We start from the raw sequence: 124,235 nt of genomic DNA on the forward strand, positions 1-124,235 counted from the left end.
ACTGCAACTTTTTTTTAACAAAAAGACCACCTTTGCTTTCATCCTTCAGAATATATAACTTGCCAATCCTAGCAGTTGCAGATAAGCCAGGAATATATGTTCCATCTGGCATTTAATCTTTTACATTCTTGACTTGAGAAGTTTGGATCTGAAGGCTGATATTAATTTCAACCAGGGTTGTTGTTGTTTATGTTGTTGTTGGGTTTTTTGTTTTTTGTTTTTGTTTTTTTACTGCTCTTTCATAAGACTCCAAACTGACATCTGGTGAGCAAATCTGGTGAGCAAATGTTTTTTTGTTGTGGGGCAACTTTTAGCCATGTTGGGAGTGTAGTAGGGAGGGAGAATCTAAATCCCTCCGGAATCAATCTTCGCAGAACAAATCTCTTTCAGAGGCAGAGGGACTCTGGCCTTCCATGTACTGTTGAACCACAACTCCCATCACCCCTTAATGGTGGCAACGCTTGATGGGTCTGATGATGTCAGGAGTATGGGCAGGAGTCAGGCTCTGGGGCCTGTAGTGCTTTGCAGGACTGGGGCCTGCCTGGAGAAGCAAGGAGTGGCCACTCAGGTGAGGCCACTTGATACCTCACTGCACCTGGTGGCAGGAGCTGGGAGGGATAAAAGCTCAGCGTTTCCCTTCAGCTCTTTGCCACAGCAACGCTATCCCTGTCTGGTTGCCTCTGGCCTCTTACTCCTTGGACCCTTGCCTTGCCAACGCCTTGATCCTCGACCCTTGGACCTTTGCCTTGCCGACGCCTTGCTCCTTGACTCCCAGACCTTCGCCTCTGCCTTGCTCCTTGACCCTGCGACTGCCTGCTGCTGGACCCTCAGCCCTGCACCTGTTCCTGCTGCTACACCACCATCTTGCCTCTGGTCCTGACGTCCTCAGCCTGGGCTTCAACTGCCCGCCAACCGGACCGTGACAGATGAGAGATGGAGCCCAATTACTTCTAGAAGGCCACAGCTTCTCCCACACCTGATGTAAAGTGGCTGTCTTGCTCAATGTGCAGAAAGAAGTAGGCTGAACCAGCAAGACTTTTCTCCATTGGCACAGAATGCTGGGTTTTTAACACTCAGGGCTCATTCAGACTTCCTTTTGCGCCATGGTTTCCAGGCACAGGTCCACACTTAAAGTCCTATGTCCAAATGGTGTTTTTTCCCCCTCTGCTGAATCAGAGCAAACAGCTAACCATAGAGCTTTAAAACCTAGACCTGTGCTTAGAAACATGGTGCAAAAGGAATCCTCATTCTCCTAGCAGGGTTCCCTTCTGTCCCTCCCTAGTGAGCTGACTGGATCAGCAGACGGGAGGTCTCAGAGCATCTAGGTCTGTTCAGAGACCTAGGAATAATAGCTGATGATCCACCCTTGCTTAATAAAACCAGTTGTGAACTCAAAGGGCACAAAAGAGAGAGAGGATCACTGAGCATATAATGGCTGCCATGTTCGTCTGCAGAATCTCTGCACTGTGGGGTCTTTTCTCAGTGCTGCATGAAGGACTTTGGGCTCCCTGGGGTACAGGAATACCCAGCCCTCTCCTGCTCTTCTTCCACTTCCCAAAATAAATTCTGCTGCAGCAAAGCAGCTTCTAATGTTCTGGTGGGGAAAGGTACCATGTTTTGCAAACATGCCCAATGGGGTGGTGTTTGTTTGAGACTGTACACAATACCATTTACTCTGGCTCTGGCACATTCTCACTACTCCATGACCACACGATGTTACCCAGGACCCAGAGCTATCCTGTGGTTTCTGGGGAAACGCTGTCTTTTGATGCAGTTCCTTCGAGTCAGATTCAGTCCAACTTGAGCACGGTTTCCTTATTCAAGTTGCACTGAATCCCAAGTGTGTGCTTTTGCAAAATAGACACTTCCACCCAGATCTCTGGGGATGGAGAGGGTGGGGGGGACCACCCAGGCAATTCCCTCAGGCTGTCATGAGTCCCACGGATGGAATGGTCCAATCCTGGGGAAGAACCTGGGACTCCATGCATCTGGCTGTGCCACTGCCCACCCCTCTCTTCAAAAGGGAGGTGCAGGATGTGTGTCACTGGTTGGATCAACACCTTAGCCAGTAATTAGCCATGCAACTACACCTTTCTTGCATCCGCCAAACCTTCCCACCAGTGCCTTGCCTATATACTCCTCTGATTTGTGCATTAAGGCACAAGCTGAACTGGGAGTTTAAGTTCTTCACCTGGCAGCAAGGGCCCAAGACATCACCACACAGTCTCTACCCACTGGCATGGGCTTACGGTGGGTGACTTCAGTACACAAAGCAATCGACTTGAAATGCAGCAAGGGGGGAAAAAACCTTGCTGCCGTAGGCACCAACTCCTAGGGGCCGAGGGGTCTTCGTCCCCACAAAAAAAATTGACCCCCCCCCAATGTTGATGAGCATTGCCATTCAAAAGGTGTGCATGCACCACATCATGTGATTATGTGGGGTGGGGTGGGGCTTACTTGCTTCCCCCCCTTATTTTATTCAAATTGGCACCCCTGCTTGCTGCATTTTAGGCTTGTATTGTGTACACCGCCTCTTTTGAAGCGGGCTTCAGAGGCATTGTTTCGCAAGGTATACACAGTTGTTTCTTCTGCCCCACTGTCATTGCCAGTAAAGCAGGCATTGAAAGCTTTTGAATGACTGCAAAACCCTGTGAAACTGATGGCAGGGGGATGTGTGGGCAATAGTGCCTACATGCCACCTTCAAACCCTCTGGGGAGGAAACCCTATTGTCTGCCTCCTATTGCTGTTCTCTCTAACACCACCTGGAAAATATTAATAGACATCAAATTGTTCTTCTCTTTGGCTCAGTAGCGAAGTGGAAAGAAACCATTATCTGCTGCGGGGAGGATCTTATTGTCCAAGCCTGGGAAATCCTGCAGCTCTGCACTGGCAACAGCATTTGTAGAATTGACAGCAGCTGTGTTTCACAATTGTTGTTAAGGGGTTGTTCTTCTCCCCCAAAGACGTCCAGCAGAAGCCAGCCAGTAACTGCAGAAGGTCAGGCAATTGGACCTGGCAGGCATCAGAAATTGGGAATGTTTCCTTAGGGCCTCCTGGTGTATAATTGCTCAGTTCTCCTCATTGTCTCCATCCAGCCTTCAGTTAAGACAGCAATAATTCACATTAAGATTTTAAAACAAAACATTGAAATTAAAAGTAAACAATATAAAACAAAACACCCCATAATAGTTCTTTAAATGCCTGGAGAAATTAAAAGGTCTTTACCTGGTCACACACACACACACACACACACACACACAGGCACCAAGCAAGCTTCACTGGGAAAGGAGATTATAAATATGAGGTGCCACCACCAAAAACAGCCGTGTGTTGGATTACAACCCCATTTCACAAGGGAGCCAAAGGAGGGCCTCTGGTTACTGAAGAAGAGCTAAGCGCCAGGGCCACTTTCACATGTGGTAGCTGGTCCTGATCCCTTATCCATAATATAAACACATTTATTCCTGTAGTATAGCTTAGATCAGGCATAGGCAACCTTGGCTCTCCAGATGTTTTGGAACTACAACTCCCATGATCCCTGACCACTGGCCCTGTTAGCTAGGGATTATGGGAGTTGTAGTTCCAAAACATCTGGCGAGCCAAGGTTGCCTATGCCTGGCTTAGATGCATAGTTTGATGCTCATGCTCACACGATCTGGAACGATTCGTACAGACCTCACAGGACAGTGAGCATTTGTGTGCATGAGAAGGGGGTGGGTAACACTTGTCAATGCAAAGGCCACATCATACCTTCCAACATTTTCGTCCCCAAAATCAGGATGTCAGGAGGGGCACGCCTTCCAGTCTGGCACTCTGGCACACGTCAGCAGGGTTGTGCCAGAGCTGGTGCAACCCTGCTTATGATCACCAGAGTGAGCATCTTTTGGTCCAGCACTCACTTGAGGGGTATGCCACATTCTTTTCTGGGGTGCATGCCCGTGGTGGGTGGGACCAGAGACAAAACTGGGCAGAGGAATGAATGCAAAATTTACTTTTCTACAGTAGGCTAGTTTCTACACGCAGCCTTCTCTGTTCTCCATTAAAGCATGCAAGAAACATGATCAGAGCTCAAGGACACATTCCAGCCAGGCAAAAACACTCAAAGAGGGTGTAAAGAAGGCTGTGTGGCCCAGGGAGAGGTGGTTTGACTGGGGAGAGGGTGTGGGAAGAGTTCTGTGGGCCAAATAGAGAGGCTTGGAGGGGTAAGGTGAAAGATGTAACAAAGGAATTCTCTCTCTCTCTCTCTCTCTCTCGTTTTAAATACATTTCCATGCAACTTGCAGCTTTGAAAAGCACCGGAGTTTCAGAGCGCACATCCTGAGACCCTCAGACACCAGTGACTGCAATCATGTTCTCCAAACAACTGTGTAATTATGGGATGGGTAGAGGGAGGAATGGAACCAGTCACTAAGCATAGGGGGAGCTAGATTGAAATATGTCTATATAATTGGCTTGCTACATTCTCTGGATTATTTCCCAAGAGCCCTGGGGTATATTTTATTATTAATAATAACTTTTTATATAGCTCTTCCTATCCTGAAGGACCCCAGAGCACTCCACATACTTTATAAACTAATTAGGCAGATTCTGTCACACTTACAGTGGAGATTCAAAAATATTAATAATAATCAACCTCAGGAGGTAAGCAAATTACTCCAGAAGTACACCCATTTAACAGAGACAGAATCTACTCAGGGCAGATGCAGACAACTGCCCGCCACAGGCGTTAAGACTAACATCCTTTGCAACTGAGAATCCAGCTTGTGACATGCACAGTCACCAACTCTGTTCAAATCAAGTTTGCATTGTTTTACAATTCAAAAAATAATCATTTGACTGAAGACAACAATAAGGCAAAGGAAATGTGCGATCATGTATCTCTCAAATCACTTCCAGATTCGTTGGAAACTGGGGTGCCTCCAGGGATACCTGAGAGTATGCAGATGCAGGTGGAATAAATAGTGTTACAGCGACTGATCAAGCTTTTGCAAGAGTGATTGCTTGCCAATGGCTCTGAATGACCAGTACAACAGGGGTCAAGGGACCTATGGCCCGTCGGACATTCTTGGGCTCCAGCTCCCATCAGCCCCCAACCAGAATGGCCAATCGTCAGGGATGATAGGAGGCTGCAGTTCAACAGTATCTGAAGGGCCACAGCTTCCCCTGCTGGTAGAGGTTTCCTGAATGAAAGCTAATGCTTGGGAGATACCCAGTGATGGATGGCGCCCATTGGAATGGGCAAGGTGGAAGACCAACAGTAGGTGAAACCAGAACCAGCGACAGGCAGTAGTTCTACTTTTGCCCCCATCCACTGCTCTTCTATGTTCTACAAGGCAACATGGAGACTAAGGAGACAGCTGACAAGTAGTGCTACCCTTGGACTAGTTGTATGTAAAAATACAGATGGGGGGGATAGGGCTACAGGAAGGCTGAGGCTGGTGGGGCAGTGCCCCATTCACCCTAATGAACCAGTCTCCATTGCCCCTGCCATCACATCCCCAACCCCTCCTGCCTTTCATGCACAGGGAACTGAAATACCAGTAGGGATCCTGGGCTTCCAGTTCTAATGGAGGTATTGGGGACCTCAGTCTTGGGACTATTGCAATGATCTCCTGCCACTTTCCCCCACTGCTGCCCCCTGCCCTGCTTTTTTTAATCTTTCTTGAAAACTTTGCTTACAGGACGGCTCAGTGCACTGCACAGTGTAGTTCTGGTGAGTCTCCAGCCACTTGCCACCTTAATTTGCCCGGATGTACATATACAATTCTGTTGTGGGCCAGTGCCTCTAGACAAGGGTTTTCCAAACTTGGGTCTCCAGCTGTTGTTGGACTACAACTCCCATGGTCCCTAGCTAGCAGGACCAGTGGTCAGGGATGATGGGAATTATAGTCCAAAAGCTGCTGGACACCCAAGTTTGGGAACCCAGCCTAGACCTTTAAATGCCTCTTAATACTAAAACACTGCAATGTAGAACATCTCCCCTGCTTCAGACCTTCAGCCCCAATGGATGGGCTTTCAGGGAATGTGGGGACGGAGCCAGAAAGTCTGATCCTGAACACTCTCATGGGGTTGGGAGAGAGCAACTGAAAGGAGCTATATAGATATCACCTAGTGTGGGCATCGTTAGGGCTTGAGGAAGGTGGCATCTCTCCCTATGAAGGGAAGAAGGCTAAGGGAAAAGAACAGGAAGACTAAGTTGGAGGAAAATTCAAAGAATTAGCAAAAAAGAGTGTCTAAGTATCAAGGGGAAGAAATGGAGGCAGTGAGAGATTTTACTTTCTTGGGTTCCATGCAGATGGTGACAGCAGTCATGAAATTAAAGGACACCTGCTTCTTGGGAGAAAAGCAATGACAAACCTAGACAGCATCTTAAAAAGCAGAGACATCACCTTGCTGACAAAGGTCCGTATAGTTAAAGCTATGGTTTTCCCAGTAGTGATGTATGGAAGTGAGAGCTGGACCATAAAGAAGGCTGATCGCCGAAGAATTGATGATTTTGAATTATGGTGCTGGAGGAGACTCTTGAGAATCCCATAGACTGCAAAAAGATCAAACCTATCCATTCTGAAGGAAATCAGCCCTGAGTGCTCACTGGAAGGACAGATCCTGAAGCTGAGGCTCCAATACTTTGGCCACCTCATGAGAAGAGAAGACTCCCTGGAAAAGACCCTGATGTTGGGAAAGATGGAGGGCACAAGGAGAAGGGGACGACAGAGGACGAGATGGTTGGACAGTGTTATTGAAGCCACCAACATGAGTATGACCAAACTGCGGGAGGCAGTGGAAGACAGGAATGCCTGGCATGCTCTGGTCCATGGGGTCACGAAGAGTTGGACACGACTAAACGACTAAACGACTAAACGACTAAACAACAACAAAGTATCAAGGTGCTTTTTTCTCTGGGGATCTGATTTGGAGTGGCAGATTTGCTGTGCGATAGAAGGACTTGTGCTGCTTCCTTCTACCTGTGCTTGGCTTGTTTAGTGTAAGGATGGGAACACAGGGATATAAGCATGCGGAACATCCTAGGTTCAGTCTTCAGCTAGAGAGCTGCTGCTGCTGCCAGTCAGTACGCTCAGCTAGATAGTTTTGGAATAAGGCAGCTTCTTACGTACATTTGTAAAGAAACCAGGTGCTGGGGGGGGGGAGAACTGCATAAGGCTCCAGTCCTCACCCTTCAAAGGAAATCAAACCTGAGTGGTGCTATCCATGGAACTTCTCATTATTCAGGAAGTGAGAAGCATGTCACACTGCATGCCCAAGAAAATACCTCCTGGTTTCACCTGTTTTTCCCCCTCCCCATTAACAACATTGTCACTCTCCCTGTATTGTTAGTGTGTGTACTTTGCGCTTTGACAGCTTGGCACATTTTGATGGAGTCTTTGTCCAAGGCTGCCACAAACCACCCCTGCACTTGTCTGTCTCCTCTGCCTGGTGGTGGAGAGCTGGCATACAAGTGGTGCTGGAAGAACAATACTCTTCTCTCTCTGGAGTTCTGTATCTGCCCACGGCCACTTAGTTGAAATGTGTCACAATTATAGGCTTGTGCTGAATAAGCAGCAGGAAGTCTCTTCCTTCAACAGCTAGCTACTCTCTCCATCTTTCTGGTTACCTTTTGTGTGTGTGTGTTTCCAGCTTGTCTATTGCAGATGTATGAGGAATGTAAAATCATGAATGGGTTTGTTTTTCGAGTGGGGAGGGAGCGTGGAATGAACTTGGAGCAGCTGTTGAGCCATGGCATGTCTTACAAAACTAGCAGGCCCTGGATGAAATTAGTGCATAAAACACAAACCAAATGAGATATTTGATCATGTAGGGCATAAAACTGGCTGCCATGCAACAGGGTGGTAATGGCTAATATTATACCTGAGATCAAAATATATACTAGGCAGTTTCACAGAGGGTAATAACACTAGGGCTGCAGTTCTGCTTGCCAAGGGTCCCAGGTTCAATCCTCGCCATCTCCTGGTAGGGCTGGGAAACACCACTGCCTGAAACCACGAAGAACCATTGCCAATCAGTGTAGATAATACTGGACAATATCTACCAATAGTTAGGGCTCATCCATACTTTCACTTGCCCTCCCCCTTTCCACTGGAGAAGACCGAACCTTCTCCAGGTTGATGTTTGCTCCAATTTAGCACTAAAGAGCAAGTTTTCTGGGGGAGAGTGGTGGAGCAAAGGCAAAACTATTCAGACTCATAACTACCCTGTTTCTCATATTTTAAGACATACGCATAAAATAAGCCATAGCAGGATTTTTAAGCATTCAAGGAATATAAGCCATACCCCGAAAATAAGACATAGTGATAGGTGCAGCAGCAATGCCGGCCGCAGCAGGAGAAGGAAGAAAAAAATAAGACATCCCTTGAAAATAAGCCATAGTGTGTTTTTTTGAGGAAAAAATAAATATAAGACATGTCTTATAATATGAGAAACACGGTAGGAAGCACAGGACAAGCATAAACCCACTCAGACCTGTGCTCAGTACAAGGCAGCTTCCAGTATTCCTCTGTTTAGTTAATCAGCTTGGTCAAGGCATAAAGGGTGGCAGCAGTGGTGTAACATGGGGGGGGAGGAAGTGCACAGGTGCAGAATTGTTGCTGGGCTCCATTGAAAACGGCTTCTCCATGCGAACCAGGAAGTGACCTCTCCAGAAAACAGAATTACTCTTATTTTCTAATCTCTGTGGCTACAATCTCCTGTGTGGTGCAGATGCCATTAGGCAGTTGAATGCACATGCTTACTCTGTCCACTTCCCTCTCACCCACCCTTCCATGCAGCCCCGGGCACTGGCAACGCATGCTACACCCCTGGGCCTAGCAGTCAACTAAGGGCTTATCCACACTTATCTTTTACCCTGCTGTTTCCAGACACAGGCCCGTACTTTAAAGCTCCATGTCTGAGTACCCTCCTTTTTTCACTCCAGAGCTTTCCCCATGAAAACCTTCTCTTTAATGCTGGATCGGAGCAAACAGCAATTTGGGTTTTCCGAGGATTGCCATTTGCTCCAATTCCGCTTTAAAGAGCAGGTTTTCACAGGGAAAGCCCCGGAGCAAAAAGAGGGTGTGCTTGGACATGGAGCTTTAAAGCATGGACTGGCTTGGAAAGGGCAGTTTGGGAAATTTAAAATGGTAGCTCATAGCCAGGGCTGGTGCTTTCATTAGGTCAACTAGGCAGCTACCTAGGGTGCAGCACTGATTTTTGAGGGGCACAGTTTAATAAATATCTCTCTCTCTCTAAATATATATATATATACACACACACACACACACACACACACACATGCATACATAAAAAGTGAAAGTGCACTTAATTTTAAATCTTACAGTCACATCTTAATCTTATTTAGAAAATGTATTCATTTTTCTAGTGAGCTATGGCTGATTAAAAAATGGCCATCTGGAGCTCAGTACCACAAGCAAAAGGCAGAAAACTAAGGAGCAAAGTAAGAAGGGTTCTTCTAGGTTTGTAGAATATCTAGCCCTTTTTTTTATCCCATCATGAACGAACATTTGCACAGAGTAAAGCTCAAGAAACAATGGTTGACTATCAAGGAAAATATATCCAAAACGAGCTTAAACAGCTTCTAGCAGATGCCACAATGCAGAAAAATTTAGCGCAAGCAGATACTACTCAATTATTCTGGACTGCACACCTGATGTTAGTCATATTGAACAAATAACAATGATTGTATGTTATGTTATATTGATGTAATCAAACCATGAGATATTGAGACGTCTGAGCCTGAGGTTATCATAAGAGGACAATTTGTGGGATTTGTTCCACTAAAGGAGACTACAGGTACCTTTATGATAAAAAACTTTATTTGGACAGCTTGAGCAAATGGGATTACCAATTAAGAATCTGAGGTTATGACAATGGGAGTAATGTGAAAAGCAAAGAAAATGGCATACAAAAGAGGCTCCTGGACTAAACTCATGTGCCTTTTTTGTGCGCTGCAATGCATTAAGCACTCTTTAAACTTGGTAGTCAATGGTGCTGCTAAGTGTTGTCTGGAAGCAACTAGTTTCTTCAATTAGGTTCAATAACTCTATAATTATTTTTCTGAACTGGCTTAGTATTGGCAAGTTCTAACTAGCCATGTATCAGACTTAGGCATAACTGTTAAACCATTGAGCAAAACAAGATGGGATAGCCGAATCAATGCTTTGAAATCGCCGAGGTATCATTTGGTAGTATATACAATGCTTTCATAGTAATCTTTGATGGCACAAGCCTAAAAGGTTTATCTGGAAATACTTTCCAAATCGAAGCTCAGGCCCTTGCTGATGCAATTTGTAAGTTCAAGTTTGTGGTATCCCTTCTTATATGGTACAACCATCTTAAAAACAAGGTACTGCAAAAGAAGGAAACATTTAAGTTCAGCTACATGTCATTTGCAAGTTACCAAGATTTACTTTGTGGGCTGCAGATATGATGAGGGTTTTCAACAAGTTTTGATAGATACTACCGAGTTTGCAAAGGAGCTAGAACAGGCATCCCCAAACTTTGGCCCTCCAGATGTTTTGGACTACAATTCCCATCTTCTCTGACCACTGGTCCTGTTAGCTAGAGATCATGGGAGTTGTAGGCCAAAACATCTGGAGGGCCGCAGTTTGGGGATGCCTGAGCTAGAACTATACTTCATACTACAACAAGAACTAGTGAGTAATGTGTCCAATGTTCCTGTTGCTTTAAGGATCCTTCTCACACTTCCAGTTTCAGTGGTGAGTGGTGAACAGTTTCTCAAAGGAAAAACTTACATACACTCAACAAGGTTGGCTTGGCAAGTATATCAACCAAACATGCCCAAGCATCAGCACTTGACCTGAAGAAACTGGTGACAAAATTTCCAAAGAAGGCACGCAAAGTGAGGTTTAGATGTGCCTGAAACTGAACTTTTTAAGAGGCCTGCATTTTAGCGTCACCATTCGCATGATTTTTCAAAATGATTTGTGTGCTAAAATATATTCTTTTGTACCTGAGAAAGATAATCAAAGAGTGTTGTGTTACTTATCCTTGCAATTTAAAATAAATGTAGCAGTTTTACATTTTCTGCTTTTCATTTTTCCTACAAGACACTTGTTTTTGGAATTTGAAGTTAGCCAGTTTTGGAGCAGGAGGTGCAAGTAGTTAGCCTTGCCTAGGGCGCCAAATAGCACACCTTGTGCCTACAACCCACTGACATCAGAGGGCAGTTCGTCAAAGGCCTCCTCAAACCTCATACGCCAGTCCTGCAATAAATCAACAATAACTGTCAAATGGCAGTCATTGAAATATTAATAAGCAGCAGTAGAAAACTAAAAACTCATTAAAAATTGAAAGCAGCAGATCATACAGTAAAAGCTGACTAGATTTTTTTAATGCTAGCCTGCTAACGACAAGCAGGGAGCCCACTGGACGTGCTACTGCGATACTTCACAGAACGGGGGGGGGGGCACACATTTTAAATTTACTTAGGGCAGCAAAAACTCTTGCTGTGACACAGGCCCCATCTGCACTACACATTTAAAGCAGTATCACGCCACATTAATCAGCCATGGCGTCCCCCAAAGAATATTGGGAGCTGTAGTTTGTTACAGGTGCTGCGAGTTGTTAGGAGACCCAGACTCCCCTCGCAAAAGTAGAGTTCTCAGAGTGGTTTAACAATCAATCCCTCTTCTCTGGGAACTCTGGAAGTTGTAGTTCTGTGAGTGGAATAAGCTTCTCCTAATGATTTGATAGGGACGCAGGTGGCGCTGTGGGTTAAACCGCAGAGCCTAGGGCTTGCTGATCAGAAGGTCGGCGGTTTGAATCCCTGCGACGGGGTGAGCTCCCGTTGCTCGGTCCCAGCTCCTGCCAACCTAGCAGTTTGAAAGCATGTCAAAGTGCAAGTAGATAAATAGGGACCATTACAGCGGGAAGGTAAACGGCGTTTCCGTGTGCTGCTCTGGTTCGCCAGAAGTGGCTTTGTCATGCTGGCCACATGACCTGGAAGCTGTACGCCGGCTCCCTTGGCCAATAATACGAGATGAGCGTGCAACCCCAGAGTCGGTCACTTTACCTTTAGCTTTAATGATTTGATAATAATAATTTTAATATTTATACGCCACCCATGTGGCTGGGCCGCCCCAGCCACTCTCCATCACCCTTAACAAACCGCACCTCCCGGGATTCTTTTGGGGAAGCCATGACTGTTCAGAGTGGCATGATACTGCTTGAATTCTATATTGCGGATGGGACCCAAGATTGGGAAAAAGGAGAAACTGACAGAAAGTGAAATTGACAGATGTGCCCGTCCCTATCTGTGATCTTGCCATCGCAACACAACAAATGTCGTAGGCCGGTTTCAAATGGGTTCGACCAGTGGCAGAGCATATGCCCGCACTGCTCAGGGCAGGCACGCTCTCGAGGGGGGACGTGGTGTGGAGGGTGCCCTCTCAGGCGCGGGATAGCCGCTCGGGTGCCCAGAGAGGTGTGCGCGCCCTGCAGCTGGGGGCAGAGCAAGCCAACCATGGGGGCAGAGTGAGCCAACCATGGCATACATTCGGCACGCTGCCCGCCCGTGACTCCCAAGCCTCCCCCAAGCTGTCAAAATGAAGGGGGAGGGGGGATGCCGCCAGCAAAGCAGCACAGCTCCCCCCCTTACCCCAATGGCTCAGGGTAGGCTTGGGAGTCACAGGCGGGCGGCATGCCAAATGTCACCCCCCCCAGTGAGGGCACCCAGGGCGATCCGCCCCCACCTTCCTACACCCCTGGGTTTGACTAACCAACAAACTTTGGGAATTGTAGGTCTGCACAAAATCCAGGTGTCTCTAACATAGAATTCTCAGCACTTCCATAAAATTATAGTTTCCAGATTCTTCTGTGAGAAACAATGACAGTAAAATAAATCAGTTGTAAACCTGTTTGAATCTGTGTGCTCTTAGAACCACTTCACTTGTAGTGTAGCCAGGTCCAGCCTCAGGGTGGGTAAACTGTGCTGAGCTGAACATTTTGTCTGCAGTGAGCTTTGGTGGCAAAAAGCAAATTTCTACAATCTTTTTTTCAAGGTTCTATAGGTTTTTCCCCCCCAGTACTATCTGCAAACAAAAACAAAAACCAACTTCCCTCAGTTAGCTTTAAAGTATGTTTCTTTTTCGATTTCCACTTTGATGTCATTTGTGCTAGGTAAAAACCAGTGGAGCACAGCTTTACTCTGAGGCTACATTACCAAGTACTTAGCACTTCAAATACTGTAAAAACTATAAGCACTATATAAATGATAAAAAAGTAAAGCTGTAAGCGGTCAGCTGGAGATCTGGTTTTTTTTATTTGTAACTTTTCTGACTATTAAAACATGGGTATTAAAAAAAAGAAAAGAATCCTTGCCAAAAGACAGAAACTGCTGCAAAAAGAAATCAAAAGTAAAACAAGACAGTTGCTAGGCTTGGTCACGTGGTTACTGCAGATCTATATTTTGGGGCAATGGTAATCTTCAAAGGGGTTTTGGCTTTTTTAAAGCAGTGAGGAAAGGAGCTACAGCCTGGGAGAATGTATCATAGTCATACCTCGGTTTAAATACGCCTCGGTTTGAGAATTTTCAGTTTAAGTGCTCCGTGGACCTGTCTGGAACGGATTAATCCATTTTCCATTACTTTCAATGGGAAAGTTCACTTCAGGTTAAGTATGCTTCAGGTTAAGTACTCCACGGACCGTCTGGAACGGATTAATCCACTTTCCCTTACTTTCAATGGGAAAGCTCACTTCAGGTTAAGTACGCTTCAGGTTAAGTACAGACTTCCAGAACCAATTGTGTTTGTAAACCGAGGTACCACTGTACTGCATATGGTGATAAAAGGTAAAGGGGACCCCTGACCGTTAAGCAGGGCCAGCTCTAAGGGAAGGCTGGGTGGCGCAGGGCGCCAGGGGGCGTCGCGTGCTGGAGCCGCGCTGCGCCTACTCAGCAGCCATGGCAAGAAACGGGGCGAGGGGTGCCGGAGCGATCTCCGCACCATGGCGCCAGGGCACCCGACATGCTTAAGACGGCCCTGCCGTTAAGTCCAGTCACGGATGACTCTGGGGTTGCAGTGCTCATCTCACTTTACTGGCCAAGGGAGCCAGCATTTGTCCGCAGGCAGCTTCTGGGTCATGTGGCCAGCATGACTTAGCCGCTTCTGGTGAACCAGAGCAGCACATGGAAATGCCATTTACCTTCCCTCCAGAGTGGTACCTATTTATCTACTTGCACTTTGATGTGCTTTTGAACTGCTAGGTTGGCAGGAGCTGGGACAGACAATGGGAGCTCTCCCCGTCATGGGGATTCAAACCGCCGACCTTCTGATTTTGCAAGCCCTAGGCTCTGTGGTTTAGACCACAGTGCCACCCGCATATGGTGATAGCAACCCTTTAAGACTAGTGATACCACTCCAACAGAGGGCTTGCTCTTTGTAGCTGAGGAGGGAGTGCCTGGAACTCAGAGAGGAAACCTCACGACAGAAGCTAGGTTGTGTTTGTGGTGAACATAATGAAGAACTTACTCCACAATTCCATGGAAGTCATCTTTTGAGAGCCACCCACCCCACATGGTGTTGTCTTTATTGGGCTCATACAACTAGTGCGGGAATGTGCCGAAAGCAGAGGAGCAAATAAGAAAGAGCCCAGTCCCTTTTTGTGGACATTGCTGCACTAGCTTGATGAATACATTGTGTGATTCTTTTTCTCTTTCGTAGTGTGCATGCAACCCCTATTTTGTGTGGAGGTTGCGTCTCAAGTCATTGTGCACAACTGAGGAGCATGCATAAGCCAAGCTCTGCCCCATTCTGCCCCCTCTTCTGGCCACTTCTGGGTTGCCACAACGTGCACACGTGGCCGTGCGCATATCAGAGGCATGCAAATTGGTCGTTGCCTGTACATTCAGTGTACAAGTATTTTAAAATGATCATGGAGCTGCTTCAAATCTTAATATTTTCATAAACACATGAGGTGGGTTTGAAACTTAAAGGTTTCCAGACTCAAAAGAGAGCAGGGCAATTAAAGGCACAGAAGTCCTGTCCACCCTACTTGGTGAGCTGCCTCTTAGAAGTGAAAAGGACCCAGTGAGTCACCTTGTTCAACCCTGTGTCTTAGGACACGACACCCAATACCTAACATACCTCTGAAATATGTCTGTCAACCCTGTTCTGGAAAATTGCCAAGGAACAAGATGCTATAACTGTTTTTCCATTGCTCAAAGAGAAATCTACCATCCACTATAAAGCACAGGAGGCTGCCTTACACTGAGTCAGACCATTGGTACATCTAGATCAAGTCTGTACTGTACTGACTGGCAGCAGCTCTTCAGGCAGGGGTCTTTCCCAGTCCTGCTTGGATTGAACCTGGGACCTTCTGTATGCAAACTGGATACTGTACCCTGAGCTTCTTTCCAAGCAAGGACTTGTATCCAAGCAATTGTGTATAAAATTAGGCTGCAGCTGCCTGCTTTGCACATTAGGGTGATGACTTTTTCTCAAAAATTATTTCCTGTAGCACAGATGGATGAACTTTTGCCTATTAATGACTAAAATGAGGTATATTCCATTGAAATACTTTAAAAGGTTACGCACAAACCGTTATTAAAAAAATTTGTATGCCGTTTTACCATTTCATAAAATTGTATTAACAATTCTATATATATTTCGTATCAAATTTGGACACAACACCACATTCCACAATGGGGAGTGTTCTTAGCAAGATAGGGTATACAGATGTCACACCTGCACAAGGTAAAAGCCCCTTTTGGGGACCTCAAAACTCAGCCAGAAGACCCTGCTTGGCATGCTGGGAAAAGAACCTACAGGAGAGGTAGCAAAACATCGTCCTCTAGCAGCGTCTATACTGTTACTGCAGCTAAAAAAGGCTTCCTTGTGTGTTTGATGACCCTATATAATGTTGTATATATGTGACTCTAAAGCTTGGGTTCAATTTTATATCTGCTTACAGTGACTTCAAAAATGGTCAAAAAACTGATAAATAAATTTTTTTAAATCATTTTGTGTGTGAAGTTTTTTTATCAAATCTCTTTGAACATTAGATTTTATCTAATCTTTAAGGAAAGCTCAGCAAATTATGATACAGGGAAATGAGGTTATAAAAAAGTCATCACCCTATTGCACATCTATCTGGAAGCAAGCTGCACTAAACTTATTGGAACTTCTTTTTGAAGAAACTTCTGAAGGATTGGGCTGTGAAAGTCTTACAAAGGGCTTTTTTTCAAAGCACCCAAGCAAGCAAACATTGGTTAATTTATTTCAGCTGTCTATGATGCACCATGTGGGCAGCAAAGGCTGTTAAATAATGAAATATGTCATGTAATCTTAACAATAGCTTTTACAGCTACCTTGAACACATTTACAGTGGCTGCCTTTGAGGAAGAATACTTCCTTTATTTGTCAGCCTGCAGCAACATCACCCAATAACGTACCAGGTTAGAGTATCATAGAAAATGGAAAATACTGCCAGAGTTTCTAAGGAATAGGATAACAGCTCTACCCTTGGGAAAAGTAGAACTTAATAACTAACTTGTCAAGGCCTTCCTTATGATTTACTCAAGGGAGCAAATGAGATGCAGTTCAAGTTCTACAACCACCGCGAGCTAGGACTGAGATTTTGAAGACTGCTTGAAAGAACTCCAGAGGAGATAGATGAAAGATGATAGATAGATACCATAGATAGATAGATGATAGATAGATAGATAGATAGATAGATAGATAGATAGATAGATAGATAGATAGGTAGGTAGGTAGGTAGGATAGATAAGATAGATGACAGACAGATAGATAGATGATAGATAGATAGATAGATAGATAGATAGATAGATAGATAGATAGATAGATAGAGATAGATAGATAGATTAGATAGATAGATAGATGATAGATAGATAGATAGATAGATAGACAGATAAAGATAGATGAGAGAGAGACAGAGAGAGAGAGAGAGAGAACCTGGTTACACACTGAATTTGTCTTCCTTGTTTTTATTCGTTCATTCATTCATTTTCTAACATTTATATCCTGCTTTTCTTCCATCGTGGAACCCAAGGTGGTACATGTGTTGTTCCCAGGTGGTTCCCATCAAGAACTGCTTAGCTGATGGACTTGTGTGCCTTCAAACCCATCCCTTGGGGTCTACTTAATTCCTGTACACTTTCTTCCAACAGTCTTAAGAATCTCAACACTTGCCTTTTGTGGTTGTAGAATTTGAACTGTATCTGACCTCCTACTGTTTCTTGACTTGTTTGAATTCAAATGAAGTTGGCATAAAGACTCCTGGCTTCTCTGGGTGCGACAGCCCAGAATCCCGGGGTTTGGACATGCTCAGCTCTCCTCTCCTGATTTGAATTACCTGTTTGGGCAAAGGGAGGAACAGAGCCAAAAAAAAATGATGTCTTATCGACTATTTTTGTTTTCCGTTTGTGATATAATCAAGCTCGAGTTTGTCATTACTAACGTCTTATCCACAGTACTTAACTCCTTGGTTCTATTTGGATCTATCTATCTATCTATATTAGTTCTGTTTGGATCACCTCCTTCACATCTGTATTCCTTAAATCACTTCAAGTGATGATATGTTTCAAATAAAAGCAGTTCAGCTGCAGATCATCAAATGCTGAGTAATCAAACAATGGATATGTATTTATGGCTCTGTCCGTGGTGTTCTGGCATTGCTGCTATATCATCACACAACTTGTGGTGAAGCAAAGCTAGTGGCAGCAATAACCAGAACCAAGGAAAACTAAAACCTAGGTCTTGAAGAGTTAGGGACAGAGGAAACCGCCATGTACAAAGTTAGACCATTGATCCATCTAGCTCAGTATTGTTTACACTGATTGGCAGTACCTTTCCAGGGTTTCAGGAGGAGTTTTCACCTGGCACTACCTGCAGATGTTGGAGATGCTACAAAATAGTTGCAAAAGACAAAAGCCCCGGTTTTTTGTTATTCATCTTTTCCTTTGCTCTTCCAAAGTTCTATTTAATAACTGGGAGATAACTTTCTCAAGGCATCGTGCCTTCCACATCCTTATATGACATGTGACTGTTCCTAAAGTGTTATTTTCAATATACCATAATCATAATTGAAGCCTTCCTATTTGACCCCATGACTAGGGGGGGGGGGGTTGTAGAGAAATTTGATTTAAAGGCAAACCTACCTAATTTGTACTTTCCAGAACAACATGAGAACCAAAACGCCGCCATCCTTTGAACTTTGCACTTCTCTGAATTTTGCAAAGCAGTTCTCGAGCCACATAATGTGTGCACAAATCCATATACTGAGGCAAAGTGTACATTAAAAGGCATGTATTCATGAAAACAACACTAAAATACGTGTTATATTGGGGGAAATTGCTTTGCAAAATTGCGCAGAAGATAAATTTGCATACAGAAGTGTATATTAGGAAAAATCATATAGCAATGCTGATGAAGAGTGACGGTTTAGATAATTCACATGCTGATGTGGAAATGTACCGTATTTACTTGAGTTAATTTTCAGAACCTTGAAACAAAACAAAACAAGGATTTGCTGGTGAATGTAAATGTGCCATCGAATCTAATGCACACCTTAATTTTTGCAATGTAATTTGGCCAAAAAAGGTGAGCATTAGATTCAGGTAAATAGGGAATTTTAATGCAGATTTTAATGCAGATTTACCAAAGCACATCTCTTCTCTGAAATTTGCATTTCTCCAAATTTGTCAGTGCAGTCCTCTAAACCAAGAATGTGAATACAGTGGTACCTCAGTTTACAAACACAATTGGTTCTGGAAGTCTGTACTTAACATGAAGCGTACTTAACCTGAAGCGAACTTTCCCATTAAAAGTAATGGAAAGTGGATTAATCCGTTCCAGACAGGTCCGCGGAGTACTTAAACTGAAAATACTCAAACCGAGGCGTACTTAAACCGAGGTATGACTGTACATATATCAGTGACCATTGTGAACAAAAAAAATGTGTTCTATCAGGGGTGAATTGCTTTTAAAAAATGCAAATACCATGCAAAATTGCATACAGAAATGTGAAAATTAGGAGAAATGCACTGCCTGCAGGTTTCCTACAAGCATCTGGTCGGCCACTGTTGGAACAAAATGCTTGTCTAGATGGGCCATTGGCCTGATCCAGCAGGTTTTTCTTATATTCCGGTTGGTGTGTTGGTGCAATATTTGGAAAGTTTGAATTCAGTTCCTAACTATGCTGCAAAAAAAATTCTGTACGACCTTCAATGACCTCTATAGGTCACTGCACCAGCAAAGAAGGAGCCAGGTGAGACGTAATGATGGCTCCACCAATACATGTTCAAAATGTGTGGTGTTACATGGGAAACACAACTTGGCCCTAGACAAACAGTTCAGAATTCTGGATATATAGTTAATGCAGGGGGGAAACAGAAGACCAAGTAGAGATGGTACAAAATAATTGGGGAAGGAAAATCTATGTGTGGCTCACCAATGATGAATGCTGAGTCAGGATAGAGGGAAGTTAGCTAGGTTTCAGTAACCATGATTCAGTGTTGGTGTCACATACCATTTAAAAACTCATTTATTGTTTGGCCAGCGGAGCATAAGCTGAACACTTCAGTCACAGCTGTTCTCAACTGTCAATCCTACAAAATGGCCACCAGCCTCCTCAGAGCACTTGAGGATGGGTTGGTGCATATAAAACACCTGCCACCTGGAGGCCACTTTAAATTGCTACACCAGGCAAGCCATTCATTTTGCTGCAGCCCATCACTCAGCTCAGGTGATTTCCTTTGCACCAACGCAACCCTTTTTGTTCTTTCCTTTCCTCTTTTTTTAACATTTGCGGAAGCACAAAATAAGGTCGACTATACCCATGTTCTGCTTGAATAGCATGTGAAATAAAACTGAACCAAGTTAAGTACAGTAGTACCTCGGTTTATGAACACAATTGGTTCCGGAAGTCTGTTCATAAACTGAAGCGTTCATAAACTGAAGTGAACTTTCCCATTGAAAGTAATGGAAAGTGAATTAATCCGTTCCAGACGGGTCCGCGGAGTACTTAAACTGAAGCGTTCATAAACTGAAGCATGGGTGTAATTGGTTCCGGAAGTCTGTTCATAAACTGAAGCGTTCATAAACTGAAGCAAACTTTCCCATTGAAAGTAATGGAAAATGAATTAATCCGTTCCAGATGGGTCCGTGGCGTTCATAAACCAAAAATTCATAAACCGAGGTGTTCATAAACCGAGGTTCCACTGTAAAAGCTATCTTCATTTTTATTATTCCTTTTTTGTGTGTGGTTTGTTAGTTGATTCCCCACCCCCACCCCCATAAGGATTATATCCCGTAGTTGAGTGAACCAGGCTTCCATCAAATTGTGTTTAACAATCTCCAAAAGAAATTTTCTAGGGTGAATCTTGCAGCTGTCATGAGATGAGTGATAAGATCTTTCTGAATGAGATCCTGTGCTTCTGGTTCATACATAGAGATAACAGGATGGTTTTGGGGGGGGGGTCCAAAGCAGTGGTTTGATTTATGTTTTGTTCTGTTTCACGAAATATTTTAGTCCAGAAAAAGTGTGGGTGCGTGGGCAAGTCCACCACAGATGGGTCAATTTATCTAGCTGCTGCATTTGCCATGTTCATGGGGGGGGGGAATCTATATACAATAGTACAAGAACAGTGTGTAATAAAAAGTATAATAGCACTACAACATGACATTTTAAAAATTAACAAACAGTTCACTTAATATATATCAACATAATGTGAGCATAAAGTTCACTTATGCATAAAGTAAAAATATCCAATAAGTTCACATCCAAAAGTAGCCCCAAAGCTGATGGCGGTGTAGTGGTTAGAATGTCAGCCTAGGACCTGGGAAACCAGGGTTCATATCCCCACTTGGGTGATCTTGGGCCAGTCAATGCCTCTCATCCTAACCTACCTCACAAGGGATTGTTGTTGGGATTAAAGGAGGAGAGGGAGAACCATATACACCACTTTTATCCCCCTGGAGAAAAAGGTAAGCTGTTAAACAAACAAACAAACAAACAAACAAATACTTAGCAACACCACTCTATGCCCATCATTTATGCCTCAACCAAAAAAGGCCAGAAAGCTCCCTCCCAAGTTTTTTTCTAGAAGTTGCTCTCTGAGCTAAAAGGGCAAGTAGGCAGAAACAATGGTAGCCACAGAGCACCCCCTCACCATAATACAGTTACAATTAATATCAGTGGACAATAATTAAAAGGCATGGGTAAACAAAAAGTCTTGAGTGTAAATCAGAAAAGAGGATACTGTTAGAGCATCTTAAGACACAGATGAATTCTACATCAAAGCAGCTGCAACACTGAAATCCATGCTACTGGTGGACAGAGGGAAATAGCTAGAACATTGTTTGCACAGATTGTGCATGGCAGTGGCAGAAGCGGTAGATGTTGGCATCGTTCATCAGAGATTTGGGCATGGTGAGTGTCTACCTCACTGGACAGCCCTAATGCCAAACCCTGGAATATCTGCATCAACTATGGGATTGTACATTTGGAGACACATTTATGGGGAGGTTCCTCTTTGTGCGCATAATGTGCTCTCTCAATAATAGCTGGCATGTTCAGAAAACAGTGTTGTTGTTTACAATGAAAGCCTGCAGTCCATTACAGAACATTTCGAAAAGAGCTCCTTTTCCGGTTGCTAGAAAAGTAGGCCATATATTTCACTGCTCTGCATATGAATATATAGAACGTGCATATCTGTGCAAAAGAATGTTTGTATTGTACCAGCAAGTATGCTTAAGCAGGTGTGGGTGGAAGCATATTGCTCTCAGTTTGTGTAAATGTGATACGTATGTGGGTGTTTGGGTAGATATAGATGACGGCACACATCATCTAAAGCATTATTATTATTATTATTATTATTATTATTATTAGCTTTTAAACCTTCAGTGAAGATGTGTGCCCTGGTACTAGAGGCAAGGTCCAAGGCCTTAAAGATTTAAAAATGAAAAACAATGGAACAAAAGAAAAGTGGAACAAATGTTTTTAAACTGTTATACAATTCTGCAGGAAATTGTATTTGTGGTTTTGTTTGCTAGTTTTAAAATGGGTGACTGACTGAGCGACACATGAATACAACAGTGGGGAGCACTCAGCCTTTAATTTACTAACAAAAGACAGAATGTTAATTTAATGTTCACAAAATGGCACAGGCTCGGGAGAGTGATGTCATGGGCATTATCCAGTAGGTGACCATGGCACTTGTATAATCTCCCTCCACACTATTAATCATTGCAATGCAAACACTTATATAGAGGGGCAGGAGAGGAGAACCACATTTTCTCAACCACAGAGCATTGCAGTTTGAATTGCTGCAGAAATGTACCAAGAGGGCTAAAAGTGTCTGGATTCACTGCAACAAATGAATCGTTATTCATTTGTTGCAGTGAATCTTTATTTGCACACCATCTTCGGGAAAGGCCTTTGGAAAGAAAACAGAACGGACAGAAAAGGAGCTGTTGCCTGGGTTCCTGATGTTCTCATTTGTTGTTTCCTCTCTTGTATTGTAGGGAATTTTAAAGGTCTGTGTAAGCAAATCGATCACTTCCTCGAGGACACAGAGTATGAAGCCGACACAGCAGAATATTTCCTCCGTAAGTCTGCAGCTTACTTTTTCCTTTGAGCTGATGATCATGTGTGCCTGGCGCTGCGTGCCCTTCATTCTCTGCTGATGACATTTATGCAAAGCTCATTCCCTTGAGGACGGACACGCTGGGTGAGGCAAACTGTGGAAACCAGAGCATTGCACCTCTCAGACTGTCTGTGTGTCTGCCTTGAAAAGCTCAGCCAAAGATTCCATCTCATGCTTCTCCCAGTTCTCTTGCACACACTGTCCTTGTTTTGTTTTGTTTTGACTAAATAGTAAAATAGATGCAAAATGTTGCCGTGCTTTGCATATAGCGCTATCAAAAAAAACATACTTTACCCATGTGGAAAGAAAGCACTTTTCGCTGCTGATACCTTCCAGCTGCATGCAGCATAAGTCAGCGTCATTAAGCTACTTTGTGTGGTGGCCTGGGATGGGGCTGGTTGGGCAGAAAGTAGGCAGACCAGCAGCAGGTGCAGCCAGAGCCAATGAAAGGGAGAGCTAACTGCATAATTTTAGTTTTGTCCCCAACCTCCTCCCTGTTAAGTTTTACAAAGCAACGCTGAGACTGAGGAGGAGGAAACAGAGAGCCAGTATGGGATGCGTGTAAGAAGGTAGGCAGGCAGGGGGTGTTTGAAAGCAGACTGAAGCTGATAGGGCAGTGCCCCATTTGCCCTAATGGACCAACTAGTCTTTTCCCTTTGGGAGTTTCACGTGTCCTGTGCATCCTCCGCTTATGGGGACTGCCAGTATCCCAAACGGGGAACATGCATTAAGATTGAGACACCAGCAGTCTTGGAAATCAACAAAGAAAGGTGCAGGGACATCAGGCAAGGGAAACTGGAGGGGAATAAGCTCAAAGACTATGCATACACTACTTTTTTAATTTGGGTTCAAAAAAGAACCAGAATTTAAATTGCAAAATGTATGCTTAATGCTTACCATTGTGAATGGCACACATAGAATTGTAGAGATAAAATGGACTCTGGTGTATATTATTAGATTAGATTAGATTAGATTGTTGTTGTTGTTGTTTAGTCGTTTAGTCGTGTCCGACTCTTCGTGACCCCATGGACCATAGCACGCCATGCACTCCTGTCTTGCACTGCCTCCCGCAGTTTGGTCAAACTGATTAGATTTAGATTAGATTAGATTGATTATTATAATAACCAGGTTTCCCTGCAGTGAACATGTGGGGGAATATTCTTTCCTAATCACTCCCTTTGTCTTTAATTCAGGGATGCCCTTTGGAACGGATGGTACCACATTGGTAGTTTTGCCATTTAAATATGGTTTTAAACTATGTGCCCACATTGAGAAAGTCACATGGGAATTGGCTTTAAAGACAATATTTGTAGTCCTTGGGTTGCCGTCTGTGAAACAGGAAACCATCTGAACATAAAACACAGGAAGCTGCCTTACACTAAGCCAGACCATTTGCCCATCTAACACAGTATTGTCTACACTGACTGTCAGCAGCAATCCAGGGTTTCAGACAGGGGGTATTTCCAACCCTTTGTCAGAGATGTCAGAGATAGGCCTAGGAAGGTGTACCAACTACTAGGTCACTGTTGATGTTGCAGATGTTTGAGATTTTCAATGCTTGTATTTTCTCCTGGCTATATACTGATGGGGTCTAGACAGACAGTAGCCACCAAGGAAAGAGATATTAGGAGCATAGTAGATAGATCATTGATGGCAACAACACAGGGCCACACTAGATGTTACGAGACATATGAAGCTGCATTTCTTTCTCTCTTTATTTTCTCCTTCTTGTGATGAAAAGATCTGCTTTTATCCACTTCTTGCACACCTAGCAAATGTGCCAGCAAAGGTCACTTCTAGACTGTTGCACCAATCTCTCACCCATTCACGTTGATGTCAAGATATTATTATTAATCATTATTATATTTATTTCCCACCCATCATGAGAAAGTCCCAATGGTGTATTACAGCAATATAAAATTCAAAATTCGAAAAGTTTAAAACAAATTATAATCATGACATATGAGAGAGAGAGAGAGAGAGAGAGAGAGAGAGAGAGAGAGAGAGAGAGAGAGAACAGCCAGAAAAGAGGTGTCTTAATGCCTTCAAATTGCATATGTCCATGCAATTAAACACACCTTCATAACACACCACAAATAATTTGGGTACAGTGCTATGAACAGCAATGACACTACCCTGCTCTTGTTCAATAAATCAACTTCCTTTTTCTTAAATGATCTTTTTGCAATGAGAAAAATGCAATGAGAAAACTATAGTACAATGTGCAAAGTAACAGCCACCTGACAGCAACATCATATAACCGCCACACAAATTCTGTGAAAGCAGATCAGGATATACTGAATATATACTTCATATGCAAGCAGCCCAAGAGCACATGACTGCCATAAGGATGCATCCCATCCCAAGATGTGCTGATTCTAAAGCTATTGGCACAGCAAAATGTAAACATATTTTAAAATCATTCTTAAGGTGGCTATCTGGGGAAAGGAGGTAAAAGCACAGTCCATCACTTATCTGAGTAAGGGCAGAACATGACTAATTATTATTATTATTTATTTATTTATTTATTTATTTATACCCTGCACATCTGGCTGGGTTTCCCCAGCCACTCTGGGTGGCTCCCAACAGAATTAAAAGCACAATAAAACATCCAACAATAAAAAACCTCCCTAGACAGGGCTGCCTTCAGATGTCTTCTAAGTCAGATAAGTTGTTTATTTCCTTGACATCTGATGGGAGGGTGTTCCACAGGGTGGGTGCCACTACCGAGAAGGCCCTAATGAAGCCAATATGGGCTACCGAAGTCATCTAGAACTCCTGTATGTCACCACTTACAGGCCAAACTACTCGTTACACTTCAGCCTCATATAATGGCCATGAATGTGCATCACACCAAGCAAAACCATAGCTTAGCGCAAACTTCCTGGCTTCCAAGGAGGAGATAGTAGCTTTGGTCATTTTAGATTTGTGGCAGCTGAGCTAGGATTTAGCTTAGCATGTTGTCCAAACGCAAAATTAAGGTTAAGGTTTCTCATCCTTAACTATAATCTGTAGCCAAGGTTTAATCTATAGTTACAGGTCATGGTTAATGAGGAGATACCTTAACCATGATACTGGGCTTGGACAATACACAAACCCAAGCCTTGACTTGCTATCCCACCCTATCCCAAAAGCCCATGGAGGAGCAAAATGGCTGCCACTCACTGAAAGTCAATACACTCATATAGTCAGGGGAGCTTGGCTTACTGTAGCATTTGAACCAAGCCAATGTTAACCTGACTGTCCCTGCAAAACACTTTGGGAAGGTTCAGAGCTCTTGAGAATGAGAGCAACTGGAGGGAATTTCAGAGGGAGTTTTCCCTGCTGCTTCTCTCCTTCCTGAGCCCGCTTTGCAATGGAGAAGGGGCCACTGAGCTAACATTATATGTGGCTGTGGTGTAATGTGTAGCTTGGCCCTCAATCAAATCACAAGCACTAACAACAAGCTCTTAACTAAATAGAACACGAGTGTTTAGAGGCAGTGTATCTCTGGATGCCAAAGGTTGGAGAGAAGCAAAAGTGGAAGGCTGTCACCTTCATATTCTCTGTATGAACTTCCCCAAGACCTGGCTGCTGTTGCTAACAGAATTATGGACTAGATGAGTTTGTGGTCTGATTGAGCAAGGCAGTTAGCAAGCATGGCTTCTGTCTATGGGGTCCACCTTGTTCTTTGTTTTGAATAATTGGCAAGGCTGGTGTTAGGGAGTTAGCATCCTCAGGTACCGTCTACATTCCAGCAGGGGATCTACAATGGTCCCCCAGAGCAACCTGGGCTTGCTGTCACTGCCTATTCTACCTGCCCTATCCAGGCAAGTGAGTAGCATCAGGAACTATAAGAAAGAGGAGCTTTCTCCCTCTCACCAGTGATGTGGCTTAGACTCACACGGATAAGGCAAGTGAATGGATGGTAGTGATCGCAGGAAGAATAACATCTTGACCAAGAGCTCCTCCAAACCTGGAGATGGCAGTGGTATGGGCAAATTAGCCTGAGTCAGTCCTATTTCACTGGGACTCAAGCAGAGGTCCATTCTGTCCCATTTTGTGTAGTTTTTTAAAAAAAATACATGAAAGGTTCACATTAAAATTGTATGTGTTATTATATGCATTACTGTGTGCATTTTTGTATGCATTTCCCCCAAATACACATTTTCCCATTCTTTTCAAAGCACTCTTTAACCATAAAATGCATATTTTGTGCATAATTTTTGAGCATTGCAAAATATAGAGAAGTGCATGACCCATTCAGGAGTTGTGTTCTGATTCAGTGCTGTCAATATTCCTCCTCCATTCCTAGTGTTGACTGACTCTACCACATGCTAATTAGCTGACAAGAAGCTGAGCTGCACTGGAAAGTGCAAAGCTTCACATCTGAACTGTAGTAAGTGTTATAGCACAGTATCTGAGCTGCGCTGAGGGACAGCTCAAATCAACAGTCTTGCAAGCCGACTTTCCTACCTCAAAACTTACAGAATGGAATAGTAAAGGCTAAAATCTCCTTATGAGTCTCAAGGCATGGCCATGTGAAGTATCTTACTATCTCTACTTTAAGAATATGTTTAATAATACAATTAAATAAATGCAAGAATAAGTGCAAGCCCTTGTCTTTGGGGCTTTACTTCCATCATGGATTAAGTAACAGGGGCAGAGGTTATAGACTTCACAGTTAACACAAGGAGTCTAAATAGCCTTCATATGGATTTTCAAAATTGTGCAAGTAGGTATTCTGGGGTCATTTGTTATAGGTGAGGTCTCAGGTAATTACCTTGGTTAGTTACTAAGGTGCTGGGGTATTCAAATGTATTCATTTCAGGATACAGTGCAACTAAGAGTAATCTTATTCCATCTATATTATTATCAACATGCTGCTTTTCAGGCCCTGCAGATGGTGTCAAAGCCATATACAAGATAAAAAAACAGTCTTGACTCGGAGAATCTTCTCACTGGTGGCAAAGACTGAAGTTGGGGGGGGGGAATGCATGAGATGAGACAGCTGTAGTGGATAGAGTGATGGATTTGGACCAGAAAGATTTGGTTAATCCCCACTCAGCTAGGAAGCTTTGGGGTGGCTTCAGAAAATTCTTATTTCTAACCTGTGAAGATAAAATGGAAGAAATGATAGCCGGAGCAGCTTGGAGAAACTGCAGGATCCAGAAGTGATAAATTTAGGCATGCATTGTGTTGTCTGCGCATGACAAGTACAAGATGCACTTTCAAAGCAGTGTGCTTATGGTGATCCCTGGGGTAACTTGTTGCTCCTCTTGAGTGCTGTGTTACCAGAAAGCACCTTGCTAGAAGCATGCACTTTGAGTGTAGTTCTCCATATGTGTCACCAAGCAGATGTTCTGCAGAAAACCATAGAAAGCACTTGTGTTATCTGCTCCATCTTGGGGCCTTGCTTGCCTACCTGCTTAGTGATCTGGTCTCTGCCTCTCAGTGTCCTGTGCCCCCAACCACAGCTATAAGAAGTTGACCCCAGACCCAATGGCAAAGCTGCCAAGAGGAGAACTATTTGCCCTATACTGGGCCAAACGAAAAGGGATGAGGCCCAGGGTAAGGAACCTAGAACCCTTCAGATGATGCTGGACTACAGTTCCCATCATCCTAGACCATTGGCCGTTCTGGCTGAGGCTGGTGGGAGTTGGAGCCCCACAACATCTGAATGGCCACAAGTCCCAAATCTCTGTGTTAGTCAAATCAGTGGTGTAGGGATGAGGGTGTGGTCCGCCCCGGGTGTCATCACTGAGGGGGTGACCGCGGGGCCTGGCCTGCAGTGCGCCCAAGCCATACATCTCTCCTGTGGAGTGACGCAGTGGCTCGGGCACCTGCAGGCTCCACGCTGCCCGAAACGGCAACGTGGGGCTTGCAGACTCTACAGAGGTCCCACACAGCGTGCTCTGCCCTGGCTTGCCCCGCCCCCGCCCTGGGCACCCGAGCAACTAGATACGCCGCTGAGTCAAATCACTGGGCACTGTCTCTTGAGAAATTTTCGCAAGCTGTGTGCATAGGTAAAGAAGATTTGGGGGAAATTACTGGGGGAAAGTTTGCGTCTTTAACAGGACAGGCAGGAAAACTGATCAAGGGCTGCAGTGATGAGAAAAGCGGCACGGCTTGCATTTATTTATTTATTACCCTTACATCCCCACTTTCCTACAAGGTGCTCAAGGCATTGTGCGTAATCCGCCGCTGCCCATTTTTTGCCTCACAACAACTCTGTAAGGTAGGCTATGCTGAGAAGTAGTGACAACCTACATGCTTCAAAGCTGAGTTGAGATTTGCATCCCAGTCTTAGATCTGATACTCCAACCACAACTCCACCTTGGCTTTGGGGGGCAGCCTGGATTCAAGTTGCACACAGAATTAGAATGAGGGTGCCGGGTCCTTTTTGAGACCGTTTATCTGCAAAGCTAGAAGAACAGGCTGTCTTGGCTCCACCTTCACCCCTATTAGAGCTGTGGCTGCACCTTCTCAGATCTGCTTTCCAACAGCAGGGCTCATGCTCGTGCCTTGTCATTTTATAGCCGGAAGCCTAGCTAGTTGTATTGCCAGGGCCCCCGTCATAGATTTGGGGTCAGCGTTGGAGCATTAGTGCTGAGCAAGACTGTCAACCTATACAATATTTTATAGTGGTTACATCTTTAAATTGCCATCAGTCAAGCAAGCTTGTCATCTTTACGCACAGAGTTGCTAAAAAGTAGTTATATACCTCCAAAGACATTTATTCACAGTCCACTTCATACAATGGACATGTCTGATTACGTAGTTTTGGTTTCCAGTTTTTAATCTTTTTGAATGGGGGAAGATCATGTGCCTGTGGAATAGCAACAGCAATGGTTCATTCGTAAGGTTGGCAACTAGGCAAAAATGTTTTCTTTTTAAAAAAACCACTCACAACAACAGCATCAACAACAACAAATGCAATCTAGTCTGCTCCTGTGCTTTGAACAGAGATGTGACATGCAGAACTCAACAGCTGTATGTTTATGTGACAAGGAGCTAAACGTTGCCATCTGCTCATTGTGCCACATCAAAATTGCTGTTGAAGAGAAAAGTTCAAAAGCTGGAAACCCTACTGGAATATCCTTCCATCCACTCCACCCCTTCATGCTAGAACAGAGGAAACCCAGATAGGAGAACAAGGCATGGAAAACTTTCCCTATAAATGTTAGAAATTAAAGACCTGCTGATAGGATGGCCAGGTGAAAAAGAGGCCAAGGCTTTTGCACCCTTGGTTGCAGCTGTATGTAACCTAAGGGTGGGGACAGGTGAAAAGCATAGCTGCCAAGTTATCCCTTATTTTAAGGGATTTTCCCTTATGCTGAATAGGCTTCCTCGCGAGAAAAGGGAAAACTTGGCAGCTATGGTGAAAAGGGGGGGTGGAGCTCCTGCATCTTTAATAGTTGTGTAGAATAGGAAATTTCAGCAGGTGTAGCTTGCAGAAGTAGGGTTCTTTTTTTTCATCTGGCCACCCTATGTAATGCCTATAATTTTTGAACCTTCATCAGAGAATGCCTACATATTTCTATGGAACTATGCAATCAATGAACACAGTCCCCCTTGCTTCGGAGATCAGTTTCACACATTCATACACATTGCAGGAAGTAAGCTCACAATACAAACTACCTAGGACAAAGAGTTTAATTTTCTCTATCCTTCTAGTGAAAGAAAAGCTTATATAGGGTGGGTGGGCACAAATATTCAGGGCTGCATGACTGAACGTAATTGCAGTGCATCATGCAAATTGAGTATAGTTTGCAATCATTAGGCTTGCTTCTGCATAATATATTCTGAACGGTGGTCCTTTCCCAGACAGTCAAATAAAACTGGTCCAGAAGAGGCTTTGTGCTGCTGCCACAATTCTCTGTTGTTGCTTTTGTGCTGGACTAATTAGCAATGTATGGGGGGCAGCGGGAGAAGGAAAATAGTGGCACACACCTATGGTATTCTTAAAAGGTCCCTCCGTATGTAGGGCATCCTCTGATGGCAAGCATCTCCTGGCATTTGCTGTCATTCCCCACCATTAAATCTCATTAGTGTTTTCCTGAAGTCATTAGTATAGCATACCACCATCTCTGAAACATAGCCAGGAAACTGGGAAAGGCGAGAGATGTTTCTCTAGCCCATCTAATACAGGTTTAAGATCTTTTGGATCTGGACAGGATTACTGCCATGTTTTCCACAGCAACTAGCAATGTGTTGGCACTAAAATGCATGTATTGTTGCAGTGGTAGTGGTAGTAAAATGTAACCTGTAGGGAATGTATAAAAGCTGATCCAAGATTTGAGTACCTGTCCTTTATAAATGAAGTGTTTACTTTCCTCCTGCTGCCTTGTGTTTGATTTGTGTTTGGGGCATTTACACAACATTCATATATTCTTAAGCAAAACAGCCAAACAGCTGATGAATCAGGTGGAAAAAAGAATTGCCTGGCAAAGCAAGGGAAAGGGACCAAATGAAAGGCAAGAGAGGGCACAAATTCCAAAGCTCCCCTGATACAAAGCAGGCCCAAAGACTCACATATGGGGATAACCCAGGGTGTTTGTCTATTTCATGCTTTTTTCAGTATAATATTCAGAGTGGTACAACTTGATTCAAGTGTACAAGTAATGCTTTTATTGCAAAACTGTCTAAAAGCCAGCAACTGGTATTCAGAGACTTACTTCCTCCCACAATGGAGGCAGATCATAACCATCATGGCTAATAGCAGGTCATTGACAGCATTATCTTCCATGAATTTGTCCAATCCTCTTTTAAAGCCATCCAGGTTGGTTACCATCACTACACCTTATAGGAATGAATTCCATACTTCAGGTATGCTCAGGGCGAAGAAGTATTTTCTCACGTCTGCCCCGAATCTTCTAACATTCAACTTCATTGAGTAGCCATGAGTTCGTCTTTGTAAACAAAAAAGTCCCAAATGTGAGATAACCTATCCTTAAGTCAGAGTGACCAAACATGACAATTTGCCTTACAATCACAGTATTCCTCCCAAGAAACAAAGCTACTTGCTTCTAACAGTTTGCTTTTTCGAAAATGTATCCTGTGAGCTTCTTTACCTCCTTGTATCACAGCACATGTCACAGTATTGCATCATGGGATATGTTTCTGTAAATTAGTAGTACTAAACGGGGAGCGAGAACCTGGGAAGATTATAGGAGGGCTTGGATCAGGCATCATAGCTGCCAAGTTTTCCCTTTTCTCACGAGGAAGCCTATTCAGCATAAGGGAAAATCCCTTTAAAAAAGGGATAACTTGGCAGCTATGTCAGGCATCCCCAAACTTCGGCCCTCCAGATGTTTTGGACTACAACTCCCATCTTCCCTGACCACTGGTCCTGTTAGCTAGGGACCATGGAAGTTGTAGGCCAAAACATCTGGAGGGCCGCAGTTTGGGGGTGCCTGGCTTGGATGGACCCTAATATAAAATTCTGAAAAGGAGTCAGAAGTAAACTAAACTCTGTGGTTAAGATGATGGTGAATAAATGGATCCCTCCCACCCCTTGTTTTCAATTCACACTTATTTGTGGTCTGGCCATTCTAATCTGCATTGTGCTTTTGAGGACTGAACATCTCAGGTTGTTTATTATCCATGCATTTAAACACACACACACACACACATTGGAAACTGTAGTTTGTTAAAAGGAGTTGTAGCTCTGTGAGGAGTAAACTACAGTTCCCAGGATTCAGAGTGTGCTTTAAGTGTATGGTGTGTGTACAGCCTTACATGCTGCCACAGACATTACATTTTAAGTAGGAAATGTTAGCCCCCGTGTTTTCCATTGCAAGCATGTGAAGTGTGGACATGTGCATGTTCATCTTTAAACGCCCATGTGCACACATTGTGGATACATGACCCATTCAGGCTTTTCTCACACATGTACATGCATGAACATATGTCACTTCCACACTTTACATTTTGCCGAAGCTCTGTGTTTCCTAGCCCAGTTGCAATGTATAGAGCCACCCATACTCCACTATTCTTAACCTTAAATATATCTGTACTGTATGTGTGTCACTTATATATATCTGCATGCTACTGCCATCTGCTGGGTGGGATGTGTGAGGATGGGAGTGAATGAGAGAGAGGGTTAATAGGACTGCCTTCGTTTGTGAGCAATTCATATGTGCCTTTTCTAAGTGTGTGTGTGTGTGCATGCACACGCGTGTCAGCAGGGATTTATCTTTTGGCTCTCTTAGGAGACACCTCTGCACCCACTCCTGCAAAATATCTGTGTTTATTTTTGTGGCGCCTCTCTGCTGATTGCAGTTGCCACCTATATGCTCCAGTACTGCACTGCGTTGGTGGTGGCTTTCTGGCCTGCAGATTTCACTTTCTGTTTGGTGAGAGGGACATGCCTTTGGGCTTTCTGGGTGCACGCAGGAGCCAGGAGACCGTCTGCTATCAGATGCCATTTGACTGGTCCCTGGCCCTAAGTTCACTGCTCGTTTCTAATATCCAAGATGTTGACAGTTCATTTGTAACAGCTCTCTTCTTCTGTTGACACTCTGTTTCTCTCTCCTCCTTCTGTCTCCTTATTCCTCCCCTATCACTGGCCTTTCCGATTCCTGTGTTTCTTTGCTACGTCTTTTTTGTTCATCCTGGTACAATCCTCTTTCCCCGCCTCCCCTCAATCTCTTCACTTTGCTCCTGTTTGCCTTCCTTCTCCTTCCCCCCACCCTTCTCCATGTTTCTTGCATGCACGCTGTTCTGTTTCTCCCCTTCCTCTCCCCACCACCCACCCCAAACCCCTTTCTCTGCTTACAGGGGCTGTAAGGGCCTCTAGTATTTTCCCGATCCTGAGTGTGATTCTGCTTTTCATGGGTGGACTCTGCATTGCAGCCAGCGAGTTCTACAAAACCCGACATAACATCATCCTTAGTGCCGGTATCTTCTTCGTGTCTGCAGGTAAAGGAGGGCTGAGGGTTGACCAGCGGGCAGGCTGCCCGTCCTCGGGAATCAAAGGACAAAAATTGCAAGCGAGGGAGGGGCTCAAGGTGCTGGGAGGCCGAGAGAGCAGCCACTGGGCAATGGAAGTGCATGGGGGGGTGGGGGGAGCGGAGAAAGCAAGGAGAAAGGACATGCAAATGTTTGCACAGCTACAGTGACAGAGAATTAACTAGTGAAATCATTTACTTTAGATGAAAGAAGAAGTCAGAGAGAGTGGAGAGAGAGAGAGAAGATGCACAACTACATACTCCAGAAATTTCAACATTTTGGGGTTATCGCCTGTTTTAGGCCAGCACCAACGTAGACATGATGATGGGTTGTATCCATGCTACTCCTACCCAGAGTAGACCTGTTGACATTAATGGACATGGCTAGCTTAGGTTTGTCCATTTCAATGGGTGTCCTCTGAGCTGAATTTAATTGGGTACAGCCCCAGGTGTTTAAGGTCATGTCTGCTCCAAGCGCATACTTTTCTCCCAGCCAACTTCACTTCCAGAACTAGATAAAAGTTCCAAGGGGGCAGGAGAGAGACTGCAGAGGGTTATACTGTACGATTGCCCCCAAGCACAATGTGATGAAGGGTCGAATGGAAAGGGTGGAATGGATGAACAAGCAAGCTACAAGCAGGGTTGGGGGAGTGCTCTTAAAATCAGATGCCTCTGCCCTCATTACCTATGTGATTAGAGCATAAAGGTAAAGGTAAAGGGGCCCCTGACCATCAGGTCCAGTCGTGTCCGACTCTGGGGTTGCGGCGCTCATCTCGCTCTATAGGCCAAGGGAGCCGGCGTTTGTCCGCAGACAGCTTCCGGGTCATGTGGCCAGCATGACAAAGCTGCTTCTGGCGAACCAGAGCAGTGCACGGAAACGCCGTTTACCTTCCCGCCGGAGCGGTCCCTATTTATCTACTTGCACTTTGATGTGCTTTTGAACTGCTAGGTGGGCAGGAGCTGGGACCAAGCAACGGGAGCTCACCCCGTTGCAGGGATTCGAACCGCCGACCTTCTGATCAGCAAGCCCTAGACTCTGTGATTTAACCCACAGCGCCACCTGGGTCCCTTTAGAGCATACCCAGGCTTGAATAGATAGGTCTTCTACTATCTCACCTAGTGTGGCCCTGAGGTTGCAAAACCTCTCAAGTCCAAAGAGGATTTTGCTGTCTTGCAAAATTTGCATTCAAAGGTGAAACTAAGTTTGCCTCAAGTAAGTCAACTGCCAGCTGAGGATTACATTTCACACATGTGATGAAGAGGGTGCTAATCTAAAAAAAGCATATGCCATAACAAATTTGTTGGTCTTTAAGATGCCACAGGACTCTCTGCTGGTTTTACTTATAATAGGGCTTCACACGTGCTGAAAGTGATATATAAGATCATGGATTTGACTACAAGGCTTATTCTTCACTGTCCATTTGTTTGGCAGAGAAGAAGAGCCAAGACTTATCCTTCACTGCTCAGTTGTTCAGCAGAGAAGAACAGTGCATATATCTTCTGTTGCTGCATAGAAGGATAGGAAAGAGCCCCTCTCCAGACTTCCTCTTTGGCAGCCTCTTAGTAGGGAGGATGTGGGGCAGTATAGGCAAGAACAAAATATAATGGTGCTTCTTCATCTTAAATACATTGGATAAACCAGGCTGTTCCAACGTATTATGGGAAACTTTCATTTCAGCCACAGATTTGCTAAAGACAAGGGTTATCTATCACCAACAGAAAATAAAGAGGACGCAAATAAAAAACCCCAACATATTTTTATTATTTTATGCATTATCCACAAGGCTGAGGAATAAAGAGTAGCTCAGGAAAGTGAAGAAGTTTTGTTTGGCATCTCATGCCTGATTGTGTCACTGAAGTGGTCTGGGCTATACCATTTCAGCTTCCAGGTGGGGCCTCACATGATCGAATTTACCTCCATACAAAAGGAAGTCCCGCCACATGGAATATTAGAGATCAGAGAGTTCTAGTCTAAACCTCTACATGCCATGCTAGTTTTCTAAGTACAATTTCCCACCTCAGTGAGAACGAGGCCACAGAAGAGACAGGACCTTGAATTTCACCTTATGTGTATGTGAAAGTCATATGGAAAGCTAAACCCAGCTTTGCAACCTTTTGAGAAATGATAACTGCATCTGAAAACATTGCTGTGTGTAGGCTTTTCGTTAGCAGCCTGTCCCACTGTTTTGTGGCTTTTACCTTTTGCTTCCAAGTACTGCATTTGTATGTCGTCCCTAATGGCGCCAAAGCTGTTTACAAAGGAAGTCAAACACAATCAAATACAGTATATAAGAGAGCTAAAGTAATGGATGCAGTATACAAAACATCAGAATCCATAAAATAAGATTCCGCTTGCTCAGTATTTCTGTTCCCTGAATATCCACACACCCATATATCCATTAAACTATACCTGGTTCCCTGAATAGCCACACACTCATATATTCATTAAACTATACCTGCACACATTCACCCATAATCAAGCAAGAACACATGCTCCCTCTAAACAGTTATTGAACTCTAAACAGTTATTGAACTCAACAGTCACCTAGTTACCTACAAAAGTCTGCACAACACTGGCAGATTAACACTATGAGGCTAAAACCAAATATAATCTAGAACTCTACCATCCCAAATGAAAACCTCACATTGTTCACCCAAACACTCATTCCCATTCCCTCCAGATGTTTCAGGCTGCAATTCCTATCAGCCCCAGCAATCAGGGAGGATAGGAATTGTAGTGCAACCACACCTCAAGGTCACTAGGCTACTCTTGCCATGGGTTTATTGTTTGTGGCTAAGAAGGCAAGCTGTCCCTGAGTCCTCAGCCACCAGTTCCTAGCTCCCACATGAGAAGCAGTCAAACTCCAACCCCTAACTGCCAGCAGCCCCACACTGTCACCCTGGACAGCACCACACATCCCTACATTCAACCAAAGCACAATCATAAGGAGCAGAGTTGGGCTCCTCACCTTCATAGAACCTCAAAACCATGACAGCTCTTTTCAGCTTTCTGGGCAGAACTGGAAAGTCCATTTGCCCTCTCCATTGGTTCTTGCTGACCAGTGATGCTGATATTTGGACCCATGCTTTATACAGCAGGGGGCAGGAGCTTGTGGACTGCTTGCGAGCTTCCTGAAGGGTCTGCCTGGCCAGTGTTAGAAACAGGGTGCTGGACCAGGTGGACCTCTGGTCCAAACCAGCAAAGGTCTTATATTACAAGGTCAGTTATTAATATTGTATGTGACTATTTTGGTGGTGCTCCATAGCTGTCCATTCCTCTCTATTTTCACTCTTGGCTGTTTCCTATATTAGCATGGGAGTTTTCTTTGGAAACTGGGGTGTGCTGCTTCAGTGCATCTGTTCCCTGCAAAACACAGGGTTTTGGGGTGATTGCTCACAGGGTCAAATGAGTGTCATGAATCAGGTGAGGGCCGTGGCTTTATCTAGACCTGAACTAAATGCTTCTTTGCAGTGCAGCATGCTGAAAACAGTGCTCTGTTAGGTAGGACACCAAGCTTGGAAAATCCAGAAGTCTTATCCTGCCTGCCAGTCACAAGAGACAAACTTACACACGTCTTGAAGATGCTCTGAGGCTTGAACATACCTCAGGAGTAGCCAACGTGGTACCCTCCAGAAGTTGTTGGACTACAACTCCCATTATCCCTAAACACTGATGGGAGGTGTAATCCAAAACACCTGGAGGGCACCAGATTGGCTACCCCTGGCACACATCGCCTGAGTCACTCACTAGGCTAGGTCATTAGACATTGTGGATCAGTTACTACCACATTAGTGGAGTGCTGACTTTCCTAGAGCAAAACCCAGAGAGCGTCCTCAGCAGAGACACAATCTAGCATAAAGGAAAGACCAAACCAGCTCTCAGAATAATAATGTTGGAAAGGATCTCAAACACCCAACCAGCTGCTGGTGCAGGAAACGTACTGCTACGTCCCTGGTGTTCTTGGATGTATCTTGGAGAAAATGCCTGATGAAGCACACCTTAACATTTAGAGTTAGGTGCATATTGAATCAGCCGCCTGGACAGATGTGGAACGGCATTGTTGTTCACCTCATGTATTCTGCTATATCTTCTCAGAAATATGACTACAAAAAGTATATCATTTTGGAATGGCAGAGTTTTTAGCATGTGGCTGTCAGTGAGGCGCTCAGATCAATAACAATGCTCATAATGCTCGTTGTTACTGGAGCTACAGACTCACAACTTATGTGCATTTAAATTGTGTGCATTCAGCTTTATCTGCTTGGCCCAAAAAAATTTTTTAAAAAGGGGGCAGGCATGCAGGAAAAAAGACTTTGGCAATCCCACTCGCCATTGCACCCAATGCATTTTGACTATACACAATAGTGGCTTTATGTGTTATCCCAGGAATGCAACTTCCACGTAAGTTAAGAGTCACCTGTACTGTCTGCACCTCCATAAAAAAGCTTAATTTGCAAATAGGTTGTTGAGGTATCACAAACAAGTTGTTGGCAACAAGGTTGAGCCCTTTTATCAGATTTTCCCTGTAAGGGTAAGAGGGGTTATGTATACTGCCCTGAATTCCTTGGAAGACGTGTGTGATAAAAGCCTGAAAGAAGGGAATGGAATTATTAGAATAAAACAACAACAACAACAACAACAACAACAACAACAACAACAACAGAACAGTGTCCTTAAGGAGGCATCCTATCCCTACCTTTATGCTGGCTGGAAGACCCTGGGAAACAGTGGAGGTGCTACCTCTCTATGAGCAGAATAACTTATAAACAACCAGAAGTCCCCCGAAAGCACCACCACTGTGACCCTTAAGAATGTGGGTGTGGCTCTCTTCTCATCCCCAGAATGCACAAAACTTGCCTTTCTGTGTGTGTTTTTTTACATGGAAACAGAGTATCATATTGGTTTGGCAGTACTGTAGTGTAAATACAGCTCTGAAAGAAAATAAAACCAGGGTTGTTGTTTTTCCTATTTTCCTAAAAAGTTTGCAAAATCTCCACTGGGGTTCAGCACACAATTAGGGACAAATCACTGGGTCATTTTTTAAATAGGGAAGCCCACCCAAATCTGAGAGTGTAGCAGCCGTCACACAGAGTGAAAAGATTTGTTAACAGGAAGCGGGGCAATCCCCTGGCATCACACGAGGGGCTGACCCTCGAGCATGGATGTCTCTTAGGGGGGTCATTAAAAGCCCACATCTGCAAAGGGCACCCTGATTGTGCAGAGTCTGCCTATACATGTCTGTATATTCATGTTTAGGCATGTGCCCCACTACAGGTGCTTAACACGGAGGGCCCAATGATATGCACAGTATCGGGACAAGGGTCAAAAGTGTGGCCCCTGCTTCCACTTAATTTTAGGCTCACCACACTCTAAAAAGCAATCCAAAAGAAGATTGAGCCAGGAAGTGGCATCATGACCTTGATGTGTTCGGGAGCATTCTAAATATCAGATAAATGCCCCCCACCAACCCCTATACTGTGGAGGCTGCACTTCTGCACAATTGCCATTCTTTTTTTAAAAAAAAAGGTCACATGAATTGGCCTTGGGTTGGGGTACAGATTTTATATGTTGTTGTTGTTATTTATTATTATTGCATTTTTATACCAACTTTATTTCAAGGCACAAAAGTGGGCATATGTGATTGTCCCCCTTCCCATCGCAACTGCTCTGTGAGCTGAGAGACAAGGAGTGGCCCATCGTCACCCAATAATAATAATAATAATAATAATAATAATAATAATAATTTATCATTTATACCCCGCCCATCTGGCCGGGTTCCCCCAGCCACTCTGGGCGGCCCCCAACAAAATATTAAAATACAGAAATCCATCAAACATTAAAAGCTTCCCTAAACAGGGCTGCCTTAAGATGCCTTCTAAAGGTCTGGTAATTGTTATTCTCTTTGACCTCTGGTGGGAGGGCATTCCACAGGGTGGGCGCCACTACCGAGAAGGCCCTCTGCCTGGTTCCCTGTAACTTGGCTTCTCATAGCGAGGGAACCGCCAGAAGGCCCTCGGCGCTGGATCTCAGTGTCCGAGCAGAACGATGGGGGAGGAGACGCTCCTTCAGGTATACTGGACCGAGGCCGTTTAGGGCTTTAAAGGTCAGCACCAACACTTTGAATTGTGCTCGGAAACGTACTGGGAGCCAATGTAGGTCTTTCAGGACCGGTGTTATGTGGTCTCGGCGGCCGCTCCCAATCACCAGTCTAGCTGCCGCATTCTGGATTAATTGCAGTTTCCGGGTCACCTTCAAAGGTAGCCCCACGTAGAGCGCATTGCAGTAGTCCAAGCGGTCCAAGCAGTAAGCTTCATGGCTGAGTGGAGATCTGAACTCTGGTCTCCCAAGTCCATATCTACCAGGGCTCTTCAGTTCTACCCTTGACGTACCTAGAAGGCATGCTAATGGTTTCTTCTCTCTTGCCCTTTGTCCACAGGTCTAAGTAATATAATTGGCATCATTGTGTACATATCAGCCAATGCTGGAGACCCCTCGAAAAGCGACTCAAAGAAGAATAGTTACTCTTATGGTTGGTCCTTCTACTTTGGGGCCCTGTCATTCATTATAGCCGAGATGGTAGGAGTGCTGGCCGTACACATGTTTATTGACCGGCACAAACAGCTGCGTGCCAGTGCTCATGCCACAGACTACCTCCAGTCCTCTGCCATCACCCGCATACCCAGTTACCGCTACCGCTATCAGAGACGCAGTCGCTCCAGTTCCCGTTCCACCGAGCCTTCACACTCCAGGGATGCCTCTCCCGTCGGGATCAAAGGGTTCAACACCCTGCCATCAACGGAGATCTCGATGTATACCCTGACCAGGGACCCCCTGAAGGCTGCCACGACCCCCACCGCCACCTACAATTCAGACAGGGATAACAGCTTCCTCCAGGTTCACAATTGTATCCAGAAAGAAAACAAGGACTCTATCCACACTAACACAGCCAACCGCCGGACCACCCCCGTATGAAGCCGTCGAGAGGGGCTGAAACATGGGGGGGGCAGTGAAGGTGGGAGTGGGACTTGGGTTCAGGATGGGAGGGAGCAGTAGGGGTGGGCAGCAGGGGGAGAGGAGAAAGCAACCAGTGGGGAAACCTTCCAAAAGCAAAAAAAAAAAAAAACAGAAAAAAACCAGAAAAAACCAGAAAACAAACTTAAGTGAAACACCTGAAAAGAAATGGCAAAACGTCTAAAAAAAGGGAAAAAAGAAAAAAAACTTTTAAAAAAATCAAGAGAAAGAAATTTAAAATTATAAAAAATAGAAAATAAATTTAAAAGAAAATGCATGATTTCCCATGTACCATTATTTTAACATTTAATAAAAACAGATTTAAAAAAAGGAACCGAGAAATAACAACAAAAAAAATTAATTAAAAAACCAAGTGGGAAGAGGAGGCAGCTCTTTGGATTTCTGGGGGGTTTTTACTCTTTACTTTTTCAGTTTGTTTTCTTTTCACTTTTAACCCACTGTGGACTTGCAGGTTCCTAAGGATCTCCAGGGACAGGTGGTAACAAAACGCAGTGCTTTTGGTGTCCTTGTGGATGCCTTTGTTGCACATGCACTGGAGCCTGCCTAAGCTTACCAAACCCCCTGGAGTGACGAGTGATTCGACATGTTCCTGTGGGTCCACAGGGCTTAACAGTGACCTTCCTGTCCTTGGGGATTTGAGGGTTTAATGCTGATTCACTGATCTCCAGGTCTCAGGAAGCTAAGGCTGATCAGTTCAGCCTCATCAACCTGTGACTATCCTGGGGGTTAACAGTGACATTGCAAAAAAAAAAAAGCTTCATAAAAAAGTGGCAATTTTTTAATAAAACAGAACCAACTATAAATAAATGTAAATATAATAAGTGGATTTACTTGCAAGAAAGCCAGATAGTATTTTTCTTTTCGTTTTTTTTTCCAGCTTGAAAACTGTGAAAACTAAAATCTTAGGGGTTGAGAGGCTTCTAAAGAGAAATGGAAACTGAATCCATTTGAAAACAACAAAAACTATTTAAAAGACACCCAGAACTTGGCCACTTGGTTGGTGCGGGTCATATTCCCTCACAGGCCATGAGAATGTTGGGCCAGGAAAAAGTGGGGGGGGGACATCTCTCCCCACAGAGAAAAGGCTGCTGCTATTGCTGGGGCTGCAATCTCGAACACAGAACAAGGACTAGACGTTAGCATGGAGACTTCTGCTCATGTTCCCTAACAGGCAGGCAAAACATGCTATCCCCTGAACTCACTCCCAGGCTTAAAAAGAAGTTGACAGGCAAAATGGCTGCTACTTGTCTCCTGTTGTCGGTTTCGTTTACACTGCTAGCTTTCCTGGTGCGTGGATAGCTCTCGCCGGATTCATTCAATGCCCCTCTCATGAACACCTGACACACCGAATCAAGACACAGTCCCCATGCCAAGTACATAACTGCGGAAAAGTTATTCCATGACTTCATTCTGTTGTCAGTGCCAGCTGGCTGTAGGGCTTAGTCAGTCAAAAGCTGTAGCCTTAGCCTGCCTTACACAGAGACACCTGCCTGTAGGGTTGCCGTATTCAAATATGGGACAGCTTGGCCTCCGAACCTTTTAAGAGAAGGTGCTGTTTTCCCCACCCGCCATCGTAGCAGCAGTGATGGGAGAGAAAACGGCAACTGCTCAGATTCTGCTGCGCCATGTTACATAAAGTCAAACGGGCCAAGTTGTCCCATGTGGGAGCTGGCAGCTTTGCAAGTCTCAATTGAAAGAGAGAGAGGCAGGATCCCTGAGGCTCAGCCTCTTTTGGGGGACCCATTTCACCCTCTTTCTCCCCAGTCTAACCCCTTCCTCTCACCAAAGATGCCCATGGCAGCGAGAAAAGGTCGTATTGACATCTCTGCCACAGGAAGTCTGCCAGAAGGATTTAGGGGTGGGAGTTTGGGGGAAGCAACTATACAGAAGACCAAGGGGGTTGCATAAAAGGTTGGGGGGGGGCGGCCATGAGTCTTGTCTTTGTGGGCCCAGCATTTCCCTCAAAGGTCTATTGGTCTCCCCCTCCACCTGCTGTCGGTTATGGCCATAAAGAGTCACTGCAAAACTCTACCACAGACCCACAGCTAGGCCTCACTAGACCCTTACCTGGAAGGGGCTCCTGTGCCTTTAACAGCCAAGTCATAAGGAGGCGGTTGGCATGTCCTGTTTCCCCCCCAACACTGTGGCACTTCTTATATGTCTCTCTTGTATATGCTTCTTAGCACACGTCAGAGGAAGGGACATATTTTAGAGTTCCAGAGATGAGCCTCCCATCTTGACTTTGCTGACAGGCCTAGACTACCCACAATCCATCTCCCCCCCTTGCGTACCCCAGTAGTTCCCTTCCACATTCATTCTGGAGCGAAGGCATAAATCCTGTAAGGCAGTTGGGTCTTCCTGGTGACATGCCCAATTCTACTTCCTTGCTGCTTGGCCACTTAAGGCTTACATTCTTGATTTCACTGCATTTGCCCTTAGTTTATATCTGTGACTAGCAAGCTTACACATAGCACACTCCCTTCCTAACCTACACCATCACAGCCATCCAAATCAACATTGTGTACATGAGGGCCATTCATTTTTCCGCTGAAGGGGAAACGGTGTGCTACCACTTTTAGTTCAGTTCCCTTTTTAACACTGTTAATGGGAGATGGGGAGAGCAGGATCCCAACAAAGGTAGCAAGGCAGACGGTGCTTACAGCTATGCCAGCTGTTAAAAAGAGATGGAGGGAACTCTCCATGGTCCTACTACGAGGCCAGAGCCCTTTGCATTACCCTGGAGGAGCAGGGTTTGGGGCTAAGGGTTTTGCTGAGTGGGGTCCAGTCATTCCTCTTGGCACCTTTAGGCTCTCGCCTGGCTCTTCCTGTTCAAACAAGTGCTGCTCCAATTCAGAGAGTCTTCACTCCCCCCGCTGCTGAGCTCCTTCTGGAACTGAAACGGGGTCCGAAAAAGCAGCCTGCACTACCCACCCAAGTAGTGCTGTCTTCTCCTACTTTTCTTCTCTTAGAGAGGAGAGTTGAGTCCTTTTCCAGGACAGGGTTGCGTAGCGAAGAAGCAGGTGGGAAACTGAGCCAGTGGCAGAATGCATTCTCCCCAAGCCTCAGCAGAACAGTCCCTCATGGCTGAAGGGCCTAGGTACAGCTTGACCAACATTATTTATCCGTATGGAACACCCCATTTTATAGTGAATGTCTAGAACTCCTGCTAAATCCCAAGCCTCAGCCTGCAAACCTGTAACAATGAAAAGGGCAGAAGGGGGTAAAATGAGCCAATATCCAAAGCCCTGGGAAATGTGTGTGTTTTTAAAAACTGGTTTTGTGTTCTCCAGCATATGCAGAGGTGGTCTTTTGGTTGAAATCCCAAAGCTGCTTTCGAGAACTTGATTCCTGTAGAGTTCTCTAGCATTTCTGATTGAATAAAAGATGAATGAGAAATTGTGTGTGTGTGAATGGGTGTGCGAGTGTGAGTGAGTGAGTGTGTGTGAGTGAGTGAGAGAGAAACAAGTAAGAAAGAGGAAGGAAAGGAGAGGGAGGACTAGGACTGGTGAGGATTTTTTTCCCAAGGATACTGCTTATGTTCAGCTCAAACCAGTTCAAGAAACAAACCTCCATTTTCTTTATTTTGTGTTTTTTTTTCAGACTGTTAAACAGAAAAATTTTAAAAAGAAGAAAATTACAAAAAAAAAACCTGGTACATGAAATAAAGATTTTTATATATATATCACTTGGTCCTTGTTTATGTGGGTATGTTTGGTGGATTGGAGCAATGGATTTTCTTTTTTCTTCATGGAGAAATCCCTGAGGAAAGACATTGCAAATGGAAGTGAATGGAAGCCATTTTGTCTTGGCTGAAGACCTGAACATCAGGAGTCCAGTTTTGCTCTTAATCTAAGGAACCGAGGATGGAAGATGTGGAAGCAAGAAAAATGAAGAGTGTAGGCAGAATGGGGCATTACTGTTTTCTGTCTGAAGTAAACGTAATTCATTGGACTTCCTTGGTCTTCTCTGGCAGACAGGAGTATTCTGGATATTTTTAGATTTCCACAAAAATATTCAATTTTCACAATATAGTGTTTGCTTGTTTAGAGGGATATTGTTGTTAAAGCATCTGTTCTGCATGGGCCCTGAACCTGAGGTGGTCAGTATTGCACCTTTATGTCCCTGTTCCATTAATGCCTCAGGAAAATTTCTACTGTTATTATATATAATTATTTTATAACCTTTTTCTTCTGCTTGCCCGTACAAGAACTGTAGTTTACTGAGGCTGAGAAAGAAGTTGAGAAGAGCCCACAAAATGAACCAAGCCTCCCAAATTTAAAATGGAATTGCTTCTGTTATATAACAGCTTCTATCCCACCTTATTTACAAAAGTTTCAAGATAGCTCAGGTTAAGAGGACATAAAAATTCACCTCAATACTAATATTTTTAATAATGATGATGATAAAAGCAATAGTAGCACACAACATAAAATCAATAATCAAAACACAGAGCCAGTTAAAAACAACTCACAGACCAGAGGAGCAAATATATGTACAATGTTCAACTCAGATGCCGTTCAAACTCTGAAAGAACATATTGTAGTACCAGGCACAAATGCTTAGAGATGTTATTCCATAATTGAGGTGCCACCATTGAGAATGCCCTCTGTCCAGAAGCCACCCACGTAACCTAAGAAAGATGGGGGCCCTGGAGCAAGGTCTCTAATGGAGAGTTTAATTCTAATTAGATGCATGTGGAGAGAGGCAATCCTTCAGATATCCCATTTGACTAGATCACACTGACAGAGGTACTGTATACCCGAAAGAGATGCTCCTCAGATTCTTTGTCAAGATCTCAGGGATCTAAGCTTTTATACCGATATGCCATAATGTAGCATATGTTGGTAAAGTATACTACATTGTGGCATATATTGAGTTTATTTATTTATTTCCAGCAGGGCAAATTGGGACCCCTGCCAGACCAAATTTGGCCTTGCAGACCCGAATTTTGTGCCCCTGCTTTACAAAATGCATCAACAAGACGTTTGACAGTTTGCTTGCTTGCGGTCTTCATTAGGAAATCTAGCTACAGTTTTTCAGCAGAAGACCTTCAATATCATCCCCCAGAGACTGAAGGAGGTAAGTGTGAAGTATGGAAGGATTGGACTTGGAATAAGGAGGCTTGGAGTCAACGTGTGACTCAGGGCTAGACGAAACACGAGGGGAGTTCACCGTATCTTTAAATAGGTTTGCTCCCATTGTGCAAAGGGGAGGTTGTGGTTTCAATTTCAAGGGGGTTGCTGAATCTTTCCCCTGACTTCTGACTTCTATTTCATCTGGAGTTTGTTCTACAAAGTCATTCCCCTACCCCCAAGCTGGGCATTGATCATAGGATGTGAGCCTGAGTGGGAGAAAAGCAGGAGGAAAAATGGTGGGTGCTCCTTTTGCACTTTAAATAGCAGCCCTCAGGTATACACTACATGTGTTGTTGGAGCAGACACATTTAAAGGCAAGAATATGCTGCTATCGTGTAGTTTGACTCAAGGACAGCTCCATGTTTGAGAGGGCTTTTTGTGGAATACCCTCTGGAGACATTCCTCCTATTTCAGGGCTTATTTGGCAGTGGTGGTGGGCTGGTGAGCCGGTGCAACAGCACTATGAACAGTGCCAGGCAGCTGAGTCTGCGCAGCCATTGAAATTTCCCACAATGCCTCTGAGCAACACACCATTGGGTGGCATTGTGGGAAACTGAAATGGCAGGTGATGCCCAGCTACCTGGTGCAAAGGGGGAAAGGAGATTTCAGTGGGTTGTCCTGGAGCACTAGGGGCCCAACAACTGCCCAAGGGTGCCATGAACTGACACCAGGCCTGGTTTGGCCAGTCGGCTTCTCTCAGCCTAATCTACCTCAGAGTGTTGTGGGCATAAAAAGCCAGAAAACACAGAAAGTAACACCGCGGAGCTCCTTGGATGATGAGTGGGATACAAATGTGACCAATAAAGCCATTGTGCATTTGTGTTTACTTCTTAAAATCTCATTATTTAAATTGTAACTGATTTTAATCTTTTTACCAAGATGAAGCTAGATTAGATTTACTCCACCTTCAGTTTTTCATCTGATCTCTTATTTGAGGAGATGGATCTTTTAATATCACAAACAGTATTAAACTTGGAAATAATTACCAGTGCCTGGTGGCTGGAATCAGGACAAAAGCAATGGTGAATGTAAATTTCCTAATGTGGTTTCTTGGATAGACTACAAATACGTTATTTAGCTAAAGTATTCTACACTGAAGAAATATAAAGGGCTTCCTAGCTGGGGATGGCATTAATCAGACATTCTCATTAAATTCAGTGGCAGTAATGCTCAGGTAAGTATACAGCATGAATATGTTCTTACAGAAACATTTAATTGATCAATTGAACCAATCTATTAAAAAACATAAAAACTACAAAAGACTCCTGTTTGATCAGGCACCATTCCATCCATCCATGCATTTATTCAGATAGAAATATGAATATGCTGCTTTTTGTCAATGAGCTCAAGGACTGTGGCCCAATGGCAGAATACACACTCTCCCCTGCCATATCCTGGTAGAACAGGAAAAGACTCCTGTCCATAGCTGCCAAGTATCCCGTATCCGCTGGGAAAACCCCTTTTTTCTTACTGTTTCCCGGCGGTATCCCGTTTGGCGATAAATCCCGGCATTCTCCCTTAAATTCGCTTCTTCCCAGCGGCCATTTTTCTGGTGCCGCTTTGCCCTTCTATGGGCACCAGAAAATGGCGACGCCGGCGCCGGAAGTCGCTTCCGCGCATGACCGGAAGTTGCGTGACGCGACTTCCGGTGGCGCTTCGCCCTTCTATGGGCATCAGAAAATGGCGGCGCCGGCACCGGAAGTCGATTTTACGTGTTTCCGGTCATGCACGGAAGCGACTTCCGGCGCCGGCGCCGCCTTTTTCTGATGCCCATAGAAGGGCGAAGCGCCACCGGAAGTTGCGTCACGCAACTTCCGGTCATGCGCGCGCTGCCGATCCCGGATCTTTACGACCCAGACTTGGCAGCTATGCTCCTGTCTGAAATTTTGGAGAGCTGTTGCCTGTCAGTGTAGAAGACAATACAGCGCTAGTTGAATTGATGGTCTCACTCAGTATAAAATAGCATCCTGTGTTTACAATGGAAAACAATGACATATAAATCTAATTTGCAAGCTATGAAAGAGATGGAGAGAGACTAGGAAAATGTGAAAATTCCAGGTGCAATTTCTAAACAGTTTTAGAAGCGGCCTCTCTGCTCAACACTCAGTCCAGGGCCCCATTCATAAGAATGAGCAGAAGGGCTCATCGAATGTGGCAGCGCTGTTTTATGCATGACAGCTTCTAAAAAGAAATGAAATGCCATTCCATACATCTTGGGGTCAGCAGCAAATGCCAGGGATAGGGCGCCTAGATCCCTCCAGCTGTTACTGGAATAACAACTAAAAAAAAATTCTGGGATACAGAGGCATATTCTCATTACAGATGATCCAGGTGATCATGTATAAGTACCCTAAGAACTAGCAGTAGAGATCCAGTGGCTAGAGTGGTTTATTGGAGAATATATTATTTACTATCTGTTTTGCTTTTAGCTCAGCACACATTTTGTGGTCCAAGCTATTCTGGTATCACATGCTACTCAAATGACCATTTTGGTTGGATGTATTATTTCCACCCACTTCTCTGTCTGTGGCATAGCTGCCAAGTTTTCCCTTTTCTTGCGAGGAAGCCAATTTAGCATAAAGGAATTTCCCTTTAAAAAAGGGAGAACTTGGCAGCTATGGTCTGTGGACACACAAAAGGAGCTTGCACAATTAAGAACAATAAGACATCAAAACAGAAATAGCAAACAATCATCATAAACTGATCTGTAGAAAATGTAACTTGAAAAAAGAGACATTGCACATACTGTACTTTTGTAAACCAATAAATCTTTAATAAAATATATATTTTAAAATAAAAAATCATAAAACTTTTCATGGAGGCTAATCAAACAAAAACCCTCATCAGGTTATTAAAATGGTAACGCTTGCTTGAAACAATAATAGGGAGAAGTGAAACGACCAATGAATATCAGAGAACTGGGAAGATAAAGCACTTCAGACAGAGATGGGGAACCTGTGGCCAACCAGATGTTGTTGAACTACAACTCCCTTCCTCCTTGGACCCTGGCCATTAGCCATGCTGGCTGGGGCTGACGGCAGCTGGAGTGCAACATCTGGAGGCTCATGGGCTTCCCACACTTTCCAGAGAGAAAGGAGAAAACATGATTAGTATTTTGTTGTTGTTGTTTAGTCGTTTAGTCGTGTCCGACTCTTCGTGACCCCATGGACCATAGCACGCCAGGCACTCCTGTCTTCCACTGCCTCCCGTAGTTTGGTCAAACTCATGTTCGTAGCTTCGAGAACACTGTCCAACCATCTTGTCCTCTGTCGTCCCCTTCTCCTAGTGCCCTCAATCTTTCCCAACATCAGGGTCTTTTCCAAGGATTCTTCTCTTCTCATGAGGTGGCCAAAGTATTGGAGCCTCAGCTTCACGATCTGTCCTTCCAGGGAGCACTCAGGGCTGATTTCCTTAAGAATGGATAGGTTTGATCTTCTAGCAGTCCATGGGACTCTCAAGAGTCTCCTCCAGCACCATAATTCAAAAGCATCAATTCTTCGGCGATCAGCCTTCTTTATGGTCCAGCTCTCACTTCCATACATCACTACTGGGAAAACCATAGCTTTAACTATACGGACCTTTGTCGGCAAGGTGATGTCTCTGCTTTTTAAGATGCTGTCTAGGTTTGTCATTGCTTTTCTCCCAAGAAGCAGGCGTCTTTTAATTTCGTGACTGCTGTCACCATCTGCAGTGATCAAGGAGCCCAAGAAGTATTATTGATTAGTATTATTTAATAATAAATAAATGAAGGTGTGTGTGTTCTTGTTTGTGTGTGTGCGCGCGCATGCACACATACATTTCCCATTAGCACTATATTTGTGCTCTCTGCCTTTCAATTCGGAAAGCATACTATCTTGTATCCATATAAATGAAGGCAAGAAAGCACCTTGCTTGCAGGGAAAATTGCTACACTCCAGATGTTTGCCACTTTTTTAAAAAAAATAGGGAGACTTTGGCAGTGGAGTGCAGGAGAGCATCACCCTCTTGAAACTAGATTTTCATGACAGGCAAAACGTTTGGATGGGTTCACCACTTCCTTTAGAACAGGGATCCCCAAACTTGGCCCTCCATATTTTTGGGACTACAATTCCCATCATCCCTGATCACTGGTCCTGTTAACTAGGGATGATGGGAGTTGTAGTCCCAAAACATCTGGAGGGCCGAGTTTGGGGATGCCTGCTTTAGAAGGCTATATGACCACATCTGCACTTGACAAGTGCAGCAGACATGTGCTTAGTATGTGAATAATAATAATAATAATAATAATAATAATAATAATAAATACTTTACTAAATGAAAAATAGTCAAAGAGGTTACCATAGCAAGAGCTGAAATTGTTAAACAATCCCCCTTTCTTCAGAATGGCACAAGATTTGGAATTAATGTTAACATGTTCTTTACTACTACAACTTCTCTTAATGTTCATAAAACAACTAAAAGGCAAACATCTCTTTATTTTCAGCAGGTGATGACTATTATAATATAATATAGAATTTCTGTCCACAGGTGGGATCCAATTTGTGTCCTGGTGCTCATAGAAAGACTTTTGATTCTGCCAACAGCTGTGCTATCAAAAGAGGAGGGGAGGTTAGCAGAACTGTATTTAAAAAGAAGAAAAGAAAACCTCAAGAACCCAAAATAGCCCAGTGAGGTATCGCCATGGAATATAGAGTGACAGCTGGAAAAGTAAAATGTGGGGAAGGGAATGCAAGGCCTCCTTGGAGAGGGTGGCTTGTGAGAATCCTCCTTGTCAGAGGATATGGCAACTCTGTTGCAGACCCCACTCATCACGGATATAATTCCAAACCAAGATTGCTCTAACCGGTACTACTACTAATAATATTCAATGTCTCCTTAGTGGGATCTCTACCAATAGGTGCATAATTGGCCATACCCCTCTGCAGCACACAAAGCTTTGAAGAACCTTTACGTAAATGCCTCTGGCCTGAATCCCAATGGTATCCTCTCTGATCCACAGGTTCAAGGATGAAAGAAGTGTTGGGACTCCCAGAGATAGAGAGGGTTAAAGCAGCAGGTTGGCTCCCTGGTCTGACACTGATAGATTACAGTATGTCCTCTGTATTAATAGCACTGCAGTTCTCTTCTCCCATCTCTTGCTCTCTCCTGCTGCATCGTCCACAGATCAATACTGGGGCCTCAGATTAAAATTCCACGACTAACTCACTTAGTCACTTATAAACACCATCTCTGCCCCCTGTCTCCCATCTCCTGCCTCGCCATCACTCACCCGTCTTTCATTTTCTTTCCTCACCTTTCTCTGTTCTCCTTACTCTCGAGTCTCAGTTCCAAATGCATGCATTCCCAATGTACCCTCTCTGAGCAGCTTCTGAATAGCTCCCATTCACTGCTGGAATCAGGGCTATGGGGAACCTAGGCTGCCCTATGGTGGGAGGCCCCTTACCTCTCTCGCTCTTAAGCCACATACTCCATTGTCTCAGATACATTTTTTCCAGTCTCCTCAATTCAAGGCTGTGGATCTGACAGGCTTATATGCAGCTCAGAGACACAGCATTCGATATTGGGGTGCAGAATTCACTATCCTGGGAATTCCAGCATTCACTTTATGATCATTAAAAAATATACAGGCAAAGGTCCGAGTCCAGCAACCTTGCCCACATTGCCAGGTTGCGACTATCATTCAGAATCAGTCCTGCAAGGCCAAGCACAAGCAACTGCCAGAATGGTGGCTCTGTGGTTAAACCACTCAGCCTAGGGCTAGCTGATCAGAAGGTCGGCGGTTCGAATCCCTGTGACGGGGTGAGCTCCCGTTGCTTGGTCCCTCCTCCTGCCAACCTAGCAGTTCAAAAGTACGTCAAAATGCAAGTAGATAAATAGGAACCGCTACAGCAGGAAGGTAAATGGCGTTTCCATGTGCTGCTCTGGTTCGCCAGAAGTGGCTTTGTCATGCTGGCCACATGACCTGGAAGCTATACGCCGGCTCCCTTGGCCAATAATGCGAGATGAGCGCGCAACCCCAGAGTCGGTCATGACTGGAGCTAATGGTCAGGGGTCCCTTTACCTTTACCTCATCATATAGGAAATCCTGGAGCAGTATGAATCAAGCAAAGAGAGGTCTAGGAATCTGCAAAAGCAAATCCCCCGGCATGCTTTGAGAAGTCTCTAGGTGTGCAACATTTTCCAAACCAATGATGGAAGCACACTGGATGCAGGGTAAATAGGAGTGTGTGCTTAGCCATAGTCTAACCATGGCATAAGCATTGTGCAAGCGATTCAGATGGAAAGCTCAATACACAGGCCTCTATAAATTTACAAGCAATCTGCAAAGTCACTGAATGGAAGCTTCAAGGCTGTACACCTTGAAGATCTGAAGAGCCAGATAAGCAATACTGGCGAGGAGTTTGGCCTATTCCAAGATACTTTGCCTCCCGGTAGCTAGCTCTTTTCTGTTTTCTTCTTGCTGATTTGGTGCATAGCAAGCCCTCTCCAATCCTGCAAGCTGGTATCAAAGCACTAACAAGCCCCCCACTGTCCCTTTGATCTGCACATTGGTGAGCTGCCACAGGAAGCCAGTGGGAAGCCTTATCACAGAGCTAATTATAAGTATTCTTCAAGCAGGCTCCATTCTAGGACCACCAGGGATTTCTGTTCCAGATCCAAAGATTCGAATCAGCACAAGCACCCACTACATTACTGTATTGAAAAATACATGTTGCACTTTTAGTTTAAATGGTGAATGAACATTCATAGCAACAGCTTCTGTAAGGTAGGTTAGGCTAGGGGAGACTGTCCCAAAATTACCCAGCAAGATTCATGCCTGAGAACACCATATTCATGGCCAGTCCTAGTTTACACTCTATCCACTATATCAGGAGTAAGTAAAAGGTAGATTGGGATCTACTGATCTACTCTGGATGCTTGAGAAAGATTTCTGCCCCCAAAATCTGCTGGAACCGTATAACAAATATTTCAGGCCCCAAATGTGTCGGAACCATATAACACCGATCCTAAAGGATCTACACTGGCTTCTAGTATTCATAGTGTTGGTGTTGACCTTTAAAGCCCTAAATGGCCCTGGCCCAGTATTCCTGAAGGAGTCTCTCCACCCACATTGTTCAGCCTGGAAACTGAGTTCCACCTCTGAAGGTTCTTCAGACAGTTAGTTCTCTCACTGCGACAAGTGAAGTTACAGGGAACCAGGCAGAGGGCCTTCTCGGTAGTGGCACCTACCCTGTGGAACTCCCTCCCATCAGATGTCAAGGAGATAAAGAACTGCTGTACCCAACTTTTAGAAGACATCTGAAAGCAGCCCAATTTAGGGAGGTTTTTAATGTTTGATGTATGTCTTGCTGTGTTTTTATATTTTGTTGGAAGCTGCCCAGAGTGGCTGGGGCAACCCAGTCAAATGGGTGAGGTACAAATAATAGTAGTAGTAAAGGTAAAGGTAAAGGGACCCCTGACCGTTAGGTCCAGTCGCAGATGACTCTGGGGTTGCGGCGCTCATCTCGCTTTAGTGGCCGAGGGAGCCGGCGTACAGGTTCCGGGTCATGTGGCCAGCATGACAAAGCCACTTCTGGCGAACCAGAGCAGCGCATGGAAACACCGTTTACCTTCCCGCCAGAGCAGTACCTATTTATCTACTTGCACTTTGATGTGTTTTCGAACTGCTAAGTTGGCAAGAGCTAGAACCGAGCAACGGGAGCTCACCCCGTCGCGGGGATTCGAACCGCCGACCTTCTGATTGGCAAGCCCTAGGCTCTGTGGTTTAACCTACAGCACCACCCACGTCCCATACAAAAGTAGTAGTAGTAGTATTAAACATGATAGTGAGCAAAGCATTGCTATTTCCCAAGTAACTTAACAGAGCATTTCAATTGAAGCCCTCCCAGCTATAAATAGATGGCTTGCCTCTGAAACAGGGTATCCACAGAGGGACTATACACAAATCTGCCAGCAGGAAGGCTCCCGGCCTGGGCTGGATGGATCAGCACTTCCCTTCTCCCGCAAAGAGAAACAGCTTGATCTCTGTGCCAGGTGCCTGCTTTGTGCACTAACCCCAGAAGGATTCTTGTTAAGGGGTGGGGTAATGGAAATGGAGAGACAAGGAAGTGAGAGTGCCTCAGGGCCAAAAGCTGTGCAGCACAGGTCTCCAGGGTCTCATTCCTCCCAATAGGCTGGGGCAGGTTCCTGTGTAACAGCAATTATTAACGATGCTCCGCATTTATAGAGCACTTTTCATGTTCAAAGCCCTTTACAAACATTAACTAATTAATCTGTCATATTAAATGCTGCCTTTAGAGGGCTGTTGAGCAAAGCAATGTCTCCTGGGTGGGCTGCTGAGCTCAAGCTCAAAGGTACAGGGAGATGTTCATGAGAGTGGTCTCTCGCAATTCTTCCTGGATCTTCAGTAGGGATGGAAGGCTCTCTCACCGACGCTCAGTTTCTCATTTCCCCCATCTTGGATTCAGTTCTCTACATTTTGCAGCAATTTTTGGGAAGGGGGGTGTAAATCCTCATGAAAAACCATAAGCATTGAAGTGCGATTTTCCCCTAATAAACAAATTTCATATGCAGTTTTTACTAATTTACACAATATTTGCAAGTAATTCCCCCTAATATAATGCATTTTTTGGATGTTGCTTTCTCTAATACCTTCACTCCTATGCACACTATCTCTGAATATGTGCATTTTTTGAAACATAGGTAGGCTGGACAACTGCATTGCAAAATTTGGGTAAGTGTGAATTTCAAGATAGCTGTGGTTTGCTTCACATTTTGTTTCAGAAAGTGCACCATGTGTGCATATATGACACACAGGGCCAGATTTAGATGAAATCCACTTGTGAGGCCCCTCCACATCCCCCACCCATTTCCAGAAAATGGAAGAGTATTTTAAACAAAATTGAGTGACGCCAAGGATGATGATGGGTGTTTAAAATTCTACAATTCACAATTTCTCCTCTAAAGGACATAAAATATTATTGTTAAATACCATGGTGATTTTAAAAAATGCATAAAATTAACACTGAAAAACTTTTGCAATAACTAAACTAATTCCCATGTCTTGTTCCTCTCTAAGGAATCAAGTTCAGCCTTCATGGCATTTAACCATGGCTCAGCATCCTCTGAGGTTAAACTTTGGACCTCTTAGAAGCTTGAAGGTTCCCAAACCTTCTCTGAGTTACTAACAACAGCTGCATCTGCTATGACTGTTTAGCAAACTCTTCAGCATACCTTTTGGGTGGTTGTTGTTGCTGCTGCTGCTGCTGCTGCATTTAAATCCCACCTTTCCTCCGAGCTCAAAATGGCATGTGTGGTTCTCCCCCTCCCCAATATATCCTTGCAACAACCCTGCGAGGTAGGTCAAGCTGTGTCACAGTGGCTGGACCAGTGAGCTTCATGAGTGGGTGTCGAGTGGGGATTTGAACCCTGGTCCCAGCCCAGCATTCCAACCACTACACCACACTGACTCACCAAATGTATTGCAGGCTGCTGTGTTTATGAAGATTAGCCCATGTGCCCATTCAAACCAGGTGGATGGTGCTTGATTGGTTGGGAGAGAAGGGAGAGTAAAGGGAGGCTGTGATCCAAAAGTATCAGGCCACTGTTGTCCTGATGCAGGAGTTAAAAGGGTCAAGAAAATGGAGTCACCTCTCTAGACAGGTCATTAGTTACATTAGTGAAGAGCTGGCAAAGGCAAGCTATAAATAAAATATAGGAGAGGACTCTCCAGGGGCCTGTCAATCACAACAACTTGCGTCCTATTAATTATATCAAGATGCTGATATTCACCTCCACCAGCATCACCTTCCATTTAGAAGGAAGCAGCGCTCTCTGGTGGGAGTAGCTCACCACTGCAATTTAAGCCTGTCCAGTTCACAACCTCCATACTGAGAGAAACAGAGGATATTAGAGGACAATCTTTGATCTTCAAACTCTCCACTGCAGTCAGCCTCCTTTATTTCAAAGAGGCTGGTGCCAGCGTAGTGCAGTTGAGGCTCATGCTGATAATTTATTATCTGTGCTCTGGCAACATCACGGCACAGGTTGTTCCAGTCACACATCCGTGACATCCTTTCAATAAAAGCTCAATAAATGAGAGGTTTTTAAAGGACTGCTTCTGGGCATTAGCATCACAGTGACACACCAGAAGCCCAGAGACCAAAGGTTTTCCCAGAGTGGGGTACCCAACCCTCTAGGGAAGCTGAGGATAGCAGCACAAGGAGAGGGAAGAATCCACAGCTATTGAGTCGTTCTGCAGAAACAGAAAACTTGCAGCAGCAACAAAAATCTATACAGTGGCAAGGCAGAGGTGGAAGGCGATGGGGGGGGGGAATCCCATGCTTGTGTGAGCAGAGAACATAACAGAGGCTGCAATCTTTTGCACAGGCTAATCAAAGCAGCTTTCAGAATAGAATTAGGCGGTGACAATCATATAATCATAAAATGCAGCCAGTTTATCGAAATTAAAACACAAGCTCTCAGCATTTTAAACAGAGTAAAACATATTTATAACGAAAATGCAGAATTAAAGGGTTTCACGAGCTTGACATCAGGTTACACTGCTGCAAAGACAAGCTGATAGCAACACTTCAGAGGTCTCTCTCAGTTTTAACTGGAGATGTCAGAAATTGAACCTGGGACCTTCTGGTGTGCTCATACATTGCAAAGCATAGATGTGGGCAAAAATGAATACCTAAAGCAGTTACATAATCATAGGGTATTTCAGCACTAATCCTGTTTAGCTGCTCAGAGTCCATCCAGCTAGGCCCACCTCCCCAGATGCCAAAACACACACCAGCCACACACACCAGTTGATGTGTGATCAATGTCAGTCTGGCAGCTGATGCCAGTGAGGAGAAGGGGAGCCCTTTACTGTTCAAGCAGTATATATGCCCAAAGAATCAGGATAGGAATAAATGAAAATACTCAAATATTGTGTTGCTTGGGGCAAAGGAGAAGTTGAAGCCCATTCCATTCAACAAACATGTCAGAGATGGCTGCGGCTACTCTTGAGTAAAAGACGCTCCGCTCCGTCTTGTCTTTCAGAGTTTTATTGTGCATACTATTTACAGTGGAAGAACATCAGCAAAAATGACTGCTCAGTCCGTGTCAGAACCCCGCAATGGCTTATTGCGGGTTTTCTCCCAGCATAAAAGCCTGGGCACCCCAAAGCGCCGCCCCCTAGCGCTACGGGTGGGCACATGCCTCAATTCGGGCGTCGGAGGGAAGGGCCGCCTTCCTGGCTGCCTTGCGTCTGAAAGCCCTCCGTGCTCCTCTTCCCCCTACCCCTCTCTCAGAGAGGTGGCCTGCCTTTGCTGGTGTCATCAAAACACAACAACATCTAGTGCTTGAGGCAGCCACTCCACTTTGCCTAATGACAAGGCCAGCACTGGGGATGTCAAATTGTCCTTCACCAGAGGTAACAAAATGTCTCAGACCAGCCCTGGTCCCACTGGTTTTTCCTTATTGCAGGGGTCACCTTCTTTCTTAGGTCCAGAGGCACATTTGTATTTTTCAGCAAGTGCTGTGCACACTACTCCTTCTAGTATCCTCTCCCCACTTGCCTGGATCAGTCCCCCTAACACAAACACACACACAAAGTCATGGTCGTAGCCAGGATTTTTGTTATGGGGGGCAGGACTTTTGTTAGGGGGGACAGAACCAACGTGATTGGTCAGTTAGTTTAGTATTCCTATTGTTTAACTTGATTGGGGGGCAGGTGCCCCTTTCTGCCCCCCTGGCTACGCCCATGCACAAAGTATACACACACACTTCGTATCTGGGTAAAAGAATTAATCAGAGCCTGGGAAAAGCACATCAAGGATCTTCAGACACAGCCATCTTCTGCAAGAGGCCCTGATCAGCTCCTACAATTAGAAAAGACAATGCTAAGTAACATGGGCTTAGTGATGAAGCAACTTCATGATGCAGAAATTGATTACAAGTTCTTTGTTCATTTATACGAAAGTTCAAAACAGAGCTCAGTCAGTGACTAAGATTGCAATCCTAACCCACTACATTCAGTCAGATTTACTCCTGAACAAGGTTAGAATCACACGGTTAATCTTCTTAACCTGCTGGTGGCTACCAACATGGATGGCAAAAGATTAGTCAAATTCATGGAGAAGGCTAGCAATGGCTACTAGCCACGATAGCTATGCTCTCTACCTGTACTGGAGGCAGTATGCCTTGGAATACCAGTTGCTGTGAAGCACAAGTGGGCAGTTGCTGTTGCACTTGGCTCCTGCTTTTAGGCTTCCCATTGAGACATCTGGATAGCCACAGGATGCTGGACTAGATCAGGCTTTGGGCTGATCCCTCAGGTTCTTCTCCTGCAACCTTTGTAATAAGCTTTGGACTACCCCAGCAGCATTCTCTGGAGGTATAATTGATTGAGGGAGCCAGTGACAATGATGGGCAGAGCCAGAGAGGGAAGTAGCCTATACTATTTTTTTAATAAAAATATATATATACATGTATATATCACCCAAAATATGACCAGAATAAGAGCAGGAATCCTTCTCTTTGCTCCCACAACATAATCAGTTATATTCAAATCTGAGAATTCTCCAATGACTTCTGTGAGCAGTTCCCACTTCTAATTTGGGGATGAAAAATTAAGAAGAAATCCAAACCAGTCCAAACCAGAAATCTGTGCTAAAATGGTAAGCGTTAGCACCCATTTTCACTGTTGTAAATATAGTCACTTACAGCACAATTCCAGGTGTGTCTACTTGCCTTGGAGCCGATCTTTATAAACTACAGTACTAAAATTACAAAGTGCTGTGACGATGAACAATAAAAATAAAAATGCAGCAAATTAAAGACCCACCGAACTCAATACTTCTGAGTAGGGATGCACAGTATTGCACTGCCCGATTGGATTGTCTCAAAACAATTCATTTATTTAGCGCTGCACTGACATCCGACCTTATTATTTGATTTCTCCCTCTCTTTGTGCAAATATGAACCAGACAACTGAGGACACCACTTCGCGTATCTAAGGAAGTGAGCTCTATAGACCACGACAGCTTGTGCCACATCAGAACCATAGCTGCCAAGTTTTCCCTTTTCTCGCGAGGAAGCCTATTCAGCATAAGGGAAAATCCCTTAAAAAAGGGATAACTTGGCAGCTATGATCAGAACATCCGCTTAGCCTACTACGGGGAAACAGAGCGCTCGGCTCCCCTGCCGGCCGCAAGGCAGACGAATCCTCTCTCCACTTTTACGGCGTTTCTGGCGTCGCGGCGTGATGACGCCACAGCAGTGCGGCCGGACCGGAAGTGGGAGCCTGCTGCAAAACTGCTGTGCTCCTGAGGGCCGCGTTTCGTAGTTTTGGACGCCCCACCGGGGCCGAATCCGTCGCCATCGGGTCCTTCCTTGGGCCGTACAGGTGAGAGGTGAGCCTGGAGCTGGTCTGGGAGCCTCGCCGACGAAGGATGCCGGCATCTTTCTCTCCCCCGCCCCGGCCTTCAAGCACGTTTCGTTGGTCTGCGCCGTGTCCGGATGCAGGGCGGGCCTGAAAGGGCCCTTCCGCCTCCCTTGGGCCCTCGGAACAGGCCCCTTCGAGCAGATGCTGGGTTCATTGTCTGGGCTGTCGCCTCTTTCGTGCACCGCCTGCCTTCATTCATCATACCTAGAGAACGCTTTGCCCCGTTGAAGGGCTCGGGCCTAGTTTCTGGCTACCATCTCTGCTGCTGACATCTCTTTGGTGGGGAAGAAAAAAAGCCTGCGGGCGGAAGGGTGGGTTGCCCCACTTGGTTCACCCCACGAGGAGCCCTGCAAGCAAGACACTTTGTTCAGGGCTGATCTCCCTCCCCTTATCTATTCTCTCCATCTCTCTCTCACACACACTCTTTCTAAAGGGTTGAATACTTCATGAAGCTCTCAGTCTAGAAGTGGGGGAAGCAGAATGACATGCGTTTCTACCGGTAGTACTGTACAGGTATCTAGAAACTAGGCTCTTTATCATAACTGAAATGGCTTAAAAGACGTTTTTATTTTCGAAATAGCAAGGTTTTTTTATTATAATTCACTTGCTGCCTGTGTGTAGAGAGCACAGATAGTACAGGTCTGTTTTAGAATAGCTGGTGCGACTTAGGACAGCCATACTGGCTGAGCTTGGTGGGAGTTGTACACCAAAACATTTGGAGGGCACCAGGTTGGCAAAGGCTGGGCTAGATGTCACCTAGCTGGCTGAAAGCTCATACCAATAACAAACTTAGTTGGTCTCTAAGGTGCTACTGGGCGGATTTTTTTTTTTAATTTCGTTTCGACTACAGCAGACCAACACGGCTACCTACCTGTATCTTTTGAGACAGCCAGTCTGCAACCAGTTTTTCATCTTTGGCTGTAGAAAGAGAGCATGGGTATAATTATATATAAATACAGCTAAAAATCATTTGCTAATAAGGCACAACTATGATGAAAACCATTCAGTCAGCACTTCATGAATTTTATTTATTAAATTTTTATACCGCCCTTCATCCGTAGATTTCAGGGCGGTTCACAACATAAAAATATGGAACATAAAAATACAAGAAAAAAACACAAAATGAAAAGACAAACCAATAAACCCCCTCCCCCACTCCCTATATAGGCATATGAATATGTTGAGAACAGTTTTGTTATTTAAGCAGTAGCCTGGCAGCAATAAACTACAGGACTTCCATAGAAGTGTGTATATGTCAGTCAGTAATTTTAAGGATGTGACGGGAAGGCCTGGCCTTTTTTTTAAAAAAAAACTGTGTGTGTCTCTTGCTTCCTTAAAAACAAGTACAGTCAAACCTCGAACGGCTCCATTTTTGAACATTTCAACTCCCGAACACCGAAAACCCGGAAGTAGGTGCTCTGGTTTTCAAACAAGCTTCCACTTGAGTGCAAGAAGCTCTTGCAACCAATCAGAATCCGTGCCTTGGTTGTCGAACATTTTTGGAAGTCGAATGGTTTTCCGGAACGGATTACGTTCGACAACCGAGGTTTGACTGTATTAGCTGATCCTACTATTAGAATAAGCACTATTGTTTTATAGTTACTTGATCCCCTTATTCTCTTCCCCCTCCTTTCTCACTAGAAGTATAGAAGATGGCAAAGTTCCAGGCTCCCGTTATCCAAGATAATCCCTCAGGATGGGGTCCATGTGCTGTTCCAGAGCAGTTCAAAGATATGCCTTATCAACCTTTCAGCAAAGGAGATCGGCTGGGAAAGGTACTTCTTCACACACCATTGCACAGAAATTTCTATTAACTGCTTTTCTGCATTGTTTATGCTGTTGTTTTCCATTAAGGGCTAGATTTTGAAAGGCACTCTTACCATGTGCTTCAGGAGCCCAGTTCCTACACTACTACCTACAGGGCAAAAAGACCATGAGTGAAATTGTCCTAAGTCTTTTAGGGAGTGAATTTTTGGAACATCATTTTGGTCCCTATTGGGCTTCACAGAATTTATAGCTGAGGTGTACAGTTCATCTCAGTGCTGGATTGTGTTGGCTTACATTACATTGCCTGGTTAAAAAGGGCATCTGAATCATGAATCATTGGCAAGATCTGACCTAATGTATTTCATGACATAGGATGGTGTTAAGGCATACAGGTCTGGACCTGGGGGGAAATTTGGCTAATAATTGTCTTAAGACAATTCCAGTTTCCTAGCCCTTTAGAACATTATAGCAGTGTAATGGGTGGTTCAGGTGTTGTTTACCATAGTACATTCCCTGTAAGGATGGGTAGCTGCCATCATATAGAGAATGTCTGCTTCCATTGGCTACCAATCCCCACAACTGTTTAGCAAGAGCATTAGACACTTTCCAGTGGGATTCCAGCAGATTGCAAAATAAGCAATTCTGCATGTTACAGCTAAGTTGTGGACAGAACACACACACACACCGGCCAGGGTCATGTGTACATCAGCTCATTATCTCTCCCCAAGTAAAGATCCTGATGTCTTAATATTTTGAGTACACTCAGAAACTTAGCTGGCTGGAGAAATAATTTTTGAGATTCTGTTGAAAATCCTTTGAAATGAGTTTGTGGCATGCTTGAAAGCAGCCTTATATCCTCATTGTTTTTATTTTTACCAGGTTGCAGACTGGACAGGAGCTACTTACCAGGATAAGCGATATACGAGTAAGTATGATGGTGATTGCTCTTGTTTGATATATTTCATATGGAAGATCAGGTCATAATAAGGTGCCAGTGAGCACGGTATATGAAGTTGGCATTATGTCTCTGTTGGCTGAAGAGGCCTTGTTATTTGCTTAGGGCAAATGATGATGATGATGATGATGATTTATTTATTTATACCCCGCCCATCTGGCTGGGTTTCCCCAGCCACTCTGAGTGGCTTCCATCAGAATATTAAAATACAGTGATTCATCAAATATTAAAAGCTTCCCTAAACAGGGCTGCCTTCCGGTGTCTTCTAAAAGTCACATAGTTGTTTATTTCCTTGACATCTGACGGGAGGGCGTTCCACAGGGCAGGCGCCATTACCGAGAAAGCCCTCTGCCTGGTTCCCTGTAACTTCGCTTCTCGCAGTGAGGGAACTGCAAGAAGGCCCTCAGTGTCTGGCTAGAACAGGGGGGATGGAAACACTCCTTCAGGATTGTTGTCTTTTGACCACTATACAATAAGAATACTAAAGCTGAACTTCCAGGAGAGGTGCTTTATAGTTTCTCCTGCATTTCATTACAAGACAGAATTGCATTGAACGTAAGCTTTTCTGCATTCCTCTGTTTCCTTCACTGCTTATAGGGGTTGACAACTTTTTTGGGCTGGTGGGCACATTTGGAATTTTGAGAGAGTGCAGTTGGCACCAGTCACAAAGTGGCTGCTGTTGGGGTGTGGCATAACACGAAATGGCTGCTACATCTGAAAGGGCAGGAAAAGAGGCAAGTTCACAAAATCCACTATGAATTTTTAAAGGGATATTCATTGATTCGTCCATGGGTGCCATAAGAGATACTTGACATGTATACTGTACACTGTGTAACCTCTGGCTTGCAACATTAAGACCTACTCTCCCTAAACAGATTTCTACTGCCTGTATCAAATACAGTGGTACCTCGGTTTATGAACACAATTGGTTCCGGAAGTCTGTTCATAAACTGAAGCGTTCATAAACTGAAGCGAACTTTCCCATTGAAAGTAATGGAAAGTGGATTAATCCGTTCCAGACGGTCCGCGGAGTAACCGTTCATAAACTGAAGCGAACTTTTCCATTGAAAGTAATGGAAAGTGGATTAATCCGTTCCAGACGGGTCCGTGAAGTACTTAAACTGAAGCGTTCATAAACTGAAACATGGGTGTAATTGGTTGCGGAAGTCTGTTCATAAAGTGAAGCGTTCATAAACTGAAGCGAACTTTCCCATTAAAAGTAATGGAAAGTGAATTAATCCGTTCCAGATGGGTCCGCGGTGTTCATAAACCGAAAATTCATAAACCGAGGTGTTCATAAACCGAGGTTCCACTGTAGTAAGTTTTGGAATTTGGTAATGCAATCACAGGTGCAGTTGCAAATCAACGTTACAGATAAGCAGAACACTAGGGCACATCGTGTTTCTGCACTGATTACAGCAGTAGTGGAGGAAATCTCCATCTGGTTTTGAGATCAGCCATGGTATTTACCATTGGGCAAAGGAACATGATTGTATCACATCTGTTGTTCTTAGCAGTTACACTAATATAATTCTCCTTCAGTTCCTATTTGAAAGGAGGACGGTTCTAGTCCTTGGTCTTCTAGGAAATCCCAGTCTTGCACTCAAGGTGACTGAGACAATTGTCTTCCCAGATAAATATTCATCCCAGTTTGGTGGAGGAAGCCAGTATGCTTATTTCCATGAGGAAGATGAAACCAGTTTCCAACTGGTGGACACGGCACGGACACAAAAGACAGCTTACCAGAGGAATCGCATGAGGTTTGCACAGGTATGGTGTGGCTTGATTGAAGAGATTAGACTTGAGCCATATAGCTAGTCTGTCCCAGTTGATACTCTTTGAGGGGAGAGAGACAGATAGAGGAGGGAACAGACAACCTTCCCCTTAATCTGGTATGGGGAACCTGCGGTCCTGTTCTTGTTGCACTATAACTCTAGTAGCTGGAACAACTCCTATCAGCCCCAGCTGATATGCCCAATAGTCAGGTATGATAGGAGTTATAGTCTAGTAATATCTAGAGGGCCAAAGATTAGTTACCCGTGGACTACTGCTCCCATCATCACTAACCATGCTGGCCGAGAGCTGGAATCAATACAAGATTGGAAAAGGGGAGCACAGGTTCCCCATCCCTGTCATTAATGGACAGTCTCATGGGATTTTGAAGATGTATCCCCTCCCATTACCCAGTCATTGAGAACTATCTTTTTCAAACAAGCTGTTGCAAGTTTGAGACTCCTTGTGGTTTTTCATTTTTGTTGTTCTTGGGCTGGAATGTGTATGGCTATCAAGTAGTGATTCCCCCTTTTCAGGTTTTGGTGACACACTAGCTTATTATGCCTCCCAGGAACACTTAGTGGTGCTTTTCACAGCATATCCCAGGAATGGGAATGGTTATCAAGATGTTGTTGAACTACAACTCCCCTCACCATTGGCCATACTGGCTGGGGTTGATGGGAGTTGGAGTCCAGCAACATAAGGAAGGGCCACAGGTTCCTCACACCTAGTGTAACTCATGCAATACAGTGAATACTGGGCAGGAATCCTTTGGAGGATTGCTTGCTAGGTAGGCCCTTTGATTCCATGCTGTCTCGCTTACATTAGTGCTTCCTTTCAGAGGAACCTCCGGAGAGATAAGGACCGCCGGAACATCCTTCAGTTTAACATGCAGACACTCCCTAAAAGTGCCAAGCAGAAGGAGAGGTAAGCTTGCTGTGTTTGTGGGAGAACATGCAGTTTAGCAATAGTCCAGCAGAGCTTGTTTCATCAAACTGATTGAATCTCCTGAAAAAGCAAATTGCTTACCAAATTTCCCAGACTCTGCTGTCACATATTTTAAATTTTTATTACTGTTGCATGGATTGTGGAATGACATTATCTTATTGGTTGTTCAGCAACTCTGACCCAAGAGATCAGAAAACCCTTTTGTAGTTAGCCATTCATGTTCCAGTTTCTCTACTCTGGAGAAAGGGTTTGGGATCAGCAGGCTCCTTTGCCTTGATGGGACTATCAGTTTTCTGTCATTTCAGAGATAGACTGCGTCTCCAAAAGAAGTTTCAGAAGCAGTTTGGAGTGAGACAAAAATGGGACCAAAAATCTCAGGTAAACCTCTTTGTCTTTGGCTGCCTGTCTTGCAACTGACTTTCCCCTCACCCTTTCACCTTTTGTTCTCATTTTACACACTGATGTGTTGTCTCTTCTATTTATTCTATCTGCATGGCAGAAACCCCGTGACTCCTCTGTTGAAGTTCGCAGTGATTGGGAGGTGAAGGAGGAAATGGATTTCCCTAGGTTGATGAAGATGCGATATTTGGAAGTGTCAGACCCTCAGGACATGTAAGTCTTTTGAGACAGCTGAAGGTTTGGGGCCAACAGTTTGTATCTTTTTTTAGAAGAACTCCAAGTAGTTTAACTAATACAGTATGCTTATCTCTTGATCCAAGACACAAACTGTGATTAGACGTCAGGACAGCCTTAACCAGAATTTTTGCCTTGCTGGGCATTATATAACTTTTTGTATGCTTTCTGAGTGCTGACAACTGGACATAAAATGGCTTTTGGTTAACAAGGCCTGAATTATCCCTGACCTTTGATATGAACAGGAATATATGACTGGTTGTTAGGATCTGGAGCTTGTCAATGAATCTGGTTCAGAGCTCCCTTATCTGACTGGGTTGCCCCTGCCACTCTGAGCGGCTTCCCTAACCTAGTGCCATCTACTGTGTTAGACTCCAGATCCTACTAGCTAGCACAGAGAGTGGTCAGGGGTGATCAGAGTTGTCCTCCAAAATATCTGGAGGGCATCATTTAGGGAAGGATGATTTAAAATGTGGCATTGCTGCTTATAGAGGTTGACGGGTCAGAGGAGAGGCATAGAACCTTAAAGGTGCCGTGGGATCTTAATGATCCTTGGGTTTCTTTTTCATGAGTATTTCTGAACCCATTAGTCCACTTTTTATTATCCTTTGTTCTTGAGAGAACAAATCATGATCATCCTTTCTTTGTACTGTACCTGCAGAGAGTGCTGTGGGGCCCTGGAATACTATGACAAAGCCTTTGACCGCATCACCACAAGAAATGAAAAGACCCTTCGTAGCATCAAGCGCATCTTCCATACCGTAACTACTACTGATGATCCAGTCATTCGCAAGGTATAATATGCCTCTGTAGTTTGTCCTATACGTACATGGCTGTTACTTCAGTTTAAAAGGGGAGTGCTCGCTTGCTTGTAACTTCAGATACCTTTCTTACGAAGTCCTTAAAAATGGTACTGCACTGGGCAAGGCAGGCTAATCTAATAAAATATTGCTTAGTAAGACTGAGACTAGAAATTGCAGCCAGGCATACTGGACTAGAAAAGAGTGTGTCCAGTTGACTGTGCAAAGAGCAGGGGGAAGGAAGGAGATCTTCATAGCTTTGACACACAGTGGAATTCCCTTTTCTGGAGACTCCTTAAAGCCCAAGTCAGAACATCTTCCAAAAGTGTTGCAGGACATTTCTCTTTGAGCTAGTTCTTAGTATTGAGGAGTTTCCTATTTATTGTACTTGGGATGGTGGAGAGAATGGGTCGGATGTGAGAGTTTTCAGAGAGGCTTTATATGTTTTGCAATTTGCTGTGAAGCTTGGAGATATGCTAGGACAAAACCCAGCTAATAAATGAGGCAAGTAGAAGTGTTTATTTCTTATGTTTCTGCCCAGCTCATCTATCAAAGTTCTTAACTTTGAGGGGAGTAAGTTTTTGGCTTAACGATGGAATTGACGTGCAGGAGAGCAGATCTAATCCTTGCATTCATTGGGACTCCTCTGTCTGCCTTTCCTTGGATTTTAATTGCTAGAGAATGGGATGCAAATGCCACTGGTAATCTAGGAGAGCAGGGTTTTGACAACATCTTCTACAGCAGGGATGGGGAACCTGTGGCCCTCCAGATTCTGTTGGGGTACATTTCCTATCAAACTTGGCAATTGGCCATGCTGGATGGAGTTAATGAGAATTGGAATCACAGGTTCCCTACCCCTGTGCCCCAGAGAGCAGATAATGCTACAGATACAACTTTGGAGAGTGGTACAGCCTATATTAGTTTGCTTGTGCAGCGATTCTTGCTCTCATCCATGTGACTTTTCTTTATGCACAGTTGGCCAAGACTCAGGGGAATGTATTTGCTACAGATGCCATCCTAGCTACCCTCATGGCTTGCACTCGTTCTGTATATTCCTGGGACATCATTGTCCAAAGAGTTGGATCCAAACTCTTCTTTGATAAGAGGGACAATTCTGATTTTGGTGAGTGTTTTTGTATATACAGAACAAAACTGAAGGGGGACAGGTGGTGGCTGGGAATGGAGTGCTTGGGGAAGTGAAGCTGTTGGGGTTATCTCTTGGGGCAACCCTCTGAACTTCCATATATGTTTGGCTATATCCTCAGACCTCCTGACCGTGAGTGAGACTGCTAATGAACCACCACAGGATGAGGGCAACTCCTTCAATTCACCCCGTAACCTTGCTATGGAAGCCACCTACATCAACCACAACTTCTCCCAGCAGTGTCTGAGAATGGTAAGATTGAAAGTGGTAATGGATTTGCAGAGAATTTCGGAAAGAAATTGGCTATGCTCACTTAGAACTTCCTGCTGATGAGGGAGTGATCTGTCTCAGCAAGCAGAAAGAAGATAACATCCATCTACTTTCTGTTTTATAGGGCCTCCAGATAGAGTTGTATGGCTATTAGGAAGTTCCACAGAATACTCCTGTTGGGGGAAGTGTCTTGCTAGTAAACAGGATACCACAGCAAAGCCATGTTTTTGAAAAATTCGAGGAAGGGCTTGGTACCAAGACAGTGGCTAATGTTTCTCAAACCAGAGCACTGGAAGCTTGCCATGACTCTCCTGACAGTGTAATCTGATGTCATTGATAAAAGTTTTTGCATGTGTGTGTCTTCACAGGGGAAAGAAAAATACAAATTTCCCAATCCAAACCCATTTGTGGAAGATGATATGGATAAGAATGAGGTGGCTTCCGTTGCATACCGGTAAGTTGTTGCTTCTGACACATGAATAGACCTTGGGAGTTCACAGTACCTCAAGGTGTGGTTTGCAGACTTTTTGCAGCTTCCATGAAAATTCCCATTGCTGCCACCTGTATATACTGTGCTTATGTGAATCTTTTGTTATAAGGTTGCTGACAAACATTTTTGGTTGTAGGTACCGGAGGTGGAAGCTGGGAGACGACATAGATCTGATTGTACGCTGTGAACACGATGGAGTGATGACTGGAGCCAATGGAGAAGTATCTTTCATCAACACAAAAACACTGAATGAATGGGATTCAAGGGTAAGGAAAAACAGATATGTAGGTTCTTCTGTGTGGACATCATTTGTTTCCGCTGGCCTGTCTCTAACAGTGGCATAGTTTACTCTGATTACCTGTAATAGCCTTGGAATTCCCTCTCCCTCATCCCATCCAATTCAAGGGAGTCACTGACTTCTTGAATCTTTGGTCAATGCTGGAAAAAGATCTGTAGGTCCTCACTAATTGAATTTCTGCCACATTAGGTAGGAGTGGGTTCCTCCTTTCCAGCATCACAAATAATTTTGGAATCAGTTGCATGAAATCTTCATCTTCGTAGCCAGATCCTGACTTGGCACAGTGTGCCATAATTGATGCTGTGTACAACCCTAACCCTTTCTTAATTTTTCTAGCATTGTAATGGAGTGGACTGGCGTCAGAAACTGGACTCCCAGAGAGGAGCTGTGATTGCCACTGAGCTGAAAAACAACAGCTACAAACTTGCTCGCTGGACATGTTGTGCGCTGCTGGCTGGATCAGAGTATCTTAAACTGGGGTGAGACAAAATAGTGTGGATAGTTTTTGGTTTGTTTGGGGGGGGGGTTACTACAATAGGGAAATAAGTTTTGGGGGAGAAGCTTGCTCTTCAAGGTTAAATTTTAATACATTGTGACATTTTACAGATATGTTTACGTTGTTCACCTCTTTGAAAGGTGGCCTATAATAAATATTTTAAGTATTTATTCTAAGCTCTAAATATTCTCAGCTCTAAAACTTGGCCAGCACCTCTTCATATGCAGAATTCTCTGCTAATAGCTTGGGATATAGCTGGCCCTTGTCCAGACTCAGCTATACAGCTGCAAATAAAATGTTTTAAGTGCAATATACAATGTGACACTAGATGGCGATGGTGAGCCGTATGGAAAATTCAATGTATTTTTTAAAAAGCATTTTCAGAATGGTTTCTATATGTGTGGAGATTCAATCTCTGTCTTAACTCCTGGGCTAAGTGAGTCTTTTACCTCTTGGAAGGGGCTAGCACATAGGTTCTTTGTCTGGATTAAAAATTACTGAGATGGGTCTTTAACACGTTAATAATATTCAACATTTGTCAAGGGCATGCGTGCATTTTCTAGTCACAATCCTTATAACAACCCGGTAAAGGACCCCAGGACGGTTAAGTCCAGTCAAAGGCGACAATGGGGTTGTGGCGCTCATCTGGCTTTTAGGCCGAGGGAGACGGCGTTTGTCCACAGACAGCTTTCCAGGTCATGTGGCCAGCAGGACTAAACTGCTGTAAAGCAAGTCAGGCAGGAAGACCGAGAGCAACTTTCCTAAGGGGAGGTCACCTAGTGAGTTCAGAGGCAAGATTCAAACCCTGATTTGTAGCTCAGTCTCTTTAACCACCGCACCACACCAGTCCGTTGTTTAGCCTGCTATTCTTTTGTAGTCCTACTGCAGCTGCTGGGCTGGACTACAGCATTGCACTTTCTAAGTCTTCTTTCTCCCTTTTTGTCAGGTATGTTTCCCGGTACCATGTGAAAGACTCTGCACGCCATGTGATCCTAGGCACCCAGCAGTTCAAACCTAATGAATTTGCCAGCCAAATTAATCTAAGCATGGAAAATGCCTGGGGCATCCTGCGCTGTGTCATTGACATCTGCATGAAACTGGATGAGGGCAAGTACCTCATCTTGAAAGACCCCAACAAGCAAGTCATCCGTATCTACAGCCTGCCAGATGGCACTTTCAGCTCTGATGAAGATGATGATGACGACGATGAAGAGGAAGAAGAGGAAGGTAATAAGAGTTTCACATTTCTTCTAGCTAAGCTTAGGCCTGAAACTTGCAACTGCTTGTGTGCTGGGAGGATAGCTTTCATTCTTCTGCAATCTGTGATCGTTTCGTCCAGATATAGCCACAGGAGAGTGCAGTGCAGCTTTCCCCCAACTTTGTGCCCTTCAGACACATTGGACAACAGCTCCCATCCACTCCATCCAGCACAGCTCTGCTGATTGAAGCCAATAGGGGATGTAGTCCAAAACATCAGGGGAGGCACCAGGTTGGGAAGGGCTGCTGTGATGTGTAAGAGAGTCAAGCCCGTAAGTCAGGTGTATATGGGGCTATTAACTCATAGGAAAGACCAGTCAGAGCCAACGGTGAGTAGAACCAAAATGGGCAGAATTTGTATGCAGTGTTGCAGGATTCTGTAGCATGGTGTCTATGCACCAGCCTATTTCTCTCTGTGTCACGTTGCTAGTTGCCATCTGGTTTGCATCATAACTACAGATAAGATGGTGACCAAGTAGTACATGCCATAGGAGTGATATAATTTGGATCTGAGCAGAATTTAAGTATGGCATATAGTTAACATTGGTAAAGTGTTGACATGATTATGTTGGGGAGACCAATACCAGTTTATGGATTTTGTATATTCCTTAGGATTCAGCTTTCTGTTTTACTTTCAAACTGTGTCTGTACACAAGGCTACATTACAGATGGTCAGTTTCTTATTCTTGCTTACAAACCACAGGTTTTCTTTACAAAGGCACAGGTATCTGATTGGTCACTGTGATCCAGCAAGCTCTTACGTTATTAACATTGCTTGGAGTTCAATACTTGTGTTGTCTCTAAAGTTTAGATCAACTAAGGATTGGCTGCATCCTTCTTAATAAGGCTTTCTGTTATGCAGAAAGTCTATCTTCTGACTGTACATGAACCAGCATTTGGTATTATGTGTGGAAAGGAGAGCAGATGTTGTGACCATGCTTATTTGTTCCATGGTGTTTGCTTTTGCTTGGGATGGCAGCAAATGTTCCATTGAAACTTCTGTTTGTTTTTCAGAGGAAGAGAGCTGAACATAGCAGCCAGCCAGCAGCAGCAGCAATCGCAGCTTGAAGGCACAGCCAACATCTTTGTTCTTGGCAGATGGATCAAAATTGAATCTCATATACTTAGAACCTAAGGAATAAAAAATAATAATATTAAAGCATTGTCCCTTTTGTATAATTAATATGTGTAGTGAGATTGCCCCTAAACAAATTTGGAAAAGAAAATATTTTATGATCAGCCCTGCCCACCTTAAAGTGTGTATAGCTGATGTGTAGCAGAATCATCTGATCCAGTGTCCCCTGGACTGAACAGCTTCAATCTGCAAGTGTGGAAATAAATGTTTCAATAGTCGCTTATTAAAACAGCAGCATTGCATAGAAAGCAGCCCCATGCAGAGTCGCCCATGTAGTTCGGTATTGTATATATTGACTGGCAGTGGCTCTCCAGGGTTTCTGGCAGGAGACATTCCCAGCCCCTAAAGAGGCTGGGGATTGGAACCTGGGACCCTTTTCATACAAAACATGTTTTTCCGTTGAGCTACAAATCTTCCCTGACTATAACTCTCTCTCTCTCTCTCTCTCTCTCCCCATTAAGAGTCATTTAGAACAGGTAGATTTTCAAAGCCCTTTTAAATGCAGCAACTATTAAAAGTTATAACCATTATTAATTTAATTGATACCATTTATAATCTTCCATAGCCTAAAGTGTGACTTGAATTGAAGCCATGTGCAAGAACCAGCTCTGTCAAATGAATGTTTGTGCTGCAGTGGCCAAAGGGGGTGATTGCTTGAACTTCTGTATGATGCTCATTAATGGCCTTGGCAAACAGACCTGGCTAGATGAGGGTACTGCAGGGTTTTCTCTAATATTCCAACAGCTCCCACGTGGACTTAAATCTCTTTCAAGCTGCTGCAGAGAGCTGAACGTGTAGAGACCAAGGTTTCCTTGAAAGAACTGGGTGTTCTTTTATTGTCAAGAGGTTAGCTACCTGACCTGCTGCAGCAGATCCTAGCTGATTAGCAGCATGGATCCCCAAAACGCTTCCCAAGTAATAAACAGCCAGTCATTTCACCTGCCAATCAAATTTAATTACTCTGCCTCAGCACTGCCTTTTTAGCAATTCACAGCGCTGAAGCAATGCACCACTGGTGGGTGCAGCATTTGCTGCAAGGGAAGTTTTTTGTTTATTGCCTAGTGACCCAAAGACTGCAACGGTGTGCATGCTTGCTTTGTAGTAAGCCACGCTAAACATGCACAAAATTGCACTCTGAGCAACAACTCACAACAGAATGGCCTGAACTTCCTACTTTGGAAAGTAGGAATGAAAATGGCAGCAGCCAGTTGCTCAGGTTTCAGGGGTTTAATTGTATCCTTGGGCTTTCACATTGATGTTTTTATCTCCGTATTAGAGATACACGGTATTACTAAATACAGATTGGGTGCTTGAATGGGATTTCCGACACTGAATTGCGCTCTCTCAGCTCTGAGGTTGGGGAATGGGCTCATAAGAGTTGGTATGGTGAAGAAGTTGGGACATGAAAACAATGGCAATGCCATAGCGAGGCTATGGGGATGGAAAGAAGCAGCATAGGATTTTATTGCCAGAGAGGGAGAAGCTGTGGATCAGAGTCGGCTGTATCGGATGAATGACATGAAATGGAGTTTTGCATAGAAGAAACAGCCACAAACAGGCTTTCTGCATCTGGACCTATTTTAATTTACGTATGGCTTTTTGGCCCCATGGTTTACATTGTTTTCTTTTTTCCTAAATCCATGATTTGGCAATACAATTTTGAGGTCAATTCTGACCGCTATCCTCACATACTGGGAGAGATGATAGATGTAAAATCTAAAGCACCAAAACCCTAGAAACAAGTCAGTTCTAGATTCTAAAAGGAACTAAATTGTATAGTATGTGAATGACCAAATACCAAAGGCTGGAATCCTAGACACACACCTGGAAGAAAGGCCCCTACTTAAAGTAGGAGGTGTATAGCACTCCAAAGGAGATGATGTACCGTATTAAGTCTCTGGCAGCAGAATACATGTGTCAATCTTTAAGGGTGCCACGACAGCACCGTGAGCTTAATATAAAGGCTAAAGGGAACATATGTTAGTATCTTGGGTACCACGGGCCTCTTTCGTCGTTTTGGTTTTACTTTGTGGCTGGAGGGGACCGCATTTGATATTTCGGCGTCTGCCCCTTTAAAAGCGACGCCATTCGGCTTCGCCCTCGCAGCACGTGACCCGGAAATGGCTGTAGCGGCGCCTCAATGAAGGCGGCGCGGAAAGCTTCGTCGCGCGCTTCGAGAGGCACCTGAGTCACGTGGCACATCTGCCCGGACTGGGTCCCACGAGCGAGCGGGTTCGACTGGGTAAAGAGGAGCAGAGAACGAGGAGGGTCGCCGCTCTGGCATAGCATCTCGCTGCGATCTTTTAAGGCCCGGCCCTTACTTGGAGGACTAGAGCAGCACGCACTCTTATGACGAGCTCCGCCGCGCGCCGCTGCGGGGCAGCCGCACGAGACTGAGACCTACCTGATCGCCTCCACCCTTCGGCCAGACGCTCCAGGTACGTCAGCACGTCACGCACCTGACACGCCGCCAAGCCTCGCCCCGCATCCCATTGGGCGGAGGGAAATGGTCCCTGGGTGCTGTTTCCTATGGAGTCCTCTAGGAGGGGCGCCAGGTTACTGGGGGAGGAAAAGCTTCAGCCCCATTTCCATGAGGTTGGTTCATGTCGATAAGTTCCAGCAGGTTTAGGTCTGGTGCCCTCCAGAGATGCTTAGCTTCAGCTCACATTACCCCTGACCATGGACTGTGCTGACTAGGGCTGATGGGAGCAGGAACCCAGTAACATGTGCAGGTCCCTTAACCATTGGCCTAGCATTTAGGCTTATAGCCAATCCTCCTTGGCTAGCACGCTTCTCTTCTTCACAAGCAGGATAAGGGTTGTTCCTGTTTCCCAGGGATAACATGTTCGCTTCTTCAGCAGAGAGATTATGTTGTTGCCTTCCTTCTTCCTTCATAGCTGTTCCAGGGTGTTGCATGAACATTCCTGCATCTGCAACGTGAATGCAAAAGCTGAACGTAAGTTCCGTTGAAAATTGCTCTTTTTTTGCTTTCCATTCATGCACTGCCATTCGTACGTACTCACGCTTCTTAAAAAATAGCCTCCGAGACTCAGAATGGTATTTATATGAAAATACAGATTTACCAAGCACTCAGGGGTAGAATGGAAGATCTCCGGTTCAATGCCATCCAGCAGTTACTGCTGCTCAGAGTAGATGGAATTGAGCCAGTATGGAATCAGGATGAGTTCTCTTGTCTGATACATAAAGCAAGTTTTTGTGTCCATATGAACAATTTCATAAGCTGAAATTTCAACATCTACGTCGGGGTGGGGGAACCTTTGGCCCACCAGATGTTGCTGAACTGCAACTCCCATCAGCCTCCGCAAACATGGCCAATGATTTTGGGAGTTGTAGTTCAGCAACATCTGGAGGGAAAACAGTTCCCCATGTTTGGACCACACAACTCATTAAAGTAGCAGGAGCGCTGTCATCATTTTCATCTGGCCACTCTGTGTATCATCCTGCTGAAAATTATTCCCACAGATAATTGGTTGACCAACCATATAGTGCAATAACTTAGTAAATGGTCATTTTATCCAGGGTCACGTGTGACATTATCCCAAAACAAGTGAATTTATGGGCTTGTAAAATACACATGGTGACAAGAGAACATACCATTCTATCTCTACACTTGGCAGTACCGAAAGAAGAGGAAGAAAGGAAGGAAAAGGAAGGAAGGAAGGAAGGAAGGAAGGAAGGAAGGAAAAGGAAGGAAGGAAGGAAGGAAGGAAGGAAGGAAGGAAGGAAGGAAGGAAGGAAGGAAGGAAGGAAGGAAGAAAGAAAGAAAGAAAGAAAGAAAGAAAGAAAGAAAGAAAGAAAGAAAGAAAGAAAGAAAGAAAGAAAGAAAGAAAGAAAGAAAGAAAGAAAGAAAGAAAGAAAGAAAGAACTCCTTGTCATGGGAACTAGGGAAATGGTGGCAAAGGGCAGCACTTTAAAAGAGGAATGCACTCACTGATTTTGTAGTGAACAGCAGAAATGGAAAAATGTGGAGAGGAGCAAAAAACTGCTTGTCTTTCAGCCTAGTCCAGGGAGAGGCCCTGCGGTCCCATCTCTCTCCCTCTCTGGCAGCCTGATGGAATGGTTGCTGTACATGACAGTGGTTGCAGATAGGGAATAAAGCTGATTGATATGGTAACAACATATTCCATAGGGGCCCAGATAGCAGGCCTCTATAGGCCATATGTGTAGCATTCATGTGTCACAAAAGATACCATATGTGAGGTGTATCAGAGTATGCAAGCTCATTTTGTAACACGCATAGTGGCCTTTTGTGGGTGGTTCTCAGGCTTTGTCACCATCCCCTCCTGTCTACATCCCTATAGAAGAGGGGTGGGAAACCTGTGCCCCTCTAGATGTTGCCACAGTTACAACTCCCATCATCCCTGAGCATTGGTCATATAAGATGGAGCTAATGGGGGTTGGTGTCAAACAATAGCATATCTAACACACACTCAGTCACTCAAAGCACAAAACTATTTGGTGAGCAAAGACCTGACAAAACAGGTCTAGAAGGGTGACACTTTGCTTTGAATGTGTGAGTTTTCAGGGCAGTATGCTTTGCAATGGCGTGGAGCAGAAATGATTTTGAAATAGGACACTTGCCTATCTTCTCACTCTTGTAGCTCCTGTCTGTGGCTGGAATATGGTTCCTCAGCAGAAGATAGTGATGTGGCTGCTGCTTGCATATCCCACTTTGTGGTCTGGACTGCAGCATCTTGGAGAGGAGACAAGACACAAAGCTGAGCCTATCAAGTATATCATCCTAGTTCCAAATAATTAAGCACCCTTAGCAGTTCTCATTGAACTTATTTTAACTTGAGTCTTTTCAGCTCTTATATTTGCCTTGAACAGATTTCACTTCACTCTGTTGTCCACAAGTATAATGCCATCTCCTTCGAAGTGTGTGCAAGAACTTCTGTTAATCTTTGCCTTCGGTTTGGCCTCCTGCAGGGCTACTGGTGCCCTGTACCATGACTACTGTGTCATTGGGGCTGGCCCCGCGGGCTTGCAGATGGCATATTTCCTCCAGCATGCAGGCCGAGACTATGTGGTCTTTGAACGCAGCTGTGCGCCCGGGGGCTTTTTTGCCCTGTATCCACGCCACCGAAAGCTTATAAGTGTCAACAAGCGTTACACTGGCAAATCCAACAGTGAGTTCAACCTTCGCCATGACTGGAACTCGCTACTCAGCCACGACCGCCGGCTGCTCTTTCGACACTACTCCAAGGACTTTTTCCCAGACGCTGATGCCATGGTGCGTTACCTGGGGGACTTTGCTTCCATGCTAGACCTCCAGGTGCGTTACAACACATCCATCACCCGTGTGATGCTGGAAAAAGACATTAAGGCATGGAATGGCCATTTCTTCATCCTTACTGACCAGAATGCTCAGTTCTATAAATGCAGGTGAGTCATGAAGAAAACCTACTTAGAGGAGGGAAATGTTCACATGGCACAGCTCCGATTGGACCTGATTGTGAAAGTGTAATTTCCTACAGAACTATTGGCCCTCCAGATCTTGTTGGACTCCAACTCCCATCAGCCCCAGATGACATGGCCAGTGTCAGCAATGATGGGAACTGGAGTCCAATGACATACGGAGAGCTACAGCTTCCCCAGTCCTGCTGTCTAGCCTGCAATAGCTTTCGAAATTGGAACAGAACTTCTGGCTATGCCTTCAGCAAGCCTGATCAAAATCCTTACTATATGTTTCAGTGTCCTATTGGTGGCTACGGGAACGTGGGTTCCTAACAAAGTGAACTTCCCTGGTTCAGAATACGTCGAGGGCTATGAGTCTGTGTCCATCAATCCAGAAGACTTCATTGGCCAATCTGTACTGATCTTGGGCCGAGGAAACTCTGCCTTTGAGACAGCGGAGAACATTTTGGGCGTCACCAATTTCGTGCACATGGTGGGCCGCTCTCGTGTTCGCCTTTCCTGGGCCACGCACTATGTTGGAGATTTGAGGTAAGAACCTTTTATCAATGAGAAGTGACTACTAAACATTCAGGGGTGCCATAAAGGCTGTGGGGAAAGCATTATTTAACATCATTTAAGAAAGGCATGGGCAATGCCCAGCATGCTAGGCCCCTTAATGCTGGCTCCCGGGACTCTCCCAAAGCCAGCCAGCCTTTCCTAACCTGGTGCTCTCCAGCTGTTCTGGACTACAGTTCCCTTCAGCCCTACTCAGCACAGTGCTGGCTAAGGCTGATGGGAGTTGTAGTCCAGAACAGATGGGCTTTCTGAAATGTGAACTAAAATTGACTAACACCCCCCCACACACACACACACAAAAGGTTAAAAACAAGAGTAAGAGTAATTATGCGTTTTCCTCACTGTTTATCCTCGGTCTTTTACAAGTCACTGTTCTCTTGCATTTCTTAACTGCCTTTCCATTGTGTTCTCAAAAGAGCACACAATAAATGCTGTCAAACAAATTTTGGACTTCCTCCTCCCCAGCATTATTAAAACCAATAAAGAACATGACTACAGAGAAGGAGTGCCTTATACCAGGTTCTCTACGCCGGCTGGCAATGATATTTCCACAGTTGACATGCAGAGCACTAAATCCCATCTGTCTTGTGACCCTACAACTCTTGGGACTCCCAGTTCCCATTATCTGTACTCCACTTGGAAATTCTCTGGACGTGGAGCCATTTTTAAATATATGTAACCAATAAATGCTCCCTTCCTTAGAGCCGTTAACAACGGCCTCCTGGACACATATCAGCTGAAGTCCCTGGATGGGCTTCTGGAAGGTGACTTGGAAGACTTGGTTCTCGTCAAGGATAAGAAAGGAAAGCTGCACATCACCCTCCGCTTCTACCTGGAGAACAGCAACAGCAGCGAAGCAGATTCCATCCTCCTCCCTCAGGACGAGCTGGACAACTTTGCCACTCGAGCACCTTACGACCGCGCCATTGGCTGCCTCGGCTGGAAATTCGACTTCTCCATATTCAACAAGTGAGATAGGCCTGGGCCCAAAGTGACAAGGAAGATGCATGAGACCAGGGGGCATGGGGGCTGGGCAGGGGACATAGCTGGAAAGTTCTGGTTTGGATTTTGGCTGAGATCCTTTCAGACACACACCCATAACCTTACTCTATTTCAGCCTCAACTGTCTCCATTTGCCCTTTCCCCACCCCACACAGGTCTGTGGGGCTGATGCAAGGCAAAGGCAGTAAGAAGAAGTATCCTCTCATCAAGCCCAGTTACGAAGCCAAAGCCACTCGGGGCCTTTTTGTTCTGGGCACCGCAAGCCACTCAGTTGACTTCAGGAAATCTGCTGGGGGCTTCATTCACGGGTTCCGATACACAGGTGAGCTTGGAGACATGATGAGTGGGTTGTAGAGAAAGCCAACGTCAGCCAGCCAGCTGAAGCTGCTCTGGTATGGTGTGTTTCTCTTCTTTTTTATTATTATTACTTTGATTGAACAATGCAACACTTGTTATTGCCTTTATTATTAAAATTAATAATTCCACCCTTTCTCCCAAAGGAGGCCAGGTCAGCAATAAAAGAATGAAAATGCCTTAAAAACAATCCCAGTACAGATGCAGACTGTCGTTGTTTCCAAAGTGTACTAACAACAGAAATGCTACTATAAATAAAGGGAAATAACATAGGAGAGCTGGAAAATTTTATTATGTCTTGGAACCGTATGTGGAGTCTGTGGAGATAGATATATATCATTTTATAGTTGGAAGGGACCTTAGAAGTCCTTCAATTCAACCCCCTGCACAGTGCAATAATCTTATAACTGCAGCCTCCCTGAGAAGTGGCCTCTGCTTACAGACCTCCAGCATAGGAGAGCCCACCACCTACTAAGGCAGCCCGCGTTCCACTGTTAACAGTTCTCACCTACCAGGACATTGCATGAAGATCATTACAAGAGGAGAGGCCTTTACCTCTTTATATTGGGGTTGAAGAACTTGTGGCCCTCCAGATGTTGGCCTATGGTCAGTGAGGATGGGAGTTGTAGTCCAACATCATCAGGGGGGGCAGACTCCCTACCCCTGGTTCCAGTTAAAATTATGTGAATGAAGAGTAACCAGCATTTTATGTCCTCCTTCCTCCTTAGCTTGTAAGTACTGTACATTTTAATTTAAAGTAATCTCTCTCTCTCTCTCTCTCTCTCCCTACCCACCTCTCGCAGCTCGCGTAGTTCATCGCTTATTAGAAGTCCGTCACCACGGAGTCCCCTGGCCATCCTCCCTCTACCCCATTATGCAGCTAACGAATGCCATTGTCAAGCGAGTGAATGAGGCGTCTGGGCTCTATCAGATGTTCACTGTGCTAGCGGATGTCATTCTGCTAAAAGAGTGAGTGAGTAATGCTCCCTTCGTTTCCTTCCTTTGAAGACTGTGGCCCCTAGAAATATATCCTAGCAGCGCCATTCAATTTCCTCTTCCATTCCTTGCTTTGCAGCCTCAAGACATTCCAGGAATCCAGGAGGGAGGGAGCCAAACACACATCCCATGAAATAGTGTTCTGAAGCTCTGGCATAGCAGTCAAGAAGGCCCATCCTTCTTGTGGGGGGCCAGTCTGACCTCTGGGTGTGATGGATGGGACCTGAAGCAAGGCTGCCTTGGCTGTTGTTAACCCAGAAGCAGCCAATTTGATGCCTTCCAGAGGTTCTTCAACTCTAGCTCTCATCAAGCCCAGCCAGCAAAGTCAGTGGTAGATGGGAGCTGTGATCCAGCAACATCTGGAGAACCAGGGGTTTCCTACCCCTGCATTTCAGGGTAGTTCATTTGGAATAGGCAGGTCCTTGCAGTACCAGGGACCCAGACAGCATAGGACTAAGCCAGCACCTGGAATTGGACCCAGCAGGTGTTTCAGAGCAGGTGTAATATGACTGTGCCAACTCCTACCCAACACGAATAGGATGGTAGCAGCTGCAGTTTTTCAAGCAATCTTACACTGTGGCCTTGAGTCAGACTGTCTTGTCTATTCAGTAGTGCCTGCCCTGACTGGCAGTGGCTCGCCATGGTTTCAGGCAGGACTCCTTGCCAGCCTTACCTTGAGATTTCATGTGCTCTGCCACTGGGCTACAACCTCACATGGTCACTAAGGCATGAATGAAATTATTCAGATCTCTCTTCCAGCAGAGGGCACAGTGTACCAGCCTTCCAGACAATCCTAGAAGAAGAACAGAAGAATAATGTCCTGGATCAGACCAGTGGTCGATCTGGACCAGCATCCTATTCCCCTAGTGGGAAAACCATAAGCAGGATTCGAGCACAAGAGCACTCTCCCCTCCTGTGGTTTCCAGCAACCGGGATCCAGAAGCCTTACAGCCTTTGGCCATGGAGGCGGAGCATAGTAGCCATTGGCTAGTAGCCATTGCTAAGAGTAAAGCGAAGTCTAGGACCACTAGCAAGCTGTGAAGCCCATATTCCTGGGTGGGAGAGTGCAGTCTTATCTAGTCCTCTGAGTCCACCAGCACCTGCATATTTTGCTAAGTGAGCCCAAGACTATTTGTTCTGGTTGTGCCTAGGAATGCCACAGAATTTGAGTACCTGGAGGAGTATCCGGTTGGGGTCCTGCAAGACCTGGAATGGCGCACAGGGAAAAAAGTTCAGAATGGGCTTTTTGTCATTGTGATGGAGTATGGGAAGAATTTTTCTGGGCCTGACAAGGACGTCTTCTATTACAACCGCGCTGTGGGTGAAGCACGCCATGCTTGGCAGTCCAATTTCCTGCATCCTGTCATTTATTACTACAAACGCCTCCCTACCGGTAAGCAAAGTGGGTTTTCAGTTCTTCCTGCTGCAAGCATTCCTGCTTTTCATTGTTGTGCCTCTATAGCCATTTTTTGGGGGGGAGGGATGTTAGAAACCTTGAGTCAGGCTTGGGAAACATCTGGCCCACCATGTCCGCCCCACCCTCGATTCTTTATCCTGAATGTACTTTTATGTTTGGCGCTCCCAACGACTCTCCCAACAGAGCGTGAGATGAGGCTCTGCCCACCAGACTGGCCCTTGCCCCGCCCAGACGCCATCCATCACATTGTGGAGGACTTTCTGACAGACTGGACTGCTCCAAATGCCCACATCCTCCCGCTGAGACGGTTCTTGGAGAATTGCTTGGAAACTGACCTGCGCAGATTCTATGCAGGTAACCTGTGGACTGGTTGGCTGGAAACCACTGTGTAGTGGGCCGAGGCAAAAAAAAACATAGAAGGAGGTGGAGGGGAACTAGTTAACAATTGAGGAAATATCAGGGTTTGAATCTGGCGTCTTCTCTTGCCACTGAGCTACAGCTCCTTCCCCTAAGCCATTTAGCCTCTAGTGTTTTCTGCTTAGGAAGTGAGTTACATACAAGTAACCACCAAACTCCCCCTGCACCAACTTGTAAGCTAAATAGAGAAATTTAATCAATGTTGATGGAAAATATTCATATTACCAATCTCTTTGATTTGTAGGTTCAGGCTGGAATTTTTTAATTTAAAAGTTCCTAAGGATGGTAACACTCATAAGGATGGTAACGTGGAACATTTTCCCCCTTTTGTTTAGAGTCCTGCTTCCTGTTCGCCCTCACGCGTCAGAAATTGCCTCCCTTCTGCCAGCAGGGATACATGAGAATGCAAGGGCTCATGGGTAATGAGAGGCTTAGTCGTCATGGAGTAGAAGCAGGACTGCTTGAAGACTACACTGCTGTGGACTCCCCAGATGAGCGGGAAACTGGCAGTACACAGTCACATGACCCGCTGTTGGAAGATCACATGATACCAAACCACCAGCTGCAGCATCTCATAAGCACCAAGGATGAACTTTAGCCTTCCTTAGACTGCATCGGAAACCACAATGATTGTGGTCACGGTACCCTGACATAGACCTCTCCTGGGGCACAGCTTCCACTGCGTATACTTGACTTGGATTCCTGCCCATTCCTTTATGGGGGACCATGACTTGCCAAAGACTTGTGTTGATCTGGTGTTATTTATGAAGAGCAGAGTCTTTTACAGGATAAGTGAGGGCTGAAACTGGGTAATGTGAGGCATCCTGTCACTCCTGTTCACTGTTGTAGCCTGCTGGTGGTGTTGCGTTTCTGCTGTAGGGGCCAGTCTCTAGCTTGTCGCAGGGGAGAAAAAGGGATTGCACAGATGACTTGCCACGGAATATTACTCCTGACTGCATGTTTTGTGGTGATCCACAGCAAAAGTCGTTGGTTATGGATGCTATGTGTTATTTTGTCCTTGCATAACCTTGCAGATTTCGTATGTGCATGACTTTACAATCAGTTCGGTAGTATTGGCTAAAGGAATGCTGCTAATGTCCAATGCAGGGAAATAATATTGTATACAGGAGAGAAGGGGGATCCCTTTGTTCCACGTTTGACAAAATGCACTGCTGCCACATTCATCAACTTGTTCTGCATCCCTGGCATTCTTGTGTGCCAGCTTGCCCTTGAAAGGAAGGAGAATTCCTGCACTCTTAACAAAATATCTCTCCTGTTTGCACTACACCTAGTTAGAAAGCTTCATTAATTAAGTTCAGTTGTGATTAATTTTTATTTTCTATTGTGATGATTGTATTTATAATATCCTATTTTTTTAAAAAAAAAATGTAAGAGTAGGTAGGAAAACTATCTGCACTTTATTGCACCCCTACACACTTCCAAGAGACCAAGCCAGAAAGAGTCTTGTCTTTTATCTATATTCCCTTGCTCTTTAGCAGATGGACAGAATAGCCTTCTACCTGCCACAAACACAGCACTTGTGCTTCCGGGGGGGGGGGGGACACCTTTCCAGCAACTGATTCTTTGGGAGAGATACACTTTAGCCCTCTTGCTTTATCTATAAATACTTAAACCTCATTTCTCGCCTACCATTTGGTCTGGAGAATTGAAATGAAAAGGGGTCCAATGCCTAACCAAAACCCTGCTGCAAATTTAGAACTTGGCAGGATGAACTTACAGGGTTAGGGCACATGGAAGGGAATGACCCGTGGCACAGTGGCTGCACATGTTTTGCATGCAGACAATCTCTGGGCCCAAAGGCATCACTTTTTTTAATTCTGTCTCTTCAGTTACTTTAAAACCACAGATCCTGGTTTAAAACAAACTCTGGATAAAGAAGCTGGCTTCTTGGCTTGTGGTTTGAAGTTGGCTTGTTTTGAAACTGACAATAAATCGTTCTAAACTAGGATATCTAGTTCATTCGTAACAAGCCAGGATTCTGCAAAACTGAAAGTAAACACTGGCAAAATGTTTCATCAGGCTGCATTAGTGGAGAAGGGGAACAAGCTCCCATTGGCACATGTTGTGCTAAAAACTATGTCTAATACTTTTCTAGGTCTTTTGCAGCTGGGGCCTCTGGCTAAGTTGGTGTATGTGATGATCATACAAATCTGTCATACTGGGAGATTTGAATTCCTTATCTAAAAGATAGTGCAGACTCAGTATATACAGCCTTATTCTCTCCCTCTCCTCTTATTCCTGTAATTACTCAAAAAAACCTATTGACAGTGTATGTGTTACCTTTAACTGGTGGTTTTCTTTTTAAAAAAATGCTTTAGAAAGGGGTCGTTTTTTCTGTCACCCTTTTCTCTGTGTGTCTTGGGGTGAAAACAGATGCAGTATCAAGAGAAGGGATCGCCTTTGTTCAGTTCAACCTGAGGCCACACCGGAAACCTGCAGAACTTTCTCGCTTGAGAATGTGCCACTATCAAGCTACCTCCATTCCTCTCAGAGTTTCATTCATCATCCTTAACAATGTGCTCAGATTGGTAGTCAACTAAGCTTGACTCAGAGTAGACTCATTGAAATTGATTGACTTTAAATCATTGTAGAGCTGGAAGGGGTCCCCAAAGTCATCTAGTCCAACCCACTGCAGTGCAGGAATCACAGCTGAAGAATCCCTGGCAGATGGCCATCCAACCTCTCTTTCAAAACGCCCAATGGATGAGTCAATCGCCTTCCAAGGTAGTCTGTCCCACTGTCATGTTTATTCATTTCAGTGGGTCTATTGTAATGGGTCTAAGGCTTAGTTGAATGCCGCCCTCAATCTTTTTCTTCTTCCAGGTTTTGCTGCTGTTTCCTAAGTGTAATCGGTACAGCTGTCTCAACCCAGAACCCAGTGTCAGCATGGCCAACCAGGGGTTAGGGCTGGAGATTGCAAAAGTATTGCTTCATCATCCAAAGCCAGAGTTTACCAGAATCAGTGATTTTGCAAGACATACTTCAGAGAGGGTGGGCTTTGCTACTGCTCCACAGAGACTATGCCCCTGCTGTTTGACAGGCTAGAATATACTGTACTTGAGTAGCTCAGCACCCCATGGCTCTGCTGTCAGTGCCTAGGTCACATTCAGATTATTTGCACAGAACTTAGTGGTCCTGTGGCAGGCTGGGAAAGTTGCAGTTTCGTTTTTATATGTTCATTTTTTTCAGAACAGTATTTTTATTAACTTATTTTAAGATGTATGTCATGATCAAATGGATCAGCTGTTGTAATGGTGTAGTATATTGCATATAAGTTTTGTACGGTTGTATTATTGTAATGAACTTTAAAAGAAAAAAAAAGTGTTTTCCAAGCCCACCAGCAGAAGTAGTGTCTGCCTTTGCTCAGCTATGGAATGGGAAGGGTGATTCATAAAGTTTAATCTAGGCTTGCCGTACGTCAGAACACATCCTGACATGTCCTGTTTTTTGGGGTATAAAAATGGCATCGGGGGGCAAAATGTCAGGGGAAAACCAAAAAAGCCCAACAATTTCAATGGTTTCCTTTTTAAAAAAGCTCAGGAATTTTAAAAATATTGCAATCAGTGGGAGCCTTTCCATTTATTTTGCTAGCCCCTTTTGTGAGTATAAAGCAGTATGGCCAATGGTCAGTTGTAGCCCAGCAATACCTGCAAGGCCGCAGGTTCCCCACCAGTACAGAAGGAACTGCATGGGCAATCTTTGCAATGATACAAAAAGGGGTAAGTGCAGTAATCACTCTAGAACACAATTCACTGTGTTTTTTTGAATGCAGTTTTGAAGTTTTTGCTTGTTTGATGCATTGTTTATTTGCAGGTGTGGGGTGCGTTACTTCAGGACTTCCCCTTGCTCCGTGACAAGTTCCCCAGGTTTATAATTTATTATTTATACCCCGCCTATACCCTGCCTTTGGGCAGCTCCCAACAGAATATTAAAAACATGATAAAACATTCCTTCCAGCAGCACCTTAAAGACCATCTACCAGTAAGTTTTTTATTTTGGTATGAGCATACTTCTCATACCAAAATAAAAAACTTACTGGTAGATGGTCTTTAAGGTGCTGCTGGAAGGAATTTTTTTATTTTGTTTCGACTACGTCAGACCAACACGGCTACCTACCTGTAATGATAAAACATCAAACATTTAAAAACTTCCCTAAACAGGGCTGCCTTCGGGTGTCTTCTAAATGTCAGGTAGTTGTTTATTTCCTTGACATCTGATGGGAGAGCGTTCCACAGGGCGGGCGCCACAACCAAGAAGGCCCTCTGCCTGGTTCCTTGTAGTGGTTCTGCAGTGACAGAACCACCAGAAGGCCCTCGGCACTGGACCTCAGTGTCCGGGCAGGACAATGGGGGTGGAGACGCCGAGGCCGTTTAGGGCTTTAAAGGTCAACACCAACACTTTGAATTGTGCTTGGAAACGTACTGGGAGCCAATGTAGGTCTTTCAGGACCGGTGTTATATTGTCTCGGCGGCCGCCCCCGGTCACCAGTCTAGCTGCCACATTCTGGATTAGTTGTAGTTTCCAGGTCACCTTCAAAGGTAGCCCTGTGTAGAGTGCATTGCAGTAGTCCAAGCAGGAGATAACCAGAGCATGCACCAATCTGGCGAGACAGTCCGCAGACAGGTAGAGTCTCAGCCTGCATACCAGATGGAGCTGGTAGACAGCTGCCCTGGACACAGAACTGACCTGCACCTCCATGGGAAGCTGTGAGTCCAAAATGACTCCCAAGCTGTGCACCTGGCCATTCAGGGGCACAATTACCCCATTCAGGACCAGCGAGTCATCCACACCTGCCCACCCACTGTCCCCCATATAACTTGTTTTGAACCTTCTTCACACCTTCAAATAAATAAGGAAACAAGCAAAGACTTCACCATGTTTTTTAATGCAGTTTTGAATTGTTTTCTATGGGCAAACTTTGTGTAGCAAAAATGGCCACACAGTGAAACACGAGTGTAGGGGGCGCGGCATAGGTGTCACTACGTAGTTTTCACAAACTATCGACCTAAAACTTTGAACTTCATGGGCAACTCTTTTATCTGAAAAAGCCCTGAAAATCCATTTGCCAATCTACTGCAAATCACTCCCAAGATCTACAAATAGATTCCTTCTGCCATCCCTGCTTTATTCTATTCTGCCAATCCGAGCGATCCTCGGATGAAGGGCGGTATAGTAAGTAAGCAAATAAGTAAGCAAATAAATAAGATAGATTAATTTGCAGCTTAACTGATTTAAGCGAATATAACGTTGCGCTGTTAGGAGAGCCGCCGAATGGGCGGGGTGTAAATAATAATAATAATAAATTTTATTTATATTATTTATTATTTACATTATTATTTTATTTTTATTATTATTAACCCCGAAATGAACAAGTTAGGAACCAGCCTTTCGTACCACCTTCCTGGGCACATCCTGTCCTGTGTACTCTGACCTCGGTTCCCCGATGCGAGGAGCGAGGCCACATCGCGGACGCAGATTCGTGCTTTCGACCGGCGCTTTTTAGCCAATCAAACCCGAGGCTGCGTGAAAATTCCGACTCCGCAGCGTTCGGAGCGGCTGCGTTTTAACCAATAAGCGCGCGGAGGACGCGACGCACTCCTCTGCGGGCCGAACGCGCCCTCCTTAGCCCAACCACGTCCCAGGTTTCTCAATAGCTTCCCTTTCGCCAGCCAATCATCCAACTAGAATGCATACATTCCTCCCACGGCCGCTCCAATCGGCTGGCAGAAGAGTCCGGCCCGTCTGATTCCACAGTGTGGCGGCCGCGAGACACTCTAAAGTGGGGCTGAAAGGTGAGAAGGTGGAAGCGAGAAGGTCGCGCGCGGTGGGGGAGGGGAGGAGGTCGCTGACCCGCCTGCACAGCAGGTTGGGGGGGGGCGCCTGTGTCTGTTTACTCACGAGTAACACTTTCTCCGCTGTATCGGAGTGGAGAGGCGCTAGTAGAGGAAATGGAGGAGGTCGAGTGAAACGTGCATTACTTATGATGGTTATCATTATTACGTTACTTCAACTTATATTATTATCCCGCCTCCGCCAAAGAGCCCAGGATGGCAATTAGTTAAGCGGCACTAATAAGCTGGGCTTCATTTCAACCAGTTTGTAGATCAGACGCGATTGCCTCTGAACATGTGCAGAGTGCGCTTTTCTCACCCTTCCGTAACCGTCCACAGCCTCTGGTTGAGGACGGCGGAGGAGGTTTCCCAGATCGCGAGTCTGGAGGCCATGGGTTAGATTCCGAGCTTCAGTTCATCCTGTTCTAGAAATTAAAATAATAAGAGCTGTGGAATGGAAGCAGCCTTGCCAGCTCAGTTTCAGAAAAACGCCCGTCTCCTTCCCAATTACCAAATGCACAGGAATGTAACGGATGGAACTTTTCTCATCACTTGCCTGCCCTGTCAGGAAAATTGTTCTTTTTTTTCTTCTTTTCTTTGGCATATAGGTGCCAAAGTTAAAGGTGGGGGGAACCTGGCAAACTTGGCTAGGAATTAAGCTGACTGGAGGGTAACCAGGGTAGGACAGAAGGTTAGAAATATATATCCTTCTGTTATATTTCAATGCATTTAGAGTAGTTAAATATCAACTGCGTTTCAATAATGAGTTTGACCAAACTGCGGGAGGCAACGGAAGACAGGAGTGCCTGGCGTGCTCTGGTCCATAGGGTCATGAAGAGTCGGGACACGACTAAACAACTAAACAACAACAAATGTTTACCTAATACTGGGTTTTAATATTGTATTTGAATAATGCAACATTGCCTGCCTTTACTTAAGAAAATGTCTTTTTAATCACCCTCACTAAATTTTGCAAACTTTAGTGTTTTGAAAGTTAAATTGTTTTATAAAAGGGTGGTTTGTTACAGAAAACATCCTTTCTTGCATGTAAATGTGTTTTAGGAAAACACATTTTGAAGCAGATGTTTGTATTCTGCTTATATTTTGAGGCAGTAAATAAAATAACAAATTTCCCATAGCAACCTTATGATTATTTTGGGAGGGACCTCATATGTCACTTAGTCCAGCCTGTTGATGCAAGAAATTTGGTAGCTTAGTGCTGAGATTGGTGAAAATGCCCTCCTTCTCTTCTGCATGCTACTAGCCCCTATGGAAGTGTCTTGCTGTTGTGGGGATAATAATCTTACAGGACTGTTGTGAAGCTTGCTGAGGTAATGAATAATAGAATTATAGAGTTGGGAGGGACCGTGAGGGCCATCCAGGCCCCTGGTATGTAGGAATCTTTTCCCCAATGTGGGGCTCAAACCCACAACCCTGAAATTAAGAGTCTTATGCTCTACTGACTGAGCTATCCCAGAATACATGTCAAGTGTTTTGAACATTCAGAAGAGCTAACTGTGACTAGCTCTACTACAGTACCGTAGTTTGTACCACAGTTGGTGCATATAAGTGTTAGTAGAGCAGCTGGATTGTGGTTCTATCTATCACACAATCGGTTGTGCCTCGCAGGTTGTTAGGATCAGAATGGTAAAGCATTTTGCCACACTGAGAAACCCAGCCAAAGTCACATTGGTAATACTGTAGTGTGCTGCAGAAAGGAAGATGTTGATGTTCCAATAGGATAATTGGGCCCACCATGGCCACCAGAGGACATTGTTTGCATATAAGAACTGTTCAGTAAAAAGACTGGTATCCACCAGCTTAGGCTAGGCTAGAATTATAGGACTGGCGAAGCCAGGAGCAACCAAAAAGGAAGGTTTAAAAGTGTTGATTTGACTGAGGAGCTTCAATGATGGTTGGTACACACTGGGACTGGTAGAATGGAAGGAAGGGAGCCCAGAGCCAATGACAGGCAGAGCCAACTCCTTTTTAGCCCACTCCTCCTACCTGCTGCATTCTACAAGGACCGAGACCAAGGAGGAGGAAGGTCTCTGGACTGGTTGTAAGCAGGAAGAAAGTTGGCTGAGGGCATACTGAGATTTGCCCTAATGGACCAGCCTCCACTGGGAGGAGCTGCCCAAACACCCTCTGGTTTGAAAGACTGCGTATTTGTCCAGGGAGTTAAAGGGCGACCTTTTCTTTCATTCACCATAATTCCAGTATGCCCTTCATGCTGACATGTGATCTGACAGTGCTTAAGTGAGACTGAGCTGAAGGGTAAAGATAGTAGATAAGATTGTAACCCAAAAGGTAGTTTAGGTTAAATGGTGAGCCTGCAGGTAGGGCCTGCCCTTATGACTCTTCATTAGCCCGACACTTTGATGTGTGTGCTGTATGTGCAGTAAATATGATTGGTGTAACTGAAATTCTGGAGGGCATGGATAAGGTGAAAGCTTGGGAACCTAGGAGGCGGGAGTATGGGCAAGAGTGGAGACTAGATAGGGGCATGAATGGGGATCCTTGGAATTGACTGGAAAGGGAAGGAAGCAGTGAAATAACAGCTAGGTCTGTGGGGTCTTGGTGGTGGGAATACACCAGCAGAGTTCAGGAAGCTGATGATTCCCCCCCCCAACTGTGTTGCTTTTGTTTTTCATTTTGCAGATGGCCCAAAAGCTCCTCCTCAGGCCATTCCTCTCCATCCCTGCCAAGCAGCTCTCTGCTCCGCTCCGTTCACAGCCACCTTTGCTTCTCTGTCGGGTTTCGGCTGCGCCCTGCAATCTCACCTGGCGCCTGCCCGTCCCCTTCACCGCTGTACCTGCAACTACTAGGACATTTTCCACTACTTTGGTCTTCAGGCACACCTTTAACATCCAGGATGGGGATGACTTCCAGGACAGAGTTCTGAAGAGTGAGAAGCCAGTGGTGATTGATTTTCACGCCCAGTGAGTGCCGGGGGGGGGGCGTGTTTCTTCTTGGCTTAAAGGTGCCGGCATCAGTTCCTGCCTGATCACTAGTTCATGTGTGTATTAGACCACAGTGTGGACAAATGCACACCTTGGGTAAATGGTGTGGATGGTCCAGTCCTCTGAGTCCCCTTCTAGCTATGAAGTGATAGTGATAGTGACATGCAAAATGTCCACTAATAGTAATTTGGCATCTTCCCTGTTCTGTTACATGAATTATGTTAATTACACGAACCAAAATAAGCAGCTGCTGGGTTACATCTCCCTGTTTGTTTGTTACAAGTGAATGGCAAAAGCTGGAAAGTTTTTATTTTTTATGCATTTCATGTGTAGGTGGTGGCTGTTTGCAATATAGTTAGAGCTATTCCCTAGCAATAAAGAGAGACTGCAAACATCTATGACCTTTCGGATCAAAACAGTCTTAAAAATTAACTTGGTTGAACTGTGTCAAGAGTCTGCCTGCAGCTCTCATGCTATTGGAGTTTGTGTTTTGCTAGACACTTTCCATGTCAGATCTGGGGAGAGAGGAAGGAGACGAGAACCATTGTGGGGGTGGCTGCTTAGCGACCACGGAAGCAGTGGGAGCTAGCTGACTTTCTCAGTCCTTTCATTCCAAATATGCCAGCACAAAAGCAAAATAAAAAAATCCTTCCAGTAGCACCTTAGAGACCAACTAAGCTTGTTATTGGTATGAGCTTTCGTGTGCATGCACACTTCTTCAGATACACTTCAGATACACTATCGTACTTCTGATTCAATACAAAATTTGCCCACGGTATGTTTTGCAAGGGACCTTGATACATGAAGTCTCTTCGGCTCAGGTGCAAAACTGGTGTAGGAAAAAACTGGCATCTGTGAAAACTGTCCTGTATGGTGATAACTCAAAGGTCTATTATGCCAAAGGTACAGTGCTTGAGAACTAGCTGTGGGATCCTAAATGAGTGTAGTCTGGGCCAAACAGACCTCTGTGTGAGTGCCTGGGTTCAGTTTCGGTGATGTGCTATAATTTTTCTCTTTGGAGTTCTGCTCCCGTTCTTAGGAAACAGCCTAGTGATAAACACAATCTTCCCTGAGCATGTGATCGGCTATAGGTTGACACATTACAGCAGCCTCCCCCAACCTGGTGACCTCCAAATATTACTGGACTATGGCTCCCATCATCCACAACCAGCGCAGCCAAGGTCAGGGCTGATGGGGCTTGTAGTTCAAAACATCTGGAGGGCACCAGGTTGCAGAAAGCTGCATTGTGGTGCTCATGCCTTAATCAGAATGATCACACGGCAACTTCAGTGTGCAAACTCACTCTTGTTTAACCGTTAGGGCTCTCTCTGGTGGATGTTAGACCACTTTGTAAAGGGAATATAAGACCACCTGTGTTGGCTAGAATGTATACAGTGGTACCTCTGGTTACGAACTTAATTCGTTCCGGAGGTCCGTTCTTAACCAGAAACTGTTCTTAACCTGAGGTACCACTTTAGCTAATGGGGCCGCCTACCATAGCTGCCAAGTCTCCCGTATTCCCCGGGAAACCTCCATTTTTCCAGCTGTCCCCAGCCGGAAAAATGGATTTTTTTGTTTTTTCCCGGTTTATTCTGGTGCGGAGGCCATTTTGGAACTGGGCGGAGCATGCTCAGAAGCGACTTTTGATGCTGCTCTGCCCAGTTCCAAAATGGCTGCAGCGCGACTTCTGGTGCGGTGGCCATTTTGGAACTGTGCACAGCAGCATCAAAAGTCACTTCTGAGCATGCTCCACCCAGTTCCAAAATGGCGGCAGCACTACTTCCAGTCTGCTACTTCCGGTCCGGTCCCTTATTTCTCAGGCACAAACTTGGCAGGTATGCCGCCCCTACTGCCGCTGCACCGCTGGCATGCAATTTCTGTTCTCATCCTGAGGTAAAGTTCTTAACCTGAAGTACTAGTTCCGGGTTAGGGGAGTCTGTAACCCGAGGTACCACTGTAAGGGGTTTTTTAAGGGCTCTTGGTGAAAATGGGGTTCTCCTGCGTTCTGTCCCACATTCACCCTATGGCACAAACAGCATGAAAGTGGCTGAAACGTACCTTTGAGTGTCCCTTGCAGGAAAACACCCCCCAAGCTGTCTGTAAAGTCCTAATTGTAGCTCTTGGTGCTTGAATTGTTAAAGCTGCTGTAAACCTGCCCAGCACATGCATGCTGTTCTTTAATTTAGCAAGACAGGCATCAATATCAGGCTTGATATTTAAAGTTAGGAGGGTTTCCCCTGCAGCTATTAAAGGCAAGCTCACCCCAGAAAATAGGGGAGGAGTTCAGAGTGTTTTGAAAAGCTTCGCCTTTCTCCTGCTGCCTTTGCTTTTCCCTCACTGAACCCTTAATTCCTTTTCTCTCCTTGGAGGTGGTGCGGTCCCTGCAAGATCTTGGGGCCCAGGCTAGAAAAGATAGTGGCCAAACAGAAGGGGAAGGTCTTGATGGCAAAAGTAGACATCGACGACCACACAGACTTAGCCATTGAATACGAGGTAAGTGCTCATAAACCCCCTAAGAAATAGACAGAATATGAGTTGCGTAGAACAACTTGGTTTGCTCTTCATTTGTTCTGATTAGGAACCTAGGAAGAGCTGCCTTTTCCAACCTGGGTCCCTCTAGATGTTTTGGACTACAACTCCCATCAGCCCCAGGCAGCGCAGTTGTTCAAAACAACTGGAGGGCTCCAGGCTGGGAAAGGCTGCTCAACGGGACTCATGGTCTTGACTGAGATAAACCAGAGTGTGGTGACAGAAGATGCATTAATTCAATAAATCAGTGTTTCCCAACCTTGGGTCTCCAGTTGTTTTTGGACTACAATTCCCATCATCCCTGACCGCTGGTCTTGCTAGCTAGGGATGATGGGAGTTGTAGTCTAAAAACAGCTGGAGCCCCAAGGTTGGGAAACACTGCAATAAATTAATAGCAGAGCTGTGGCAGAAGAGAGATGAAGGTCTGGTGGGGCAAGAAGGCTTTGCTTGTGGGGAGAGAATCCCTGGGTGATGATAGAAGAGACACTGGAGCAGGCAACTCATGTCTTGATGGTCACTGTGTGGGAAGAGCCGTTGCATTATGGAGGGTACCAAGAGGCAGGCAGGCATCAGGTGGCTTAGAATCAGGTTAGCCCCCTGGACCTTGGACTCCAACTCCCAACAGCCCCAGGAAGCATGGCCAGTGATTGGGATGGTGGGAGTTGGAGTCTTAATAACATCTGGAAGGCAGCACATCAGCTACCGCTGGCTTTAGAAGGTGGCAGGACTGCAGAGAGTCAAGAATAGCATTTGTAATCATAAGCAGAGATGTTCTTTCCCTGGAAAAGAAATCCATGTTTCCAAGACCCATTTCCAGATAACAGTAAGCCTAGAATTTATTTCTTCATACAAGCTGGGATAGCTCAGTTCATAGAGCATGAGACTCTTAATCTCAAGGTTGTGGGTTTGCTTGTTGAGCGAAAGATTTCTTCATTGAAGGGGGTTGGACCATTGTGGAGGGTAGATGACCCTTGTGGTCTCTTCCAACTCTACAATTCTGTTATTCTTAACACCCCCCTCTCTCTTTTTTTAGTTGGTTTTTTCTTTTCTTTTGGGGAGAATCCTTTCTGTATCAGCTACCAGATTCAATATGCAGAGCTTTACAGAAGGCTGGTCCTTTCCTCTGACGCTTAGGACATAAGAAGAGTTTTGTCTGATACTTAAATTTAGAAGGGTAGAAAGGCAGTGGAAATTGGTGGTGGAAACTTTAAAAACAAGAAGAGCTATGCTTGGCCGTCCCTCTGCATCAGGCATCCCCAAACTTCGGCCCTCCAGATGTTTTGGACTACAATTCCCATCTTCCCCGACCACTGGTCCTGTTAGCTAGGGATCATGGGAGTTGTAGGCCAAAACATCTGGAGGGCCGCAGTTTGGGGATGCCTGCTGTACATTCTCACTTAAGGGCAAGCCCATAGCTTAGTGAAAGAGTGTACACTTTTCAGGAATAAAGCCCCATATTGTATCTCTGATTAAAAGGGCTCCAGGTAATAGGGGACGAGGCACTTAAGATCCTTGAAAGCTACTACTAGCTGAAGTAAGCAATGCTGGGCTAGAAGTCTAGCGACCTGGTGCTTCATGTGGCAAAATGATTTTTGCTTCTTCTTTTTAGTTTGTGGCTTTGAGATCCTAAACAATTTTCTACTCTGCTGGGGTTTTTGAGTCCTGCAGATTCCATGCAAATAGGCAGTAAATCTCCCACTCCTATCAGTCTTCCCTCCCTCCCTCCCTCCCTCCCTCGCTCTTGTTTACAAGACAGCGGCCCACCATCTCAGCCTGAAAATTTCACAACAACTTTTCTGCTGCGGCAGATTCTTTGGAAGGGAGAGGGAGGGAGGGACCCCCTCTGTGAGCCTTGGAATGCCTGTGCATTCCTTTGTGCAGGCCCTGACCTGCCCTGGGCTCCGGAGCCGTCCCAATGGAGCATCCATCCATGAAGTATTTTCCTGCTGCGAAAAAAATTCATAGGGATTCTTCCCAGAATGGATTCAGCTCTGGCCAGAGCTTCCTTCTCCTGATTCCCAAATAGGGGAGGCATTTGGACACCCTGTGCCGAAGTCCTGGTGGTACTGCTGCTGCTGTTGCTTCTTCTTCTTCATCTCCTGCTGGTGAAATGGCTAAGCATCTCCTGCTGACCTAGTTTATTGCCTGGGAGAAATTCCTCATTTGTTAAACGGATGGGCCGGCCCTGCCCATGTCTCTTCCTCTTGCTTAGTTGGTCCTTTCTCCCTCTTCCAGGCCGGGGGCCCCTCCTTGCTATGCAACTTCTCCCAGAGAGGCAGGAAGAGGGGCCTGTCTCAGCCTGCCACCACCTTGCCTTGAACTCTTCCAGTTTCCCCACCGCCTCTCAACTTTGGCTTGCTGCCACCATCCCTTGTTATGTTCCAGTTGAGTCAATAGTGTTCCAGTGGTGACCCTTCTCTTCGCACAGCCGCTGGGTGATTTACAGATGGGGCTGTGAGTGGAATGAACAAAGAGAACTTCTGGTCTCCTTTGCCCAGAGTCCTGATGTCCCACCTCAGCAACGTGACCTGTAACCAATCATTATTTTATATGCTGCCTTTCAGGTGGACCCAACAAAAGCAGTTTGAATAAACCTATTACGGCGAGAAGCGCCGGTTATAAAATTAAAACCTAAAAGGCAGCTATTTGGCACAAAGAAGCTATTTCTGTTTCTTCTCCCCTTCCCTCGAGGAAATGTGCTCTTTCAGAAGCCCCTCTGGCGGCATTTGGGGAAAGAAGTAGAACAAACCCACCCCTCGTGGGGTATGGGGTGAGCTGGAAAGTGGGCCGGCTGCTGCTCATTTAAAGACATTGTCTAAAATTCTTAAAATAGCAAACAGTGATGAGACATGATGCAAAAAGATAGGAAGCTGCCTTATATCAAGTTAGACTTTTGTGAAAATTGTCTACTAAACTGGCTGGCAGTAACTCACTAGGATTTCAGGCAGAGGACATTCCCAGCCCTTGAAATCTGGGCATCGAACTTTTGGCGTATATTTTTCACATGTCAGGAATTAAATTCAGATTTTGAGTCTGCCTTGGTATGGATAGGGGAACGATTAAATGTTCCACACCCTATTGATTTATGCCTAGCATAGAAAAAGCCCTTGTAGTGTTAAACTGTGGACGGGAAGAGTGACTCAGCAGTTAACATTCTTTGCATTCTACCCAGGAGACCTTGCTCTGCCCCAGGCTTCCTGTGTAACGTAGGGCAAGCCATTTTTATATACAGCTTGCTCCCCGATTTGTGGCTGCAGGTTGGGCATGGGGAGAATAGGGTACTGGATCCTCACTCTATAAAGTGCTTTTATTGCTTATTTGCATCCCACATGTCCCCACAAGTAAAGCATCTGGCTCTTTCTAAAAATGAAGAAAAGAGGAGCTTTCTGGGAGTGTTTTGAGGGCACAGGAATTTTTATAGTTGTCCCCTAGAGGGCACTAAAGAACATCAATTAACCATAATCTATAATCTGTTGCATGTTGAGCCTTCACACACACACACACACACACACACACACACACACACACACCCTGAACTAACCATAGGATGTGGCACTCTTAAGGAGCTGCACTGCATTGGCCAGCAGAGGGGAAAGGGTGGGGCCCAGCTGAAACAGGCCTTTTGAGTCCAGAGCCTTGGTGGAAAAGAGAAGCCAGATCTCCCAGGGCTTTCCATTGGGGAGGGTTTGCGTGTGGCAAATTGCTGATGGCTGCAAGACACAGCGCAGCTGGGAGCGTGTTTGATGAGAAAGCACATTCCAGGGATGGACAGCAGGCAAGATAAGGATAGGACACGACCCAGTGGCTGAGCTGTCTGCAGATAAGGGCGCCAGAGGGGAGCTGTGGAATGTGTCAGCCCCTTCTGAAATATTTACACATTCCTCTCTTGTCAGTCTCTGGACTCCTTTAATGGGCTTGCTCACATGTGGGGAGGCCCCATAGCCTGTGGTTTTAAAGCACTGGGCCCTGCAGAACTCAGCTAGCAGGCCCCTGCCGATCCTCTTCCTGTTGCTGCCTGATCCCAGGCTGTCCTCTCAATTGTTAGTCAAAATTGGGCAGTAAGAAGCTAATAGATCAATAAGCCAACTTGCGGGAGGGGGAGGGGTGTAGCATGACTCCAGAAATTCACACCATACATTTAGAGCAGGCATAGGCAAGCTCGGCCCTCTGGATGTTTTGGGACTACAATTCCCATCATCCCTGACCACTGGTCCTGTTAGCTAGGAATCATGGGAGTTGTAGTCCCAAAACATCTAGAGGGCCGAGTTGGCCTATGCCTGATTTAGAGAGCTACAATGCCACTTTAAACAGTCCCTGCTTCCCCCATAGAATTCTGGGAGTTGTAGTTTGCTAAGGGTTCTGAGAGTTGTTAAGAGACCCAAACACTTACAGAGCTACAATTCCTAGAGTGGATTAACAGCCAAGCCCTCTTCCCAGGGAACTCTGGGAGAAGAATATCACCTCCCAGCACCTTTAACAAACAGCAGGTCCCATAATTATTTGCAGGGAAGCCATGACTGTTTAAAGTAGTATCATGGTGCTTTAAATATATGGTACAAATGTGGCCTATTGGCATTCTGCCTCATCACTCTTAGAATAAATATACTGGTGGCTGGGCTATGTGTATTCAGTAGTTGTGCTCTATCCTTTAAGAAATTTGAAGGCCTCAGACTGTGTTTAAAGCAGAGTTTGGATTTCCCCCCAACAGATGTTGAACTGCAGCTCCCATCATCATCTCTGGCCATTGACCATGCTGCCTGGGACTGATGGAGAGTCCCACAACATCTGGAGGGCTATGGGTTCCCCCATCCCTGATATAAAGCATTTTGTTAGTTACTTTGGATGCAAATACAGGTTTGAAACCACATAGCGAATCTCTGGCCAACCCTTTGAAGGCAGAGGGGTGGGGTTCCAGAGGACAGAGCTTCAGTGCCCTCCTTGTGACAGGCAGAAATGACTGTACAAAATAAGCAAATGTAGACCCTCTTCTATCTAATACACACACACAAACCCTGGATGTTGTAAGTCTATCATATTCACTCTTCAACAACTTTGACACCGCAAAGAGGGACACACCCATTTTTCTCTCCACTTCTGTTTGGGCACAGTTAAAGCCACATTTAGGGATAAGAAGTCAGGCAATGACATCTGCAGAACTGGAGTATTGCTGTATTGACAACTTGATGTCAGTTGTGGGCTAGAAATAGATGATCAGGAGCCAAGGAGGAGCTGCTTAAAAGCTTCCTGTCTGGTAAGCTATAACCATAAATCAGGCATCCCCAAACTTCAGCCCTCCAGATGTTTTGGACTACAATTCCCATCATCCCTGATCACTGGTCCTGTTAGCTAGGGATCATGGGAGTTGTAGGCCAAAACATCTGGAGGACCACAGTTTGGGGATGCCTGCCATAAACCCTCCAGCAGTACTATAAGTTCTGTGTAGCTATAAACCTGTGCAACTGGGCAGGGAGTGGGGAGAAGTACGTAACACTTACCACATGGTCAGAAGTGACAGTCAGGTGTCATGCTTCTGCCACAGCTACACAAACTGCATGGTGAGCTTTTAAGCAGCCGCAGAGTGCATCCTGGTCAGCTCTTCCTCTACCAGAGAGCCTGCTTTTCAGAAAGTTGGCAGTGCAGCTTCACACTGGGGCAGTCTCCTCCTTCCCTCTAAGTCCAGGAATGGGGAAAACTGTGGCCCTCCAGATGTTGTTGGACTACAACTCCCATCTTCCCCTGACCTTTGCCTCAGACCATGCTTGCTGGGCCTGATGGGAGCTGTAGTCCAGTCATATCTGGAAGGCTATAGGTTAACCATCCCTGTCTTACTCTGTTTTCAAGCAGGAAAGTGCATTTGTTAACATGCAGAATACCAGCAGAAACTTCATGCTGGAGCTGTACTCCTTTGACAGTCATCTTTCTAAAACTAAAATAACCCCCACCCTAAAATCCAAGTGATCCTGTTCAATTTCTTAGGAGCTCTCCAATATGAGGAAAGATTAATCATTCACCTTTTTTTTACAGCGTGCTATCTTTGTTTTAATGTTTGCTTTGACTTCTGAAATGATGTTCACAGGTCAGTGGAGCACAGCTCTTATTCTGCTTGCCTCTTTCTTTCCTTCTTTGTACCTAGGTTTCAGCAGTGCCCACAGTCCTGGCTATGAAGAACGGCGATGTGGTGGATAAGTTTGTAGGGATAAAAGATGAGGATCAGCTGGAAGCCTTCCTCATGAAACTCATGGGACCTTGAGCAACCAAGCGTGTGAATATGCCCCAGGACTCTTTCCCCTTTTTGTTTTTAAGCCTAGTTCCTTGGGAGGAGATGAGGGACAGTGGAAATGCCTTGGAGCAGTTGGGCTAGTGTCCGGTTTTGGAAGGAAATGGGCTGCACCGTTCTAGCTCGGCCTTCTCCTTGGGAGGTGGCGACAAACAGCCATGGTTCTGAGCTTGATGGGAAGGCTGGTTACTCCATGGGAGAAGATGAAAGAGCCTGCTGCCTGCCAGCAAATAACCCGTGGCAAGAAATGGAAGACTCCCAACAGAGACAGGGGAAAAGCTTCCCTCATCCTGCTCCAGTCCAGATCCTGTACAATTAACAGCTGCTGCCCATGAGAGATGTTGGCAGACTTCCTTAAAAAAAACCAGTTCCCCTGCTACATCTCTCCAGTCTGCGTCCTTTCCCACCCTTTCTGTCCAGGGGTACTTTTAAATCACGCGGCTCTCTTTGGCCACTGCTGCAACACACACCCCTCCCTGTGCGCTGCTGCTTATAAACCAAATGAAGAGCAACATTGTTTGGAATCTTCTCTTCCCCCCCTTTTTTTTGGGTAGATCTGTAATAAAGACAGCTTTAGTAATTGCTCCGTTCCCTTTTTTTGTAGATAATTCTTCATGAGCTGAGAGAGAAGGTTCTTCCCTTCTGCAGGAAAGCTGAAGCCCTTCCACTTGGCTTGGGCGGTTGTGGGTTTGAGCAGGGGAGTGTTGGCAAGGAGGGTCTTGGGTTCACCCGTCCTTCACCAAACTAGAAGATGCTTAGGCAGCCTGTTGCAGTGACGCCAGTCTTCATGGCAAAAGTAGCGCAGGGATGGGGGGTCTGCGTCGTTGGCCTCCACTTCTGATCAGCCTGAACCAGCTTGGCCAGGAATCAGTAATGATGGGAGTTAGTTTTCCAGCAAGCTTGTTTCCCCCTGCTCCAGAGGGCCTACTTGAACCAATGGTTTCAAGTTACAAGAAAAGAGATTCCGACTAAACATCGGGAAGAACTTTCTGACAGTAAGAGCTGTTCAACTGTGGAACAAACTCCCTCAGGAGGTGGTGGGCTCCTTTCTTGGAGATTTTTAAGCAGAGGTTGGGTGGCCATCTGTCACGGATGCTTTAGTTGAGATTCCTGTATTGCAGGGGTTGGCCTGTTTGACCCTTGGGATCCCTTCCAGCTCTACGATTCTATGAACATCTGGAGATCCATATGTTCCCCACCAGTGCTTTAATGGCATTCAGGGCCGTCTTAAGCATATCTAGTGCCGTGGTGCGAAGATCCCTCCGCCGGCGCCCCCCCGCCCCGTCTCCCAGCACGGCTGTCTGGTGGGCGCAGCAGCACGGTGCCCCACTGGCGGCCCGACGCATTGCACCACCCAGCCTTGCCTTAGGGCCGGCCCTGATGGCATTTTCCCATCTGTTTCCTTAGATGGCCCATTTCACCATCATTAACAGAGGCCAGCCCTGAAGTTTTTCAGTGACGAACATGAAATGCTTTCTTTGCAGATCATCTCTGAAATCTTCTGGAAGGGGGTGGTGCATTGGCAAACAACATAACGACAGCTGGGAACATGGATGCCAAATTCATAGAAAATAAAAACACTGGTGACTATTTTCTAAGGTCCAAGCAGTCTCTGTTTCTGTTGAGTATGGCCTTAGAGGTTAAACAGTCAAAATGTGGGAGCTGGCAGAAGTTGGGAGTTCTCAGCGCCTTGGGCTGCTACATACTTCCTGTTAAACAGGGATGCTAATCCTTGCCAGAGGCAGAGAGCATAATGGATAGGAATACTTCTTCCTTAAAACATGCAAATGGCTGATATGGAAGAGATAGGAAGCTACTTGTCAATATGTCCCAAAGAAAGCTATTAAATTTCTTTTTGCAGCGTAGCAAAAATTCTTTTGTCCACTGGTGGACCACTGCACCAGTTGGGCCTCCAATACATGATTTATAGAATGCCAAACCTGTGTTGAAAACACCTGCAAGGGCTGAGCTTTTAGATCTAGCTGCCCATTGCTATTAGGGCTTCTTGGAACTCAATTTGACGTAGCAGCCTACTGCTGAGCAAAGGTTTCGAAAGAAGCACAGCTAAAAGAAGCCAGAGTCTGGTTTTCCTTTTTGCCTTATGTTTCTACCCTCAGCTATTTGAAAAGGAATCATATTTCAAGCCATAATCTTATTGGGGGAAATGTTACACAGCAGAGTGAATAATTCATACCTTTAGGCTGGAACTACTCTAACCTTTTAGATCATAGTGGCTGTTTTCACCCGTGATTTAATGTAATGTAGATCCTCCCAGCTTCTCCCCTTCTGCTCTTCCCTTGTAAGTGTCTTGTTTTCAACCACATGGGGGGCTGCCTGCTTCCTTCATGTGGCCAGCCTCTTCACCTGCCACACTTTCTCTTTGGATTAGGAAGTAGCTTTGACCCTGAAAAACCAAATATGAAAGGCTCGTTACCACTCACTGCTATCTTCATAGACGCTTCTGCTGCAGACACATGTAGATTTTTTTATGAAGCGAACATTTTTTGTCCTTGGTTTTTGCACATAACCTTTATTGGCTCTTAGCATGCTCCTCTATGTACAGAGTCAAGATCTGAGGGGTTTGTTGGAGAGGGGGGGGAGTTTTGCCTACTTCCTTACAGCACAAGGCAATCAGAAAGAGTTTAAAGGAGTTCTCTTTCTTTGAGACAGCCCTAAATGCCCAGGCAGCAATGTTCCTACCAGAGTCCTCAAGGAGGCTGCCCAGCCAGCTTCAGGAAATGGTGCCAGGTGCCAGACTCTTCATTTTGTCCTTGACTGTTGCTACAGAGGTTTTGCTACGGGGATCAAATTTTGTAGGTGAAACTTTAAACAAAATGTTAGGTATTTGTTATTAAGGATTCTTTGGAACAGTTTGAAAGGGCATGGTAAAACAGTGCTAAATAACTGTCCTGTCAACATGAGGATTTACACTTGTGCAAATCAGCTCCCCCCCCCTCCTTCCGTCTGCATGCCTCGTAATCTGTTCTGGAAGATCGCCCAACCCTGTGGAGCAGATTTGTGGAGGGGGCTAGACAGATATCTAAAGGGCTGTCACATGGAATATGGAGGAAGCTTGTTTCCCCCTGCTCTGGAGGGGTAGGACTTGAACCAATGGAATCAAATTACAAGAAAGAAGATTCCGACTAAACGTCAAGAGGAACTTTCTGACAGCAAGAGCTGTTTGACAGTGGAAGGAACTCCCACACTAGGTGGTGGACTCTCCTTCCTTGGAGATTTCTAAGCAGAGGTTGGATGGCCATCTGTCATGGATTTTTTTAGTTGAGATTCCTGCATTGCAGGGGTTTGGACTAGATGACCCTTGGCGTCCCTTCCAACTCTACAATTCAATGAGTCTATGTGCAGGGGGAGGAGGAAAGTCCCATTGCACAAGTGTAAATCCTTGTGCAGATGGGACAATTACTTACTGCTGCATGGAATGCAAGCCATCGCGTCTTGCCTCCATAGAGTTTTCCCTCCAATGTCCACCTAACTACAATGCTCTCCCTTGTTGCAAAACATTGGAAGCCAAAGTAGGGTCTTGTCTCATTTCTGATTAAGGGTTGTCGATCGGTAACCCGGAGGTGATATCTGGAGAAAGTGAGCAGTCGTTCTTCTTCCTCTCATAGCGCTCTGACCAAGGGGCGTCCAGTGATACTGCCTGGTAGGATAAGATCAAAGAGTACTTTGTCAACACAGGGCATAGTTAAATGATGGAACTTTCTACCCAGTGGAGGCTGGTCCTTTTGAGCACTGGCCCAGCAGCCTCTGTCTGCCCTCACCTCCATCTGCCAGTCCAGACTGCAACCTTACTGTCAGCTTCCTCCTCTTTAGTCTCAGTATTGCCTCCTGCAGAACTGTGTAGGGAGGAGGATGGGGACAAAAGCAGAATTAGTTCTCTTTGGTTCTGCCCACCTCTGACCTCCCTGCTATCTGCTACACCAGTCTCAAGGGACACTTGCCGCTACTGTTGTTGCCATAAGCCAGTGATGGTGAACCTATGACACACGTGTCAGATGTGACACGCAGAGCCCTCACTGCTGTCCCCCCCCTTTGTTCTCCCGCTCCTCCTACAGCTTGTCTCCTGCTTGTCTCCGCTGTTGCTGGTAGCCAGAGATTGGTTTTTTAAACCTTTCTGTGCTGTTTTTTCTGGTGCTTTGGCAGATGATGATTGGGCGTGACAGCATTCGTTTTTTAACCTGTTCTGTGCTGGGGGGTTTTGGCGCTTTGGCAGACTGCATGTTAGTTCCAGACTGCAGTACTGCGTGTTAGTTCCAGCGAAGGTATTATTCGTCATTTATTTCTGTTCTCTTTCCGCCCAAAAAAGCGCAGCAGCTTTGGGGTGGGTGCACTGTGACAGGTATAGGGCTCTATTGAGCGATTTATGACTCAATTAGGAGCCACTTATGTCGCCCGGCACACTCTCGCTGCGTTTTCTGCTCCGTGGACCCGGGCTTGGTAGTTAGAATGCAGAGCTCATTCTCCTCCTTTCACGCACAGCGGTTGCCTGTATAGCCTTCGGATAAAAAGCCTTTCCTACGCTTCCTACGTTCTGTAGCACTCCTGCTAATGTGAATGCGGGATTGATCCCCTTCTGCCGGCACAAACCTCCAAGCCTTTGAGTTTGGTTCGTAACCACAGAAGATCATTTTCTTGGATCTTGGTCCCCCCCTTTCTGCGCTTCTGCTTTGGAATTAGAACCCACGCCTCACACCCAAAAGCCAAAAGCCACGCCTCACACCCAAAAGCCATACAACATGCACCCCCCCCCAAAAAGCTAAGCAACTTTTACACCCCCCAAAAAACCTCCAAAACTTTGGTCAGCAGCTCCCCCCGAAAAGCTCAACAACTCAGGGCACTTTGTGGTAAATAAGGGGTTTTTTGTTTGGTTTGGTTAAATAATTAGTTTTTGGTTTATTAAATAAATACAGTTATATATTACAATTATACATTTTTGTTATTTAAACTATAAATATCGCAAAATTATAGTTTTTTTTCTCAAAGTGACACACCACCCGAGTTATGCTCGGTTTTTGGGCGAATTTTGACACACCAAGTTCAAAAGGTTGCCCATCACTGCCATAAGCTGTGATGCTGGCTTTTGAAGGGCAGGTAAAGTATGCTGGCTACCAACTTAAAGCAAAGGGGAATAGGCAAATTCATGGAGCATAAAGGTTACTAGTCTTAACTATATAGTACTTCCAGGATCAGAGACATCGTGCTTCTGAATACCAGGTGTTGGTGAACATGAACAGGAAATCTGCTGCACTCACATCCCGCTTGTAGGATTCCCAAAGGCATCCATTTGGCCACTTCTGGAAGCAGGCTATCGGAACAGATTGGCTGTTGGTTTGATCTAGCAGGGCTTGTGTTCCTTCGATGGATCTAAATAAGGCTGCTTCCATAATTCATGGGACCTGATGCTCTTCCATGTCTGAGATCTGAAGAGTTTTCATCACAGCTTGAAACTGTTCTCTGCAACAATGAGGGATAGAAGCTTAGCTTCTCGAGACTTTTGATTCCGGCCCTGGGTGCCAAATTCCATGCTTGCACTATGCATAGTTGGAGCAGGGCACATTTCCTGCCTGTAGCAAAGGGAGGCATTGTCAGCGGCGAGCAGGAAATGTCTGCGAGGGGGAGCAGGCCTGGTATGTTTTCTACAGTGGTTAACTTCAGTGCCCTGCCATAAACACAGAACAGGAAAAAACAGCTGCAGGCACTGTGACTTTGCATTGTGTATTTAAGAGCCTGCATAAATTGGGCTGTTTTATCGCTTCCTTCCAAGGCTCTGGGGCCTGGGTGGTATCGAGTACAACAAGCTGGAGATTTACTGGCAACCCCTAATATGTGCATCAGTTTGTGACAGTCACAATTGCTGATTCTTTCTAATACAAAGTGGGGGGGGCGCCGGTGAGTATTTCAGCGAAGAAAGAGAGGGGCATGCATCTCCTCCTTCTCCAAATCACTAGCAGCTTTTAAAATGGCCTAAAAATCTCCTGAGGCTTTGGGTGCTTTTTGAGTTATGAATTGAAAATGTCAGAGAAGCAGAAGGGCAAAGATGCTACTGTTATGCAGCCAGCCCTGACTTAATTGCCTCTCTCTTTTTGCCTCTGCAGAAGGGAATTGCTGTGGGCCCTAGCTGATCACTGCAAGCAAGAGAAGGCCGCTCGCCTGCTCTTTGGCCTTCACATGTGCCACCCTTTTGTCAAATTCAGTTTTTTTTCAGAGCTTGGAAACAATTGACAACACACACACACAAATGCCCAGGTGTTGAAGAATGTCTAGACCTGGCTGGTACTTAAAAACTTGTAAAATTGTTGCCAGGTGCAGTCTCTTGGGGAAGAAAACTCAGAGGGGCCACCACTGAAAAGGCCTTTGTAGTCATGCTGCACTGCTAGGAAGGAAGGCACTTAAAGCAGCATCTCGACAGAAGTTCTCATGACACGCCATGCATCTAAAGCACATGGCTCCCCCACAAAGAATCATGGAAACTGCCGTTCGTTAAGGGTGCCGAGAATTACAGCTTTGTGAGAGGATGGGACTGTGTGCAACCCTGCAATGGACCTCTGGCTTCCATGGCACAGGGAGGGTGGGCGACCCGTGGGGCTGGATGCGCACGGATAAACAAATACCTGTATGCATACCTAAGCCCTCAGGTTTCTGGAAACCAGGGGGGTGGGGAAGTCTTAAATGAGAGGCAGGGACAGCAACACACTGCGCAAATACATCCCGGGAAACTGCCTGCTGCTTTGGATAGAAAACACAGGGGTAAGGCTGTTTCTCGAGATGTCCTGTTCTCCCTCCACCCCCTTTTAGTTGCATTGCTGCTTCTCTGTCCAGCTTAGCTTAAGACACGTCATCACCCACTTCTAATAGCCATCTCAGGTGACCAGTGCAGAAAGGCCTGGAGCCAAAGAGGTCCTCTGAGAAAGAAGTGTTGGCAGGTTTGGGGGAACCCTGAGGTTTGCAGAAGTGCTAAAAATATTTAGGGGGAAGGGAATCGTAAGTGCGGGGCGGGGAGAGAGAGACTTAAAAACAGCCCCATGGGGACAGTATTCTCAGTGAGCCCAGAATGCAAGCATACCGTTGGGAATGGGATTGAAAATGAGCAAGGAGGAAAGACAGGGTGGAGTGCCCCGGAAAGGGGCGTGGCTGGCTGGCAGCCACACTGCAACACTTTGTTACAGATCCCACTTGGATACCTATAAAATACTCAGGTTTGAAGTAGCTAGCAACCCTTTAGCACTCTCTTGGTTTGGGGGGCTGTGGGGCGGGATGTGTGAGAAAGGCATTCTTTATGCCTTCCTCACTCCTGTAACTTTTCTCTCCCCTCCTCAAAGTCTACAGAAGTACTCCTTTTCCAGGTTGTCTGGAACAGGAACGCGCTCTCCTCTTAGGCACTGGGGATGCACCGCAACATTTAGTTGCAGGTCCCGCTTGCATTGTTCCCGTCTTGTCTTACTAAAAAGGGCAGTGTGCCTCTTTTGCAGAAAACGCTTTGCTCTGCTTCAGTGATCGCAATTTATGTACCACGGCACTACTGACTTCGAAACCTGTTCCTAAAATAGCTGACGGAAGAATGTTCCTGTCTCGCTTATTTTTATATACACATATTTTTTACCTTGACTGCCAGCCGTGGTGTTTTAACAGGTCACACGCCTACCTGACTATGCCTGAGATTGTACAGCCCAGTGGTTAGAGCAGCAGGCTGTGAAATCACATAAAAGCAAGCTGCAACAAGATGTTGCGGAGTGGATTGTTCCCATTGGGGGTTCCAGATACCCAGCCCTGCCTTCCCCCAGGATGTGTAATTCCATCCCCTCACCCCAAACAATGAGTTGGCATTCTGTGGTCACCCCCCCCCAAAAAAAACTTAGTTTGTATTTCTGCAAATCTTGAGGTTCCTTCAAACCTGCCGATCCATCCCTTTGTTTGTGTTAATGGTATTATTTTGGCTATGTAAGGATCTGCACCCAAGAGAAGTGGGTTTGCTCTTAGAAGGATGTTTTGGAGACCTTGGGGTTTAAAATCTGAAGCTGAGCTAGCTGATGGTACTTTTGATTTTTCTTCCTTTATATTTTTGATGTTTGTTATTGCTATGTTTGCATTTAGGAACTTTATAATGTACCTGTCATGGCCTCTGGCTAGCACAATGATCTTATTAGTAGGATGTCCAGCCCTGATTGTCCTTGGCTGGTGGTTAGTCTCTTTACAAGACTACTTCGAATCATAGAATTGTATAATTTGAAGGGACCTCCAGGGTCATCTAGTCCAACCCCCTACAATGCAAGTATCTTTGCCCAGCGTGGGGCTCAAGCCCATGACCCTGAGTCTCATGCTCTACCATCTGAGCTATCTCTCTTCTAGCTCTCCTCCACCTTGTCCAAGTTTTGAGTAGTTATTGCCTAGGTGCAAGTTGCCCCTATAAGCTGGACATTACACAGTATTTATACACTAGAAGCTTGCTATCTAAGGGTTTATCCACACTTACCTTTCCTCTGCTCTTTCCAGGCACAGTCCACAATTTAAAGCTCTGTGTCTGAGCTCCCTTTCTTTATGCTCCAGAGCTTTCCCTGTGAAAATCCACTCTTTAAAGCTCAGTTGGAGCAAACAACAATCTCTGGAAAAACCAAAATGACATTTGCTCTGATTCAGCTTTAAAGAGCAGCTTTTTGCAGGGAGAGCTCTGTGCAAAAAAAAAACCTCCTCTGCTCAGACACGGAGCATTAAAGCCCTGACCTCTGCCTGGAAACGGCAAGGCAAAAGGTAAGTGTGGAAAAGCCCTGGGTGTTATGGGCAGGATCTCACTGTTCATAGCAATTTAACCTAGGATTAGTAACTTCTTTAGGGTAGTGAAGGTTCATATAACACCTAAGTAGTCATATAGTCTTGCTTTTGGGGGCGGGGGCAGGGGAAAACCTACCAAAAACAAATGCAGCATTTTTGGTTCTTTCCATTGGCCTTGTTCACAGCCATCAGTATGTGTATACTGTATATAGAATCCAAAATGAGTTGCTTTATTAAGTTTTACTGTACCTATGGAAACTTAACAGACTGGTTTTCTCTTATGATGGCAGTCCTTCAGAACCAATGAATCCCCAAAGGACCAGAAGAGGATACGTTTTGCCAGTAATCTTTGCTTGGTGGACTAGCACATCCAAAATATTTTGAGAGAGGTATTCAGTTTAAATATGCATTATTAACTGCAGCACAGTACAACACCTTCATCAGCCTGGCGCCCTCTATATGTTTTGGACTACAATTCCCATCAGCTGCAGCCACCATGACCATGCTAGGAGTTGTAGCCAAACTCATCTGGAAAGCACCTGGTTAATTGGGGTTGCAATATGATCACGGACCTGCAGCTACTGAAGGCAGCGCCTCTCATTCGTAGGATGCTCCTAAGTGCTTGCCTGGATTTGTTTTGCCAAATGATTGGGCATAGGCCATGTATTACATTTGCATATGGTGAAATGGGTTTACGAGAAGTTCCTGCAACACCCCAGTGCTTAGGCTTGGCACGTAATGAAATCCCTGTCCAGGAGCTACTTCTGCATGGGAAATAAAGGCTTGACCCACATACAGGTTTCTGTAGCGCTGGTTACGTATGCCCACTTGTGTCTAGACACAAGCCAAGATTGCACATTCCCAATATAGGTATTGGTATACATGATGCAAAATATGTGTGTTGCGTAAATGGCATAGGCACATCTTATTCCAATTAACATTAGCGTTAAGAGTCTGAGAATGGCTGGCTTTTGTCTTTCCAAAGGGTGGTCCTCTTTTTCAGAGGTGGGGAACCTGCCGTCCTCTAGTTGTTTTTGGACTCCAAAGCCCATCAGTCACAACCTGAATGGCCAATGGGCAGGAATTATGGGAGTTGCAGTCCAGCAGAATCTGGAGGGCCCCAGGTTCTTCATGCCTGCTCTGTTCCATTCTCATTTGCAGCACACATCTGTGCCATCCTTCGCCTGCAAATCTTTTAAAATCCTGTTCTTCACCCCAACCCCTCGTCTATAAACATCTTATATGTGTGTTTTTTTAAAAAAAAAAATCTAAACAAAACCATATTTAGTCTGAAGAAACGTTTCATGTAAGAAAAGCTCACACCCAGGAAACTGATTTGTAAAAACGTTACGAGAGACATTGCATACATTTTTGTAAATCAAGAAAATCTTTAATAAAAAAGAAAGAAAAAAGAAAAGCTCACACCCCTCACCAGGGGTTTGATGATAAGGAAAGCTCTGGTAAATAGACCTTCTGTGTGAAACAATACCCTCAGACACAGAGGTATCAAATACAGTGGTACCTCTGGTTGCGTCCGCTTCAGGTTGCGTCTTTTCAAGTTAAGAACGCGGCAAGTGTTTACTTCCGTGTTTTGCCACATGCGCAGAAGCGTTCTGCGCGATTTGCGCATGCGCAGACTTTTCGGGGTGCGAACGGCACTCCGGAACGGATCGTGTCCGCAACCAGAGGTATCGGAAACATCGTGGCATTTGGGGATGGGAGTAGACAACAAATGATTTTGCAAGCTTAACTGTTGTAATGGCCGGTGCCAACTGGCAGATGTTTGCGAAACACTTTGAACTGGGAGGGAGGGTGCTGTAGAAATTAATTGCACCTTAAATAGTTGGCTACTAAATCTTTCCTGCAGCAGTCTTATGAAGTACTTTTTCAGCCTCATGGGAGGATCTCAACATCTCCCCCTAAGGCAGTGACTAACGCTGGATAAACTATGCTCTGCAGGAGGCTAAGAGCTCACTCAGGGTTAATGCAGAAAATCACCCCCCTGGCTGCTTAGAGAAACATGTCTGAAAGATGAGAATACATCTCCAAAGAGGCAGGGCAGAGTAACCACATCCTCCTCTCTGAGGCTGAAATATTCCGCTTCACTGTTAACTCAGCAGGGAACAAAGAAGATTAACCAGAATGTAAACTGCTGGGTGTTTTTTTTTTCTTTTCTTCCAAAAGTCAGACACACATGCAGGAAAGTCCTTGTCGTCCTTCAAGCCCTGCAGGTGTCTGGTTTAGTAGCTCCAGAAACAAGAAGAGCTATTGTTCAGTGTTTATAATTAAACAGCTTTTTGGCAATGGACAGGAAGCCTCCCCCCACCCCACCCCCACCCCGCATCCACAACACGCTCTATAGCTCTCCACATTTTCCTTCTTTCCCTGGGGATATTAATCCCTAATCACAAGTCTTAGAGTGACATACAGTACTTTAACTTGTTTCGAGCTTTGGTAGTGTAGATGCGAGCTTTGCTTCTTTCAAGTAGAGTAGATGCTTGTGAGCGAGAGACATGGGAGGAAGGCAATGCTAGCAGGAAGAGGCTGCTTAGAAGCCTAGGCAGAACCAAAAGAGTTGGGAGGCATGGCTTACAGCTGGGGTCACCAACATGGCATCTGTGGACACCACAATACCCTCAGACACCATCCTTGCAAGTCTGCCCTGTGCCCTGCTCCTTCCAGTTTTACTTTTAATGTTTGTTGTCGTTGTTTGGGTTACCCAATTTTCTTTTTTGGGGGGGTGGTCTGGCTTCATTTGTCTGGCTTTCATTGGTTTTGCCTAGTTTCCTATTGGGACAGAAGGAGGTTTTGAGCATTGGCAGTTTTCCTTCTGTAAAAGGCATATTTTTGTGGTGCCCGTAGCAATTTATTAGACTTCCCTTGATTCCTGTGTTGTAGGGGGCTGGATTAGATAACTCTCGCAATCCCTTCCAGCTCTACCATTCTAAAAAGGACTGGGGGTGGCTGGGGCTCTGGAAACATTAGGCCTGGAAGCGCCAACACATTTTTGGTGCAGGGGAGAAGGGGTTCTGTTTTAAATATCACAAGGAGCTAGGCCCAGCCCTGCCATTGGGCACCATGTGCCAACTGCCTTAGGGAGCAGATACTGTTGAGCAGGAAGCAGTATTGAAGGGTAGGAGGCCAGAGCTGTGTGCTACACATTATTATTATTATTATTATTATTATTATTATTATTATTAGTTATTTCTACCTCGCCCATCTGGCTGGGTTTCCCCAGCCACTCTGGGCAGCTTTCAACAGAACATTAAAAACAGAATAAAACTTCAAACATTAAAAACTTCCCTAAACAGGGGTGCCCTCAGATGTCTTCTAAAAGTCAGGTAGTTTATTTCCTTGACATCTGGTGGGAGGGCGTTCCACAGGGCAGGTGCCACTACCAAGAAGGCCCTCTGCCTGGTTCTCTGTAACCACTTCTCGCAGCGAGGGAAGTGCCAGAAGGACCTCTGCACTGGACCTCATTGTCCAGGCTGAACAATGGGGGTGGAGATGCTCCTTCAGGTATGCTGGGCCAAGGCCTGCAGCCCCTGAGCTATTTACCACCAGCACTGACTCACTTGTGGTTCTTCATGCATGGAGGGACCAAGAGTAGGGCGCTTGCTGTGGGGGGTCATGTCAGGGGGAGGCCTTATTACATTCATATCCCAACTTTCCTCCAAGGAACTCAAGGTGCTGACCATGGTTCTCCACCTCTTTTTATCCTCACAGCAGGAAGGTTAGGGTGAGGTCTCCCTGTGAGTTTCATGGGTGAGTAAGGATTTGAAACCTGCTCTCCCAGCTCCTCATCCAGCACTCTAACCACTACACCGCACTGCCTCATCGCAACACCAGTGAAGCTCTGCAGGCAGCAGCAGCTGTACCATGGATCTCCCCTGCTCAGAAAGGTAGCTTTGACATATCAGGTAAGGATGATCTCAGTAGTAAAAGCAAATTTCATGAGGTTGGAGCCGCTACAGACAAGCAATTCCTGTCCTGCATTTCAGACCACTTCACACATCTTTCAGTGCAATCATATGGCCCAGCTAAGACGGCTGCTGCCGCTATGTTGGGCCTATCGAGCACTGATGTAAAGTTAGTAGGGCACTTACGCTTTCCTAGCAGTGAAATCAAACCTAGCCACAATGGAAGCTATACTGTCATGCATGATTCACAGCAGCGCTCACCGGTGACACAGACAATGTTCATAAAACTACAGACAACGGGATTCTGTGATCGTAAGAGTTATTGTGCAAGAGAAAGGGATGGAGGGCACACAGACAAGGGAGGATGGGCTCTGCAAAATCAAGATTGGAGGAGGAGACACTTTTGTCTGGCTGTTACCTGAGCGGGAATGAGCAATGGAATGGGAAACTGGAAACGTGGATTTAAGTGCCAGCCTGAGAAATGCTCAGGTAACCTCCAGTTGACTAAGCCTAAGGATTCCTGCCAACTATTAAATTTTTAGAACAGAAAAGAGAGAGCTTTTTGCATGGTTACTTGATTATCTAGAATACTTTCATTTAACCTCCACCTAAATGTGGAGTTTTCTTCTCCTTTTAACTCTAATAACATTGGATTGTGATGTGATAAAGTCTTTGGTAGTATTTCAGTTCTTTTTATTCTCAGTATTAACTCATCTGATATCCATATCGAGTCAGATTGATTTGGCTCTGAATAATGGGTGTATTCTCTTTCAAATGGGTGTCTAAATCGCCAAACATCAGTCAATTTTAAATTCCCCACCAGATTGAAAAAAGTCAGAGATAGTCTACCTTCTTTTGAGTCCGTTTTCTTATTGTCCTATCCATTTCTAATGAAACTACCACGTCCAGTTTGAGAGTTGTAGTCCAAAACTTCTGGAGAGGCACCAGGTTGGCAAAGGCTGCAGATGTAAGTGGATTTGGAGCTTCTGTAAATTAAGTTCATGGCTAGCTGGGGGTCTCACTGCCTTTGTGCTTTGCAAGAAGTCCTGCTGACCAGGCCCAGAAAATCCTGCTGGGACCTCATAGCTTAGAGAAAGGCCTGGTAGAAAGAACCAGGGTTTGCTCTTCTCCTTGGAAAGTCAGGCTATATACTTACACCTCTATATTAGCATAGGCACATTTTAGGTGCACAGAGTCTTTATAAGTATTGAGCAACACCCCTGCATGGTATGCCTTGCGTGTCTGGAAAGTCCTTGCCTGGGTATCTATAGCAGAGCAGAACTGAAAACAGCTTCAAAGCATTTCTGGTGTTCCAAGACACTTAAAAATGCCTTAAGTCTCCAAATATGTTTCCAAGTAGCAACTGCAAACTTTGCGGTAGGAGGATGAACTCAGACTGTGGGAAACAAGAGACCCTGCAAAAAAAAGAAAAGAAGAAGTTTCCCTGGAGTGTATTGATGGACACATCACCAAGCTGGAGAGTGGACCTTCCTTCTCCTCTAGTGTAAGCTGGTTTTGCTGTTCTTTAAGAGGAGGGGGAGGGGACAGGAAGTCCTTTCTGCTCACAGTCCACTAATTAGGCAGGAATGTTATCTCCATTGCAGATGTTGACTCTGACATCCCCCTAACCTCCTGGCAACAAAATGAAAATTAAACTAAAGCAACAGCAGTAAGAAGAGACACTGGGGAGAGGCAGGGGAGGAAATGTCTTCTGTGAAGGTTGGGAATAAAAAGGAACTGCGGCCCCATGACAATTCTTGAGCCACAGAACTAGATGGGATTGGCTGCAGTTTCGGATGCTCTTCCTCATGTTCCTGCTGCCCTCAACATCAGCACCACCAAAGATGGGGAGGGGGCAGCAGATATTCTTTCAGGGATGGGAACCCTGGTTTAAAGTTACTCCGCTAGGACAAAACCCAACCAAAAGCAGTGGGAACCAGAAATGGCATTGTCTGCTCTGCTTGTGTGTGCTGGGCTTGTGTGGAGAAGCCCTCCTACAAAGTAGCTAGAGGCAACCTTGGCATCTTGCTCTGGGAAGGGTGGGGCTCAAGGCTCGCCTTACTAGTGTGAAGCAATTGCTCTGGCGTATTTCAGAAGAGTCTTCCACCCTTTTCCTGCAGCGAGCCTCCATGGTTGGGTTTATTAAAATGAATGAGTGGGAAGGGGGTTATTTTGAGATTTTGCTTCCAGCGCCAAACATGTGTAAGGGCCAAAAGAGGCATGACGTTGAATGCAGCACTACGTTTAACATGCAAGCTTTTTTTTTAAAAAAAAGCAAATTCCATCAGCTGTACCCTCAATTCCATCTGAACTAATAATTAACAGGATCTCAGAGCAAGCACCATGGATGAATTTAACACTTACCACCCCACTCTGTTCATCTTAATTATCTTAATTAGCTGGTGTTATTTGCAAAGATGCATTTCACATCACAATAGTTGAGTCCTGAGATTGTACTGCTAAGAGTAGTGGTGGCTTTTTGTACTTCAGCTGCTGCAAAAGGAGGTTGTTGTTGTTGTTGTTGTTGTTGTTAATACCCTGCTCATCTGGCTGGGTTGCCCCAGCTACTCTGGGTGACTCCTAACACATACAAAAACATAACAAAACACCAAACATTAAAAACTTTCCCATACAGGTCCACCTTCAGATGTCTTCTAAAAGCTGTATAGTTATTTATCTCCTTGACATCTGATGGGAGCGCATTCCACAGGGAGGGCACCACAACAGCAACTTGCTGTTCAATAGCAGAAGTCTTTCTCATTATTGTTCAGTGACATGGACTGCAAGAAGATCAAACCTATCCATTCTGAAGGAAATCAGTCCTGAGTGCTCACTGGAAGGACAGATCGTGAAGCTGAGGCTCCAATACTTTGGCCACCTCATGAGAAGAGAAGAATCCTTGGAAAAGACCCTGATGTTGGGAAAGATTGAGGGCACAAGGAGAAGGGGACGACAGAGGATGAGATGGCTGGACAGTGTTCTCGAAGCTACGAACATGAGTTTGACCAAACTGCGGGAGGCAGTGGAAGACAGGAGTGCCTGGCGTGCTCTGGTCCATGGGGTCACGAAGAGTCGGACACGACTAAACGACTAAACAACAACGACATACACCAGTGGTTCCAAACCACTCTTAAGAGATTCAGAGAAACCCTTTTAATTCATTTCTTTTTTTTCTTAAGCTCTGCTGTTACCATGGACTTCAACACTCAATGTCTTGGATTCTTTCTTTCACACTGAGGCCATTTTTAAAGCATTTGATTAGTCTATTAGTCTACTGTACTTATTTTTCTGCATGCTTTGAAAGGTTGTGCTTCACAGCTGTGGGATGAGAGCAGCAAAGGCCTGTTACAGGTATACAAAAGCTGTGATGTCTGTCATCTCTCCCCACTAGCTGGAAGCAAGGTTTATATACTATTTCAAGGTTGCAGGAGCATAATCATAACTGGCAGATGAGTAATGTAAAAGCTACCTGACCAGACCTAAGCTTAAATGTAAACATCTCTGCGGGGACACAAAAGGAAACTGGATCTGTGGCTGCCCAGCTGCAGAGCTGCTTGAGCTGAGATAACATAGACAAAGCCACACAGGCATTTATTCTTGCATATCCAGAATGTGTTCACACAGCTTCAAACAGGACCACCCCTTAAAAAACCTTTACATACTTCATATGCTCTGCAACTCAAGGCAAAACACTGGGTGGGATGCACTTGTAGGGCTGCCTGGTTTTGAGCTGGCCTTGCTAGCTTTAACAGGAGTGGGATCTGCAGCAATTAGCAGGCAATAAGTGTTTTTAGAGCCAGGCCAAGAAAATCCTCTATTTCTGCATGCCAAACTGTTAAAAGAACAGGAGCAGAGCAGGTTGAGTTTTAATTGTCAATTGCCAATGGACTTGTGCCCTAATTAGTATTTGGAGGGGGGTGCAGAGAGAACTGATGGATGTGCTTTGCTTCATGCTCAGGCTTTAAGTGATTGTCATATTTATGACCAGGAAGGGATTTTCTAACAAGTTAAGGCTAAGTACTATGGTGTTTTTTTAAATACAGCTTATATGTTATTGAAGCTATGCGCTTGTGGTACTGTTCATTATTGCCCAATAGTAAAGGTAAAGGTAAAGGGGCCCCTGACCATCAGGTCCAGTCGTGTCCGACTCTGGGGTTGCGGCACTCATCTCGCTCTATAAGCCGAGGGAGCCGGTGTTTGTCTGCAGACAGCTTCCGGGTCATGTGGCCAGCATGACAAAGCTGCTTCTGGCGAACCAGAGAAGTGCATGGAAACGCCGTTTACCTTCCCACTGTAGCGGTTCCTATTTATCTACTTGCAGTTTGACGTGCTTTCGAACTGCTAGGTGGGCAGGAGCTGGGACCGAGCAACGGGAGCTCACGCTGTTGCAGGGATTCGAACCGCCGACCTTCTGATCAGCAAGCCCTAGACTCTGTGGTTTAACCCACAGCGCCACCTGGGTCCCTCTATTGCCCAATAGTCTTTACCCTTAAATACGACAGTGTTTTGACTTTAAAAAAACTAACAATTTAGAGCAAATTCTTCAGATTCCGGAGCTTCTGCTTAAACCTGAACCCAGAGAGGCTTACATTTGAGGAAACATGTTTAGAAACATATGACATGAAATTTCTTGTGGAGTTGCTCTTGCAGGCAAGATTCCACTTCATTAATTGCATCTGATGAAGCAAGACCTTGTCTACAAAATCTCATACTACTAAAAATGTGTTTCCTATTAAGGCTGTTTTGTTTTGCTCTGGCAGGCTAACAGCAATAGTCTTTTGAATTGTGTTGTTCAATCGTTGGGAGCCCTGATACAAAAGGACTTCAGGGAAGAGTGGTTTGACTTGCTAACCTTCTACCTCCTTTCGGCTCTAGGAGTCTTGCCAGTTATCTCCCAAAAAAAGTAAATGGCAAAAATGAAGGACATTCTGAGGGAGGTGGGAGTGTTTAGAAATAAATAGTAGTAGTCATTATATTCCAAGAGCTGGACTTTCCAATTGGCTTCTTGACCCTATTGGCTTTGTTGTTAATCCCACTGACTTCAATGGATTGCAACACTGTATTGAAGTGGGGCTTTGTCCCTAAATATGTTTTCATGCCAGGACTCAAACCTGGAAAATATTAAGTATGTGTATCCTTATACTGCAATATTTTAACAACCTGGAAAATAGACCGGTCATCATCCCTGTTACAGATGGGATGCTGAGAGAGTGCAACTTACTTCTACTATCAAATGAGTCAGGTGCTTTCCCACCATGCAGCGAATTTACCTGTCTCTGAGCATATGCAAAGCGCCTTTTGCTTGCCGCTGAGGGAATCCAATCAGCCCCACTCCACCCGCTTTGAGAAAGCCAGAAACACAGAGCAGGAGTTGTACGATCCTTGCAACCAAAATTAAACTTTCCAAAGAGCTGTGATGTTCTTGGGTGGGTTAACAGGAGGGCAGGCAACAACTCTTGAAACTCCGAGTACCAGAACTGCTGCCCCCTCCAGACATTGTTGGCTACAGCTCCCATCATCCCCAAACGACGACCATGCTGGCTGGGTCTGATGGGAGTTGGCATCCTCAACATCTGGAGGGCCACCCTTGCCCACCTCTGGGTGAACATGTGGCTGATCTATGCCTCTTCCCCGCCCTTCCCTTCGGCAGTCATTAGTGCAAGCAAAGTACAGCTTCCTTGCTTTGTGTTGTAATCTCCGATGGCAACCAGATCTCGCCCTAAGGTTTTTTGTTTTTTTAAATAATATAATTTTCTGGCGAAGACTCTTTCTCCCTCAAGGAGAGGGTGATCTACCCCACCCCACCTCTGACTCCAGTTGCATCAACAACGCCAGCGCATCCGGTGGCGCTTTGCGGCAAGGTAGGGGTAAAGGTGGCCACGGGGTGGGTGGGTGGGTGAGCAGGGCCGGATTTAGGTTTGATGAGGCCCTAAGCTACTGAAAGTAATGGGGCCCTTTATATGTGCGGCTGTCCTTTTGTCAACAAAAAATTGTCACTGGTTTTTTTTTGTGTTGAACATATGCTATATGGTAATTTATGGACCTAATAGGTACCTAAAGCCATTTGCCACTATTGCTGTATGTAGGTTTTATTTGTTTTTTATCTTATATTTTGGAAATGTACATCCAGGTCTTCCCCTTTAATTTCCCGGGGGGGGGGGAATCCGCAAAAGAGTGGGGCCCTAAGCTATAGCTTGGTTAGTTAGCTTATACGTAAATCCGGCACACTCGCAGTGTGTGAGTCAGGTGGGCGCCTCTCGTCGCAGCTGGATTTGAGAGAGGGATTTTCCCAAGGAAACGAGGTCAGTGGGTTTTCTCTCGGGCCGGACAGGCGCGGGGCTCGGGAGCGCGCGCGCCTGCCTCCCTCCCTCCCTCGAGGCGCCGCCCTCTTCCCAGAGCGAGAGCGCGTCCTGCCGGTCTCCCTCGCCTTGCCCATATAAGGCCGCGATTGTCACAACGCACCATAAATAGTGCGGCGATGTTGTCATCACCTGCCTGCTCGCGCTGGGTTTGTTCAGGGCACCTTTCCAGCCGAGCCAGATCCCGCCTGCCTGCAGTTAGCAATTCTCGCGCGCGCTCGATTCTCTATTACCCCACCACCACCACCTCTTTTTTTCCTCCAGTTCGTCTCCGAGCGGCGTGTCTCTGCACATCTTCCTGGCCGAGAGGGAGGCCCCACACGCGAGCTGCGCGGCTCCTCCTCGCCCCGCAGAGAAGGAAGGGGCGGGAGGCGCGACTTTATTTCGCATTTGTTTGTTTTCCGCGCGATTTATACGCCGCTTGCAGCGCGGTTTGCAAAAAAAGATAAAACCACGGGGCGGGGGGGAATTGCAGGACGTTAAAACATACCAAAATACTAGAAGAGGTCAAAATCCACACCAGCTTGAGTAAACACCACACGCCTGCCAGATATCAATAGGCAGAGGGGAGACTGGGGAGTTGCTTTTATTTACATCGTATGGCGCTTGATGCTCTCTTGGGTGGTGAATGAAAATCGCATTAAGAAATAAAAGCAATAGCAAGAGAAGAAATCTTAAAGCCAACAGCACTATAAACCATAACCCAACCCACCCCAGCATTCGAAAGTAATCTTATTTGTTAAACGTTTAATACAATAAATCAATTAATTAAATCAATGGGGGGAGAAAAGTACTCAACTAAAGATGCAACAGAAGCTTCCTTATACTGAGTCCTTTGGCCCATCTTGTGCAGTACAGTACAGTGTTGTATTCCAACAGGGGTGGGGACCTTCCACATTCACGCATGGTCAGTTTTCTGGGGGCCGCATGCAAGTGGTAGGCAGGGCCAGAAGCAAAACAGTGGGTGCAGAGCAGTCAAAGAGGCAAAAATCTGTGGACCGACGGGTCTTATCCATGTACAGTGGGCTGCATTCCAGCCAGGTGAGTGGCAGAGGTTTCTGTATACACGTACTTACACACCTGAAGAAGCAAGAGGTATCACAGTTCAAGGACACATTCCAGCCAGGTGAAAGCATTAGAACTGTAGAGTTGGAAGATGACTCTCTTAGGGGAACGAAACCATCACCACATACAAAGTCCTTTCTGTCTAGAACTTGCTAGCCAAATTTTTAAAAATCAGAAATGCCCTTCCCACATCTCCTTGCACCCTCACCCAAGGAAATCTTAAGAGGGCTTGCTAAAAATTGGAAGGAGCAACTTTGGTTTGTGCAACAGTAAAATGATGTGAGATGAAGCTATTGGTTTCAGGATTTCAACTCTTGAATAACAGCCTGGTCTCAGTAGTTTTGAGAACATAAATATGGTGATAGAGACTAGTCAGACTAGGACTAGAGAGACCCAAGTTCAAATTCCCACTCAGCCATGAAACTCCCTGCTGACGTTATCCAGTCGCTATCTTTCAGTCTGACTCACCTCACAGGATTGTTATGGGGATAAAATTGGATGGGGAGAGAGGTACAATGTTTTGACCTCTTGGGAGGAAAGGTGGAATGCCAATGTAACAATAAGCAGGCCAAGATCTAGCCAAGCAGAACCTGTATTTTCTTAAGGAACAAAAGGTTCTTAACTCAAATGGCTTGGCAAGCACATTCACCTGAGTCTTCTATTTTAGCCTGCGCTGGCCTTGTGCAATGCCGTTTCTAGACATATAAAGATACCTTCATTCACACAGGGATGTCAAAATGGTCAGGGTACACCAAGCGTGCCAAAACAAACAAGTACTACAATGGAAGGATTATACCGTAGGAGCTCCACTCTCTCATGCCTGAATAAGCCTTTCTTCGGAGGATAGGGGATTTTCAGCGGCAACCAAAAAAACCTATCTAAGAGATGAGGCAACAGAATAAATTTAATGAGACATTATGGAGGAGAGCCTGCAGTGGTGCTGTCAGGACAGGTCCTGGGGGAAATAAGAACATAAGAGCATGGCTGGATTAGGCCAGCAGTGACCCATCTAGTCGAGCATCCTGTTCTCACAGTGGCCAATCAGATGCCTCTGGGAACCCCGAAAGCAGGACCTAAGTGCATCAGTACTATTCCCATTTGTGATTCCTGGTCCACAAAAGGACTGGTTATCTGATTCCATGACACTAAGTTTACTTAGGAGTCTCTTGTGAAGTACTTTGTCAATAGCTTTTCGAAAGTCCGAGTATGCTGCCTACGTCAACCTCTGTCTTTATGCTTGTTTACACTCTCAAAGAACTCTATTAGAGTTGCTGGTTCCTCTTCAGCAAGACTTGTTCTTCTGTATGCCCAGCAATTTTCTCTTTAACAATGCTTTCCACTAGTTTTCCTAGAACAGACATTAAGCTCACATGCCTCTCGTTTCCAAGGTCTTCCTCCGGATCCCTTTTTAAAAATTTGTATTACATTGGCTACTTACTAGTCCTCAGGTACAGAGTCTGATCTTAAGGGCAAGTTGCATATTTTAACTAGGGCTGCACTTAGTATAATGACTCAGAGGACTGGGAATTACAGCAGAGCTGGCTTTCCACAGTTTAAAGTACGTAAAGAAGTAACACAAAAAGTAATCTAAAGAGAGGAAAGAGATAAGGCCTTAAGCCTAGAGCCAAAAATTCCCTAACTTCACCAGTGAGAGACTAGGTCTCCCCCTTAGATTCCTGGAAGGGGGGGTGGGATTTCCTAACAGGAACGTGCCTGTTTTGCAAAGTTCAAACTATATTTCATTGTGTATATCTCTTTGTATGGAACTTGCACTCACATTTGTTGTTGTTTAGTCGTTTAGTCATGTCCGACTCTTCGTGACCCCATGGACCAGAGCACGCCAGGCACTCCTGTCTTCCACTGCCTCCCGCAGTTTGGTCAAACTCATGTTTGTAGCTTCAAGAACACTGTCCAGCCATCTCGTCCTCTGTCGTCCCCTTCTCCTTGTGCCCTCCATCTTTCCCAACATCAGGGTCTTTTCCAGGGAGTCTTCTCATGCTGTGGCCAAAGTATTGTAGCCTCAGCTTCAGGATCTATCCTTCCAGTGAGCACTCGGGGCTGATTTCCTTCAGAATGGATAGGTTTGATCTTCTTGCAGTCCATGGGACTCTCAAGAGTCTCCTCCAGCACCATAATTCAAAAACATCCATTCTTCGGCGATCAGCCTTCTTTATGGTCCAGCTCTCACTTCCATACATCACTACTGTACTGGGAAAACCATAGCTTTAACTATACGGACCTTTGTCGGCAAGGTGATGTCTCTGCTTTTTAAGATGCTGTCTAGGTTTGTCATTGCTTTTCTCCCAAGAAGCAGGCGTCTTTTAATTTTGTGACTGCTGTCACCATCTGCAGTGATCAAATGCACTCACATTTATCCATACTTAAAAAAATTGTTTTTAAGAAGTCATGTGGATGTTTGCTTTGTGATTGGTTTTAAAACAAATTCTGATTGTGTCCCAGTGCCAGGGTTATATTCACAGTCTGTTGTTTGCATGTTGGAGAAGGCACCCCCCACCATTGCACTTTTTGGAATACTAACGAGATGGTGAAGGAAGCTAATAAAATACTATTTACAAGCCATACATTACAAATTATCTGCAATGGGGTATTCTCCAGTTAGACCTACATTTACTGCAGTGTGTGAATGGGGGCACAAATTCTTCCTTTGCCACAAGGATGCCCAAAATGTATCTTTGTGAAACAGATACTTCCTGCATTTCCACACAATGCAGTCATCATTCATTTTACTATATGTGGTTATCTCCCTTCAGGAAAAGTATGAAATGCTATGGCATGTAAGTGCACCTGCTCATTTGATGGTGTGGCACGACAGAAGACATCAAAAAATATAAAGGTCATATCAGGTGTCTGTACCTCTTTGGAAACATGTCCCTGGAGGAGCTGAGGTGTAGGACTTGTCGTTCCATGTCTCTCGGAATTAATTGCACAATGTTCACTGTGAGTCAAAGGGCATCTTGAACAAGTTGAGGCTGTAAAAGCATTTTTTAAAACAACCTTGTGACTTGAGAGAGTAAATTCACCTCTATCCTCTTTTTGCAGGGTTTTGCAGCTTGGGAACTACTGCAGAAGGAAAAAAAAATGGAAGCAAGCTTTGCATGCACAAAAACCCAATTATGAAGTAGGATATTTAGCACAAATTATATGCTTCTATGCTAAGCTATGTGTTTATCCACTTTTGCCAGGACAGCTTTGACCCAGCCACCATGTCTGTAGACTTTTTCCATGCAAAGATAGAGGAGCTGGGTTGAACTAATTTAAGAGTACAAAAGGTGAAAGGTTTTGAGTGACCTCCCACAGTTGTCCTCCAGGGACTCAGTTATAAATGAAAACAATACATTCTTTTTGGAAATATATAACAACTTGGAACAAGGCATGCCTGTAAACTACAGCACACTTTGGGAGACCCAGAGCTCTTGGGAGGTAGAGAACAGAGAAGCATTTGGGTAGGAGAATAAATGACAGGTCTCTGATTCTCTGCCCCCTCAAGTGCTTTCTCTCTGCAATTCTTGGATTATGTTTTCTGCACTCACTTGGAGGAAATTGCTGTTAGTATGATTGCTGCTGGCACCCCTCTTCCCAGCTGGATTGTGCCAAGCAGTGAAGTCATTGTAATGTTATCAGGATCAACTGTTAGCTCCCTTTCCTGGGGCAAAGCACAGAGGCCGCTCCCTTCTCTGCATGAACTCCCTGAAGCTGGCTCTACCTGAAGGCATGCTGCGTAACTATGCAAGGAAGTGGGAAGGGAAAAAAGTGAGACCTAAGGCCCAGCCTACACATCAAAATAAATACGTAGAAGGGAAAGGAAGAAGTAATGATTGGTGTTCCGTTTTCCCCCAACTCCTGTGAACAACAAGCTGAGCATTTCCCAAAGGGTCTCCAAAAGTAAAATAAAAAAATCAGCTGATAATTATCTCCAGCAGTCAGGGGGCATTGCTAAATATTTAAGGGACTTCAGGCACAGGCCCATGATGATCACAAATTTGCATATATTTTGTACATATGTTAATTTATATGATGTATATTTTCAAATGCAGGCTGATTTTAAGAGGGTGAAAAACAAACTTTGAATATAAATTAAGAAGACAGGTGCCCCTTGCAGCATGCCTAGCCACCACTCTGTTTAAAAAAAAACACTATTTAAATGGGGTGGGGGAGTTAAATAACAGAAGAGGCATATCCATATGTCTTATGAAAAGGATTTAAAAAGATACTTTTTCACATTAGAGAAGTAGAGATTGTTCTGCTCAGTAAGACTTCCATGACAACAGGAGAACTGTCAAATAATCAAGAGAGCAAGAATCTCAAACGGTTAATATGAGAAAGGATTCTAGCCACACTGCTTAATTGGAATTCTTCAGGGTTTATTTATTTTGGTTTTACCACCAGTTTAACTCCACTGCCTAATTAGCAATCCAAAAGGAAGCCTTTGTTAAAGGTTCTGCTGCACAAGACATGAGGGAGCCCCTTTTCCATTCAGCACACTAGAAATGACTTTCTTAATTACCCTGAGTTATACTTTTTATACCATGTGAAACCTGGAGAGCTTGAGGCCTACGGAAACTTGTGATCACCAAGCTACTACTGCAGATAATAATGAAACCAAGGTAACCTACAAACCAAAATTTGAAAACTCCTTCTGAACATTAAATTGTTCAATATCTTGGTAGAATGTGCTGCTGTGTTGAACCAGTAGCTCATCAGTTCAAAGGGAAGGTTTTGCCACTGTTGCTAGCTCAACCTGTCTTCTTTAACTGGGGCTGGGTCCGGACTTTGGTAGCCCTTATGCTGAACAGCTGTACTATGTACAAAACTAACTTGGTGTGAATGGGACAAGGCCACTGACATGGGATCCTGTAGGAGTACAGTAATTCATCCTTTTTGTGCAGGCACAATTCTGCCCCCAACCTTTTGTGTGATGCTACCCCAGTCTCCAGCACTTACATAAATTGTACTTATTCCTAACTAAGAGTGTATAAAGGCTGCAATGTCTGAACATTTCAGTGGCAAGTATTCCACCTGCCAGCATCACGCCCACCTGCCAGCTGAGCTCTGGTCTACAGCAAGGATGAAAGCAGCAGTATTGGTAATAGCAGAGTGGCCTTCATTCATACAGCTATATACAGTAAAATGAAAGTATGTAGTAAAAAAACACCATGTTTTATCTCCTAC

General features: G+C 45.1%; 4 protein-coding genes and 2 long non-coding RNA genes across 14 annotated transcripts; 4 read left to right on the plus strand and 2 right to left on the minus strand.

Annotated features, from left to right (window-relative positions):
- The first annotated feature begins 21,366 nt into the window (after window positions 1-21,366).
- Window positions 21,367-40,756, plus strand: CACNG2 (calcium voltage-gated channel auxiliary subunit gamma 2). Its single transcript, XM_088651907.1, has 3 exons — window positions 21,367-21,421; window positions 22,516-22,599; window positions 40,006-40,756. The coding sequence occupies exons 1-3, from the start codon at window positions 21,367-21,369 to the stop codon at window positions 40,539-40,541; spliced, it is 675 nt and encodes a 224-aa protein (XP_088508033.1). The 3' UTR covers window positions 40,542-40,756.
- A 15,997-nt stretch (window positions 40,757-56,753) lies between these two features.
- Window positions 56,754-58,934, minus strand: LOC148684624 (uncharacterized). Its single transcript, XR_015951735.1, has 2 exons — window positions 58,551-58,934; window positions 56,754-57,585 (listed from the first exon to the last, which is right to left on the minus strand). It is a non-coding gene; the product is annotated as an uncharacterized LOC148684624 (long non-coding RNA).
- Window positions 58,935-58,978: 44 nt separating this feature from the next.
- On the plus strand, window positions 58,979-71,140 carry EIF3D (eukaryotic translation initiation factor 3 subunit D). Of its 9 annotated transcripts, none has more exons than XM_088676693.1 (16): window positions 58,979-59,118; window positions 59,584-59,663; window positions 60,792-60,925; window positions 61,797-61,842; window positions 63,506-63,642; window positions 64,487-64,572; window positions 64,899-64,971; window positions 65,093-65,205; window positions 65,888-66,020; window positions 67,002-67,149; window positions 67,292-67,422; window positions 67,809-67,894; window positions 68,067-68,196; window positions 68,565-68,707; window positions 69,671-69,951; window positions 70,996-71,140. In XM_088676693.1, the coding sequence occupies exons 3-16, from the start codon at window positions 60,803-60,805 to the stop codon at window positions 71,007-71,009; spliced, it is 1,644 nt and encodes a 547-aa protein (XP_088532819.1). In that variant the 5' UTR covers window positions 58,979-59,118; window positions 59,584-59,663; window positions 60,792-60,802; the 3' UTR covers window positions 71,010-71,140. The 9 variants fall into 9 exon arrangements, with proteins under 9 accessions (XP_088532819.1, XP_088532821.1, XP_088532818.1 ...); XM_088676695.1 differs by having other exon boundaries at window positions 60,795-60,925; XM_088676692.1 differs by having other exon boundaries at window positions 58,979-59,111.
- Window positions 71,141-73,218: 2,078 nt separating this feature from the next.
- FOXRED2 (FAD dependent oxidoreductase domain containing 2) lies at window positions 73,219-84,657 on the plus strand. The gene is made up of 10 exons (XM_035128287.3): window positions 73,219-73,554; window positions 74,014-74,072; window positions 75,739-76,522; window positions 76,832-77,083; window positions 77,813-78,079; window positions 78,268-78,434; window positions 79,270-79,435; window positions 80,614-80,855; window positions 81,063-81,233; window positions 81,632-84,657. The coding sequence occupies exons 3-10, from the start codon at window positions 75,999-76,001 to the stop codon at window positions 81,892-81,894; spliced, it is 2,052 nt and encodes a 683-aa protein (XP_034984178.3). The 5' UTR covers window positions 73,219-73,554; window positions 74,014-74,072; window positions 75,739-75,998; the 3' UTR covers window positions 81,895-84,657.
- Window positions 84,658-87,056: 2,399 nt separating this feature from the next.
- Window positions 87,057-99,497, plus strand: TXN2 (thioredoxin 2). The gene is made up of 4 exons (XM_035128195.3): window positions 87,057-87,109; window positions 89,810-90,090; window positions 92,481-92,604; window positions 98,774-99,497. Exons 2-4 carry the CDS (start codon window positions 89,810-89,812, stop codon window positions 98,888-98,890), a joined length of 522 nt encoding a protein of 173 aa, XP_034984086.1. The 5' UTR covers window positions 87,057-87,109; the 3' UTR covers window positions 98,891-99,497.
- Window positions 99,498-102,229: 2,732 nt separating this feature from the next.
- Window positions 102,230-115,677, minus strand: LOC148684625 (uncharacterized). The gene is made up of 3 exons (XR_015951736.1): window positions 113,986-115,677; window positions 112,471-113,036; window positions 102,230-102,771 (listed from the first exon to the last, which is right to left on the minus strand). It is a non-coding gene; the product is annotated as an uncharacterized LOC148684625 (long non-coding RNA).
- Window positions 115,678-124,235: the final 8,558 nt, after the last annotated feature.

This window comes from Zootoca vivipara, chromosome 9, assembly GCF_965207765.1.
Source record: "Zootoca vivipara chromosome 9, rZooViv2.hap1.1, whole genome shotgun sequence".
Lineage (NCBI taxonomy): Eukaryota > Metazoa > Chordata > Lepidosauria > Squamata > Lacertidae > Zootoca > Zootoca vivipara.

What these genes read in the sequence shown, in the direction of transcription:
- CACNG2 (XM_088651907.1), top strand. Translation starts at nt 21,367, where the DNA reads ATGGCAGTGGCAGAAGCGGTAGATGTTGGCATCGTTCATCAGAGATTT. An exon ending in TCATCAGAGATTTGGGCATG is followed by an intron (nt 21,422 to 22,515) that starts GTGAGTGTCTAC and finishes CTTGTATTGTAG; the next exon opens with GGAATTTTAAAGGTCTGTGT. An exon ending in CACAGCAGAATATTTCCTCC is followed by an intron (nt 22,600 to 40,005) that starts GTAAGTCTGCAG and finishes CTTTGTCCACAG; the next exon opens with GTCTAAGTAATATAATTGGC.
- EIF3D (XM_088676696.1), top strand. Translation starts at nt 60,803, where the DNA reads ATGGCAAAGTTCCAGGCTCCCGTTATCCAAGATAATCCCTCAGGATGG. An exon ending in ATGATCCAGTCATTCGCAAG is followed by an intron (nt 66,021 to 67,001) that starts GTATAATATGCC and finishes CTTTATGCACAG; the next exon opens with TTGGCCAAGACTCAGGGGAA. An exon ending in GTGGCTTCCGTTGCATACCG is followed by an intron (nt 67,895 to 68,066) that starts GTAAGTTGTTGC and finishes TTTTGGTTGTAG; the next exon opens with GTACCGGAGGTGGAAGCTGG.
- FOXRED2 (XM_035128287.3), top strand. Translation starts at nt 75,999, where the DNA reads ATGCCATCTCCTTCGAAGTGTGTGCAAGAACTTCTGTTAATCTTTGCC. An exon ending in GCTCAGTTCTATAAATGCAG is followed by an intron (nt 76,523 to 76,831) that starts GTGAGTCATGAA and finishes TATATGTTTCAG; the next exon opens with TGTCCTATTGGTGGCTACGG. An exon ending in CTACAAACGCCTCCCTACCG is followed by an intron (nt 80,856 to 81,062) that starts GTAAGCAAAGTG and finishes CTCTCCCAACAG; the next exon opens with AGCGTGAGATGAGGCTCTGC.
- TXN2 (XM_035128195.3), top strand. Translation starts at nt 89,810, where the DNA reads ATGGCCCAAAAGCTCCTCCTCAGGCCATTCCTCTCCATCCCTGCCAAG. An exon ending in GTGATTGATTTTCACGCCCA is followed by an intron (nt 90,091 to 92,480) that starts GTGAGTGCCGGG and finishes CTCTCCTTGGAG; the next exon opens with GTGGTGCGGTCCCTGCAAGA. An exon ending in ACTTAGCCATTGAATACGAG is followed by an intron (nt 92,605 to 98,773) that starts GTAAGTGCTCAT and finishes CTTTGTACCTAG; the next exon opens with GTTTCAGCAGTGCCCACAGT.